Source organism: Tiliqua scincoides, chromosome 2 (assembly GCF_035046505.1).
Source record: "Tiliqua scincoides isolate rTilSci1 chromosome 2, rTilSci1.hap2, whole genome shotgun sequence".
In the NCBI taxonomy this organism is placed as follows: Eukaryota; Metazoa; Chordata; class Lepidosauria; order Squamata; family Scincidae; genus Tiliqua; species Tiliqua scincoides.
Window position 1 is genome coordinate 238,195,197 of NC_089822.1, and position 142,395 is coordinate 238,337,591.

Here is a 142,395-nt window from a genome sequence, read left to right on the forward strand (position 1 = left end):
AAAAGAAAATAAGCCAAGAAAGTGAGTTGGTTTCATTGGGCAACCATAACATTTCACTTGCCTAGTTCAAAAACTTGGACTAGCAAAGCAAGAGTAAGTTCTGCCCTTAAAAGAACTAATACAAATATACTTGCACTGAGAAAGCTTCATTAAAAATTATGGTAACGGTGTACTACTATAAAATTTTATTCAACTGCCATTTTAATTTCTCTGAATTCTAAACTGCAGAGTCACAGGCAAACTCAAATGCTACTAAACAAAATTAAGACAACATACCAGTCAAGACCAGCATACTTGTTTAATCCTAGAATACATAGGTAGAGAGATTCCCAACAAAATACTGATCAGTTTACAATTTATATAAAGGAATGAGGCATTACAACTCTCAGTTAAAAGGGAAGAGCAGTGGGGAGGTTTCACAATGTTAACACCAAACTTAAAGTCACATGAGGATTTTTCCCTAGGTTGATATTTGCTATGTAAATGAGAATCTAGTCACTGCATATAGATTCAGCAGAGGAAAAATAGGAGTGTCTGGAGATATGCAATGACTGAAACCTTTTCCTTGCATCAAATTTAGGATGTTCTCAAGTCAGTCGTGTTCAACAGGCAGATTTAAGGTGCTTGAAATATTTTACAAGAAGTTGCCTGGAATTGCTTCCTTCCCTTTAAGAAAATAAAGCATCGATAGCCCAACACCTAGACCCAATATCAGGTACAGCAGCAACAGCAAGAACTGTCAGAATGTTATTTCCAGTTCATTTGTGCGGCAACATATGTTATTTCCAGTTCATTTGTGCTGCAACATATGCCCTGAGCCTGGCAGAGTTGAATAATTACACATCTCATTTTTAAATGTATTTAAAGCATATATGTGACAGTTGGATGCGGCATGCACAGAAAATTATATTCCCTTGTTACACAGCCTGCCCCCCCAAACTTGATTCTGAGCAAGTGTCCTGAAGGAATGTCTTTGTTAGAGGTCACCTGTATAGAATTGCAGTCTGCATACAGAAAGATTTCCATTTGTAAACAGGAATAAGATCTATATTTGCCACTTAAACTGTTTTAGGTCATGTGATTCAAACAAGGTTTTTTATTTCAAGGAAAAAAAACACAAATATAGATCACTCTAGAAGTACATTAAGAAGCTTTTCAAAATACTGCAAAACTGATAATGTTTTAGCCCCAATGCATAACTGTTTTGGATCTGTCATATCACTCGTGTCAGTCAGGTGTAACAGGGATGCATTTAGTGAGTGCACTATCATGAAAGTACATACTTTGGAAAACATATACAAAGTTTTAGGGAGGCATTCCTTGTAGTTTATCTTTTCCTGAAGACAAGCAAGTGCTATGAAATATCAAATGCATTTACATGTCAGACATAGTTTAGCATGTTACAGAAAGGTTACTATTGCCACCCCACCCTGGTCAAAAGAAGCCCTGAAAATCTTGTGACATTTTATTTTGCCACACTTCATCTTTGCTGTCTGCACTATCGCAGACTGCGAAATGAGCCTGGTCAAGACTAACTAATTTATCGAATTAAGAACACTGAAACTGCAGGTGTATTTATTCCTTTACTTTGGACAGTAAGTCAGCCAGTTTGCCAATGCTCTCTTCTTGCTGTTCAAGAAGATCTAGTACAATGCCCATAGGAGTCTTCTTCAAACCTACGTTTTCCAGCTGATTCTCCACTTTGTTCTTTATGTTCCGAAGCCTCACGGAAGCATGAGCAAACATCACTGGAGAAAAGAAATCTAGATTAGTTATGCCACCAATTTAGATATATTAAAGATGGGCATTTTATCAGCATATTGACCCCAAGAAACTGTGCTGCCTCCTCAGCATTTTGCCTGCAAAGTGTGGCCAACCATTACGCCTCAGGAAGGTTCTTTATCATAGCATGGTTAAGGACCTTGGGGCCCAATCCTATCCCGTTTCCCAGTGCCAATGTAGCCGCAATGCAGCCCAGAGGTAAGGGAAAACTTGTTCCCTTACCTAGAGGAGGCTTCCGCAATAGCTTTCCCATTGCACACACCCAGTTGGCATCGGTGCATCAGTACTAGAAAGTTGAATAGGATCAGGCCCTTGTACCCAAAGAGGAACAGATTCAGTTAGTGAGCTATTCTGAATTAGATGAAGTCAAGCATATGAATCAGAATTTGTTAGGATTTGATGTGGGCAGTTTCCTATTTAGAGAGCATTAAAAGGTAGCTAGGGCTACCACTTACTACAGTAAACTGGTGCTTCTGATAAGATGAAAAAGCAATCTGCATAGGGGTTTTGTTAACACAGCCACTTGAATCATCTTTAGATCCTTCTACATTCATGCAGGGTGCACCACACTACAAGCATACGCCTGAAATAATGCCATAACAGTACATTATAAACAACCGCACTTAATTATATTACTAAATTAAGACAAGGCCATGATCATGAGTAGAGAAGACTCTTAGTAGTCACCAATGGCTTGTGGCACTACTCTGCATACAGGGGAGGACACAAGACAGACATGAAAGTGAAGCCAGGTCATGCATACTTTTTGCGTATGCAATGAGACATTTAGCTTTCACCTTATAATGGAACGGCTGCAGTGCTCAAGGGTCATGCATAGGGGCAGTCTAAAATGGTAAGCGAAATACCGCAAAATTGGGATTGTAAAATGATAGGACAAGATATCCTGCTCAATTAAAAAAAAACACTGAAATCTGCCTGTTAAAGCAGCTCTGGAGCATCTGTGAACCATTCCCAAGCGCTTCTGACAGTGTTTATAAGCCCTTAACTCCACACGCAGCTCTGCTGCTTTCTCCTAACCCATGGTTCTCAACCTTTCAGCACCAGGCTCCACTTTCTAGAATGAGAATCTGTCAGGACCCACCAGAAGTGACATCATCAAGCAGGAAAATTTTTTAGCAATCCTAGGCTGCAATCCTACCCACACTTACCCAGGAGTAAGTCCAATTTACTATCATTGCTTAAAGCATATACATAGTAGCCTGTTAAAAGTACAAATGTGTAACATTTCCCCAAATGCAATCACATACCATGGTAGCATCAAGTCTAATATATTAAATATTGTAACGAATGGGGACCCACCTGAAATTGGCTCATGACCCACCTAGTGGGTCCCAACCCACAGTTTAAGGAACACTGTCCTAACCAGCTGCAGTCTTCCGAGCATGCTCAGAAGCTGCCAAGGAAATCACATAGAGCCCTATGGAAAGTTAAACTGAGTCGCACTCTAGGCATTTACTCATGAGTAGGCAAACATGCCTCAATCCATTTTGAAGGGCAAGCCGAAAGGAATGCAAGGCCACCAGAACAGTCCCCAGCTGATTAGCATGAAGCTCAACAAATGCTCCAGAAGGCACCACCTTGCCATGGCAAGGTTTTTTTTTTTTTGGGGGGGGGGGGGTACTATAGCAATTTAATGCTATGTTCAGTTCTGTTGGTTTAACTTCTCAATGTTTTAATGTTTCTTCTTTGTGTTTGGCAATATTAGGTTCATTGTAGTTGTTCATTCAAGTAGATTGCAAATCTTATAGGAACCCTTTAAGTTTTATTCAAGTAGTTGAGTATATAGCTTGGGGGGGGGGGAGACAGCCACAGACATAAAACACATATATACAGGAGGTCTGGCTCAGTTGGTAGAGCTGCCGCCTTCTATGCCTGAAGATCTGAGGCTGCCAGTTCGAAACAACCGGAAGTACCCGAGAACTGACGACACGCTGATATACTGATGAGCTGACCCTCGGTGGCAGAGAGGAGTTGCCGTCAAGTGGAGCGTGGGAGGCGAAGGGCCAGAGAGGCCAGACCAGGAAGGAATGCAGCTGGAACAAGGAGTTCTATGAAAGACTAGAACTATTCAATTGTAAAAATCCCTAAGGGGGTTTATAACAGCCTATGTAAACCGCCTTGGATTAAAGTCTGAGGAGAAATCTGACGACCAAAGAAAGGCGGTATATAAACACCTGTATAAAATAAAATATACCACCTATGACAGTAATTACACTGGATAAAAACACTTTAAAATGGATTAAAATGTTAACTTGGAATAAAAACCATATAACACAGTTTCAGTCTTTTTTTCCTTTAGATGACAACACCGACATTCACAACAAAACCATTTTAGACTGTCCCTAGTCATGTGTGCCTATTCTTGCTGGGCACTGCAGTTACAATCTAGCCTCAACCAGATCAAACAATACAATTCTGACTCAGTGGCACAGCACGGAGGAACCAATGTGCTGAGTCAGACAGCATGGGCACTGCTGAAGGTGATAACAAGAGTACTGCACAGGAAATTAGGACGCTGCATAGTGGTCAAAAGACAAACCTCTACAACCACACCTAAATAATGCTAGCAAGAGCATCTGCTGGTTTCTCAGCAAGATTTTGGTTAAAGAATAAATTTTATCAGCATTTTTAAAACCTGCAGAACAGCTACTTCAAAGTGAACAGGCTTCTGCATTGATGTCTAGCAGTTTCTGGGGTGTGTGTGTGTGTGTGTGTGTGTGTGTGTGTGTGTGTGTGTGTGTGTGTGTGTGTGTGTGTGTGTGTGTGTGTGTGTGTGTGTGTGTGTGTGTGTGTGTGTGTGTGTGTGTGTGTGTGTGTGTGTGTGTACACATGCAAGAAACTCACAGAGCAGAGGAAATGTAATTCCAAACATGAAAACCATCACGCCTCCAAAAAAGGATATCAGGAAATAGCTCGAGAGCAGAATGACTATGACGAATGCGGCTGGATAGTGTTTCTTAAACTTGCGAATGAAGTCCTTGTTGTGCGACGCCCACACAAATCCCATGAACACCAGAGCCACTACAGCACCGCCAAGGAGCATGCCCATCGGGTTCAGAAATCTGAAGAAACACAAGATAGGAGTAGCAATTAGTACAGCAAAGCAGCAAATATCCAGTTCAATATGTCCATTTACTTGGCAGCCCAAGATTTCTTTTGAAATGATCCCCCGCCCACAGCAGGATTTAAAGTCAGCTTTTGTGAGTTTTTAATATGCAGCTAGTGGGTGGCTCAGGAACCCTGCCCACTAAAACACACAGTTCAAGCACAATGACTGTCACTGAATTACTCCACAGCCAGATCTTTGCCACTTTACATCTTAACATCTCTTACTAGCCTTTAAACGAACATGCAAGTCCATGTATATTCCAACATACTGTATACACTATAGAAGTGGTCCTCAAAGTTTTTAGCACCAGGACCCACTTTTTAGAAAGACAATCAATTGGGACCAACCAGAAGTGGTGACATTGACCTGGAAGTGATGTCATGGCCGGAAGTGACACCATCAAGCAGGAAAAATTTTTGCAATCCTACCCACACTTACCCAGGAGTACGTCCCATTGACTATCACTGTTAAAAGTATATATAGTACATAGTTGTTAAAAGTACGGATCTGTAATATTTCCCCAAATGCAGCCACATACCATGATAGCATCAAGAGTAATATATTTAAAAACATAAAGTATTGGAATGAATGGGGATTCACCTGAAATTGGCTCATGACCCACCTAGCGGGTCCTGACCCGCACTTTGAGAAACACTGCACTACAGTATTATAATGCTGCTTTGAATGCCCTTTGAGGAGATAAATCAGGGTAGAAATTTAGTAGAAAAGAAAACTTGAATATACGTTTTGCTAGGTCCAGAAGTCATATTTGTAAGAAAATCAAGAGGAAATTTCGGTGTGGTTGTGTACATTTTTTTGTGTGCTGCTTTTGCACTGATGCTCAATAATTAGCCAGCAGAAAAGTGGAAGAAAAGCTAGACAGGCACCACTGATACATCTGAGTACAGGATGCAGCAGAGACAAAAAGCCCTGTTCAAATGCTATAGACACAGCCAGCATCCATGCAATGGAGGGGCAAATGGGAGCATCCTGGCAAGCTGCATTCCCCCACCCCATGTACCCCTTGGAAAGTATTCTTTAATAATGAGTTATTACTTCTATGTAGAAGATTTATATTCTGCTTTTCTTAAAAAAAAATTATGCATATAAAAATAAATAAAAATAAGCACAATAAATAGGCAAACAGCAGCCATTACAATCATGCTTATGATTGTTCTTCATAACACAGAGTATCTCTTCCCATGGAGACTATTCATCACTGAATACAAATGCTCTCCAGGGATAGAGCTGAGGGCAGGACTTCCAGAGAGACTCCGCACTAGAGCAGGGCTCCTCAGTGCAATCCTGCTCCGCCCATTGGGTGCATGCTGTCCTGGCTTCTAATATAAGAAGAGTGCTAATGAAGCTCTCAGATAAGATTAAGCTTAGACAATGCTTGGCTGTTAAGGGATTAGAACTGGCCAAACTGCTGAATTCCTTCAGTAAACACAGAACTTCTATATTTGATTGATTGTACTGGGACCCCATCTTTCCTCTAAAGAGGTAGCATACACAGAATTCTCAAGCAGACTACTTCTATTTCAAGCTCTGACTAGACCAGATCAGCTTTAGCAAGCTCTAGACCACTCCCTTTTACACCAAATCCAGTTCCAAGACAAGTAATGGAAGCCAGGACAGGTTATGCACATGGAAGGTGGCAAGAGTTTCAAAGGCTAGGAGTAGATAAGCGGCCTGATACCAAGAGAAGGGCAGCTCTTTACTTTCTTCCATCCCAAAGCATTTCCAACAGGGAAAGCAAGCAGAGCGGGGGGAGGATGGTTTGCAGAGATAGCCTGGCAGCAACTGAGCAAGAGGGTTCAGAGAAGTTAGGGATTTACATCACTTTTGAGGGATCCCTGTGATCTACAAGCTCTCCCTCCAAATGCCAGGAGAGGGATTTTGTTAGTAAGACTCCATCTTACAGTTTATTTGTTTTTAATGTACCTTTGTGCAGATCTCATGTTAAAAAACAACACTGAATGCCAGAGAGGGAGTTCCAGCTTCATTCTTGTTCTAGATTGTGTTCCACAGGATATGAAGCCTAGTGATGAAGTGTGCTTGCTTGACAGATTACCAGTAGCCTGGCAAGATGGGCACATCCCTGGACTACATATCATGCAAAACTTATGAAAAGGTCAAGCAAGTGGCCTATGAAGTACAAAGAACCAGACCTCAAGTTTTCAGAACTGAACAGTGAGAAATATAGCAACCAAACACAATCAAGAGTAAGGCAAGAAAAGACTGGGGAAAGAAATAACTGGTTCTACAACAATGCCACTGGTGGCATCAAAAAGGTTAAACATGACACATCCCAACTTGCAGATCTAGGGTACAGGGGATAGTGATGTCACTTGAGATCTTTAAAATCCCTGAGCTTGGTCTAATACACTAGCCCAAGGCCATTTTGCTTAGTGCAGGGAGAATTTGCTTGTTTGCACCAGTTACAACTTAGTATGCCATTATAAACCTAGGAGGCCGTGTTCTCCTGTGTCAGGACACTGGTCCATCTAGGTCAGTGTTGGCTATGCTGACCATGGGTGGTCTCCAAGGCCTTCGACTAGTCTTTGGTATGTGTCAGGAACCGAACATAGAACCTTCTGCATGCAAAGCAACACTAAGGCTGCAAGCCTAGGCAGTTACATGGAAGCTGGTCCCACTGAATTCAATGGGGCTACTGAGTAGTAAAGGATTGCACTGTATGCCACACATGGAAGCAGGGTACTAAACCACATATGTAGTACTCCTTTGCCACGATGTGCCTATCAGTTCTGATGGGGGATTACAGCCATTCTCAACACATCTAATTTGTGAATGGTACTTTAGGAGCCTCTCAGTGTCACATTTTATCAACACCATCTTGGTATCAACACGTAGACAAACTCATGCTACTATTGTTCACCAACTGTATAATGAAGTTGATACAACTGGTTTCAAACAATAAGGAACCCTGCCTTTCCTTTACAGCTCCAAGTGCACTGCCCACCTGCTCCTGTTGCTCAGATGAGCTCCAGCATGGCAAACTAAAAACAGGCCTAGATCTATCTGCTGGCTGTTTGCAGCATCTGAGTCACTCCTGGGCTGCCACAGGCTATATTTAGATCTAAGCTTACTGATCAGTCTGCCTGGAAAAAATGAGCAGAAACCCCAGGCAGAAGACACTCCCAGTGACTAGTGAGAAAGTGACTCACCATTGTTTTAAGATGATGTCTGCTACACTGCATTTTATGCAGTGAGTTGACTTTATAGGTTAGCTAAAATAATCTGATCAGGTCTGCACAACTTGCCATTGGGCAGCCTATAAGCCAAGTGTTGGCTACCAGGGACTTTGTTATCTTGCAGATTTTGTGGCTTTTCTGAGACAAGGAATGCATGTGCAGCTCTTTCCCCCTACCCCTACCAAGCAGGTCTCAAGAAGTGGTCGAAGGGCTGTGTCCAGCTTGGGGGTCTCAAGTTGTGCTAACTTTTCAAAGTTCCATCGAAGTCAACTAAACTAGCATGGGTATTCTGCATCTTATTGGAAATGCCCTGTGGAATTTAGCCATGCTACTTTTCAAGAAAATGTTCTCGTCATCTCATTCAAGTAGATTAACTGGACTGTGAATCTAACCCTTGCAATAAAGGGAAACTAGCATTGTTGAAACAAAAGTGGTTGGAGAAAGATTCGCATTCCTGTGGTATCACACAGGTAAAGTCATCATCTCTCAAATTAGTCAACTTGCCTGGATGATTTTTATTTGTATTAAATTTATATATGGTATTTCTCCACCAAACAAGATTCTTGGTTAATTAACACAGCAATTCGAACACCAGGCAACAAGAAAGCTCCAAGCATGCCTGACAGAAAATAAGTACTAGGCCCATCCAAAATACCTGTTGGAACAGGGATGTTTCCAGGTTGCCATGAAAGATCATTAGGTAGCAGCAATGTGGGTGATCCAGAATGGAGGTCCGCAAGTCAGGGACTACAACAGAGAAGGTTCTTGTACATGTATCTGCCAACAGGTTTCTGTAAGTGATGACACATGCAGAAGAGCCTCCCCAGATGACCTTAAGGACAAGCAGATTCATGAAGAAATGTACTGTACTGCACACAGCTATCTTGCAAGCCACAGAGAGTTTTAAAGGCAAGACCCAACACCTTGGATTGTGCTTGAAAATGGATCGAAATCCAGTATAGATGAACTAGAAAGGGAATGACATGGTCATGACAAATTTTGAGGACGATACACAAAATGGTAGAGCGGTAAAGGAATAATTACCGGCTATTTTGCAATTTTAGTAGCGATCACAATAGTAGATTTAGCAAAAACAGTTCTGGGCAAATGTACATGTTTACACATTTGTTCATGATTAGCCAATATGTAACAGAACCAAGTAAAATGTAAAAGCCACATGGAGGGTGTTAAAGATGGAATTACACATGTGAGAAGTTCCATGTTTCTCCTTGGTAGGAGCTTTGGATCTCTTGAACTACATTTGCTATAATGTTGTCTAAAAGCTTCTGGACCACAGAAGTTGCAGAGTTCTGTTGTAGAAGTTGCAGAATTCAAGTTCTGCTATTTGCACAAGCAGAAGTACTGTAGTATGCAACTAAATGATTCACTTTTTGTTAACAGGTATTGGAACTGTTTGTTTTGTTGTAGAAGATCACACCATGAGTGAGAGGCTAACAAGTTTAGAAAACAGGCAAGTTGAAAAGCTGACAACTTTAAGTGACAGTTTTCTAATCTATCAGAATTCCTATCAAGGCACATGTGATTTCAGAGCTGTCTGCAACCATGATGGCTAGAGACTTGCTTTAAAAGGGTAGAAAGACTTCCTGCATTAACTGGCTAGACAGTTTTACTCCAATTTGACCATTAACAACAAGATTTTCCACATCAATCACTAAATCATATAAGTCCACCTTTGCTTCTTGTTGCCTACATGTATTTTCAAGCAGTCAAACAAAGGCGGCTATCAGTGGGCATGTGTCAAAAACAGATCTTGTTCCTTGGCAAATTCTGAGGCTTAAAGACCACGCTCAAGATTATCCACCTCCTAAACACAAACCCTAGTTTATCTCCCCATTTCCGCAGTAGTTTAACCACCTGAAGGAATAAACTTTGGGCTTGGCAAAAAGCATCTGCATTTCTTCTGCAGTCCTGGAAAGAAAATGTCATATGACTAACTCAAAAGGTGTGAGAACATTCTACATTAACCCTAAACTTCTTTTATTCCTGCTCATAGTATTGACCAAATGTAAGATATCTACGTATCATACCAAGTGCATGAACTTTGGCATCAGTTCAGCATATTATTTTGCAATCACTTGTTCTATCTGAACATGCCTAAATGTCTCAATTGTGGAAAGAAAAACACTAGGGAAGGGGAACCACTTAGTTCCTTTCCTCAGCAATCAACCATTAATCTTGACAAGTCACCAACAGATAACTACCATGATGTCAAGTGTCCTAAGAGAGGCGTGCAAATACTGCTCCTTGAAAGGACTTTATAGGACTATAATGCAGTTCACTAGGAAGTTCCTTTCTCACAGCAGGATGCCGGTATTGATAGCATCTCCTTTAAGGTGATAAGACAAGTAATCCATCATGCTTGAAGTGCACATTCGAGAACTCCAAGCTTCACAGAGTCATGAGATACTACCAGTGGAATCAGAGGCAAGACTAGTTATAGGATATGCTCTAAATATAGCCCTTGTTAAAGAGATTTATTGAACATATCAGACACTACCAGTACACGTACAGGCATCGAACAGCATGGAAGTACTGCGGTAATTTGAGACTAAGGTTGCTCAGGCAACATGGAAAAACAGAAGCTTGGGAAGAAGGTGATTAGTCTGTATTGCATAGAAATAGGTGATGTAGTAATGGCAGGAATAAACCAGGAGGTGTAAAGCACCCTACGTAAATAGACTTCTAGTTGGTGGGTTTATGGCCTGACTTGGAGACAAAGGAAACAAGATGTGCCTGCAAGAAGACGCTGCACTTGGAAGAGAATGTACAAAACCAAAAAGAGCAAGGAAAAAAAACTGTCTACAGTCAGTCAATCCCTGAGTATTCCTGCCATAGGACAAGGAAATTTTGAATCTCCTACTGCAAGACCTGCCTTCCAACAAGCAGCACCAGAAGAGGACATGGAGCAGAAAATGATAAGGAAATCTTTCACACCCAAACTTACCACAGAAAACAGAAAGGCAAGCAGGGAGTCTATACATTACGGAGGCTGGGATTAGGCTTTCTAAAAACTGAATGCTTGCAAGATAGTCTTGTAGGATGAAGTCTTTGCAGGATGAAGCTTCTGCATGAAGACGCTACATGAAGCATGATAAAAGTCACCCATAAACAAATGCACATTCAAGCAACAAGCAAATAAGTTTAGTAACATGTAAGCAATTGACAGTGCATGTTGGATTCTCTGAACAGCAAGGAATTGCAAGTAAAAGATTATAGTGTTTTGCATTAACAGGGAGTTTGTATTTCCCAGGTAGTTGATGTCATTGCCTGAGACTAAGATAAGGGGCAAGGTAAGTTGCCTCCCAAATTAGGAAGGCAGCTTGGCTGAAATGAACTGTCTGGACTGTTGTGTCTCCATAATTTTGAACTGTCTGGACTGTTTCCAAAATTTCTACAGCACAACAGATTTCTACAATGTTATACCTCAAAAGGCTATGATGAGTCTGTAAGTAAGTTCTCTTTGCAGAGACAGCAAGGAAATACTCCAAGAATAGTCAGCCAGCGTTCAGGATGAAGAAGACATAAATACGGGCCCAGTGCATTACTAACAGCGGTAGAGAGCGCCAGTGAAAGTTTAGTGATGAAAATTTGAAGTGACACTGGAAAGAGAAGGACATATGGCTTGATTATATGCTTGTAGCCTTATGAAAGAAGGTTAATGCCACTACCCGTTTCTGCTGGACTAAGGAAAATGAGATCTCCCGGCTTTTTGGTTGTGCCCTCAATGGATGAAGGCTAAAATAAAGACAAGGATTTAAACACAAATCTGATTGACTGAAGGGAATTTTAAAGCACGAATAGGAAATAAGCAGATGAACTGGCAGGAAAAAGGGAAAGCTGGACAAGTTCAGGTCTACAAATTAGTTCTGTGGGTTCATAATATTCCCCTGAAAAGTTGAAGTAAACATTATGGAGGCCCCCCCATATTCTTGCCCTGCTTCCATTAAACTCCAACATGGAGAAGAATTCTCTGCTCGGCCTCCCAACCACTATCAGCTGCACTTATTGGGGACAATAGCAATGAGACAGAACTTGGTCTCTCTGCCTCTCTCTGGTGAGTGGTGGGAACTTCATTTTCCAAGGACCTCCAAGGGCTACACAGCACACCAGTGCCAAGTGCCAGCCAAAAGATGGAAGGATGGAGAGAGACCTTCTTCTTCTTTTGCCACTGTCAAGGACTGCAACTGAAAGGGAAGAGGACTGAGAAATTATGAGCTGGCTGGAAGGAACACTTCAAATTGACTGGCTTGTTTTCCAGGACAAGCCATTTCAATTTTTTTTTTTAAGTAGCAGCAAAGTTTATTTTCAGAGTCAATCTGATGCAATGGGGGGAGGGGAGTCACCCATCCTAAAAAGTGCTACTTCCAAAACTACTATGCAGGATAGAAAGACATTTGGAAGCCAGGAAGAGTACCTGAGGCAGAAGCTATACACAAAGTCTTGCTGGTCACTAGATTTATTTCACTTGTGTACTATACAGAAATATTCAAAATTCCATTTTCTGGCAGCAAAAATACAGCCAAGGTTGAACTTATAAGTTTATTGGGGCTTCTTTATACTTTACATTAAAAAGTTAGATGCATCCAAAGAACCCCTTAAGTCACTATTTCTCAAACTGTGGGTCAGGACCCACTAGGTGGATCACAAACCAATTTCAGGTGGGTTCCCATTAATTTCAATGTGTATTTCATTTTTAATATATTAGACTTGATGCTACCATGGTATATGACTGCCATTTGGGGAAGTGTACAATCTGTACTTTTAACAGGCTACTATGTAGATGCTTTTAAAAATGATGGTCAATGGGGCTTACTCCTAGGTAAGTGTGGGTAGGATTGCATCCTTTGGGATGTTTGGGGAATTTTCTTTTTCAATAGACCAGCAACTGCTTGGGAGGGTTCTTTTTAAAAAATAAATTTTTAAACTCATTGTAAATTTTTAATTTTCTTAATTTGATTTCATTTTGTCATATGGGGATGACAAACACTTCCCTACCTGATGATATTTTCAACCATGATATCACTTCCAGGTGAACAACATCACTTCTGATTGGTTCTGACTGACTCTCATTCTAAAAATTGAGTCTCAGTGCTGGAAGGTTTGAGAACCACTGCCTTAAGTATTAAGTTGAATACTAAAGCACTGTTGACTGTACAACTCAGAAAACATATTCCTTCCTGGGAGGAAGCCAAAGCAGTACCAAATGTAAGATACCTTTGTGGATCTGTAAAGTTGCCTTCAGGTCAGAGTAACAAGAGTTGAAGATAACCTAGCTTTAAAATTCCCCTTAGGCAAGTACAGTATGCTTATCAATTGTGAATTACTTAAAACAGGGAACTGTGGTACTTTAGGCACTAAATAAGACTATTATTCAGAGGGTGTTTTTTTTTCTAACTGTAAAGCAACACTGGTAGTTGTCTCCCACTGGCAACCACATTTGTTCTTAAGCTGGTTTATTTCAGTATAATATTAGAAAGCTCACATATTTAGGATCATGTTCGACATGCCAGAACATCAATACGGCTCTTGTATTCTGAATTAATCCAGAATATATCCTAATCCTCCAGCTCAGTTCTCATAAATATTAATGTGTTTAGTATTGCTGCAGTATCCTTCTGTATACAATTCCCTACAGGCTGTGCTAGATTTAGCTGCTAAGCATACTTTTCTCTCCCAATGCATTGCACTAAGAACATTTGAATTTCATAGACACATTCCAAATTAACCTTCCAGCAGAATCCTATACATGTTTACTCAGAAGTAAATCCCATTTATTTAATAGCACTTACTCTCAGGTAAGTGTGTACTAAATTGCAACCTAAGTGTTTGCCCACACATCCTTTTAACCAAGCTTTCAACTAACTAGATACTGTATTGTTCACACATTTTTATAAAAAAAAATTATCTCAACTACAGTACTTGTAAGCTAGTTTCTTGGAATTGCTTATTTCGAGGTAGTACAGGAGAGTTCTTGGTTGCACCCCACCCTTTTTACAGTATTTCTCAACCAGTGGTACTAGTAGCACCAATGGTACTTGAAATGGTGCCCAGTGGTACATGCAGATCTCCAGACTGCCTGGCAGCAACACCAGCAATGTGACAAGCAGCAGTAGGAGGCTTGGCTCAGCAGGCAGAGCTCCAGCATGTACTTTTCATGAGCTCAAAAAAAGTTCCAGTTCAGCCTGAGCCTCTTACAAGTGTTTGTTGTGATGCATCTGGTCTCCTGAACTGGAAGTGACTGACATCAACAGTGGGCCAGATGCACTACGCCAGGGGACAAATGTACATTTGCCAGTGGCAAAAGTACTACGGCAGGGGACAAATGTTGAGAAATGTTGGCCTAGATTGCATTGAGCGCTCTACAGATTTGCTCATGAGAGAGACTGTTACTATTTAAAAGTAAAACTTAGAAGAGGGATTGGATGGTCTTGGGTAAGTCAGAAAGTGCGCACCAGAGCAGGAATGTGATTCTTGGTTACTACTTTCGCATGGAACCACCATCAAATTAACATGACCCTAAATAGTTCAGTGTGCTACATTGCATTTCAAAGTGGTGCACACAAATAAAGCAGGATTACTCATAGGATAATTGCCGGCCAAACCTTAGGGATAAGTCATCTGAACTATGGTGCTGGTGTAGTTGGTGCACAGGATGTTCTCTGCTCGACAAAAAGAAAGCAGGCTGCCTGCGCCACAGAGGACTATCGCATAACGTTCTGTTCCTTGCTCATTCCTGGTATAGCCAGAAGGGCCAAAGCAGGACCCTGATCTTTCATGAAAAAGCAGTAACTTGAAGAACATTGGTACAAAGAAAATTCAAAGTGCTAGTTCTGTGACCTAAAATAATGATTCTGCATATTACTCCATGATCCTCATACCCAACTACTTCAAAGCAATTTACAGTGCAATCCTATGCATTTCTACTCAGAAGTGCATCCCGCTGTGCTCAGTGGGGCTTACTCCTAGGAAAGCATGCAGGGGATTGCAGTCTCAGGAGCACAACTTGAATCTAGTAGCATGTAACCTTTTGTTTTTAAGTAAATCGCATCAATTTTAACAGAACATTCTTTGAAGCAAATGCATTCATGATCCAAGTAACTTGTACACAGAAAACATTTTCCTCTCCACTGCTTTGCCTCTGCTCCTCTACTTGACAGGGACCCACTATCTCTTATCTGTAGAGCAAGACAAATGGACTCACCCAAATTATTAAAGTAGTTAATTTGCCAGGACTCAAACCCATAGCCTCAAGGATGTTTTGCTATTCATGCCCCTACACGTGCCCCCTATTCTAGCTCAACATACAGAATATGCTATAGGCATTAAAATTTTTTACACATGAACAGCAAATAAGAATTTGTCAAGAAACTTCATATTGCATATCAATATTTATATTACTAAACAATAACACACCTGCATTAATATGAAGTACAGTTGGTGAGTTGCACTATTGGTAAGAATTTCTATAGGATCAGTCTTGTCAGGTATGGCCCGTTAATGAGACATGTTGAACCCATCCTCTGGCAGTGGACTGGAGGAGGCAGCAATCTGATGGGAGATGCCGTTCACTCATCTTCCCAGTATGCCACCTGTCCAGTTGCTTCATCCAGCTATCCCATCCTCTTCTTAGCACCTACCTCTTCCCATTCCAGGTCTCCCACTACTTCTTGTAAAGTAGCTGCTAGGGAGAACATCATAAGAACATAACAGCCCCACTGGATCAGGCCATAGGCCCATCTAGTCCAGCTTCCTGTATCTCACAGCGGCCCACCAAATGCCCCAAGGAGCACACTAGATAACAAGAGACCTGCGTAATGGATTTTTCCTCCAGAAACTATGGATTTTTCCTCCAGAAACATCGGGAGGATTCCCAGGATTCTTCCAGTTGAGCCACTTTACAAGAAACAGCAGTAAAGCAGGAGAGCTGACAAAGATGGCAAGATGCACACTGGTAGCAGAAGGGATGATGGTGTGCATGCGTTAGCGCATGCACACTGTTGGGGCAATCCAGGCTGACCCACTGTCTGCCCTACTCCCTGATATCGTGTCCTACCCCCAAGTTTTGCAGTAATCATCTCGGGACCATCAACTTATTTGGAAGTGAACTATCTACAAACTGAACCGGAAACAAAGGGAAAACCCTCAAACCATGGAAAATGGCAGGCCAGGGAAATAAGCTCATTGTACAAGCCAACATTCTGAACATTAGTCAACTTCTAGATAGAATTTCTATTACTTCCTGTCAATCTCTGCATATCTGTCTTGTCTTGATGGAGTTGAAAGGGCAACTCCATCTTTAACACTACACACATACTGTTTCTGAGCAAGGAAACAAATCATTGCCTATCTGATCAAGTTACATTCCGTGCTTTGCCTCGCTCCAATCAGCTGGGATGAAATAAAGATTTCAAGAGCCTATAAAAGGGGCTTGCAACAATTCCTGCCAACACTGAGTCATCTAACCTCAAGTTCCACACCAAGCCAAAGACAGTACTTTACTAAGATTTTAAGTAACTCAAACTCAACTTAAAAAACAGCCCAACACACACACACAACCCTTCAAGAGGAAATACTTTGAATATCACTTCCTTTTAAAACCTTTTTTAATGTTTTAAGCAGAAGTTTCCCTACCATAACAAAGAACCTTGTCATAAAGAGACTTTTGATAATAGATAATAAATAATAAATATTTAAAAAATAACAAATAAATAAATAATAATAATAATAAAAGATATTAAATTGTAGTGCTTTTCACCATGATGCAAGATAAGGCAGATGGGCCTGATCTCCATATATATATATATACCCACCCTAGAGACATCTGAAGGAGAGTTGCTTAATGTTATTTTACAGTAATAAAATCTTTCTTTACATGAAAGTCTGACTGCTTACTGAGATTCTGGGGATAATGAGTTGGGGAAGCAAAATTCAGTTCCATCAGGCCAAGGAGAGCTCATTTTCACTGAAGAACAAAGATTCTATCCCTCTTGAGTGTATGGCAGAAGCAAAGTTTTTTGTGCCCTAAAATTAGTCACTCGATGCCCAATTTGAATTCTAATGTTCAGAGCATTTCAAAAATGAAATGCCATGCGGGACAGTCAAACACACATGATTCATGCCCAGAAACCAGATTCCTACTATCAGCTTCATCAGTTTAGGACTGACACAGAACTGCTACTAGATGAGTTATTTGGGTCAAGATTAGAGCTCTCCACAACTATCCTGAACACTTTAAAACTCACTAGCCTCCAGTTATGTGCTCAAAGCAAGAAAGAAGAAAGCAAGCAAGAACTTGCTTGCATACAGCCAGGGAAACATTACAAAATGTTATTCGTGAACTAAAATAGTATATGTGGGTGTAGAAATATCCTGTGTGGAGTTTTTTAAACAAGGTTTATGACGTGGAAGGGTATGAGCTATAGAAGAGACCACAGAGGTTTTGGTTTTCTAGAATACAGAGTGATAGTATTTGTAAGAGTATCTTACATCCGATGAATGAAACCCACTTTTTTTACCATTACCCCACATTTCACCCTATCAACAGTTTCAGGGCATAAAATTTAAAAAAATGTATTCCTTAACATGCAAGTCCAGCTACAAAGATAACACGCCCACGTACATTATATTTCACAACACCAAAGCCTTTATTTACACAGACCATGACTGATTTAAATACTATAGTCATAACATGGGACACTGCAGGGAATCCTAAAATTTTCCACAGTAAACACAGCAAAGAGCTAATACTGAACACCCAAGGTAGCTTTGAAAACATCTTTGAAAACTGCATTCAGGAGAGCCAATCCCTAACACTCAGGTTTTTTTTTTAAAAGGATAAATACCACTACTCAATGGGGCAGCTCCATTTAACATTCCAAGGGCCCAATCCTATCCAACTTTCCAGCACCAATGCAGCCCCAAGGTAAGGTAACAAATGTTCCCTTAAGGCAGCAGTTTTTAACCTTCTTCATCTCACAGCACACAGATAAAGTGCTAAAACCGTCAAGGCACACCATCAGTTTTTTTTGACAATTGATAAGGTGCACCCATAGACAGCAGGGGCTCACATCCCCCAGTGGACCTACTAACAAAAGACCCTCCCCCCAAACTGTCACAGCACACCTGCAGACCATCCACAGTACACCAGTGTGCCACAGGACAGTGGTTGAAAATAGCTGCCTTACGGCCTTGGTGACTGCCCCACCACCACAGGATACAACACATGCCCCATTAGCACAGCTGCATCAGGTTTTGAAAATTGGATAGGATAGGGTCCTAATGTTGCAATCCTCTTATATACACTTACTGGAGAGCACCCCTAATTGAACACAGTGGAACTTACTTGCCAGTAGAGATAAACACAGGATTGCTGAGATATTTGAGCAACAAAATTACATTACATAACTACTCTCTGTTGGACAACAGCATGGAGCAAGTGCTGAGTAACCACACAGAAGGCTCTCTGGCATGCAAGCCAAAAAGTGAAGCCTACAATGGCTTCTGGAGTTTGGGGACAGGACAGGACTGTACTACCCCACCCCCACGCAAAGCCTCTACAGTGGTTCTCAAACTTTTAGCACCAGGACCCACTTTTTAGAATGAGACTCTGTCAGGACCCCCACCCCAGAAGTGATGTCATGTCTGGAAGTGACATCATCAATCAAGCAGGAAAATTTTAGTCACCCTAGGCTGCAATCCAACGCACACTTACCCAGGAGTAAGCCCCATTGACTATCATTGTTAAAAACATACATAGCAGCCTGTTCAAAGCACAGATCTGGAACATTTCCCCAAACGCAGCCACATACCATGGGAGCATCAAGTCTAACACATTAAGAGCAAAATATTGCAATGAATGGGGACCCACCTGAAATTGGATCGCGACCCACCTAGTGGATCCCGACCCACCGTTTGAGGAAAGTGCGTGCCATGCATGGAAACCCCCAGGTCTTGGGCCACAAGCACCCCACTCCCCCTGGCCAGAAGTAGCCTGGAGCCCGCTCTGCGCAGGCCCAGCAGCTCCATCTTGCCGGAGGAGAGCGCAGCGCTTACCCCACGATGGACATGACGGTGGCGGCCACCACCAGGTAGTTGGTTTGGTAGTAGAGCAGGTTGCTGACCACGCGGTGGTTCCATTTGGAGACGTCCTTGAAGTCCGGCACGGCGAAGCGGTCGTGGCCCGGGATGAAGTCGTCCCAGGCTCGCAGCGGGGCCAGTCGCACGTCCATCCTGCCGCTCCCGGCCGGCACCCCTGCAGCAGCCGCGGCGGGCAGGCTTAAGCTGCGCTCGGCCAACCAGCCGGCTAGGGCGGGCTCTGTGCTCGCCTGCGGAACGCCCCGGAAAGCGACGCTGCGCAACGGGAATGATGAAGAGCTGGTGATGGCCTGCAGCACTTGCAGTGTTCCTCTGGAGAGCTGGCCTCCCCGGCTGCAACCCTAGCCACACTTTCCTGGGAGTAAGCCCCTTTGGCTATAATGGGACTTACTTCTGAGTAGACATGCAGAGATTGGGCTCCTAGCTGGGTCTACTCAGTTGTAAAACACACTGTGTTCAGTAGGACTTACTCCCAGGAAAGTGTGCACCGGGTTTGCACCCCTATCCTAGGCATGTCTATTTAGAAGTAAGCCCCATTGTGTTCAGTGGGGCTTTCTCCCAGGAAAGTGTACATGGGATTACAGCCTTACAGTCCAGTCCTAGGCATGTCTAAACTGCAGTCCCATGCAGTTTAGGATCATTGCTTGGGAGAATGCTTGGGATAATTAGAAAAGGTATTGAGAACAAAATGGCTAATATTATAATGCCGTTGTACAAATATATGGTAAGGCCACACCTGGAGTATTGTGTCCAATTCTGGTTGCCACATCTCAAAAAAGACATAGTGGAAATGGAAAAGGTGCAAGAGAGCGACTAAGATGATTACTGGGCTGGGGCACCTTCCTTATGAGGAAAGGCTACAGCGTTTGGGGCTCTTCAGCCTAGAAAAGAGGCACCTGAAAGGGGGGGGCATGATTGAGACATACAAAATTATGCAGGGGGTGGACAGAGTGGATAGAGAGATGGTCTTTACATTCTCACATAACACCAGAACCAGGGGACATCCACTAAAATTGAGTGTTGGAAGAGTTAGAACAGACAAAAGAAAATATTTCTTTACTAAGCATGTGGTTGGTCTGTGGAACTCCTTGCCACAGGATGTGGTGATGGCGTCTGGCCTGGATGCCTTTAAAAGGGGATTGGACAAGTTCCTGGAGGAAAAATCCATTATGGGTTACAAGCCATGATGTGTATGCACAACCTCCTGATTTTAGAAATGGGCTATGTCAGAATGCCAGGTGCAAGGGAGGGCACCAGGATGAGGTCTCTTGTTATCTGGTGTGCTCCCTGGGGCATTTGGTGGGCTGCTGTGAGATACAGGAAGCTGGACTAGATGGGCCTATGGCCTGATCCAGTGGGGCTGTTCTTATGTTCTTAGTACATAGTGAGACTGACATCCAGGCAAACATACCTACGATTATGCTGCATGGTGTCTTTGGGTTTGTCAGACAAGAAGAATAATTTTATTAAAAGAAAGATGCAGAGAAAGGGGGGAAATCTAAAAGTTGGATCACTGTGATTTTTTTTAATGCAGACCAGAACAATCCACTGGCTGAGGTGGTTGGATTGTGCCCAGTATTTGCAAGATTCCCAACAGCCAAACACAAATATGAACAGCGCTGAGTACGTAGGGATGCTGACTAGCGCCCCAGCAATTGTACAATGGCTCTAGTTACTGTGCTGGATGGAACAACTAGAACATTGTGCTTACAAGAATTATCTGTTGTTTACTGCAAACAATAAGAACCTTATCAGTTCAATTCACATAAGTTGATTAAGATCAGAACAACCTTGTCTATTTAACAATTATTCAATTATATTTCTTTCTTCTTAAACTTCCACCCGTGCCAGTAGACCAGGGGTGGGCGAACTTTCATCTTTAAGGATTCTGGACCTTTAACAATTGTTAAAGCTGCACCTGCTGAAATTCTCACTCCTACACAATTGTTAAAGGCCCAGGATCCCTGAAGTTGAAAGTTTGCCCACCCCTGCACTGGAACATATCCATTGTATAAGTTAACTTAATCCAAATGTGTACTTTCTTTGGAGTTGCTACTGCTGACATTGTCCAGTTCAGTCTCACAATATGGGTAAGTAAGGCTGGTACCTATAGAGGTGCTTATATTTGCTGCTGCAAGCTAACAGCCTAATCCTAGGCACATCTACTTGGAAGTAAGTCCCACTGAATTTAATGGAATTTACTCTCAAGTAAGATTATGTTTACGGGATTGCAATCCAATATACTCTTGCCTGGGAGTAAGCCCCACTGAATACAGAAATTTACTTCCAAGTAAACAAAAATAGAATTGAGCCATAAGTCATTGCATGGAGGTGTGTGTCTGCATTTGTAGCATAGTGTATTCAAAAGATGTAAACAGATCTGCCAAAGAGAACACTGCTCTTTAATAGAAGGCAAGCAGAGATCTCAACACATGTCTATAGACTCAAATTTTATACAAAAGACAATGCCATTTTGAAGGATGCCTTTGACAAGAATGTGTGTGCATATCTTGAACTGAGCTCCCAATCACTGTTGTGCAGACACATCTTAGGAGATGTGCCACAGCTTAGAGAAGAACTTGAGCCCTTTCTTCTTCCATCTGGGTACTCCCTTAGGCAGCTAGGCTGAAACGGATGTACAACCCCCCCAAAACTGAGGGGGGTTGCTGTTCTGGGTAGCTGTTATTACAGGAATATTCCATTCTGTCTGAGAATGTGTACTAGTGGGGAGGATGTGGTTGATGATTCATCTTGCTGCTTGATGATCAACAGCCCAATCCAATGCATGTCTCCTCAGATGTAAGTCCCATTCTAGTCAATGGATCTTATAAGAAAGTGTGCATAGGATTGCAGTTTTATTGTATTTATGTAGAGATAAGGCACAGAAATCTTGAACTGTAATATTCTAATAATGCTCATTGGTTAAAAAAAAAAAATCTTGGCAAACAGACATAGGGCACTATCCCAACCAACTTTCCAGCACCTGAGTAAGGGCAGTGCAGCTCTGAGGTAAGGAAACAAACATTCCCTTACCTTGAGGAGTCCTCTGTGAGGGCCCGATCCTATTCAACTTTCCAGTACCAGTGCAGCTGCAATGCAGCCCCAGTGCAAGGGAACAAATGTTCCCATACCTTGTGCGGGCCTCTGTGGCTGCCTCCCCACCACAGGATGCAGTGCACACCCCATTGGCATGACTGCACCAGCACTGGAAAACTGGATAGGATTGGGCCCTGAATGCCCCCTACCTCAGTGTGCAGTGCATGCCCTATTGGCATGGCTGCATCAGTGATGGAAAGTTGCGATAGGCCCTAAGCCTTACTTGGGAGTAAGCCAATTTGGAAGCCAGGGTGGTGTAGTGGTTTGGGAGGTGGACTCAGACCTGGACGACCCAGGTTCAAACCCCCCGTCAGGCACGAAGCTTCTTGGGTGACCTTGGGCCAGTCACTTTCCTTCAGCCTCACCCACCTCACAGGGTTGTTGTGAGGACAGTGGGGCTTACTCCCAAGCCACACTTGGAGCCCAAGCCCATGCATGTCTGCTCAGAAGCAAGGCCCACTGTAGTCAGTGGGGCTTACTCCCAGGCAAGTGTGCCTAGGAAGGCCGCCTTGGAGCCCAAGCCTATGCGTGTCTACTCAGAAGCAAGGCCCACTGTAGTCAGTGGGGCTTACTCCCAGGTAAGTGTGCCTACTGGGGTGAGTGTGGCCAGGCAGGCCCAGTCTCCAGCTGTATGAGCAAAGCCACCCATGGAGCAGACCAGCCCTCCCCCCGGGCTTGGCCCCAACCTGCTACTATAAAAGCCCCTGGGGATGCTGCTGAGGTGGACCGTGGAGGCCATAGAGGAGTGGCCGCCTAGACGGAACGCGGAGAGGCAGAACTCTATGGTGTTGTAAGGGTCGGGTGCATTGTGGGGAAGGCGGAGGAGGGAGCGGCTATGGCGGATGGCGAGGAGCCGTAAGTAGCGTCCCCCGCGCCGCCTCCAGCCTCCCTCCCCCCGCGCGGGCGCTGCCTGAGGGGCCGGGGGCGGGCGCGCCCCTCCCCGCCCTGCCGGCCGCTTTCCAGCGGCGGCGACTGACCCTTCTTTTACTCTCTCTCCTCAGGGAGAAGAAAAGAAGGAGGCTAGAGGAGCGGCTGCTGGCGGGAGAGAGGCGGAGAGAGACGGGGTCAGTCTGGGTGGCTGGTGGGGGGCGCGGCGGGGCAAGGAGAGGGGGCTGCTGGTGGTGCCAATGGAGGTGGTGGTGCCGAGGACCAGGAGGGGGGTCAGAGTGTGGGGGCTGCAGAAGAGGCGCGGGGGGCAAGACGGGTGGAAAGTGGGGTGCTCTTCCCCCTCGCACCCCACCACAACCACCCACTCCAGCTGAGTGGTGGGGGAGTTGGGACAGACAGAAGAAGGCGTTTCTTTGCTCAGCCCGCAGTTAGTCTGGGGAACTCCTTGCCACAGGACGGCCTGGCTGCCTTTACTGTCGCTCTTGATGCCCTTTTCCCTCTCGCACCAGAACCAGGGGGCGGCTGCTCAAACTGAGTTGCGGGAGAGTTAGGACAGACAAAAGAAAATATTTTTTTACCTAGCATGTGATTGGCCTGTGGAACTCCTTGCCACAGGATGTTAAGAACATAAGAACAGCCCTGCTGGATCAGGCCATAGGCCCATCTAATCCAGCTTCCTGTATCTCACAGCAGCCCCACCAAATGCCCCAGGGAGCACACAAGACAACAGGAGACCTGCATCCTGGTGCCCTCACCTGCATCTGACATAGCCCATTTCTAAAATAAAATGTTGGGATGGTATCTGGCCTGGATGCCTTTACATACTTTCTCTCTTTATGTTCTTTCCCTCTCATGCCACCTTTTCCCTCTCACGATACACCAGAACCAGAGGACATCCACTAAAATTGAGTGTTATGAGACTTAGGACAGACAAATGAAAATATTTCTTTACCCAGAGTGTGTTTTGTCTGTGGAACTCCTTGCCACAGGATGTGAGGGTGGCATCTGGGCTAGATGCTGATAAAAGGGGATTGGATAGATTCATGGAGGAAAAGTTCGTCTGTGATGGGTATGTAGAACCTCCTGGATTTAGTAGGTTACCTCAGAATGCCAGGTGCAAGGGAGGGCACCAGGATGCAGGTCTCTTGTTGCCTTATGTGCTCCCTGAGGTATCTCATGGACCACTTTGAGATACAGGAAGCTGGACTTGAAAAGGGCTCTGTGTTCTTGGAGAGAGATTGGCAGGGACTCCATCACCTTTTAAGTCACCTGCATTTGTCCTGCTAAAGCACTTGCATCTACAACACAAAGTTCTACATGGTCCTGTGCCTGGGGAGTATCTCCTCAAACTGCAGGCTGCAATTCATTTGACTAAATCAGGGGTGGCCAACCTTTCAGCTTTAGGGCTCCTGGACCTTTAACAATTGTGTAGGAAAGGAATTTCAGCAGGCACAGCTTGTCATCTCACCTGCTGCAATCCCTTCCTCTAGGCCAGGGGTGTCCAAAGTTTTTGGCAGGAGGGCCACACCGTCTCTCTGACATTCTGTCAGGGGCTGGGGAAAAAAATGAATTAATTTACATTTAAAATTTGAATAAATTTACATACGTTTACATAAATGAAATATTAAAAGGCCTTGCACAAAGCAAGGCTGGCCTTTCCTTTGCTGCCGCTACTGCATCATAGACATGAAACAGCAAGCAGTGAAGGGAGCCCTCATCCCACAGCTCACACGCAAGGTCAAACAGTCGCCCTCATGCTGAGAGCAGTTGTGTTGGGCCAGTGTGGGCTCCAACAAATCTCTGGAGGGCCAGAGGCTCATTGGAGACTAGGGGCTCCCTGAGGGCCGCATTGAGAGGCCTCGAGGGCCGCAAGTGGCCCCCGGGCCGGGGTTTGGGCACCCCTGCTCTAGACCAGTGGTATGGGTACCACCAATGGTACTTGAGGTGGTTTCTGGTGGTACTCAGGAAACCCCTGCCACCCAGCAGCAAGACCAGGAACATGACACAACAAACAGCAGTAGGATGCTTGGCTCAGTGAGCAGAGCTCCGAAGCATTCTTTTCTGCATTCCAAAAAAGCCCACTCTATGCTCTGAGCCTCTTACTGGTGTTTGTTCTGATCCATCTGGCCTCCCAACCTAGAAGTAACTAGAGATTATGTCATCTCCAGTTACTTCTTGAATAAGTAGACCATGTGAAATGGTACAGTGGGGGACCAATGTTGAGACCAAAGTTTCAGGAGCCCTAAAGTTGAAAGGTTGGCTGTCCCTGGACTAATTGCTTCTTTCTCTGCTAGCATCTGTCTCCTTGACATGCCCTAAATGCAGGGAATCTTGCATTTTTTTCTTCATGGAAGAGCATTCAGTCCTCTGAGCTCACACCTGCAGTTTGGACTTAGTTCAGACACAGGCTTAAAATCTCAGTGAGAACTAGACCTGGGTGGGAATGAGTATTGTTATAATCAAAGCCCATTTAATATAGTCCCTGCTAGGAGTAAGCTGCCCAGAGGTGTTTTACTAATTATTCCTTTCATTTTGCTCCAACAATGTAAACAAATGTACCTGTATTCTGTGTTGTGCCGAAGGCATAAATGTTTTCTGCATTAAAAAGTATGAGAGTGACAGTTTAGTCTGTTAACTCTTTCTTTCTCTAGAATTTTATTATTTTAATAAGTGTATCACAAATTATAACACTAAAAATGGTCACTTACATTGTATGTCTTAACACAGGATCCACTTTTTAGAATGATAATCTGTTGGGACCCACTGGAAGTGATGTTATGATAGGAAGTGACATTATGAAGCAGGAAAATTTTTTTAACAATCCTAGGCTGCAATCCTATCCACACTTACCCAGGAGTAAGCCCCACTGACTGTCATTGTTAAAAGCATATACATTATAACATGTGAAAAGTACATATCTCCCCAAATGCAGCCTTATGCCATATTGGCATCAAGCCTAATATATTAAAAATAAAATATTGAAATGAATGGGAACCCACCTGAAATTGGCTTACGTGGGTCCTGATCCACAGTTTGAGAAACAGTGGGATAGATAATTTGGAAATGACTGTTACCCTCCAAGGAACACAACAGTATGAGACTGTTGAGTTGTGGCTGATGCCATAACTAGATGAGTACTGTACTTCCTTTTCGCCTAATTCTCAACCTTGGCAATCCTGTACTATAGCACAATTGCTATAAAATGCTGGCTGTTGAAGTTTGCATCTATTTTATTTATTTATTTATTCATTTTTCACATTTTTATATCACCCTTCCTCCAAGAGGAACTGGTTTACACAGCTGTTCTTCTTTTGTCTTCACATCAACCCTGTGAGGTAGGTGAGGTTGAGAGAAAGTGACTGGTCCAAGGTCACCCAGGAAGCTTCATAGCTGAAGGGGGATTTGAACCTGGATCTTCCAGGTCTAAGTCCACTTCCCGAACCACTACACCAGCTTGGCTTTCCTTTAACTAGGTCAGGGGTGTCCAAATTTTTGGCAGGAGGGCCACATCATCTCTCTGACACTGTCTGGGGAAAAAGAATTAATTTACATTTCAAATTTGAATAAATTTACATAAATGACTTTATTAGAGGTGGCACTTATATGAATGAATGAAGGTCTTGCAATAGCTCAAGGCCTATAAAACGCCTTGCACAAAGCAAGACCAGCCTTTACTTTGCTGCTGCTGCTGCATCACAGATGTAAAACAGCAAGCAACAGCAAGCAGAGGGAGCCCTTGTCCCACAGCTTACGTGAGAGGTCAAACAGATGGCCGTCATGCTGAGAGCAATTGCATCAGGCCAGCACAGGCTCCAGCAAGTCCCCAGAGGGCCAGAGGTTCATTGGAGATTGGGGGCTTCCTGAGAGCTGAATTAGGAGTCCTCGAGGGCCTCAAGTGGCCCCAGGGCCGTGGTTCGGGCACCCATTGTTTCTCAAACTGTGGGTCGGGACCCACTAGGTGGGTCGTGAGGCAATTTCAGGTGGGTCCCCATTCATATCACTATTTTATTTTTAGTATATTAGATTTGATGCCAACATAGTATGTGATTGCATTTGGGGAGATCTATACTTTCAACAGGCTACAATGTATATGCTTTTAACAATGATAGTCAATGGGGCTTACTCCTGGGTAAGTGTGGATAGGATTGCATCCTAGGGTAGGTTAATGACATCACTTCCAGTGGGTCCTGACACGTGATTCTAAAAAGTGGGTCCTGTGCTAAGAAGTTTGAGAACCCCTGATCTAGGTAAATAGGAAGTTGCCCATTCAGTTCTGAACCTGGGTGCTACAATGAGGGAAGCAGGTTGTTTTACCTCTCTCAGAAGTGTGTTTCTAATAAATCCTCTCACCCGTTTCCTCAAGGGCATCAGATACCTTAAAAGTGTATAGTATCCTGGACTTGGACTGCAATCCTATGCTCACTTATTTGTGCATAATTTCCATTGTTCTCAATGGGACTTCTGAGTAGGTATGCATAGGATTGTCCTGTAGCTGTGTGTGTTTTAATTGAATTGATTAGAATGTGGTATATTCCTGAGCCAACAATCATGTACACATGTAATTGGGAACAAAGCCCATAGTGCTAATGTAAACTAATGCCCATTAATTCTAATGTAAATTAGAATTTACTTCCAAGTAAACATGCATGAGATTGGACTGTAAATCTTGTTTATTGAAGAATACATTACTTGGGAAAATGTTTTTAAGTCATGATGTCGCAAACTATATTGTGAACTGTTATTTAAAAAATACATAATTTCCCCACATGTCACTTCTATATCTTTTTGAGATGTGTGGCTTTTCAGATGAAAGAATCCTAGCAAAATTTGTATCTTGTGATGTACACTTAACTCTTAAAAAGCTGAATTTGGTTCTGTTTACTGGGACTGGAAAATCTGCAGGACCCGCAAGTAAAATGCTGTATAGCAGTGGTTCGTACACATTTAGCACTGGGACCCACTTTTTAGAATGAGAATCTGTCGGGACCCACCGGAAGTGATGTCATGACCGAAAGTGACATGTTTTTAATTGTGAGCCACCTTAAGTATTCTTAATTGAATAGAAAGATGGGATATAAATCTATAATATAAAATAAATCAAGCACGAACATTTTTTACAATCCTAGGCTGCAATCCTACCCACACTTAATCAGGAGTAAGTCCCATTGACTATTATTGCTAGAAGAATATACATAATAGCTTGTTAAAAGTACAGGTCTGTAACATTTCCCCAAATGCAGTCATGTACCATAGTAGCATCAAGTCTAATATATTCAAAATAAAATATTGAAATGAATGGGGACCCACCTGAAATTGGCTTGTGACCCACCTAGTGGGTCTCGACCCACAATTTGCGAAACACTGCTGTACAGGATAGAAGTTCATGGATATGTTATAAACAGAAATTTGCCGGCTGATGTAGGAGTGCACAATATATCATTGCACATGGCAAGGCTCTGACATTCAAGCAAGTGGCTGGTTTACAGCGTTAATTTTTTAGATATTAAAATGAATTTTGTGTTGCTTCTAAAATGTAAACAGTTGCGTAAAACAAGTTATAGAGTTCCTTGAAGGAATTGCTAAGGAAAATACATTTTATTCTGCTACCAAAAGATCAGTCACTGGTGTAATTTTTCTTCTGTTACTAACAGAAAAGATGCACTAGTCTTATGTGTTCTTCTGCATTTGATAGGCAAGCATCCCATCAGAATATCATCTTAGTGAAAGACATGGTTTTATTTTAATTTTGTTAAAACTACTGCATGTTTTTACAAATCAAGCTAGAAGGTTTTAATCTTTGCACTTCCTGCAATGCTGGTGACTTTGCTTGTTCTTCAAGAAAACAGAGAATACAAGCTATACTATGTGAGAAGGAAGTTATTCTGTTATCTTTTTCCAATCTAAGACCTTTTTCATAACATGTCACATATAGTAATTTCATTTTAATGACAAATGTATTCAGATGTTTTGTATACTTAACTAGCCATAAGTAAAATAAAGATAATATCACATCACGATCTGTCTGATAGCCATTTCAACAATAGAAAAGGAATGCTTGTCAATTTTCCATAACCGAAAGGCACAACCCAGCTCATGAAATTAAAACACAAAAATACTGCAATAGTGGGAAGTATAGCTTATAGAGATATGGGGTGGGGAGGGTTGTGTGTGTGTGTGTGTGTTTTTCTATTGGTTTTTGCAGCTGAATTTCTATGTTCTGTGCAGAATGGCTGTTGATGGTGGGTGTGGGGACAATGGAGACTGGGAAGGTCGCTGGAACCATGTAAAGAAGTTCCTCGAGCGATCTGGACCATTCACACACCCTGATTTCGAGCCAGGCACTCAAGTGAGAAATGGTTATTTTTAAATACAAATATTTGTAGTATTTTGTTGCAAACTGTTGTCAATACTGCTGTTTATAATTTGTTAATGTAAGATTAGCAAGTTTGAAAATTCAGACTTTTGAAGTAAACAAACTAATTTTCTGCATGGCTTTGAGATGACTTGCACAACAAGAATGTGTAAAAGAACCTAGAGAGAGTTGTTTGAAGACACTGAGTAAAAATTTTAAGTGCACACAAAGTCATTATGATGTTTAGCCACAGATGATGAAATAATTTGTAACTGAAATGTACATATTTGAAAATTGGCAAGAGAAAATGGTGATTGCTCACAAATTTATGACAGCTATAGAACTGACATTAGGCATGTGTAAACTATTCTTGGCTGGAAGCAGATGTAACACTTCTGGAGGATAAAGGATGGGGGTCACTTTGGAACTGTGCATTCCCTCCATATCCCATTGTATCCCTTCCTATACTTCTCTCTACTTACATTCTTCATTAGACCTCACCATTTTCTGGAGGCACTCCCAAATTCTGTTTTAGAACTTGATTGTTGTGTAGAACTGGTGTTGTGTCAGCCAGACTGAACATTGACTGAAGACTCAAACCCATCAGAGTCTCCAATTTGTCACAGGTGGTAGGAGGGGCAGTGCCTTCTTCAGGTTTTTGCCCCATGGTCCTAGCAGTGTGGCACCAGCATTCCTAGGCAATGCCACATTGATTACATCATGTTCTTGGGTATATACAGCAGGCCGACAGTGGTGAGTGGTAGTAATATTTTTACATAGATGATGATTGTGTAAAGTAATATTAAGGGACTTAGAAATGGTTCTGGAAAACTTTAAAATGAGCAGAAACATGTCATCTAGTATTCAATATATGTACTTCAATGTACATTTGATGCCTGCCTGCGTAAATTTTTTAAAGTAGCTAGTAGATATTGTACGTATAACCAAAATTCAATTTACCACTTGGCAATCTGAGATTATCTATACTAATTAAATTAAACTTGACAGTAGTAGGAAACAAATTCTAATTTATAATGGATTCTTCTGCTTTTCAGGGTTTTCAAATATTGTAGCTTTATAAATGAAGTAATGTGAATCTACATAGAAATTTATTATTTGTTTCTTATGTTTTCAACGACCTGTTTGTCTTTGTGGTTCTTTGCAGCCCCTTGACTTTCTATTAAACACGTGTAAAGTTCTAGTTATTGGAGCAGGAGGATTAGGATGTGAACTCTTGAAAAATCTGGTAATTTCATTTTTTTTCCTGGCTAGCTTGCTCTGTTTACTGAAAAGATTATTGTTTTGCCTGTTTTTCAGCTTTGTGCCTTGAGCTGTCAGAGTTGATGTGGTATCATTTTTTATAACAGCATACTGTTTATTAATTTTTTTAGCAGTTAAAGGCCACATAAACTAAACAGTTGCAACACTGCACTAAATAAAAATGCATGTTTAACACATAGTCAGTATAAAGTCTGGCATATAGAAAAATGTGAAAAGGTAAGTATTTTTCAGTAATCCCAGTATATTTGGAACACTGATTATTTTAAATTGTGGTACTTAGCTTTTCTACCATTGTAGCGTTCATACTCTTGTGGAAATTTGCACACATTTCACCCATGAATAGCTACCCTAATAGACGGCAGATAGTGACAAAGTAATAATATTTTACTTGGCTTGTCAACACCAAGGCAGGTGTTATATTCATAAGTAATTGTTGCATATCTCCATTCCAAGTGTGTGGGGTGGGCATATCTGGGATTCCGTATCTGTGGTTTCATGTATCAATGGATGTGCCCTGCCCCCATACACCCATTTATTGGATTTAAAGGCTTACCAGGCGAAAACATTCATCCTTAAACTGTGCATTATAAACCTAACGCTCAGTCTAAGGAAGAATATTTTTGCCCAATAAGCTGCTAAAACAGATAAACGAAGGTGCAGGAAGATTCCCTGTATTTGTGCTTTCCGGTATCCGTGGGGGGGGGGGGGTAGAAACACTTCCCTGCAGATAACAGGACATGCCTTTTCATGTTATACAAAATCTGCACACACAAGAATGTGAAGGACCATCTAAGTGGATTGTGATTAAGGTTAGAGACAGGATTTTCAAAATCTTTTCCAACAGTGACAGCCTAAGTGTGTCTACTTGGCAGTAGTTCCATGGGTCTTGAGTTCAATGGGACTTACTTCCCGGTAAATGTGTATAGGATTCCAGTCATAATCTTATAAATTAGTCCTTGGGAAGTTCTTGGGTACACTAATGCTTGTTAAAACATATTTTCCAGCATCTTGGCAAAGTCTGTGATGCGAAAATCATACAACGAAAAAAATTATAGACAAATGCAAACCATGGAAGTTTACAGCTTCTAAAAGTATCCTTAAGGGCACAATCCTATGACAGTCTAGTCAGAAGTAAGTGTGGCTAGGATTGCAGCCTAAGTCTATGTAATTAATGACAACCATTCAAAACCTACATATGTACCCATTATTTAGAAGTACATGTGTGAGCCACTTAAGGATGGGGATACATTTTCCTATCCCTGTTATGTGATAAGGTCATTAAATGAAAATTCAGTCCAGTCTGTTACCTTTGTCACTCCCTGTGAGACACTAGCTGGCTGCACAGGCTACTGGAGTTAGATTGCTTATTCTTTGCATTAAGAGCCTCTCTGCTGTATAAACAGACACTCTGCTGCAGGCTATGGGAGACACATTGCCTCATTAAGAACATCTTTCTTGTGCTTTGACCACTGTCATATATGTGGTCCGTTGTTAAGCAAACAGTTGTTAAGTGGTGCACACCTGTATTTGAAAATGGTGTTGCTTTACTTGGAGGGAAGCCCATTTTGTTTAGTAAGACTTAGGCTGTAATCCTATCTCACCAGAAACAAATACCTCTAGCAATAGTTAATAGAGGTTTTTGTACCTTAAATTAAATACTGTAATCCTCTGTTTCTGCTCTGTGTAGAAGAACAGGTAATTAGAGGGGGGGAAAGTATAGCAGCTAATTTAATTTATACTATTCCCTATAACTAGAGATGTTTGAAAATTGTGTTATTTATTTTACTCAGCCCACTGTGTTCAGTAAAGACTTAGGCTGCAATCCTATCTTACCAGAAACAAACACCTCTACCTATAACACTTCGTGCATGGATTTTAAAAATGGTGTGAAATATTTTCCAGTTATCTATTTGTAACTTGTATATTGTGATAACAAATTTTAACATCAATCCTGGAAAATATGGTAACTCAACTGGAAATTTTTGAACTTGGTTGCAATGTATATTTCTCTGCTGTGTAACATAGTGAGGCAGGGAAAAGCATGGCTCATAGTCCCTTATCTAGCTTCTCTAAGCATTTTCCTGGGAAGAGTAACTCTTAGGTGTACATGGGGAAAGCACTGGTGAATTGAGTCTGAGTTTTTTTCTGGATCAACAAATATACTCTGATCAGGTAGCAAACTTCCCACCCCATATATACTAACTAAACTGCAGAAAATTTTAACAATACATTTTTAAACTCCTTTAGTTATTAGCATTTTTTCAGGAGCATCAAGTTAATCAGAACTTATTATTATTAAATTATGAAAACATTTGTTTGTAACCTTGATCTCTTTATTTCTTCAGGCATTATCTGGTTTTAGGCAGATCCATGTTATTGACATGGACACTATTGACGTATCTAACCTGAATAGGCAGTTTTTGTTTCGGTAAGTGATACATCTTGAAACATTTATACAGTATTTTTTTATAAATTACAAAATTATTGTTAGCTTTAGGCAACTTTCATTTCAATAAGACTTTTGGGAATACTGGGTTGCATGTTTTGTAAGAAAAATGTATCCAAGGGCATTATTAGTGGTAGATTAGGAGCTCCCCCCACTTTATTTTAAAAATATTGTATTCTGCCTTTCCTCTCTGTTAGGAAGATTCTCAAAGTGGCTAATATATTAAAGAAACACAACAAACATAAATTCAGTGAGTGGCATCCAGAATAATGCTTCTGTCAACAAAAGCACACTCTGAATGGAAGCTCTCTCCAAGAGCTTCATCACACAATGAAGTCTTATGGAAGCACCTCGTACAAAGGGCCCACTTGGAATTCACCTTCTGGAGGAAGCTTATCTTCAAAGAGCATGCTTTTGTTCATGGAAACTGGATGCCACTCATTACTGGCAAAAGACCCCCAAGTTTTAATCAGTTCTCCTTCAGTTTATGGCAGGAGCTTCTCCAAGCATAACAGTAAATAAGTTTGGATGCAACCCTTACTTTTCTAACATTTTGTGTTTTGCAGGCCTAAAGATGTTGGACGGCCTAAAGCTGACGTTGCTGCTGAGTTTCTAAATAGTCGAATTCCTAATTGTACTGTTGTGCCGTATCCTTCTATGAAACATTATAGCTTTCACCTGTACAGTCTCCTTCTTTCTTCTTAATGACTTGCTTTACTTTCATGAGCTACTTTTGTGTAAAATAGTCATAGCTGATTTTAGTCAAAATTAGCTCATGAAAATAAAGCAAGAAATTCCTTTTTAAAAAAAAAAAAAGAATTAAATGGTTGCAGCTTTTGGTAGCAGTCTTCTTCCCTTCTACCTTGCAAGCCATTGTGTAACTTAAGGTCAATGGCACAACTGACTTCTCACATAACTTAAAAGGTGATTTCATGTTGCTAAAATTTGTCTTGCTGGCTTGTATCGACATAGTATCACAGCTACTTCTTGATTCATACCTCCCTTATTTCGTATTCAGAAATGATTGATTTTGGGTTCAAACTTCCTACAATTTAACTTAAAAGTTTAATGGACTTGACTTTAGGACCAAACTATCTTACTAAGAACCTTTTTTCCATTTCAGGATCATGTGTTACAATCTCAGCATGAAGAAAATTTTTAATATTGTGGGACCCTTTGAACGATGATGCTTGTGTCTGTTTTTGCATTTGTGATTTGAATGCAGTACCTGCATTAGCTACAATGTTTGTTCCATTTAAAAATGACTGTGACATGTTTCCTACATTATAAATGGTTATTTCAATTACAGCCAGACCGGTATCTTAAAAGAGTTCCTTTACTATATATGTTTTCAGACATTATAAAAAGATTCAAGATCTAGATGAGACTTTCTATCGACGTAAGTGATTTAGTGTGTTGCTATAAAAGTGATAGTTCATGCCCTCTCAAGTCAGTTGCGGGGAACAGAACTTTATTATTGGGATGATAAAATAACGAGTGAAAACTCTCTACTTGTGAATTGTGCTTTCTATGAAAACAGCAAATACATGACACTGTTTTACACTGTTGGCTCATTTGTCCATCTAGGTCAGTATTATCCATTTGTGACTGATAGTGGTTCTCCACAGTTTCAGACTGAACTTGTTTCCAGCCCTACGTATGGATGTCAAAGATTAGACCTAGGACCTTCTGAATGGAAAGCATGGGCTTTCCCATTGAATTGTGGCCCCCCTTCCCTAGAAATGCTGGCAATATTGAAGAAGACAAAAGTAGATACCTAACAATATCTAATATGTTTCTTCCAGAATTTCATATAATTGTATGTGGTTTGGACTCGATAATTGCAAGAAGATGGATAAATGGCATGCTGGTAAATACCTTCAGTTGTTAAAAAGCAAAATGTGGGCATAGGGCAATACTGTTCTACTTTATTACTACTGTGCAGTCTTTTGTTATACAAATCGTTCCTCGCATGGCTGGTCAGGTTCTGCAATAAAGTTGATGAAATAGTCTTTATAATGCATGATCTCCTTATTCAAAATTTAATAATAAAATCTGACCATCTAGCACAGTGAAGACATGACGGGGGTGTTATATACAAAACTCAAAGAAAATAGAGAACATGAAATCCCAACACAGTGGGGGTGTTCCATTCTACTGTGGCAGTGTCTTTGTGGAGAGGATTCCCATAGGCTTATTTAGAGTCCACATTTCACTGTAATAAGTGACTACATTCAATCATTTTTCCCCTCAAAAAGGCTTGGGTGTTGTTCAGCTCTTAAGAAACTGATACACAATGGTACTGTAATGAGACTGAAGCTCACAGGTTCAGCTGTGAATGAACTGAATGTTTAAGTTGAGATAGAAAAGTTTTGGGCAAATGATTTTGGTTTACTTTCTATAGTCATGATTAATATTCTCTTAAATCTGCATTACTTATTCAAGATGACCTTGTTTGTGTTGATCTTTTTCCAGTCTAATTATATTTTTTTCTACTTAACAGCATAGATTTGCAAACCAATGAAATATGAACATTATGATGATCTGTATGTTTGAAGAATAAATTCATTCACACACACAATGGCTCTGTGTGTGTGTATGTATCTGTAGTATTCTATGTATGTTCTTGAGTTTCTAATAGCATGTTCCAGTGCATGACTATTCAGAAGCAAAACCCACTGTTTCAATGCAGCTAACTCCCAAGAAAAGATGTGTAAGATTTCGGCCTCAAAATAGCAACCTCTTACAGCCCAATCCTCCGCCTGGGCAGTACCACTTGTGTGCGTGCTGCTCAGGCAAGAGCCATTGCAAATTTGCCAGTCAGTGCTGGGCCTTCATGCCCATTGAAAGATGCCAGGTGCCTGCAAGTAGTGAGTACTCCACTGCTCAGTAAGAAGGCTTTCCTGGATGGGGGAGGGTGGCTCACAGGGTGGTTTGGGGCCGGGGTGGTGGTAGCAGAGACTGTGCTGGATCCTATCCCCCTTCCTGCTCCTGAAAGCCTGACACTTGCTACTTGAATCTTCATCAGCAATTTTACTGGTGCAGATCTGAGTAGATTCGTAGGGACTGTGGGGGCACTACATGGGGTAAGGGAATAAATAATCTGAGGAGACCACTGCTGCTTCTCCTGCCCTGCAGAATAAAGCAGCAGCCATTTCAGCAGTGCTGGACATGGGGCGGGTGGGTAGGATAGGATTGAGTTCTTAATGTTGGGTGATAATTTGCACTAAGACACTTGGAAGTTATTGGTTCTTTAACTGCAGTGTTGATTTTGTGTTGATTTTGGAAAAAAGATGCTTGAGTTGTTATTGCAGAGTAGAAATAAAATCCTTGTCCACTGTGGCTAATGCTGTAATTCAGGGATTCGTAATTTCAGTTACAGACCCCCCCCCCCAGTGAATTGTCCAATATGTCCCCTTCACCAGACTGTCAAAATCATCATAATCGCCAGTCCTACCAGTACAACTTCAAAAGATGTCAATAGCTTGGTGTTACTTTAGATATTGATAACTAGGAACAGAACACTTCAATCCTTATTGATAATAATCTAACCACAATATTTTTAAATTGTTCAGACATTGAGCCCCATACACCCTTCATTTGGTTCCCATACTCGCAAGGGATATAGATATCCCCAGTTTAGAATCTCTGCTACAGTTGTTTCAGATGGTTCGGATTGAGCTTGCAGTGCAAAACTATTCGCTGAAGAACATGCTGTTCAAAAAGTGTGGAGGAAGGAGTAGTAATAAACTAATCCTTTCTTCCTCTTAGATATCACTTTTAAACTATGAGGACGGGGTGTTGGATCCAAGTTCCATTATACCCTTGATTGATGGAGGAACGGAAGGCTTTAAAGGAAATGCACGTGTGATTATTCCCGGCATGACAGCTTGTATTGAATGCACACTTGAACTTTATCCCCCTCAGGTAGTACAAAAGAGTTATCTCAGCTTCTCTTTTTTTGTTCTCTCATTTTGCCTTCCTTTGTAAAATTCATATTTAATTATCTTCTATAATCTGTTCCTGCCAGTTAAATTTTCCCATGTGTACAATTGCTTCAATGCCACGGCTACCAGAACATTGTATCGAGTACGTTAGGATATTGCAGTGGCCCAAGGAACAACCTTTTGGAGGTAACGCATTAACTATTTTAAAACCTGTTCAGAATAGGAAGGCAAACAAAACAAGCAAGAATTTATTATTTTACTTATTTTTTCACATAATGTCATAGTAGAGCCTTTCCTACTGCTGCTTATTGTTTTCTATTTTTCCTATTTATAAGTATTTTTTAAAAAAATCTGATATAATTTTTATACTGCCTTTTTAATTTTGATGTTGCAGTTTTGAATCGCACTGCTTTTAGACCTTATGTTTTGAATTTGTTTTGTAGCTTAACTGATTTTAATTTTTAAACAATTTGTAGACATTAAAGTATGAAAGGCCAAACAAAATAAGGGCACAATCCTAAGCAGGTCTACTCAGAAGTAAATCCTGTTGTGTTCAATGGGACTTGCTTCCAGGAAAGTGAGGATAGGATTGCAGCCTGTTTTAGTTTTTCAAAACTTTGAACAAGAGGGGTCTTGTGAAACTCCTTTCCTAAAGAGATTCACATTATTGTAGTGACAAACTAAACTCTTTTTAAAATTCATCTTTGACAGTTTTCTTCTAATGATATTCCAAGAACAAAGATGTTGGAATTATGAGTTTTTTCCTTTTTCCCAGAAGGTGTTCCACTAGATGGAGATGATCCAGAACACATACAGTGGATTTTTGAGCAATCTTTAGAAAGGGCATCACAATTTAATATTAAGGGTCTAACATACAGGCTCACACAAGGTAAGTTGTGTCAAAAGCAATATTCCCTGTAAGGGGTCTGTGCAATGGCATAGACCCCTTTGCTTGCTTCATCTGGGGTGTTTTCTGGACTTCTGGTTCAGTGAGCTGTGCAATTCAGTGGAATAATGGTCAGTGAGAACAACGGTCAAGAGCTATCTTTTCAGTTAATGCTTTTTCTTTCTTGGAAAAAAAACACACATTTTGCAGCAGGAAACACACATTTTGATTTATTTTTCCACCACTATTAGTTTAGATTAGGTTACTACTGTCTAGTGGCTATTATTCTATCTAGTTTTCTTGAAATTATTGGTGCTAATCTCTGTAGAGGTTTTACACAGAACTGTTTTATTGTACAGTTCTTGTATACTGAATGGGGAATTACTTGAATAATATTTGGCACTTCCATTCCCAATATAGGAGTTGTGAAGAGGATAATTCCTGCTGTAGCTTCTACAAATGCTGTCATTGCAGGTAAAGTAATTCTTCATTATGTGTTCAACAGCAGTTCTCGGTTTTCCAGCTAAAAGCATGATCTCTGTCATATTCCTTTATATATTTGGACTAAGTGCATCTGATCCTAGGGCAGTGTAAATTTAGGAGGGAAGGCACTTCAGTCCATAATCCTTAGTAAACTGGATTGGAGGTAAACTACACAGAAGTAAATCCTCTTCATTTCAGACTAAACCTGGTGGTGTTAGAAGGAAATTGGGCACAGTTTTCTCCTGTGTAGGAGGGACGAGTGCGTTGTGTCATGTGAGGCATATGTATTGAAGACTGGCAACTGAGAAGCTGTTAATTGCAATGTGCTCTTCAACTAGCCAGTATTTGTATCCCTCTAAGTATGGTACATAAGCTAGGTACCTTTCAGTGCCCCCTCTCAAGTAGGCTGTGTCTTTTTCTTTCATTTCCTCATCTGTGTGTGTTCACTGAAAGTCTTTTTAGAAATACTTATAATTCAATGTGTTGGCAAACTAGGTTATGGCAAAACAGGGTTGAAATTCTGGCTGTTTTGTTGCAAACACCTGTATCACCCCTTGTCTCAAATGATATCCGTCTCTTGACTATCAAAAATTTGGCCATTCCTCTTAGTTTCCAGCAGTCAGTAAATCATTAGCGGCCCAATCCTACCTGAAATTGGGCTGGCACACAGGGGGTTTTATGACAACGGAGCAGTGCTTTATTGTTGATGGTATGCACAGTGTTCCACTGGTGACCATTTTGAGCATGCTGCTGCAAGAACTGGCAGCGCTGGAGGTTTTCTGATGGATGCCACTGCCTCCACTGGAGCTAGCAGCGCCACCGATATCCTATGCCCCTTCCCAGCCTTGATCCATGCGCCAAAGTCCTCTTGGACTTCTGCCAGCGAGGTAGTTACTGCAGGTCTGAGCACACCCATTGGGGCAGTGAAGGTTTGTCTCAGGGTAAGGGAACAAATGTTCCCTTAACTGGAAGAGCCCTTCATGATGTGAAATTCCCCTGCGCAATGGTAGACTGCAACCATTGGCATGGCTCAGCAGTGAACCCCCTCAGCTGCGCACCCCAGGCCAAGGTCCACGATGGTGCCCCCCCGCGGGCAACCGCCACCCCCACAGAAATCTGCCCCCCCACTCACCTGAGGCTCATGGAGCCTCGCGCGACCTAGGATCGCCTCGGAGAAACCACTCTGAGGTTCTCCGACGCTTTAAACTGTGCTTCCAGAAAACCAGAAGCACGATTTCCGCCCTCATTGGGAGCCTCAGAGAGGCTTCTGCAGGGTCCTGGTGCATCGCGCCTGGGGCTTTTGCCCCATTGGACCTTATGGTAGGTCTGCAACTGGCATGGCTGCATCAGCTCAGAGGGAGTTAGGTAGGATTGGGCTGTAAATTAACTAATTGACTATTCTACATTTTTTTAAAAGTGTAATATTCTGTAGATTCCCTCTCTGATTTTTTCAGATAATTTTGGTTGTTTCCTTTCTAGCTATTTGTGCCACTGAAGTCTTTAAAATAGCCACAAGGTAATTTGTTTCTTAATCAAATATTTGATTAGCAAATGTATTGCTTATAAATATTAACAGATTTTTCATTACAGTGCTTACATACCTTTGAACAACTATTTGGTGTTTAATGATGTAGATGGACTTTACACATATGCGTTTGAAGCTGAAAAGAAGGTTAGTATTGCTGCAGAAAACTCATAACTTGAGTGATGGCTAAATGTGCTGCTTGTCTTGGTTTTTACTGATAAAGAGAATTCTGCAGTACTATGTCCAGCAACTCTCAACTGCTTAAATACCTGACTAATTCATGCACCATATTTGTTTGCCTGGTTAATGTAATAGCTTGGGGATGGTGCAAACCATTGTGGTGAGATCTGAGCTGATGAGATACCTCCAGGGATTGATGTTCTAGCTGGGGTGTCTAAACTTTTTGGCAGGAGGGCCACATTATCTCTCTGACACTGTGTTGGGGGTCAGGGAAAAAAAGAATTAATTTACATTTCAAATTTGAATAAATTTACATAAATGAATATAATAAAGATGGAACTTATATGAATGAATGAACATCTTGCAATAGCTCAATGCCTATAAAAGGCCTTGCACAAAGCAAGGTCAACCTTTCCTTCGCTGCTGCATCACAGATGTGAAACAGCAAGCAGTGGAGGGAGCCATCATCCCACAGCTCACAGGAGAGGTTGAACAGTTGGCCGAGGGCAGTTGCATCAGGCCAGTGCAGGCTCCAGCAAGTCTCTGGAGGGCCAGAGGCACATTGGAGACTGGGGGCTCCCTGAGGGCCGGATTGGGAGTCCTCGAGGGCCACAAGTGGCCCCAGGGCCAGGGTTTGGGCATCCCTGTTCTAGAGTATCCAAAATATGGCAATGTTCTTTCCCCTTCTTCCCAAACTCTGCACACAATAGTGCACTTATACGGGGCTGTCCTTTAAAGGTTTTGAAATTTCTACTAAAACAAAATATTTTAACCTGAGTTTTATTGTGATTGGGCCATTGAGATTTTATAACTCCTATTTAAGAGAATAGATTCCTCTTTGCTCAGTTAGCATAGTCCTATTTCCAAACATGTGTTTAAGGGGTAAACTGTAGGGGAACGGGTTGGATTTTATTTGTGTGATTTATGCTTTGATTTTTAAATGTGTTTTGTAGGATATACTTTTTTTTGTAATAAAACCAGTGAGCCAGTTTGTCACTTTGACAAACCCTTGAACAGCACAACTGATCTCCTATTGCAATCAACTTCTGGCATTTCTTAAGAAGATGGTCACTTCCTGCTGAATTCTGCAGTATCCTGCTAGCCCTTTACCAAACTTTTCTCATATGGCTTCCCCACCACTGGGAATAAAGGATTTGTGTAGCGGTAGTGACAGAAGGTGTACACTCTCTCTGTCTCTTCTTTGTCAGAATAAGAATGCCCAAAAATCTTGTGTCAGTCACAATTATAAACTGAATATGTTACTGGCAGTATTGCTGAAGTTCCATTGAAACAATCTGGGGCTCTAGCACTAGTCCCTGATGTATTTATCCCTTCTATTTGGGAAGTCCTTGCATTAACACAAATTTTAAACTCTTAATTTATATGCTATTGTAACCCTTGGATTCTGAAGACAAATTCTTCCTCTTTGGTGGTTGTGGTAAATTCCAGGATAGTTGGCTATTTTATTCAAAAAGTCATTAAGCATGCCAAACAAATAAAAAATCTGGCCGCCAGAATTTGTGTATTCCATGACATAATGGAGTAATGCTGCAGAAGAGGTTTAATATGAAATCAAAACATAGGGTGGAGCTTACCATTTCTTGTTACTTCAAAGATATATAGCTTTGTCTAAATTGGTTTTTTCGCTTTCTGACCTTTGTTTCGTATATTTTGATTGTGATTTAGCTAATCCAAGAATAAACATTGCACAAAAAAGACACATTGACTCCTTCATGTACTACTGTGTTTTTATCTTTTGTAGGAGAACTGTCTGGCTTGCAGCCAGCTCCCTCAAAACATAGAATTTTCTCAATCAGCTAAACTTCAGGAAGTCCTGGATTATTTGACAAATAGTGCTTCATTGTAAGTATGGCGTTAATTTGATTTGATTATACTTTTAAGTATAGTACCAGATCCTGGGAATACACATCCTTGGCAAATTAGAGATGCTGTTGTTTGTATCTTTTTAAGATCTTGGTTAATTGTTTTGATTACTGACTGCTCTTTTGCACAGACAAATGAAATCTCCAGCAATAACGGCCACAGTATATGGAAGGAATAAAACCCTTTATTTACAGGTGACTAATGCTTTTAGAAAAATTATATTGTGTATATGCATGTGTTTAAGCAAAGATAATGAAAAACGTGTGTTTTCTCCAGTCAGTAGCTTCAATTGAAGAGCGAACGAGGCCAAACCTTTCAAAGACTCTAAAAGGTAATATAAACTTTATATTAAGGCACATAGCAGGATTTAAAAAATTGATGAATCTTGTACAGTGCTTGCCAACCTTCTCAGCACCGTGCCTCTGTGCGTTCTCTGCCTCCATAGTGGGTTGTGACACAGAAATGACTTCTTGGGGAGATAGGGAGGCTCTTCTGTGTTGTGCTAGTCTGGAGACCCACTCTACTGGCCTTTGTGAAACTCAATTTGGTCTGCAGAAGCCTTGGAAAGCCATTTCCAGTTTTTGGAAGAAAACCAAAAGTGACTTTCCAAGGCTTCTGTGGGCCATTCTGAGGCCTGCAGAGGCCACTAGTGTGGGTCACTGGCCTCCTGGAGGTCATTTAGCCTCTGGAATGGCTCCGATTTGGAGCCAAACTGGAGCAAGGGTAGGTGGGAGGCCCCAGGTTGTGACCTACAGTTTGAGAAACCCTGATCTGTTATATTGGTGCTATTTGTGAGTTATATCCAGTGTTGCTTACTCTGAAGGAAAATATACTATCTTCTGTCGACCATTTTCAACCACTGTGCTGTGGCACACTGGGGTCCAGTGGGGGATGTCAGCCCCCCCACTGAGAGCATGGTGTGTCTTATGAATTGTCAAAAACCTGATGGTGTGCCTTGACAGTTTTAGTGCCTTGTCAGTGTGCCTTGAGATGGAAAAGGTTGAAAATCTCTGCTCTATGTATTGCTCAGTGTGTTGGGAATGCTAATGGGATTTCCAATAACAGTTTACTTCTACAATCAATTTGCAATTTTAGAGAACTTGGTTCCTTTTGTATAATGAGGCTTTGTGGAAATATGCAGTATGGCAGATTGCCTTTGAATTAAACATGCTGAAATTCTCCTTGTACATCAGATGAAGTGGTAGCATTAAAGATACAGACATAGATTTGACAAATGAAGCAATTGCTCTGTAGTAGGATGGCAAGAAGTTAATACAGTTTCTCATTGAAATAGTGGAACCTAAAGGTGTTTTTTATGCAGTGGAAGAGGAAATGTCATCTCAGTAACAGAAGTTATGCTCTGTAGGACTAGAGTCAGGGAGGATAGAAGATAAACAGGAAAAATGAAATGAAAAGTGGCAATAAAACAGAAAAAGGGTTGGTGAACTTGTTGCAAGTGATATAATTGTTGATATGCATTGTGGGAAGTGTCTTTTTATTTGAATGCTTTATTGTGTTGTATGTCAAATTGTATGTTTTTCCACAAGTGCCTGCAAGTTACTGGACATATTTGTACCTTTTTTTTGTTACAGAGTTGGGACTTGTTGATGGTCAGGAACTTGCAGTTGCAGACGTCACTACACCACAGACTGTGCTCTTCAAACTTCACTTTACCACTTGATATAAATGCAAGTGATGTTAGTTTGCACACCTTGTAAAACTACTGTTGTGCACTAGGGAGACAAAAGAAGAGTACTCACACTTATCCCTTGTAGTTTTGCTGGAAGTTAGTTTTACCTTGAATAAATTGCTCTTATTTTAGAACTGTCATTGGAAACCAATATTTGGTTGATGTTATCTGTATAAAAGCTTACTAATGTACAGAAATCTTATGTACAGCAATAATAAATATTTTCAATTTGTATGCACATTAAAATAATGCCAACACTCCTTTCTGCATGTGGAAACTATGGTGATAAACTCGTTCTCAAAACACCTCTGAATGTACACAAATAAGAAAGTGAACAAAGATTTTAAATTATATTTTAGAATCTATGTACAATTCTTTATATTCGGACTACCAGACAGTAGAATAAAACAAGCATCCTATTTCTTGCTTTATTTTACATCTTTGTTGAACATTTGTCGCATATTAAGTATTGCTAAGATTTACTGTATTTTTTTCAAGGTATGGAAAGATTGTACTTGACACCTGTACATGGAAATTTTAAAACATTCATTTGTATATTTGCAATTATAGTGGCTGCTATGCATGATTGCCCACTGGTGTTCAGAATTAGTGTCTCTGTTAGTTATTTATTAATAAAAATTATCTGAAGATACTATATAGTCTGTTAGCATGTCACTGGCTCCTGTGAGGACATGAATACTACTACAGTCATTTTGTTTTTAAGAAAAATTCAAATATAATTTTTAAGCAAAAAGATTAACTAGCAAAACTTTCTCCAGCTGTATGTTCACAGTTGAGAAGTATTTAAGCCATTTCTGCCCAACTGTTGTATATACGCAACAGGGAACAAATGTCCCCCACACAGATCAGCCTGTTTATTTTTTGGAAGTTTTTCCTCACTGATTCTCACAGGGAGGTCAGGGTGGTGTACATTAGCTTTTTCCCTTCATTTTTTATCCTCACAAAAACCCTGTGAGGTAGGTTAGACTGAAAGAGAATGACCAACCCAAGATCATAAAGTAAACTTCATGGCTCTATGTCAGAGGTGCCCAAATCCCAGCCTTGGGGCCACTTGTGGCCCTCGAGGACTCTCAATGCGGCCCTCAGGGAGCCCCCAGTCTCGAATGAGCCTCTGACCCTCCGGAGATTTGTTGGAGTCCACACTGGCCAGATGCAACTGCTCTCAGCATGAGGGTGACTGTTTGACCTCTCATGTGAGCTGTGGGATGAGGGCTCCCTCCACTGCTTGCTGTTTCACGTCTGTGATGGAGTAGCGGAAGCAAAGGAAAGGCCAGCCTTGCTTTGTGCAAGCCCTTTTATAGGTCTTGAGCTATTGCAAGACCTTCATTCATTCATATAAGTTCATCTTTAATACATTCATTTATGGAAACTTAGGTAAATTTATTCAAACTTTAAATGTAAATTAATTATTTCTTTCCCTGGCCCCCAACACAGTGCAGTGTCAGAGAGTTGATGTCACCCTCCTGCCAAAAACTTTGGACACCCCTGCTGTATGTAAATCTGAACCCACATCTTCCTGGCCCTACCCTCAGAGGGCATACAATGATAAAATGGTCCAGGGGTGTCAAACATAAGGCCCACAGGTTAGGTACAGCCCATGGAGGCTTTATCTGACCCAGCATGATTATTGTACTCTCCCAACACCATCATTGGCTGTTCTCAGCTGCTGAGCTGCAATGTGACATATTAGTGTAAGCAGCACTGCTGAAAGAGTGGCACTGGAAGAGCCCAGTTATCATGTGGGCTGCTATTTCAGCAATGCTGCTTCTGCCAACATGTCACTCTGCAGACCACCTCTCAGTGCTGAGTTGCAAGAGATGCCTCAGCAGAAGCAGAGCCGCTGAAAGGGTGGTCCACATAATTGGGCTCTCCCATATCTAGAATATAATCAAGGATTACATATTTTCTGCCATTTGCAGCTAAATGAAAAAAAAATAGTGTTTAATGCACATCACCTGCTTAATGTTGATTCCTGCTTAATAACATCGCTTCCAGTCCTCAGCAGAAGCCATGAATGCTATTCAGCCCACTGTATGAAAGGAGTTTGACACCCCTGAAATAGTTTCTCTGGAACAGGTCAGCAAGTGACCTCATAGATTTGACAGAAATAAAGATTCTCTGTGGAGGAGTAGTGTTAGGAAAGATTCTTCTACCTCATTTGGTTTTGCTGGGCCATCAATTTGTATCCCAGCTGAATGGAGACTGGATAGTGTGTGGCATTAACATGGATGAAAAAGTATCTTTTGTCATTTTCAGCCATATTTGACAAGGAACATTTAGCATCCATATACTGCAGCTGAAGTGGAGAGTGGCTACTTACAGGACATTCACATGAGTGCCTCCTCTGAAGTAAGCATCCTCCCTGAATTCATTGGGACTGACTTCATTGGGAAATGTGTAGGGCTGCAGCCTGAGCCCAAACCAAGGCATGTCTACTCAGAAGTAAGTCCCATGCCAGTCTATGCCCATGCCTGAGTCTATGCCAGTCTATGCCCATGCCTGAGTAGGCATGTCTACTCAGAAGTAAGTCCCATGCCAGTCTATGGAACTTACTCCCAGGTAATGAGTAGCGCTGCACCCTGAGCCCAAGCCTAGGCATGTCTAAGAAGTAAGTCCAATGCCAGTCTATGGGACTTACTCCCAGGTAAAGGTGAGCAGGGCTGCAGCCTTAGTAGCCAAAGGGGGCGCTTGCCAGGGGCGGATGATCGACGAGGCGGAGCGCAGGCCACGCTGTCGCCTAGGCGACGGGAAGTCAGCGTAGTGACGTCACACGAGGCGGAACCGGAGAGCGTGGTCGCGACTGAGGCAGAACACGCCGTTGGAGGCTATGACGTCACGGTTATCACGTGATCTGCATATGCGCGAGCGAAGGCGCCGGCGCTGCTTGTTTTGCTACGTGGAAGGGGGAGGGAGCTTGACGCATGCGCAGTCCCGCCGCTTGGCTGTCCGCCCTATCCGGGTTCATCTCATGGCAGGCGCGGCGGGGGCCGGTCGTGGTGGCGGCCCTGATTGTGGGTCCCGGTGGGGTTGAAGGGGCGGGGGGAGGGAGTGCTCGCCGGGGCGGCCGAGGGGCGAGATGAGCTGGTTCAACGCCTCGCAGTTCTCCAGCTTCGCCAAGCAGGCGCTGTCGCAGGCGCAGAAGTCCATCGACCGGGTGCTGGACATCCAGGCCGAGGAGGAGGACGAGGGCGGCCCCCCCGGCACCGCGCGCCCCAGTCCTGGAGAGGCTGGTAGGTGAGGCAGGAGGCCGCGGCCCCGCCCTGTGGGGACAGTGCTGAGGTGGGCACAGCCCCTACCTCTGCTCCCTCCCGCCTTCCTCTCTGGCCCCTGGAACTCCTTGCCACTTGACGTGGTGGCCCCTGGAACTCCTTGCCACTGGTGCTGGCATCTGACCTAGACCAGTGTGTGGCCCCTGGAACTCCTTGCCACTGCTGCTGGCATCTGACCTAGACAAGTGTGTGCTCCCTGGAACTCCTTGCCACTGGGTGTGGTGGTCCCTGGAACACCTTGCCGCTGCTGCTGGCCTAAACAAGTGTTTCTCAACCAGTGGTGCGGGGACCACCAGTGTGCTTTGAGGTGGTGCCTCGTGGTGGTGGTTGCAGGACCCCTGGATCCCCTGCTGCCCAGCAGCGAGACCAGGAACGCGTCACAACAAACAGCAGCAAGAGGCTCCCAAGCATGCTTTTCCAGACTCGTAAAAGTCCTCCTGTCCACCCCAAGCCTCTTACTGGTGTCTGACCTCCCGACCCAGGGAGGTGTCTGGCCCCTCATCACACCTGGCCTCCCAGCCCAGAAGTAACTGGCAACGTTGTCATGGCCAGTAACTTCCGGTGCTATTTCAAATAGGTGGACAATGTGAAGTGGTAGGGTGGGGGACAAATGTTGAGAAACACCGGCTTGGATGCTTTTAAAAGGGGACTGGGCAAATTCCTGGAGGAAAAGTCCAGCATGGGTTACAAGCCATGATGTGCGTGTGCAACCTCCTGATTTCAGAAGTGGACTACCTCAGAATGCCAGATGCAAGGGAGGGCACCAGATGCAGGTCTGTTGTTCTGTGTATTCCCTGAGGCATCTGGTGGGCCACTGTGAGATTCAGGAAGCTGGACTAGGTGGGCCTATAACCTGATTCAGTGGGGCTGTTCTTATGTTCACAATCTTTTTTACGCACACCCAGTGTGTAAGTAAGGTCCACGGGGGTGGGGAGCTTCATTCTGAGGAAACAACGCAAGGGATCGAGCTGCTAGGCTTTTAAATCTGTCAGTGCACATCATCTTCTGATTGTACAGTGTGTTTATGCATTAGGCATGGGGGTGTGTAGTATAATTGCATGCTTTTTTTGTTTTTACATTACATTGCAAGGGATGTCCAATAGAGTGTCGGGTAAGTTAGAATAGTCAAAAGGAAGTATTTCTTTACCCAGCTTGTGATTAGCCTGTGGAGCTCTGTGCCCCAGGATGTGGTGATTGCATCTGGCCTGGATGCCTTTAAAAGGAGATTGACCAAATTTCTGGAGGAAAAGTCCATCACAGGTTACAAGCTGTGATGGTTATCTGCAACCTCCTGATTTTAGAAGTAGGCTACCTCAGAATGTCAAATGCAAGGGAGTGGCAACAAGATGCAGGTCTCTTGCTGTCTGTGTGCTCCCTGAGGCATCTGATGGGCTGCTGTGAGATATGGGAAGCTGAACTAGATGGGCCTTTGGCCTGATCCAGTGGGGCTCTTCTAATGCTCTTATGTGTTACACTCACCATTTTCTTAATTACGTGTTCATAGCAGTTGTGCAGCTTTCTTGAATGCGTGGAAGCACAGGAAATTGGAATATAAACTATAGTAAAGGTCTATTTTAATGTTCTGTACTTCTCACCTTGAAATTGTCTCACTTAACCTTCTTTAGTAATACTCGGACTTCTGGCGTATATTTCTTTGTTATATATTTGCATCCTTTGGAAATCTTGCCTGTTCTGCCCCATTAACTTGTGCTGTAATTATATTCTGCGGTTGTTTTCCTGTTTGCCACCTCATGTTCCTACTCTAGACTATACTTTTATAATCTCACTCACTTGTACGTCTTTTTGGGCACTATGATAACATCCTATCCGTCCTCTCATACTTGCTTTGAGACACAGAAGATCACATCTGTGTCCCCTGGACTAATTATTAAGAATATTTATGTACAACTTTTTGACAGAAAAAGTTCACGTAAAAAGTTCACTTTTTGACAGAAAAAGTTCACAAACACAACTTGTACTTTAGTTGAGCAAACTTTAAATAAATAAATGGTTCCATGTTCCACAGGGGCTCACAATAAAAAAAAATGCAGAAGGAACACTAGTGAACAGGTACTGCCCTGGGGTGAATAGGGATAGTTGTCCCTCTCCCTGCTAAATTTAAGAGAAGCATCGCTTTGAAAAGTGCCTCTTGCCTCATTCGGTAGGGTCAAACCACTTTGAAATGACAGTTGCTCTGTCTTTGTAATTACAGTGACTAGCCCCATGGGGACTTTGGACTTGTTTGTTTTTCTCAAGGAGTAGCATGCTGGGCCACATAGCAAAGCTAACATGGGTACAATACTGACTGTTTGTTAGAAAAGCTAGAAAACACCTACATCTTTATCATCAGTTTTCAGCTGCTATGGTATTTTGATTTTCAGTGTGCTAGTTTGGTTAACTGGTCTTAAGGAGTAATGCAGCCTGCAGCATTTGCTTTGGCCTGGGAAAGGCAGCATATAAATTTTTCAGATAAAATACTACAGTAGTTTGTATTTGGGGTCTTCAGAATGTATCCTCATCATAACCTGTTCCTCTGCTCTCCCCACCTGGGCCCTGGTCAGCATACTTGTCCAGGCTTTTTTCCATTCTTTCCTTACTAATTTATCCACAGTGCTATCCTAGTCTTATGTTCCATTTAGTTAAATGGGACTTACTCCCCTGGAAAGCATGTATAGGACACTCCCCTGGATAAGCATGTATAGCACTCCCCTGGAAAGCATGTATAGGACATGCTTCAAAAGCAGCCTTAAAAAGTTAAAGCCTAGCTATGTGGTGGCTCCTGCTGACTCCTGCTTCTTTCCACCTTATGTTTCACATGTAACATTTGGTAAAAGAAACTCCAGCATTTTCTTGATATGCTATCTCATGCTTTTTGTTTACCAGGTATTGTGGGGGGTGGTGATGATGATGTTGAAGATTGGTAACAACCACACATCTCCTGTAAACAGTAGTTTAGTTCCTCAGCTTCTATTTTCCCTTGCTTCCTCAGCTCTTCACTTGTCATACTTATGTGTCCAATAGTATGCTGTTAGGATACTGCTCAGAAGTAGAACACTGTCTTGTATGCAGAACATTCAATCTCTCATGTCCCCAGGTAGGGCCGTGAGAAATTCTTGTTTGAAACCCAGGAGCATTGTTGCTAGGCAGTGCTGAATTTTATGGATCAACTGTCCTGTTCAATTAAAGCACCTAACTATACTGTACAGTATATGGTTTTCTTGGTCACTCTTTGCCAGTGCTAGAGCTTCCTGTGACAAGGGGGTGTGTGTACATGTGCAATTTGTTCATGGAAATTTACCCCAAAAGTCTTAATTTTGGACTGACTTGTTAACTATCATCATCATCATCATTCTTTATTTACGGTCATAGACCCAGCATACTTGTTAACTATTTTTCCCCTAATATCCTTTTTGTGGTCTTGAGCATGCTATTATATGAAAATTGCATACACTTCACAGCTGTTCACTTTCATAACGTGGGAGTGATAGTGCAGAGGCTCCATACATGTAACTTGGTAGTTAGTCATGTGGGGAGGCTCTTCAGCCTTTAGAAACTTTCCATTTAGGTGCAGAGACTTGAGAGTAGAATGAGGAAGCCTTTGCTGTACAAAGTATTGTTATGCTTCCGCAGAGTGTAAATGTCAAAGTGTGTTTATCCAGAGAAATGAAATATGGTTTAGCTAGACAAGGTAGTCCTTATAACTTGTGCAGGATACAGTAAAATAAATAAAAGTAGCCCCACCTCTGAACTTTATTTTTTTTATAACTGCTGTGTCATTGAAAGAGCAATCTAGCTTTATTGTATCTTAATTCCATATGTATTTTGTTGGCATCCTTCAGTCTCGGAAGACTATGGTGTCATGCTCTGAATGGTGGTTCTGGAACAGTGTCCTCTCCAGTGCGTGAAGCCTGGGTAAAGTAGGTATGGAGGATAGGCTGTTACCCATGCAGCAAATCCCCTCTCTCCATGTCGCTGAAATGGACCAATGGAAAGGCAGAGGCCAATACGGTTGGTTCCAGCGACGTCGCAGGAGTTGCCAGAACGTGACTGTGTTCAGCCATGAACTGCCTCAGGGACTCCGGCTCCGGATTTTGCCTCGAGGTTGACTCCTGAAGCCTTTTCCATAACTGGATGTAGCCACAAGGCAGTGGAGGTTTGGGATCAGAGTTTTCCTTCTCTCAGATAAGCTGCCTTCCCAGGCTGACGAGTCCCATCTACCCGGTGGCTGTTTAGTCACCTCTTACGACAAGTACAGCCAAACTGACTAGGGCCAAACAATTCCATATGTATGCCATCAGTAATTCTTCTGATAAGGAGTTAGTTATGATCTCCTTGTTCTCCAGATCTGGGATCAACGTTCTTTGGCATAAGGCACAGATATTTGGTGATCACTTCTGGGTGTTCGGTAATCATGTCATAATCAAACCTCTGGGTTGCCATACTTTGTGCTATGTAGAGCTCAATTTGGGCAGCAAAGCCTTCTGTCCAATTTGCTGCAGGCCAGACAGCCAATAGCAAAGCCGCTTGCCCAGCTTTGCAAACTTCTGCTGCTGTTGCTGCCCCTGCATCTTGGGGAAACGTGCCACCTGTTGCTGCACTACAGGCTGGAAACTGTGGGACAGTTGACTTCAGGTGGTGGGCCAGGTCTGGCCCATGGGCCATAAGTTGCTGATCCCTGCATTAGAGGCTTCTGCAGTTTTTGTTTAGAAGTAAAAAAGGAAGGGTGTGAACATTCAGCAAGTAGTTATGTGGCATGGTAAAGTACTGTTGTTATAATGCAGGCGTGTGAAAATTGTAACCCACAAGCACCTAACCCAGAAAACCTAGCAGAGCTCATCTTTTGACCTAATAGGGTGGTGATTATCATCTCCTGCTGTGTGCATTTTCACCACACACAATTTTGAGGAACTGTAAGTTGAATAATAAACTTTAATAATAAACTTTATATCCCGCCCTTCTCCCTAAAGGGACCCAGGGCGGCTAACAACATGTAAAAACACATTTAAAAACATAAATCAAGACAAATAGCAGATAAAAACATTAAAAACACATTAACAGAGACCTTTAAAAACAGTAGTCAGATTAAAAGACAGAATAGTTGAAGTGGGGAGAGCTGTCCTTGTTACACCAATTGCATTTTGATCCTTATGTTTGTTTTGTCCAGAAGTAGTAAGTGTAGTGGGAAGACAAAGGGATGAGTGCTAGCAGAGAAGTGTTGTTTAGTAAAAGCTACTCTTTTTGTTGCTGTCAACTATGAATGTATTGACTTTTTAAAAAGTGTTTGGATGAGTAGTTATATGAACCTTTGAGGTACTGTATGTACCTCATACAGTATGTAACTTTTAGAGTAGTATGTACAGTACTAGTACAGTACTAGTACAGTAATAGTATATACTACTAGAAGAACTGTACAGTATGTTTGCATGTTTTTTAATTTGATTTTTCTTTTGTGCTAGGAACAAATTCTCTTACAAGTGGAGGATGGGATACTTCTCCCTGGGGATCAAATTCAGATACAGAATCACAAAGTCAGCTGATATTGTCTCCTACAGCAATCACTAAACCAGTTAGGAGGACTGTGGTAGATGAATCGGAAAACTTCTTCAGTGCCTTTCTCTCTCCCACAGAGGTTCAAAGCATACAGCAAAGTTCAGTGGTGTCTAAGCCACCCACCAAATCGCAGCGACCCAAAGAAGAACTAAAAAGCACACTAGAGGAATCCTTGCATACTGAACAGCCTGAAACTAAAGCTAAAGAATTATCTGTAATTGCACAAGTGGAATTGGAAACCACAGGTGATCTCCAGGAGAAGTCAGAAGCAAATAATTCAGTACCTAATACTGAGACTAAGTGTGATGAAAATAAGACTGACGATTCTGATCAAAAAGCATCTGCTCAGAATCTCCACGTAGCAGAGTCCCCTGCTACTATAAAATCACATCCCGAAAGTGATGGGCTGGAACACGTGCCTGACATTTCTGCACAGCCTCTGTCTGCAGAGACAAAGAATGTAAGCCTGGAAAGTAAAGAGCGAAAAAGTGAGGACAGGCAGAGTAATACACCTTCACCTCCAGTTAGCACTTTTTCCTCAGGGACATCCACAACTAGCGATATTGAAGTTTTGGACCATGAAAGCGTTATAAGTGAGAGTTCAGTAAGCTCAAGGCAAGAGGCTGCCGATTCAAAAGCGAGTCTTCATTTGATGCAAACTTCCTTTCAGCTTTTATCAGCATCTGCTTGCACAGAATATAACCGTCTAGATGACTTTCAGAAACTAACTGAGAGTTACGGCTCTTCTGACGCTTTTGAAAGGATAGATTCGTTTAGCGTGCAGTCTTTAGACAGCCGGAGTGTAAGTGAAATAAACTCGGATGACGAATTGTCAGGGAGGGGCTGTGTTTCAGCATCTGTCAGCATCAGTCCTCCAACACTAAAGAGTGATGAGGCCGAACTTATTAAAAGCAAGCCAGATCCAATCATAAATGAGGTTCTTCCTCTGTCCACAGAAGAAATGGAAATGGAGGAAAGTGGGCGAAGTGCAACCCCTGTTAACTCTGAGCAGCCAGATGTCTTGGCTGTTCCTGTGCGGACTGATGAAGGTCGGGTGCAGAACGAGGAGATGGTAGAACTGCCATTCAGTGGTGAAATGTTATCTAATGTAGAATGTGAAAAAGAAGAGCTTTGCAAGGTAAATACAGAGTCAGCCTTTGAAATAATTATCTTCTACCACTGGTGCTTAAAGGAAAGGGGTGTGGTACTGTTCTTCAGTCAGATCACTCCATTATTGCTTGGTCATAAACTTCATTTCACTTGTTTTGAAGCACTGAGTGATAATTCGGGGTTTGCTGATTTTTGTGCATGTTGGTAGAGCTCTGCTCTCTACATAATAATACATTGGGTTGAGATTAAGGAGAGGGTGTTTGCAAATATTGTAAAATACTGTAATAATGATATTGTAATATAACTTCAGTAACTAATCCTGATGCAACCATGTTGAAGTGCAGGTCAAGCTATCTATTCTAGAAAATTATCGAATTATAGAAAAATGGGCAGCCCAATCCTATTCAGCGTTGGCACAACAGGGTGTATTTGTTCCCTTACCCCATGTCGATCCCCATCCTGCTGAATGGGGCTACTCAGATCTCCACCAGCAAAATCGCTGGTGTAACCCCATGTATGGCTTTCAGGCCTGGGGAGGGTGTTAGAATAAGGCGGAGGCCTCCTTTGCCATCTCCTGGTCCTGTATATCCCCCTTGCCCTGAAACACCCCCTTTCCTGCCTCGGTTCCACTCTGCCCACAACATCTGGCAGAGAATGCACCTGTCCCAGTGGCCCTTCTGCTAGATTCAGTGCTAGTGGAACAGTTAAGGCCCTCCTTTTGGCACTCCTTACTCAAAAGTCGTCGCAAATGTGCTTTATGGTGTGTTTGCTCCTGCGCCAGCTCAGATTAGTATTGGGCTTTTACTCTTTATCTCATAGTGTGAGCAGCTACTTGATCAAATACATGGAAATCAGAGTGCCTTACGTGTACCATATTGCATAGTCACTTGCTCTTTTCAGACAAACCAGGTTTTGCAATAGGTGCTCATGAATGACTGTCCTTTGGAAACTTGTGAAAAGAGCAGTGGTGTAAGATGTGAAATGCCTTTCCGTTATTTAGGAAAATACTTGAGAGAGGAAATTTGGTCTTTGCTGTTTTCAGTGTTGCCCAAAAAGATCTAGGTCTTGTACCAGTCTGCTTAACTTCTGTCTAAAATCTTCAGATTATTGATTGTTTGACGGAGAAACTGGAGAAGAGGGAAACCCAGCTGTTAAGTGTTAGCAAAGAGAAGGCATTCCTGGAAGAAACTTGTGACAATCTTAAAGAGTAAGTTTTTATCATGTTCATGTTGCCTGGCTGGATCATGTGCAAACCTTGTGATTCTATTTGTCGAATTCATGTGTGTTGTTGCCTTTTGTACAGTATAGTATTTTCTGTATTTAAGCTTAATCAATGGTAATAACTCACTTAAAAAAAACATGAAAAGGATATTCAATATCAGTGACTGTGCAGAAATGAATAAAATCAGGCTTGACTGTATAGATTAATATTTGTGTCATGTGGCAGTGACTATACAGGGGCTCCTATTATAAGCCTCCTTGTTGTATGTTTCTTCTCATTTAAGGTTTTAATGTCTTTCTTATCTTTGTGTTCTTTGCCTTTTCTTCCTGGCAGCATGGCTTCTTCAGTCTTGACGACCACCACCACCTACCCTCTCACTGACTGGACTGTCTCTTTTATTTTGTTCCCTTCAGACTCTGCAATTAATCTTTCATGCACTCTCTCTATCCTACTAGCCATTGCTCTGTAATTATAAGCCAAGAACTTTTGGAGGGAATTTTGAATAATGAGTGTAAATGATCACTTGTTGATATGGATTTTGATGCATTCTGTACCATTTAGTTTTAGCATCCTCAAACCTCCACAATTCTATCATCTTTGAATAGCTTGGTGTACATAACTGTGACTGACAAAATTCTGCCTTCTGTCTCCCTTGGCACAGCCTGTCAGCAGTAAGGCCAATGCAACATATCTTTTTCCTCACAGACTCGACAGCTCAGCTTTAACCTTTAACCTAAGGCTCTGTTTACAAAGCTGTCACTGAATTCTGTATCTTCCCAGGGCATGGCTGATAGGATGTGAGTTGGAAAACATACATTTTGCATGCAGTTGAAAATCCCAAGCATATGCACTGATGGAAATGTTTTATATTTAGTGAAATCTTCAGAATGAAAGAAGAGAACAGTAGCATTTCATCTCTTAAAGAAGAATTTGCTCAGCGAATAGCGGATGCAGAGAAAAAAGTGCAGTTAGCATGCAAAGAGAGAGATACAGCTAAAAAGGTAATGAATCCTGACTCTGTGTGAATTATATTTCTTCAGTTTTTACAGTGGTACTTTGCCACCTCTTGGACAGACTTGTAAGGCCTGTTTGAGATGTAACTTACAACAGCCTCAATGAAGTAGCAGAGTTTCATGTGAATTTTGTTTCAAAATAGCAGTTGGGCATAATGTACTTAAAAATGATTTAAATGGTCTAGGATGTAAGCTTTTGTATTTTTAACCTCTTTAAACAGGTTAAAATATTGTTCTGGCAACAATCTCTGATGCAATCATGGCTGCTTAGTAGAAGGGCAGATTTCTACTGCAGGTTTATTTTCATGAATGAAAGAGATCTTGTTGGAAGGGACATGTAGTCACCTTCCCAACCTGATGGACCAGATTCCTAAAAACCATGAAGCTAATTTCAAAGACTGTAGAGTCAAGGGGGTTTTGAACTTGTTGGCTTTGAGCAGCAGCCATCCTTGTAACTCCTTGCACACTGCTGTTGAAACTGAGGAGTGATTCTAAAACAATTTGTGATTTGTCATTGGGTGAGTTAAAATTGGAGCACAGCAGCTAGCAGAGCTGTAGAACACAGGGGCAAGGATGCATGCCATGTCGCATGGAGTCTTAAGAGGCCCCAAGAAGGAGGGAGTGGAGGCACACTGGTCAGGCAGCAGGAAGAAGAAGAGCATGGCTGGGACTTGGAGCCACATGGCCTGGTGCCAAAGAGACTTGGACTGTCCTTGAGTCCTTACCAGAGAAGGGTCTCTATCTCCAGAGCCTGAGAAAGGGGTAGAATGTGAGGGAACAAGCTCCTCCCTAACCCACACAACCAGGGGGAGCCCTGTGAGGTAACAGGGCCCCTTGTGCAAGCCCTGAGGGGAAATAGAAGGCCACAGCCTGGAACAAAGTTGTCCCTTTTCCTTTACAGAACAGAATCCCTTTAAAGACTGCATCCCACATTATTGTTCATTAGATGAGGGAATAAAAGATAAGAGCTAAGTGTTTTTTCTAACAAGAAAGGACCACATTATTCGAAATAACTTTTAAAAAATAATGGTGAAAGCGTAAATAAATAGTTTACGCCTTCACTTCAAAGGTTCATATAACTAATAGCGTAAATAAAGCGTAATAAATAGTTAAGGAGATAAATGATTTGTGTTACTTTTTAGGAAGTAAAGATTCTCAAAGACGAGGTTGCGACTAGATTGAACAGTAATGAAACTGCTGAACTACTAAAGGAGAAAGATGATCAAATTAAAGGGTTAATGGAGGAAGGTGAGCCCAAGTTAACATTTCATGATGACGATGTTGGGAAACAAGCTTCACATGTTGCTGAAAACATCTACATATGATAAAGTGATGCTGCTGGAAATATATTTTGAATGCAACACTGAACTACAAGAGGGGAAAATGCCTTTCTTCAGAAATAACTAGCTATAAGTCTTTGTAGTCTTTGAGCATCAGTGTTGATATTTAGTTCATATCCAAGTTTTTGGCCAAACCGGGCCGAGAATTGGAATGCAGAGTGTCACAGTACCATGTTCAGTATATATTGATTGATGTCAGCTTATCATATCCATTTTTCTTAGGGGAAAAGCTTTCGAAACAGCAGTTGCAAAACTCAAACATCATCAAGAAACTAAGAGCAAAGGATAAAGAAAGAGAAAATACAAACACAAAGCAGAGTAAAAAAATTAAAGAGTTAGAAGTGGAGTTGGAACATCTGAAACAGGTAGGATGAATCTTTAGACATCGTTCGCCAAAGAGTAACTTTGTCTTTTGGGAGTACAGTGTCTCCTTTCTTGGGGTCAATTCACATTTTTTTTTAAACCTTTGTACTTTGCATCTAAGGCACTAAGTGGTGTCCAACAGGAAATAAAAATAACTACAAAAACAAATTTAGAGAAATAGTTATAGTGCAGTTCACTTAAGCGGCCGTAGCATTGCACGGTCAAAGTGCCAGCTCAGTAGCCAAAAGTTTTTCAGTCTCGGTCGACTTCACATACTCTCCCAAAAGCAGCACTTAAAACACAACTATGAACCTCATTATGGTGCTTTCCACATCCTTGGGTCAGTTGTAAAGATCCTGCTCCTTGCTGCAGATGTCCACATCTTACACGGTGTGGACACAGGGAGCAAGGACTGTTCCATGGAACACCAAGCAGTGGTTAGGCTTGCATGCAGAGAAGCAGTCTTTGAGATCTATGGGCCCAATACTGTCCAACTTTCCAGTGCCGATGCAGCTGTAGTGCAACCCTGAGATAAGGAAACAAACATTCCCTTACTTTGAGGTGGCCTCCGTGACTGCCTCTCCACCATGGGATGCATGCCCTGTTGGCATGACTGCACCAGCACTGGAACATTGGATAGGATTGGGCCCCATGAGTCCTAGCCCTTGAAGGGTTTAAAGATGGGAGATTGTATGCTGAATTGGACATGAAACGAATGATTACCACATTGCCACATGATGACCTCTTTAGATACGTTATCCTTTCTCTGCATGGAGACCAATATTTGTTCATGTGCATCTGTCTTATGTAGGGTGATTTGTAGCTCATAATTTGATAGCATGCCCCATCCATTTTGAAGGCACCTCAAATATATGCCTATTCAGATGCCAGAAAATAATATGAGTTAAGCTCTGTAGGATACAACTGCATTCAATTTACTTATTACAATTTGGAGATCACATTTTCCATCTGAGCCTTACAGGTTGTAGGTGTGAAGCATCCAGATGTCTTTTCTTCATGGCTTGTGTTTTTCCTTCCAGTCAGTAGCTTTTTTTTTGTCTCTACCAATGGCCAAAGACTTTCAGAAGATCCCTTCCCTTTACCTAAGTAGAGTAATTTCAAAATGTTTTGCAAATTTTTGCGGGCTGAATAGATTGTGGTGGCTTTTTATCATAACAGGTATTAGATGGCAAAGAGGAGGTTGAGAAGCAGCATCGAGAAAACATTAAGCAGCTAAATAGCTTGGTTGAGCGGCAGGAAAAGGATCTTAGCAGACTTCAGGTGGAAATGGAGGATCTTGAAGAGAAGAATCGAAGTATCCAAGCAGCCCTTGACAGTGCATACAAGTAAGACTGCTTCCCTAACAGGATAAGAACACATTTTGTCTTGCCTAGAAGAAATGATTCTGCATTTAAATCTTCCTACTGCTGTACTGTAAAATACATTTTCTGTTTCATTTTAAGTTGAGAAATATTTTTGCATTTACTTCTGAAATTGCAATTCTTCCAGAGAGCTTACAGATCTTCACAAAGCTAATGCTACAAAGGAAAGCGAGGCACAAGAAGCAGCATTAAGTCATGAAATTAAAGTCAAGGAAGAACTGGGCTTGGCTCTAGAAAGAGCCCAAGAAGAGGCTCGTCAGCAGCAAGAGGCTTTAGCAATTCAGGTACATGTTGACTACGAAGCTAAAAGCTTGCAGACATGTTTATTGCTTATAGTTTTGTAATGTTCTGTGACATTTAAGTCTAGTGCAGTAGTTCCCAACCTGGGATACGTGTATCCCCAGGGGTACTTGCCAGGATCTTTAGGGGTACTCAAAAAAGAATTGAATAGTGGTGGAAAAAAGCAGGTCTGTATTAGAATACCTTGTGGAGCTGGTAAGGCAGGAAGCAAGGTAGCTAGCTGGCTGTGAAAGCCCCACCAACTGCTAGTTCTTGGTCATCAAATTGTGTATTATCAGATAATGGATCGGTAGTTGAAAACATATAAATTTGAAATAACAACTATATTAATTACAAGTATTTTGCTAATATTTTAGCAATTTATACAGGTACAATTTATAGAAATGGGCTGCCAAGGGGGTACGCAAGTGAAAAACCTTGGGAACCACCGGTCTAGTGCCATAACAATGCACTATGAAAATAATATTACTAGTATTCCCAAAACAGTTTCTAATCTCACTTTAGAATCTGGGTAAATGTGTACTTGGCATAATCTATTTGAAACTGACATTTCTTAAGGAAAAAGGGAGGAAGACCTTGAAAATTGAATTACAAGGCAAGCCATAGAAATGCTGCAAATCTCATTTTTTCCCCAAGAAGGTAATAGGAATGTTTCTAACAACTGGACAAAATACTAGAACTATCTGAAGCAGGATCCATTTGCTGTTAGAACTGTAACTCTAGGATTGTTTTTGTAAGTCACATTGTTTGCTTATGACACTGTGGCAAAAAAAACAAATTCCTCAAAATTTTGGATGTGATCATCACAACTGCTATAAGTGCAAAATGATTGCTTTGCTTAAAAGCATAGTAAAGTCCCCGTAAGTGATGGATGGGCGCAATCCTAACTCCTTATGTCAGTGCTTTCCAGCACTGGCATAGCAGTACCAATAGGACATGTGCTGCATCCTGCAGTTGGGTGTCACTCACAGAAGCCTCCTCAAAGTAAGAGTGTGTTTGTTCCCCTACCTTGGAGCTTCATTGCCCTTGTGTCAGTGCTGCCTCTGAAGGAGCAGGTCCGCAGCTTGGGGGTCCACCTGGACTCGCAGCTGCTCCTGGATTCCCAGGTGGCGGCTGTGGCAAGGGGGGCCTTCGCTCAGCTTCGGCTGGTGCGCCAGCTGCGGCCGTACTTGGATCGTGCAGACCTGGCCACGGTGATCCATGCCTCGGTGACATCGAGATTAGATTACTGTAACGCGCTCTATGTGGGGCTGCCCTTGAAGACGGTTCGGAAACTGCAACTAGTGCAGAATGCGGCGGTCCGTGTGGTTACTGGAGGTAGGCGGTTCGACTCTGTCAGTCCGCTTCTCCAGCGGCTGCACTGGCTGCCCATTCGTTTCCGGGCCCAATTCAAGGTGCTGGTATTGACCTTTAAAGCCCTATACTGCTCTGGGCCAGGGTATCTTAGAGATCGCCTGCTCCCGTACAATCCGGCTCGCCCTCTCAGGTCATCAGAGAAGGCCTTTTTACAAGTGCCGCTGCCTAGGGAGGTACGTGGGGCGGCTGCAAGAAATAGGGCCTTCTCAGTAGTGGCACCAACACTATGGAACTCCCTTCCCCTTGACTTAAGAATGGCTCCCTCTCTTGAGACCTTTCGGCAAGGCCTGAAGACCCTTCTGTTTAAACAGGCCTTCTGAGTTCTTGGCCTTTTAACATCTTTTTAACATCTTTTAATATTTTTTACAGGCCTGATTCTTTTATGACTTGCTGCTGCTCTATGCTCTTTTTACCTATTTTTTTTACTCTGACTGCTGTTTTTAGTATGTGTTAATATGTTTTTATTTGTTTTTAAATTGTTTTTAATCTGTTGTAAGCCGCCTTGAGTCCCTTCGGGGAGAAAGGCGGGGTAGAAATAAAGTTATTATTATTATTATTATTATTATTATTATTATTATTATTATTATTATTAGGATTGCGTGCTAAAGGTCAGAGGGCTCCTAGGCTGGGGCAATTTGTGCAATGGATTGTATTTTTATTCCTGTTCCACAGGTGGCAGACTTGAGACTGGCCCTGCAACGTGCAGAACAGCAAACAGCTAGAAAGGAGGATTATTTGCGTCAGGAAATTGGTGAACTACAACAGGTATTGTAGTAGTTCCTTCTGTGAGATGTGAAAGTGCATGTTCCAAATACATGGTTGACTTTTGATCTTCTAGCACAGCAGAAAGGGGAGGAAGAAAATTTAAAGGAAGTTAGATTTGTTCTGCAGTCCATATCTCAGCTTCTCACAAACGCTGTTGGGTGGAGCTAAAATAGTGGTATGGTGCTGGGTACTTTTTTTTGGCCAGCTTCTACAGTATTAAGTAGCAAGCTGGCCAGAGAGCTACACAAGTATTCTCTCCTACAAATCAGAGATTTGAAGCATCAATCAGTTTGGATTTCGGAGAATTCTGTGGACTACCAGATCCAGTTGTCTTGTAGGAATCAAATTAACAGTGATTTTTCACAAACTTACTCTGTGACCTTGTTCTGTGATTATTCCTAACAATACTGCACTTCAGGTCCTTTTATAGTATAAACATTTGAATGTTGTGTATTTTGTTTACTCCATTTTTGTCTCTTGCTTGTTTCACCCTTGCTTGGCTTGGACTTTGACTGGTCAATTTTGCAGGAAATACTTGTATTTTGAAAGAAACAGCTTCTCTTCATTTCCCATGTTGCTTTCACTTCCTCCATGAAATCATCTTTAGATACATCTAAAAGCCTGCCCACCCCTGCCTGACAGAAGTTATGCATAGGACAAGTGCAAAAGGACAGATTGGTCTATGTACCTACATTTCCACAACTTTGTGAAGCTGCTAATATGTGCTGTATTTCTTTTTGCTTGGGAGTGTGACTAAAACTTAAGTTTCACTGTGTGAACTAAGAGTGTACCTTGAGAAAAAGAGGTAAATGAAGCTTGCTTTTTAGATTTTCCGTCTAGATTTTCCATTTGCTTTTTATTTTAGAATATATATATAGTGTAATCTTCCAAAAGATGGAAAGACCATAAAGGTCCTCATTTAGAAGGCTGGTTGAGAAGAATCTGATGCACTGATTCTCAAGCTTTTATCACTTGTACTCCCTGCCTGACTTTCAAGCCATCTCTGTCCTCTGCAAGAAAAATTGCTTTGTTACTGTATTTTGTGATAATTGTAAAGCAACTTGTTTTTTGCCTTACCGGCAAAAATTATGAATTTTTGCTCAGCTTTTCACAGAAATGGCAATCAGCTGTTCATGCACACATTCCACATTTCATGAGTTCTCCACTTTCCCTTTCTATCTTTTTCCATCAGTACAACTTCTTAGATTTTTGGCTGGATTGCATTCTCTTTCCTTTCACCTGTGTCTGCTAAAAGAGAGACTCAGTAGTATGTTCATGTCTTGCAGTGTTTCCTTAGTGAACAAGTGCTGCAGAAGTGGTTACTGTATTTATATATACAGGTCCAACCTTGTTATACACAGTTTTTTTATACACAGATTTGACTCAACACGAATGGCCACTGCAAATGAGAAGGAATGTGCTGATCCCTTTAAAATCACAGTTTAAAAACTGCTTTTTACTGTTGTAGGGAGACAGTCATGCAAGGGATTACAGGTATAACCTAATTACCCATGGATTTGGGGGGGGGGGAGTTTTCCTAGCTCAATGCTGATGAGAAGTACTCTTTAAATTAAAGGAAAACAGTTGTTTAACAATAGCCTCATTAATTTAACAATAGCTTCATAGGGCAGCCAGCTGACAGGCAGTGATTATCACCCTTTCTTTCCCCCTTGCTGGGGCTCCTGGTGAGGGGAGGGATTGCTGCCTCCTAGTAAAACCTAAGCTCCTGGAAAGAGATCGATTTCCTCTGTGTGCATTACAAAAGGTCAGCAAGGCTGTTTCTAAAGCAAGCCACTGCACCATATTTATGCTACGCGTTGCCATTTCTCATATCCAGTTTATAATTTCAGAGACTGCAAGAAGCAGAGACTCGCAACCAAGAACTGAGTCAAAGCATTACAACTGCTACAAGGCCACTGCTCCGACAAATAGAAAATCTGCAAGCAACACTTGTTGCACAGACCTCATCATGGGAGAAGTTGGAGAAGAACCTTTCTGATAGGCTCGGTAAGGCAAAGTGTTGTTAGTTAATGGGAGGATGAAGGGGTGTCCATGTAATGAGAGCATCAACAACTTCTATGAAAGCATACAGTATACAAGGAGGTGAGAATCTTGATTGTGCATCTCCAGAAGGTATAGGGGAAGATGCGGTTGTAGAAGCTTAGTAGGCCATATATTGGATCAAGAGGAAGAAGTCGTAGGAGAAACTATCAGATGCTCATCTCCTGTCTTTAAAGATGTCTGTAGTAACTGATGCCTAAATGTCAACTAGTAATAACTGGTAATACAGTATATTTTTTTCTTGCTATTAGGGGAATCTCAAACTGCCCTGGCTGCACAGACTGAAAGAGAACGTGCTGCTACCGAAGAACTTCTTTCCAATAAAATCCAACTGTCTTCGACAGAGTCACAGAATTCGCTCCTAAGGCAAGAAAAAAGTCGCCTTCAGGCTCAGCTAGACGCAGAGAAAGCAAGACTCAAGAAGCTAGAAAATGAAAACAATCGGTAAATTACTTAAACAGTGTGCAATAATTTTTGTAAAAGAATTGCTTATGGTCTGACTAGTCAGGTGGGGAATGGAAACAGCTGCTGTAAAAGTGGGTGCTTTTTAAATTTTCGTAGGAGCAGTTGCTCTAATGCTGTAGGAAGCAGAAAGGGTCATATGTAGTGATATGAGAAGTCGTAGATGTAGTCTTGTTAATAATTAAAACTCTGCAGTAGAAATTATGCTACATTGATGGCAGAACCAGGATGGCATAGTACAGTGGTATTCAAACCAGGGCGTTGCAACACCCCAACCTGAGGGCCCTGTCCTCTGCCTCCTTAAGGGATGGGGGCAGCGGGAAGGCAGTGACATGATCCATAGGATTACATTGCTCAGGGGGGCTGCAGGGACTGGGATGCACTCACCAGTCCCTGCAACAGCCTCCCTGAGGTGTGGGGAGCCCTGCGCGAGCGTCTGCAGGGTTCCCCATATCTTCAAAAGTGAAAGTGGAATGATAGTGCTCCCCCCCAAAACCAGAAGTGGAGCACGATCACTCCACTTTCACTTTTAGAAGCCTGGGAAGCCCTGCAGATGCTCGCACAGGGCTTCCTGCACCCCTGACAGGCTGCTGCAGGGACTGGTGGGTGCATCCCAGTCCCTGCAGCCCCTCTGAGCGACGCGATCCTGGGGATTGCGTTGCTGCCTTCCCCCTGCCACCTTCCTCCCCTCCCCTGCAAGGACTTACTGCAGTTTTCAAACTCCCAGAGTTTGAAAACTGCAGGTGCAGTGGTTCAGGAGGTGGACTTAGACCTGGAAGATGCAGGTTCAAGTCCTTGCTTAGCTATGAAGTTTCTTGGGTGACCTTGGATCAGTTACTGTCTCACCTACCTCACAGAGATGTACCCAGTCCTGTACTCCTGGAGGAAAGGTGGTATAGAAATGTGAAAAATAAATACCATGAGCAACCACATTGTGGCATGCTGCAGACTATGCGAGTCTGTTTTGCACCACTCTGGATAAACTTAACTTTGGAAATGGCCTTTTTGTTAATAAGGCTCATGTGGAAAACAGCCAGCTGCAGATATGCAAGTTCTTTTCTTTCCATAAAACTTCTGTATACTTTAACAATTGCAATACATTGTTGATTACTTTTTTCTACGTACTTAGCTTTTCTTTCTTTATAATAGGTATGAGGTTGAACTAGAAAACCTTAAAGAAGAATATGTGAAAACAGTTGAAGAGGCAAAGAAAGAAAAGGTTTCTTGAATAGCTGATTATTTGGTATAATACTACTTTATTTGTCAAAATACAGTTCCCAGTGAATTAAGGCACTTGTATTGCTTTCTTCAGATGCTGTTAGCAACTCAGTTAGAAATGGAGAAAATGAAAGTTGAACAAGAGAAAAAGAAAGCAATTTTTGTACAAGAAACAGCAAGAGAAAAGGTATTTGATTGTGTTTGCATTGGGAACTAACCTCTAAGCCAGTCATTTTCAACCACTGTGCCGTGGCACACTGGTGTGCCGTGAGTGGTCAGCAGGTGTGCCACAGGAATTTGGGGGAAGGTCATTTATTAATAGGGCCAATGGGAGATGTGAGCCCCCACTGGCAGCATGGTCAATTGTCAAAAACCTGGTGGTATGCCTTGACCATTTTAGTGCCTTGTCAGTGTGCCGTGAGATGAAAAAGGTTGAAAATCACTGCTTTAAGCATAAGCCATTGCCCAAGGAGTTAAGAGCTCTTCCAGTCTGTTTATTTCTTGATCAGGCCAGGGATGGTGATGATAATGCCCTATTGTTCCCTAAGAACCAGCACTGGTTAGTTGCTGTATGAATTGTGTACACTGTAGGACCAGGGGTCATGACCATGTCTTTTATGAGTTTTATGCTGCCTTAGGAATCTTCTCTTTGTGATCCTAAGTCACTCTCTGTGTGCATGACATATTGGAGCTTTTTGATTTTGCTTTTCTTGTAGCAGTGTTTGTAGATACTGTATTTTTTTTCACCTTTTACTGAGGGACACTCCTTAGAACACAGTTTGAGAAACCATAATCTGTTTTGATTTGTAAAATACTTTTTCTACACTATGCTGTTCAAGTGTCTTGTAAAGTTAGTAGTATGTCGGATGCTAGTGAGGCTTCAAGAGTTGATTGTTGCGTGAATATACTGATGACTTTGCTTAACTTTAACTTTGCATAAAATAAGCAGCAGGTTCTGCAGACAGGTTAACTTGAAACAGTGAAAGAGCAGACTAAATTCTGCTTTAAATTCTGTTTTGTTATTTTCACCATTACAAATTGGACCATCATATTTATATGAGGAGAATCCATCCATCCAATCCATGAGCTTTTGCTGTCATCTTCCAAAAACTCAACATTCTTATTTGTCCTTCTTCCTGGATATTGTATATTTTCCTCAAGGAGCATAAACTATTCATTTCATCAACAATGGAATCTGTTTCAAGCACTCCGACTTTGTCCCGCTCAAGTTCTGTAAGTGGCGTTGATATGGCAGGACTCCAGGGCTCCTTCATATCCCAGGTATTGTGCCATTTACTTCTACACATGTTGTTTGTCCATGTATTTATAAACTGTGATGTCTTAAAGTGTTTTTATTTGCATTTTAGTTTTATTTAGCTGAACTCCCTTACTAAAACAAGCATTTTGAGTACTTTTGCTGTTCCACTCTTTCTGAAGGAGCAGGTGTGAAGAGGCAGGTAGAAAACACATACAATAATATAAGCAGATATAGCTACTTGCTACATAACTACTGTATAAGCAGAATCGCTTCTTAACACTCATTCACTCACATAATGAGTAATTCACTCATAAGAGAACTCTACTTCTGATATCTGCCTCATTGAGATGCCTTGACTCTAGTCTTTAGTAGTGTTCTAGTATTAAATACTGTATCATTGTTCTGAAACAAATGTTACAAATGCTTACATAACTTAACTACCACTATTTCTGAGATTGTCTTTATTCCATTTCTATGTCATTCTTCCTCCAGTCTGGTTTTCCCCATTACAATCATGTGAAATAAATTGGAGTGAGTGCCATTGCCACTCACCTACTCTTTTAGTAGTGGAAAAACATGTCACACACCTGTCTTATTTTTCTAAGATTGTTTGAGGTGGAAGAAGGGTGACATGCATAAGAACATAAGAACAGCACCACTGAATCAGGCCATAGGCCCATCTAGTCCAGCTTCCCGTAACTCACAGCAGCCCACCAAATGCCCCAGGGAGCACACCAGATAACAAGAGACCTGCATCCTGGTGCCCTCTCTTGCATTGGCATTCTGACATAACCCATTTCTAAAATCAGGAGGTGGCACATACACATCATGGCTTGTAACCCATAATGGATTTTTCCTCCAGAAACTTGTCCAATCCCCTTTTAAAGGCATCTAGGCTAGACGCCAGCACCACATCCTGTGGCAAGGAGTTCCACAGACTGACCACACGCTGAGTAAAGAAATATTTTCTTTTGTTTGTCCTAACCCTCCCAACACTCAATTTTAGTGGATGTCCCCTGGTTCTAGTGTTATGTGAGAGAGTAAAGAGCATCTCTCTATCCACTCATAATTTTGTATGTCTCAATCATGTCCCCCCTCAGGCATCTCTTTTCTAGGCTGAAGAGGCCCAAACGCCTCTAGTGGGATGCTCCTCTTACTCCAAGAGGCAGGGTCAGATGGCAGTTGGAAGACTCCTCCCCATTGGAGGGCATCCCATTCTCAGTCCCCACCTCACTTTCATCTTTTTGAGGGGTATTCCATTTCATGATTGTACTACATTTTACTTGCAGGATGACCCACATGATCATTCCTTTGGCTCAATGTCAACAAGTGGGAACAATCTTTATGATGCAGTACGAATGGGAGCAGGCTCAAGTATTATTGAAAACCTGCAGTCGCAATTAAAATTACGAGATGGAGAAATTTCTCACCTACAGGTAACCTGAGCATGTGTGTCTGCATGTATGTAAGGATAGGTGTTCATCACCCATCATGTACATATTTGAAAGACCGAATATGATTTATTTCCTTTTACGTGCCTTATTTAGCCAGAGGTTATTGTAATATGGCCAGTGTTTTCATAGTTAGCTTGTGTGCTCTAATATTGTGTGCATATAGTACAGGATTCTAGCTCCTTTTAATAGTAAATGTAAAGAAATCAAAATCTAATAATAAATATTTGTCACCTTAGTTGGAAATTGGAAACCTTGAAAGAACTCGTTCAATAATGGCGGAAGAACTGGTAAAATTAACAAATCAAAATGATGACTTGGAAGAAAAGGTCAAGGAGATACCCAAGCTACGTGCACAACTAAGGGTACGTGAAGCCTAACTTCTGATGAAACCTAAAAGTAATTCAGTATTAATGTAAATGTGCTCCTGCCGTAGTTGTAAAGTGTCAAATTTATTTTAAAGTATAGTAAAAACTACAATATGCAAGTTTGAGTTAGATAATGGTAAATAATTTTATTTGGAAATTAGTGTTTTTTACAGTAAAATCCATAAAATGGCAGTCTGTTAAATCCAGTCTTCATTATTGATTCTGTCAGCAGACTTTGGTAGTTTGGGTCATCAACGTAGCATGATTTGTTCTTAATTATTCCTCTAGAAATCTGTTTGTAAAGGGCTGTTTGTAAAAGTTTGCTAGCTTTGTCTGTCACACTTGTAGTTACACTAATATTTTCCTCAGCAGAGGAAACATGTACAATAGTCCCTAGGAATGATAACTGTTTTTTCCCCCGTAAACCTATAAGGAAGGGTAGCTAATGCATTGTTGTGTAATCTGGTTTAGGGCGCAATTCTAACCTGTACGGAAACAGGCAAGCTGTCCTGCACTGTGTCTAGTGCAGGTTTGGTGTGGTCTGCAGCACAACTTGGAGTAACCTTTTACGCTGATCAATGCCACAGGTAGCCCTGTGGGGCTACTCAAATCTGCGATTGCAATTTTGCAGGCACAAATCCGAGCGCCTTGAGTAACGCCGCTGTGGCCGGGGTCAGCGGTTGGGATCTGGCTTGCACTGCTGTGGCCAGCTGTGCCCCCTTCCCATGCCCAGCTCACCGTCCTCCCACCCTGAAACCCCTACCTCCGTTCCTCCCTCCCTCCGCCCTCTCCCACCCCGTGTCATAATGCCCAGGCTGGCACAAACTCACTCTGTCCTTGTGCTGATCCCCTGGGTCAGCGCATATCTGTACACTGACCCAGCCTGCTCTTGAGTACTCATGAACATGCTTTATGGCATGTTTGTGACACTTGGAAGCTGGCATAAGGGACTTCTGCCCAACTCAGGGCAGTGTTAGGATTGCGCTGTTATCCCTAGGCATCCTTCAGTCTCGGAAGACTATGGTGTCATGCTCTGAATGGTGGTTCTGGAACAGAGTGTCCTCTCCAGTGCGCGAAGCCTGGGTAAAGTAGGTATGGAGGATAGGCTGTTACCCATGCAGCAAATCCCCCCTCTCCACGTCGCTGAAATTGTCCAGTGGAAAGGCAGAGGCCAATATGATTGGTTCCAGCGGCGTCGCAGGATTTGCCAGAATGTGACTGTGTTCAGCCATGAACTGCCTCAGGGACTCCGGCTCCGGATTTTGCCTCGAGGTTGACTCCTGAAGCCTTTTCCATAACTGGACGTAGCCACAAGGCAGTGGAGGTTTGGGATCAGAGTTTTCCTTCTCTCAGATGAGCTGCCTTCCCAGGCTGACGAGTCCCATCTACCCGGTGGCTGTTTAGTCGCCTCTTACGACAAGTACAGCCAAACTGAGGGCCTATTCTTATCCCCAGCCCCCAGGGGATAGAAGCTCATATAAACTGTGGATACCTTAATTTTATGGTGCCGTACAATTTGATGTGTCTTGGTTTTCTGTATTGAAGGAATGGCTCGATTTAAAACCCAACAAGAATAAATGATAAGTGCAGTTAAGTGTATGTTAAACTTCAGTGGGGTTATTTCTAAGCAAAGGTGCTTAGGGTCATATATATCAATTTTAGGAATGCGATAGCAAAAATGAAATTTGTGAGTTTGATCTTTTCTACATATTGAATGTCCAAAAGTGACTCTTGCCACAGTTGGTTAATGGAGAGAAGTCTTTTGAAAATGAAGAGAATTCATAACCACCAGGTCATGTTATTTATTCTAGGATTTGGATCAGAGGTATAATACCATCCTCCAGATGTATGGTGAAAAAGCAGAAGAGGCAGAAGAACTGAGGTTGGACCTTGAAGATGTGAAAAATATGTACAAGACTCAGATTGATGAACTCCTAAAGCAAAGGCATAGTTAACTGCTGCAACTGCAGCTTGAAACAACATTGCATTAAACTGTAAAGATGTTTATGTAGATGCAAATGGCTCGTAAAGTATCTGTACTATAGAGTGATTTTACTGTAGATTTCAGACATTGGAGAAATCAATATGCTTCCACGGTGGCTGGCTGTCAGCAGTTAAATTATTTGTTAAATATTTAAAATAAATCTTATATCCATGACTTTATCTTAATGCCAAGTAAAAGGTGGACCATTTTCTGTCTATGAAATAGTATGTTGACTTGCATAATACCAATCGTTCAGCAGTGGAAATTTTGAATTGCAACCATCACATGAGGGTGTGTCGGAATAATTTCACTGAAAGTTCCCTGTTTGATATCCTGATTGATCTGTTTCTATCGTACAGAGACTTGGAGGAAAAAATACCATTTCTTACTTTAAAAATACTAGTAACAATCTGAAATAGGGAGTGGGTGCCTTAAAACCATTTTAAAAAAAAGAAAACAACCATCAGAAATATTTGGATGTATACTGTAGAGCTCTAATCAGAGCTAATTGCGTAGCTGCCAACATAACAATGTTGCCTTTATCCTTAAGCATCTTCTGAATCAAGAGATACAACTCAGTACGCTTCATCTGTTTTTAAATGTATTCACTTGCTGTGTGGAGCTGCATTCCTAAAGCAAAATACAGTGCCATTTAGAAGCGGGGTGCTTAGCAGCAGTAGTGGGTTTTAGCTGTAATGAAAAAGATGAAAGATGTCAGCAGTTTGTGGGAGGGGTAGGAGCAAGATGTTTAAAGGTTCACTCTCTGAAACAGTTGTTCTTCTCTGGCAAAATTTATTTCTTTCATTGTGTGTGTGTGTGTGTGTGTGTGTGTATGAATGCACTTTTTTAAAAAGTGAATAAATTTGTTGCAGGTGTTCCAAATTATCTGTGGGAGTTAAAAGAAAACACAATCTTCTTGCCATTAAGTAAAGAATAGCTCCTTAAGTTACCTTTCTCAAAGCTTTTTTAGCCTAAGTGAGGCAGCAAGCATTAATTAGTATGAGTCAATGTTTTCAAGAGAGAACGTTTTCAAAAGATTGTTCTACCTTTGCACTGTGCCTTGTTCAGTGGAGACAATGACCTGGAGACAGGGTTGAGCAGTGAAGTGGCTAAGTTTGCAGACGACACCAAACTTTTCCGAGTGGTGAAGACCAGAAGTGATTGTGAGGAGCTCCAGAAGGATCTCTCCAGACTGGTAGAATGGGCAGCAAAATGGCAGATGCGCTTCAATGTCAGTAAGTGTAAAGTCATGCACATTGGGGCAAAAAATCAAAACTTTAGATATAGGCTGATGGGTTCTGAGCTGTCTGTGACAGATCAGGAGAGAGATCTTGGGGTGGTGGTGGACAGGTCGATGAAAGTGTCGACCCAATGTGCGGCGGCAGTGAAGAAGGCCAATTCTATGCTTGGGATCATTAGGAAGGGTATTGAGAACAAAACGGCTAGTATTATAATGCCGTTGTACAAATCTATGGTAAGGCCACACCTGGAGTATTGTGTCCAGTTCTGGTCGCCGCATCTCAAAAAAGACATAGTGGAAATGAAAAAGGTGCAAAAGAGAGCAACTAAGATTATTTCGGGGCTGGGGCACCTTCCTTATGAGGAAAGGCTACGGCGTTTGGGCCTCTTCAGCCTAGAAAAGAGACGCCTGAGGGGGGACATGATTAAGACATACAAAATTATGCAGGGGATGGACAGAGTGAATAGGGAGATGCTCTTTACACTCTCACATAATACCAGAACCAGGGGACATCCACTAAAATTGAGTGTTGGGCGGGTTAGGACAGACAAAAGAAAATATTTCTTTACTCAGCGTGTGGTCGGTCTGTGAAACTCCTTGCCACAGGATGTGGTGCTGGCGTCTAGCCTAGATGCCTTTAAAAGGGGATTGGACAAGTTTCTGGAGGAAAAATCCATTATGGGTTACAAGCCATGATGTGTATGCGCAACCTCCTGATTTTAGAAATGGGTTATGTCAGAATGCCAGATGCAAGGGAGGGCACCAGGATGAGGTCTCTTGTTATCTGATGTGCTCCCTGGGGCATTTGATGGGCCGCTGTGAGATACAGGAAGCTGGACTAGATGGGCCTATGGCCTGATCCAGTGGGGCTGTTCTTATGTTCAGTTTTACAACAGTTATAAAGGTCAATTTTCCACAAAAATTAAACTATTCAGATAGTTCTTCTGAGAAAACTGCAGTAATGAATCTCCAGTTGCATCACCTCTTAAGTCTTGGAGTTTAAATTAAATCTTCAGCTGCTGGGAAATTATACAGGTATAAACTCTACTCTCTCAAAATGTATCTGGAGCAGGTGACTCGACAGTTCACTGTAAATTCAGTTACCTGTATAAATACCTATGTTGCATTTTTCCTGAGCCAATTTATCTACAGTGCTTTTTGCTGGCTTAAAGTACATAGAAAAGGAGGTGTTTTTTTTTAGTACTTTGCCGCTGCATCACACAACTTAAGAACATAAGAACAGCCCCCCTGGATCAGGCCATAGGCCCATCTAGTTCAGCTTCCTGCATCTCAGGTCCAGCCCCATACCTACAAGTCCTGTATCTCAGTCCAGCTTCCTGTATCTTACAGGTAGTGGCTTAGAGCTGACCTGTATATTCAAAAGAATAATGTGGTATTTCCCTCTTTATACTGCATTTTCTTCAGAACTCGAGGGAGGATATTGTATGGTTGGTTGTGTCCCTAGTGGGGAAAAATGCTGCCTGAGCCAGTTCGTCAAGGAGATAGATTTTTACTTCCGTTGCAGGGTTTTTCATTTGCTTCAACAAATTCCATCACCTGTATTCTGAATTGCTACATTCCCAGAAGGGCTGTATTGGGTTTTTTCTGATGGTGGCCAATGCTCAAACTTTCATTTCTAGCTACATGCTTCAAATGAATCTTCCCAACAAGATATTGCTGAAACCTCCAAAAAAGGAATTATTTGACTTTTAAAAAAGAGATTTGCATTAGTAGTCAGTTGAACTTCAAACAAGGAAATAAAATCCATGATTGCTGGCAGAAAATTTACCATCATTAAGTATGGACTTTCCTATGAGACACAGCATTAGTAAATACAATGTTTCAACCAACCAAATTTCTTTAAAACCTTGTATATTTCAGGCATATGATGTGCCATTTGGAATGCAGCCAGTGATTCCAGTCCAAGTGCCATTCTGAGAAATGCTAGTCTTCCTTTGATTCTAAAATTTCCATTTTATAACTTTCTGACAGGGTGGTGCTGAGAGTGCCCAATTATTGCACAGGCTGCCAGTGAGCAGCTGATGGTGATGCTGGGAGAACCAAGTTATCATGGGGGTAGGATACAGAGTGTCCACACCAATGGTCTATATAGCTTCACAAAAGTGATTTTTTTTTTAACCTGTCAAGAAAGGACTTACATAGCCAAAGTATTTTAATTGAACACTTCCATATTACAGTTTTGAAATGGAAGAAATCAACTTAATTTCATTCACTGTCCTAGCTCTCTTCACAAGTGCATTTCATTTTTTGTGCTAGGAACACTTACTGTTCTCTTCCCCCCCCACACACACACACACATTAATGTGTTTACCTTTATTTTAAATTAAGTTGTGCTACGTTCCTTTGGGAAGCCAAGGGGGAGCTAGGCTTCTGTCTACATGCTGATTTGCCAAGCACAGCATGTAGTCCCTCCTTAATGCAACTTACATTGGTAAGATCGGAATTTTTTTTTTAAAAAGCATACAGATTTTGTGGCTGGTAAAGTTATCTCTGAACAGTTACATGCTGCTATATTGGCCATTATTAAGATGGTAGCAAACATTCTTGGATCCCTATACTTTTCAAGATTCGCAGACTGGTTTTTCCTTGGTCTTAATGATGCTGCTTTGGTGTACTAGGTAATCTGAGGAGTATAGTTTTAACTGGAGTGGAAACAGAAGGAAATGAGTTCAAGGCTTGGAGGAAACAGAACAATAGTGTTTGGCCTGGTCACGTTTCCTAGTATGGGATGGAAATGAGATGTTTTTCTGTGCCCACTGGGGAAAAAATTACCACAATATGGCAAGGAAAGATGTGAACATAATTCGGTTATGTTATGCTGCTGCCCTTTGATTTTTAACAAAGGACTGGCAGGTTTTGCAGTCTGTCCTCCTGTGTGTAGGATTTAACAATTCTATCAAGAAGTAAAGGTAGTTTATAGTGTTTGTTACAAGACCTAAAAATATCAATCACAAACTGGCCCCAGTTTGTGAAATAAAAGCGCTAACTGAAGCACGCGGTTACTTGAATATCTAACCTTTTATTTCATGGTTTAGGATCAGCTGCAGGGGAGTTTGGGGAAAAATTTCTTAAATATTTGTCATTTCTTTAGTGGTTTTGAGTATTCAAAGTACTTCATATGCATAATTTTTATTGTAAACATCACAATACTCCTTTTTAAGGCAAATTAGGAGATTGTCATATTGCAGATGGGGAGAATTCAAACATGACTCTCCACTTGTAGTCTGAAGTAATTAATAAATTTGGACACCTTAGCTAAAGTTCTTATAGTACTGATTAACTAGTAAATTAACTGCTGTCTCACTAGTAAAAAATTAGAATCTGGGTCTAACCTAACCTTGTTCTGTGTAATGGGTAGACTGGGCCTTATCTTGGAAAATAACAAGTCTTTCCAACCTCTAGTCTACATACTGCTTTCTATACCTTCTGTCTCACCTTAATGACTGTTCTTCTGTTCTGCCTGCCTTAATAAGAGATCTCTGTGGTCTGATCTCTGCTAGAAGTGGTTCTGAACCACGGCTGGTTTTTACTTTCTCATAAGGTCAGTGTCATTGCTGCTCTTTGTATTCCATTTATACTTTTAGTGTATACTACTGAACTCTTTTGCACTTGGGTCAAACTATCTTCCTTCTACCCAAATTGTAATTTTTTTAATTAGTGGGACTGCAGTGTTGATTTACTAGTTAATCAGTACTATAAGAAATTTATCTAAGAAGGTATCCTAATTAACTTGCCAACAGGTTTCAAATTCAAGTTGTATTTGAATACAAATTGCTGGTATAGAAATTGCTGGTGTGATTATTTTGAGATGTTCCTCCATATGTCTGCAAGATAGAATACTGTACCTTATTTTCAGATAACACTAGCAAAAAGCAAAGGAAATGTACGTTTGTTTTTAGAACTGTTTTTATTTAAAAATTTAATTTTTTTTGCCAATTTAAGTTGATCTAAGTGACTGTACTTGTGGGTTAATATTCCTTTAATCTGGTAATACCCCTCTTTGCTAGTCTTAAGAAGGCTCTTCAAGCTCAGGACCTCTACCTTGCCCTATGCCAGTATTCACTTCATCCTGCTTCTTGATTACATCTTAGTCAGTGAAAAGGTACACCTCTATCCTGTGCATGTTTATTCACAAGCAAGTCCCATTATATGCAAAGACTTTGATCCTATACACACTTATTTGGAAGTAAGCATAGTTGAAATCTCTGATTGACTTTCAGAAAATATGCCTAGGATTCCCCTGTAAGAGTTTTGTGGATCTCAGCTTCTGTTTAGTGACCCTAAATGCATCCTGATTTAAGGTGTTGTACACCTGCTGCTTCTCTGTGGCTGAATAACTTTAGGAACAATGGAAAAGATGCCTCAACCCACCCTAGGAAGGCTGGAAGCTTCCAAGAAAGGGCCATGCAGGGCTGCCTGATCTATGGGGGCCAACTGCAGTACAGTAGTACATTGCAATTTTGTTGGGTTAGGGACCAGAGCATGGACAAATGTCAAAGCATAGCCTTACTTAGCTTGCAAATTTATTTTGGTGGCTGAAAAGCGTAAATAACTATATAGCACACTTGAATGTGTACAAAACCTTAATCAGTAGGTGCTAAACCCCAGCCTGTAGGCCGGATCTGGCGCCCACCACAATCCTCCCCCTAGGTGAACAGAGCTTACCATTCCAACTGGGGTCCTCTTGGTTCTGCCACAGATCACCCCTGACGTTTGCAGTGGCCAGCTGCACATGCCTGGAAATTTGGGCACAAAGCCTGCTGGATCGACAGACCCTGGAAGCTGCTGGCTGCCACAAAGATAAGGGGCGATCTGTGGCAGAATGGAGAGGCCCCCGTGTGAAACCAGTAATCTCCATCTGTGCCTGGGATGCTTTTCCCAGTGCACAGCAGTCTCCATTTTGGAGACAGCTGACCTAAAGAAACAGAATTAAAAGAAAAATAAACATGAGAATGTTATTGAACGTCATGGACAGTTGAATAAATCATATAAAAGAGGACAGCACAAGAACAAAATGTGAAATGTTATAATTGAAAACTGCTTAAAGAGCAAAGTGATGAAAGTCAAGTGAATGAGGGGCAAGGTATTAATGTGCAGTAGTCACATCAAGCAGCAGAGTGGTGAGGGTGCCGATCAGGGTGTACCTATTTTCCTCCACTGCTGCTGCTCCTACTCCTTGAACGGGTGAAGGTAGAGGAAGAATAATACTGAGCTAGATAGAACACTGGAGAGTGGGAGGAACAAAGGCTGGCACACCATTGGGTAAGAGAGTGGGTTAGCATTTGGCATGCTGCTTAGGGTGTCAGAAGGGCACCCATCTCAGCTTAAATGGCATAGGACCTATAAAATGGCCACTGAAGAGGATCTTAACACCTAGGTAGGTTGGTTCTTGAGGTAGCAGTTGGTCCTAAACTTCTAAGGAGGACACCAGGACTCCGGTTGTTGTCTTGTGTGCTCCCTGGGGCATTTGGTGGGCTGCTGTGAGATACAGGAAGCTGGACTAGATGGGCTTTTGGCATGATCCAGCAGGGCTCTTCTTACATTCTTATGTTCTTAACTGATTAGGATCTGGCTCCACTTTTATCAAGGTGCTAAGAGGATTTTAAACTACTCTTAGAGTGGCAAAAATGGAAAAGCCAGGGCCACTGTTTTCATATAGAGAAGAGGAAGAAGACATACGCACAAGCCCACATCCACCTGCCTTCAATCTTATTGATTTGTGTGACTGTACTTCATTACAGCAGGAGCACAATTCTTCTCAAATGAACCCCTGCTGAGCCTGATCTGCTGTTGACAAATAATCAACTGAAAAAGAGAGTGTTTAATATCACCTCAGGGAAGGTTTGGCTGACTCACTTTAACACTGTTTTAACACTGAAGGTGACTGATAAGGGGGTGAAGGAAGTGCTGTTGGGACACAGATGAATTGGGGTGACAGTGCAAAATCCATGAAGAAACCCTTTTGTAGGGTTCCACCCCTGCAGATTTGATATCACCTGGGGTAAAAATTCTTATGTTCAGAAGAGAACTCTAGTGAACAGGTTCGGTTTTTCCTCCTTGGGTGATATATTGACAGATGCTGCAGGGAGACTCCGAAGTCAGACAAGTACATATCTTGGAAAAAGAGGACGTCTGGTCACCCTGGTGCAGGGGTTACATTATACTTGGGCCTGGGATCAACAACAACAATAATAACAGTATTTATATACCGCTTTTCAACAAAAAGTTCACAAAGCGGTTTACAGAAAAATCAAATAACTGGCTCCCTATCCCAAGAGGGCTCACAATCTAAAAAGATGCAAAAGAACACCAGCAGGCAGCCACTAGAAAAGACACTGCTGGGGTGAGGTGGGCCAGTTACTCTCCACTTGCTAAATAAAAGAGGAGCACCCACTTGAAGAAGTGCCTCTTTACCCAGCTAGCAGGGATTTCTAAGCTTAATAAGCTATTTCAGCCCAAAGCCTTAACTGGCATTTCCATACTTGCTACAATACTCCAGAAATTTTGTAAACTAAAGGGATCTGGGAGTCAATGGGGAGATGGAAATTTCCTTGTCAACAAGGGACCTGGGAGTCAATGGGGAGATGGAAATTTCCTTGTCAACAAGGGACCTGGGAGTCAATGGGGAGATGGAAATTTCCTGGGATCTCAGAAAATGTTTGCATATATTGTGTGAAGACACACATTCACATTTTGGGTAAGCCCATGTAGTTTTATAAATTGTGATTTGTAGAAATGATGATTTAAAGATCGTATGAAAGTATGATTCCGTGGAGAAAGGGCCCAAAAGTATCTTTGTACCCCCTAAATGCAGGGTGACCAGACATCCTCTTTTTGTAGGACATGTCCTTTTTTTTAGCCTTGTGACCTTGAAAAGAACTTAGAGCCCAATCCTGTCCAATTTCCCAGTGCGAGTGCAGCCGTGCTGATGGCGCGTGCACTGCATCCTGTGGTAGGGAGGCTGTCACAGAGGCCTCCTCAAGGTCAGAGAACATTTGTTCTCTTAACTTGGGGGCTGCATCGTGGCAGTACCAGTGCTGGAAAGTTGGCTAGGATTAGTTGAAATCCATCTGAGAGCATGTTCAGTTTGCATTTTGTCAGGTCCTACAGTTTTCTTGGATGCCCGACATGTGGTCCTCTTTCGTGGCTATGAGCTCTGCTCACCCTGCCCAAGAGAGCCCCCCCCCCAACTTCGCCCCCCTGCTAACATTCCCCTCAGAGACCCCGCGGGAGGCTTCTCCCTGCCCTCCTGGCTCCCAACTCTAGCGGAGCGGTGTGTGGCGCGCGCTCCTCGAGCACCTAGGGGTGCAGGTAGGTGGGCTCCCGCCAGGCAAGCCAAGGGAGTCCTCCGCTCCCGCCACCTCCTCTCCCCGCTCGGCTGCTGCGCCTTTGCCCTCTCCAAAGCGCAGCCAGCGAGGCGCGCTCCGTCTGCGGCAGCGGCCGCCTCCTCCCGGCTAGCTGCTTGGTTTCCGGAGGGCTGAGCCAGCCGCGCCTCCTGGCTCCTCCCTCGGCTCGCTGTCGCCGCTTCTCTTCCCCTCTGGCGCCCGGTGGAGCCCGGCTGGAGCGGCCGCGCTGGTCCCACCTCCGAGCGGGAGGAGCGGCGCGCGCTCCAAGGGGGCTGAGCCGGTCTGGTCGCCGCGGCGGCAGCAGCAGCAGCATCCTTCGGCTGGCGCTCGCTCGCTCGCTCGCTCCCGCAGCTCCTTTGGCGTCAGGTACAGGACGGGCTTCTGCCTTCGTGAGCTGCACCGCAGCGGAGCAGCCCGCTCGCCGCTTGGCTCTGCGTGACCCAGAGCCAGGCGTGCAGTGCCCGCCTCTTGCGCCGACTCCTGCGCCAGGCTGGCTGGTCTCTTTCCTGCCACTCGAGAGCCCAAGCCTGTGCCTGCCTACTCAGAAGTAAGCCCCATTAGAGTCAGTGGGGCTTACTCCCAGAACAGTGTGAACAGGATAGCAGCCCAATCCTATCCACACTTTCCTGGGAGTAAGCTCCATTGACTCTAATGGGACTTACTTCTGAGTAGACATGCTTAGGATTGGCCTGTGGGTCTCCATGTGTTGCAGGTGCTGTGGACTCTACTCATCTTCTGAGCATTGATGGCGTGGGGGGGGAAGCTTGTTATAATGCTCTTAGGGCCCTTTCCTATCCAATATGGAGCATGCGCTGCATCCTGTGGTAGGGGGGACAATAACTGAGGTGGTCTCAAGGTAAGGGAGCATTTGTTCCTTTGCCTTGGGGCTGAATCGGCACTGGTAAGTTGAATATCCTTTACCAACCAAAGGTCTTCTGGTCTTGCAGAGGATGCTGTCTTTCTTCCCTGCTGTCCCATGTGCTCAGATTTTCTGCTTCAATTATTCTGTCTCTCCTTTCAGATCCCTCCTTTAAAACTCTTCTTATGCTTATAGCACAATCTCCTAGTCTTGAATCCCAAACCTAGGAACTATTTGTTGATTTGTTTTACTATGTGATAGCCCAATCCTATCCAGCTTTCCAGTGCTGAGGCAGCTGTGCCTGTGGGGTGTGTACTGCATCCTGCAGTGGGAGGGCAGTCATGGAGTCAATGTAAGGGGGCATTTGTTCCTTTGCTTCAGGGCTGCATTGTGGTTGCATCTGCACTGGAAAGTTGGATAGGTTTGGGCTGTAAACCTCTTTGTGAACCACCTTTGTTGAAAAGTGACATCGAAATATTCTTTAATACTTGCACGTCATTGGAACAAATACATATTTTTTTATGTGTCCTTTTTCCTCCCTGACTCTCCTGTGCCAAATTTCACATTGTAAACTCCTTGGGGCAGAGACACAACCTTGCATTTTTTTTTTCTATTCCTCTATCCATTCCTGTATCTCCTCTCCATATTTCTGATATTTGTTCTGACAGTTCTACTTGGATATTCATCAGTATTACTTAGTCTGAACTTCAACTTGTTTGAGATAGAACTTGACTGGAGTCCCCTTTGAAAACCCTGCCTCCTAATCCCAGATTGGTGACTATTAGGCTTAGATTGTTCAGTAATGAGGGGACGATATGGGTGTAGCCAGTGGTAGGGTGCCTACTTGGCTAACAGTCCCCGCCATAAGAACATAAGAACAGCCCCACTGGATCAGGCCATAGGCCCATCTAGTCCAGCTTCCTGTATCTCACAGCGGCCCACCAAATGCCCCAGGGAGCACACCAGATAACAAGAGACCTCATCCTGGTGCCCTCCCCTACATCTGGCATTCTGACTTAACCCATTTCTAAAATCAGGATGTTGTGCATACACATCATGGCTTGTACCCCATAATGGATTTTTCCTCCAGAAACTTGTCCAATCCCCTTTTAAAGGCGTCTAGGCTAGACGCCAGCACCACATCCTGTGGCAAGGAGTTCCACAGACCGACCACACGCTGAGTAAAGAAATATTTTCTTTTGTCTGTCCTAACCCGCCCAACACTCAATTTTAGTGGATGTCCCCTGGTTCTGGTATTATGTGAGAGTGTAAAGAGCATCTCCCTATCTACTCTGTCCATTCCCTGCATAATTTTGTATGTCTTAATCATGTCCCCCCTCAAGCGTCTCTTTTCTAGGCTGAAGAGGCCCAAACGCCGTAGCCTTTCCTCATAAGGAAGGTGCCCCAGCCCCGTAATCATCTTAGTCGCTCTCTTTTGCACCTTTTCCATTTCCACTATGTCTTTTTTGAGATGCGGCGACCAGAACTGGACACAATACTCCAGGTGTGGCCTTACCATAGATTTGTACAACGGCATTATAATACTAGCCGTTTTGTTCTCAATACCCTTCCTAATGATCCCAAGCATAGAATTGGCCTTCTTCACTGCCGCCGCACATTGGGTCGACACTTTCATCGACCTGTCCACCACCACCCCAAGATCTCTCTCCTGATCTGTCACAGACAGCTCAGAACCCATCAGCCTATATCTAAAGTTTTGATTTTTTGCCCCAATGTGCATGACTTTACACTTACTGACATTGAAGCACATCTGCCATTTTGCTGCCCATTCTGCCAGTCTGGAGAGATCCTTCTGGAGCTCCTCACAATCACTTCTGGTCTTTACCACTCGGAAAAGTTTGGTGTCGTCTGCCAACTTAGCCACTTCACTGCTCAACCCTGTCTCCAGGTCATTTATGAAGAGGTTGAAAAGCACCGGTCCCAGGACAGATCCTTGGGGCACACCGCTTTTCACCTCTCTCCATTGTGAAAATTGCCCATTGACACCCACTCTCTGCTTCCTGGCAACCAGTTCTCAATCCACGAGAGGACCTGTCCTCTAATTCCCTGACTGTGGAGTTTTTTCAGTAGCCTTTGGTGAGGGACCGTGTCAAACGCCTTCTGAAAGTGCAGATATATAATGTCCACGGGTTGTCCCGCATCCACATGCCTGTTGACCTTTTCAAAGAATTCTATAAGGTTCGTGAGGCAAGACTTACCCTTACAGAAGCCATGCTGATTCTCCCTCAGCAAGGCCTGTTCGTCTATGTGTTTTGAGATCCTATCTTTGATGAGGCATTCCACCATCTTACCCGGTATGGATGTTAGGCTGACCGGCCTATAGTTTCCCGGGTCCCCCCTCTTTCCCTTTTTAAAAATAGGCGTGACATTTGCTATCCTCCAATCTTCTGGCACCGTGGCCGTTTTGAGGGACAAGTTGCATACCTTAGTAAAGAGATCTGCAACTTCATTCTTCAATTCCTTAATAACCCTTGGGTGGATGCCATCAGGGCCCGGTGACTTATTGATCTTTAATTTATCATTGAGGTCTGAAACATCTTCTCTTTTAACCTCTATCTGACTTAACTCCTCGGTCAGGAGGGGCTGTTCGGGCAGCGGTATCTGCCCGAGGTCTTCTGCCGTGAAGACAGATGCAAAGAACTCCAAGCAAAGATCTCGAAGCAGAGCTGGGAAAAATTCCCATCTGAAATCCTTGGAGAGCCAGTGAGTGTAAACAATATTGAGCTAGATGGCCAATACTCTGATTCTGTTTACTGCAGCTCCATATTCATATGTGTACTGTACACATGCTCAGAATAACTTTTCTTAGTATTACCTTGCATGTACCAGGGCTGAGCTCTGGTTCTGAAAATGGAATGAGCCCTTGTACAAGTTCAGTTCTGCTTCTGAAACCTGTGCTGCAGACAGAGGTGTTGATGCTTGGTTAGCTGGTCTGTTTGTCATTTTGCCTGCCCCACTCTCAGATAACAACTGAAGCCCTTGGCACATGGATAAGCCCATAGACTTGTCAGTTCCATATAAACCGCAAAGTATAAGAGTCGTTATAAGGTTGTTGCACCATATGTGTTCTGAGGAAATGAAATTGCATGCCTATTCTACATTTTTTAAAATGATACTTTTAAAAAAAAATGAATAAGGTGTTGCAAGGTTCAAGAAAGCAAGACTCTAATCAAGGGTGATAGTTTGCAGGCTTTATTTTGTTGCAAGCAGCGGGCATCTCATGGGACTAATGTCTCAAAGCATGAGAGCAATTTCCCAATGTTAACTGGACCCTTTATACCATTCTGGGTCCTTTGTTTGAAAATCTGAACTTCCCATTGGCTGAAGTTTGACATCATAGATGGGGCTAACTCTTTTCTAGAACTAGTTTTCAAGAACTAGCAGGGAGTGCTATAATATCATTTTATCCAGTATTGACCCAGTGCTGACCCTTCTTTACATCCATCAATCCAATTAGGATTGCCTTGACAGGTCCTTTTATCAACATCACTAAAAGAGAGCAGTATAACACAAAGACAGGTGTGAAGGCCGACCTCATAAGATATTTTCTTGGCAGAACTTATTCATCCCTCATTAGGATGGTCTGGTTTAAGCGGCCTATCTTATCTCTTCTGCTTTCCTTTCCCTTGTGTTAATCCAAACATTGAAACACCTGTGAAGCCTTCCTACAATGTTAAAGCTTTTGTCTGTTCTTAAGACTTTTCTAAAATCAAGCAGCAAAAGTTGCTTAAGACTTCTAATGACTACTACGTCCCCATATATGTTCCCATATATGTTGGTTACACTTTAGGGCAAAGTCTGTTTTACCTATATGTGTCTTTTCCTTTGAAAGCATAGAAGAATAACAATTTAAAACTACAAACGAACACAGGCAGACTGTCCTTGCTAAGACGGGTATACTTCTGCCAAGTTGGGGCCTATCTGCTTGTTACTTAGCAATCTTATCTATTTGCATTCCAAGGTGTTTACGCCTAAGCAGCTCTGTGAGAATACATTTTTGCCTTTAAATGAAGTCAAACAGCTTCTTCTATTCTGTGTTTTTCTATATTTTTGCAGTGTGGCTTTTGCTTTTAAAATGATTCTTTCTTTGCTTATACTTATACTGGGCTATCCAGTGACTTTACAGTCTAGGGTCAAGGGTCACCATGCCTCAAAGGGACAACTTTTTAGCTCATAAGACTTTCAATCCAAAAACCAAACAAATACGTATTTTTTCATGTGTCCATTTTCAAAGTTGCAATATTCAGATTTTTATTAATATAGTGTTATGCAAGGAGAACTGTGTGCTGTGATGTGCAGTCTAATATTTGCATGTATTGGCATGAACTTGCAGTTTACCCTGGAATGGGCTGACTTCAATCTCTTGGGTTATCTTCCATTTGTCTGTGTGTGGTTTTTTTTTGTGGTTTTTTTTTTACTTTGCACATTGGAAATACAGTGGTGCAGTGGTTCTCACACATTTAGCATCGGGACTCACTTTTTAGAATGAGAATCTGTCGGGACCTGCGGAAGTGATGTCATGACCGGAAGTGACATCATCAAGCAGGAAAAATTTTCACAGCCCTAGGCTGCAACCCTACTCACACTTACCCAGGAGTAAGTCCCATTGACTATCATTGTTAAAAGAATATACATAGTAGCTTGTTAAAAGTACAGGTCTGTAACATCTCCCCAAATGCAGTCACATATCATGGTAGCATAAAGTCTAATATATTAAAAATAAAAAATTGAAATGAATGGGGACCCACCTGAAATTGGCTCATGACCCACCTAGTGGATCCTGACCCATGGTTTGAGAAACACTGCAGTGGTGGATTGCAGGCAATGGGAGTTAAATTTATTAAGCAAAAGGGTCTTGGATCTTTAGAGTTAAAATAGAAGTAATCTGTGTTTAAATAAATGTACAAAAAGAAGGTATCTACAAGCGAGACATGGTTGAGGTTTTTAGAATTATGCATGTTTGGGTAGAGAGAGGCTAAAGAGATGTTTCCCTCCACTCTAGAACTAGGGACAGTGCCAGCCCATCCATGCAGTCACCTGAAGTGGGCTGCATTGGTGGCATATTGCAAGGGGTATCAGGAGGCGGTAGATTTGGGGTGTCTTTCACCCCAAGTCTTTTTGTGCCACTTCCTCCAACTTGCTTACCAATTCAGGCTGCACTGATCTGCTTCTTGCTTACTCAAGCACAATGGATAATCCCCCTCCTTACTGAGAGTTTGCGCTGTCCCTGTAAATGAAACCAGGAGTCCCACACTTTGGGTTTTGCTGCAGCACACGAGAAGCATGATCCGGGTTTTGTTTTTTAATAAAAGATTTGGCTCCCAATATCCGCTGCAGTTGGCCTGTTTTGAAGAAGCAGCTGGTGGCAGAGGAGGTAAGGAAGTGGTGGTTCTCTTGCTGAACAGCATCACTGCATCCCTTGCTACCTCCAGTGCTGCAGTTACGATTCCTGGCAGCAGTGATGGCAGAAGTATACTGCCCCAGCCTATTTCATTCAAACAAGCAGGAAAAGGATTGGACAGTAGCAGGGAGATGGTGGGTGGGCATGGAGTGCAAAGCATCCCCCACCAGTTTTCTACCTCAACAGTCCATCCCTCAAAAGCTGCTACTATAGTGGATCTCATGAATTGGCTGTGCTTCACCCTCATCTTGGGTCTGTTTGTTTGTCTAGCAACTAAGGGACAAGGACCACCATTTTAATGAGCCCAGAGACAAACCGATTTGGGCATATAGAAGTGAACAACAATCTTCAACTGCCCATCCGCTTAGCTACTGCTCATCCTGATGACCACATTTCCACACAGACCCTTTAGTGGGTGTTTCTCTAGCTCTGATATGTTGTGTCCACAAGAATCAGATGACAAGCTGTTTTAGGATAAAAGTTATATAAGAACTGACACCCCCCCCCCACACACACACACAGAGTTTCCCTTGAACTGGGTTTGAGCCCCTCTCTAAATATTAGCAGAAGCAAAATGTCATAGAATTCATATCCAGATTAGGCTGGTTCAGTGGCAAACTTATCAGTTGCTTCTGTACTTTGTTAGTTTTGGCTTTTTTTTTTTAATAATGCAGGAGAAACAAAGCCCAAGGGAGTCATGCATAGTTTCCTGACTTCGGTTCCCAGGCATATCTTGAGAACAACACATCCTTTGCCTTAACATTCGTGATATTAATAACTGTTTCTCAGACATGAGCTTGTGCCCAGAAGAGAGCCTTTCTGGTCAAGGGTCCTATAGTAGCATGTCTTCACAAACGCATTTTAAGGTTTAAAATTTAATAAAACTAAATATGGAAAATAATTTGATGAATTGTAGTTATGCCATTCTTGCATATTTTCTGTGTTTGCTTCAGGGTTTTGGGACTACCATGCTAATGCTGCTTGCATTTGGACTGCTAGTTCAAGAAACCTTGGCTAGAACTCAAGACGACAATCTTGGTGATAGCAGCAATACTTTGGAAAAGCCATTATATAGCTATGAAAACTTTGCCTTGCCTGAAGAGCATATCCCATATTTTCTACACAATAACCAGCACATTGCCACAGCCTGCAAGCAGGATCCTCATTGCCCATATAAAGTAAGTACTCCTTTACTAACTGCAGTGTAATTTTGATTTATCCTTAGAATCATAGGGCTTAAAGATGTAAATTGGTTTCTTTTCCAGCCAGTGGTAAGTTCTGGGGTTGGAATTTCTGCTGTGTCAAGTACTAGGTGGTGGGGTGCTTTGTCTTCAGGCTGGTAGTGTGAGAACAGTTACTTTGGATTGGATATGACAAGTATGTCAGGAGAGTTCAATTCTCTAAGATCATATCATTTACTTTGCCAGAGTCGTGTTATTTAAAACATATTCTTTAAATATAAGGACTGTCTGAAGAGTTTCTGGGCTGAGTTTGCATAGAGGCTTAAGTGTTAATGCCAAGATTGTTTTAGAATTAGTGCTTTATGGGTTGCAAAGTAATGCACACATCAAAAAAAGTTTGCTCAGACAGAACAAATATAGGTGAAACGTAGGCTTGTGATACTGAACAACTGACGTACTTTATCCAGTGCATTTATCTGCTTATTTGGGAAGTTTTAAGATCAGGTACTTTAATCTGATAGATGCTTGTACATGTGTACATGTGTCCGTACTTCATTTTAAAAGCTTTGTAGCTTCACTATAGCAAGTGAGACTGTTCATATGTTGAACTAGAAATATGCATAAATCTTTGCAGCCATTAGTTTATTGTGTATTCCTTACAAAAGTTTTTGCAGACTTTGCATTTCCACAGGTTATTTTTTTTTAAGAAAAGTGGAAAATTGAGAGCAAGAAAAATATTTTCTTGAAGGAAATATTTGTTTCTTAATTATCACTTGAATGTCTACTATAAGTTACTGTAAGTCTACCCCATTTTTAGTGGAGCTTTTGTGTTAACAGAAATACTTGAAGAAATCAAGAACCTGTTGGGGTTACGAGAAATCATGCAAACCAGAACATAGATTTGGATACCCAACATGCGATTATGTGGAGGTGGGATGGTAAGTATACATCTGATGGTATGGATGGTTTATGCATTTCATGAGTACACATGTGAATTGCATGGAGTGCAATTGCATATATTGTCTTTGTTTTTTCTTCTCCCAGGGACCTCTCTTTACAGTCATTTTATGTAATGAAGTTTGATACTAGTATCTGAATAAGTGTAGAATGTTATATTATTGCCTTGTTTGGTTCTGAGACCCTGTGCCATAAGATCTGTGTCCCTCTGCATGTTTATGTACATATTACACACTACGTTTACTCCTGATCAGTAGAAGCCTTACACAGAGCTTCTCAAATCTGCACCAGTGATTTAGCTGGTGCAGACTCGAGCAGCCCCATAGGGGTGGCTGGGGCTTTACTGGGGTAAGGAGACAAATGTCCCCTTTCCCCAAGAAGACCTCTGGTAGCTTCCTTGGACCTGTAGGATACAGTGGTGGCCATTTCAGTGCTGCTGTAGTCTGCAACACCGGGAAGCTTAGGACTATAGCTTAGGCTATGAGTTTTTTGCAACTTGAGTTGGGAGGGGCTGTGACTTAGTAGAACAGCAAATTCTTTTCATGCAGAAGGAGTGAGGTTCAATGTATTTTATTTTAATATATATTATATATGCCATATTTAAATATAATAAGAATATTTACATACTGCTTTTATATTAGAGGAATTAGAGGGTAGGTCCTGTCATGGATTGAGAACTGGTTGAAGACCAGAAAACAGAGATTGGGTGTCAATGGGAAATTTTCGCAATGGAGAGAGGTGAAAAGCGGTGTGCCCCAAGGATCTGTCTTGGGACCTGTGCTTTTCAACCTTCATAAATGACCTGGAGACAGGGGTGAGTAGTGAAGTGGCTAAGTTTGCAGACAACACCAAACTTTTCCAAGTGGTGAAGACCAGAAGTTATTGTGAGGAGCTCCAGAAGGAGCTCTTCAACCTGGCAGAATGGGCAGAAAACTGGCAGATGTGTTTCAATGTAAGTAAGTGTAAAGTTATGCACATTGGGGCAAAAAATAAAAACTTCACATATAGGCTAATGGGTTCTGAGCTGTCTGTGACAGATCAGGAGAGAGATCTTGGGGTGGTGGTGGACAGGTCGATGAAAGTGTCGACTCAGTGTGTGGCGGCAGTGAAGAAGGCCAATTCTATGCTTGGGATCATTAGAAAAGGTATTGAGAACAAAACAGCTAATATTGTAATGCCATTGTACAAACTGATGGTAAGGCCACCCCTGGAGTATTGTGTCCAATTCTGGTCGCCACATCTCAAAAAGGACATAGTGGAAATGGAAAAGGTGCAAAAGAGAGCGACTAAGATGTTTACTGGGCTGGGGCACCTTCCTTATGAGGAAAGGCTACGACATTTGGACCTCTTCAGCCTAGAAAAGAGATGCCTGAGGGGGGACATGATTGAGACACACAAAATTATGCATGGGAAGGATAAAGTGGATAGAGAGATGCTCTTTACACTCTCACATAACACCAGAACCAGGGGACATCCACTAAAATTCAGTGTTGGGAGAGTTAGGACAGACAAAAGAAAATATTTCTTTATTCAGCATGTGGTTGGTCTGTGGAACTCCTTACCGTAGGATGTGGTGATGGCGTCTGGCCTGGACACCTTTAAAAGGGGATTGGACAAGTTTCTGGAGGAAAAATCCATTACGGGTTACAAGCCATGTTGTGTATGTGCAACCTCCTGATTTTAGAAATGGGCTATGTCAGAATGCCAGTGCAAGGGAGGGCACCAGGATGCAGGTTTCTTGTTATCTAGTGTGCTCCCTGGGGCATTTGGTGGGCCGCTGTGAGATACAGGAAGCTGGACTAGATGTGCCTATGGCCTGATCCAGTGGGGCTGTTCTTATGTTCTTATTACAGCAAGACCGCACTTAAAGTTGTTGATTGGTTCTTAGAAATGGTAACTTTAAGCGAAACAATTTATAACAAAACCAATTTTACTGTAGGTGGGTTCAATAGCACTGTCTCAAGTGCCAGGCTTGCTGAACACTTTTATTGCACCACAAAGCATTGTCATGCCCCAGAATGCCTTGTGGCTACCCAACATGCAAACATTCTGAATATGCCATAACCTGGAATTGACAGTGACATCACATCACTGCAGTTCTGGGTCAGGCACTTCTGGGGGGTGATGTTCTGAGTTATGGCCCTGGGTGCCATAGGGGCCAGCTGCACCACTACCTCCAGTTGAGTGCCAAGCGGCACTTTTATAGGTTGGCAGAACACGTCCCAGCTAGCTAGCAGCTGCTCCTGTTTCTTTTTCTCTTCTTTGGTGACAGTGCTTTATCTGCAGCTGTTTCCATCACCCTATTCATCATCTGGATAGGATGCTTCCATTATCTGGCCTGGATGCTTTTAAAAGGGGATTGGACAAGTTTCTGGAGGAAAAATCCATTACGGGTTACAAGCCATTATGTGCATGTGCAACCTCCTGATTTTAGAAATGGGCTATGCCAGGATGCCAGATGCAAGGGAGGGCACCAGGATGCAGGTCTCTTGTTATCTGGTGTGCTCCCTGGGGGATTTGGTGGGCCGCTGTGAGATACAGGAAGCTGGACTAGATGGGCCTATGGCCTGATCCAGTGGGGCTGTTCTTATGTTCTTACCCTACTTGGTAGCACTGTTCCTCTGCAACCTCCTAGCCAGTCCTGCTCTTGCCATTGAAATAGCTTCAGAGTGGGAACTGGCCAGTGGGGAGTGGAATGAAGTGTTGGATTTCTAGCTAGAGCAACCAGCACTACTCCCCTGCACTTTCTTTACTTGGTCCCTGCCCTGTTACTCTTTTCAGACAGCAGGAGTATGGGGTGACCAGCTATGAGGAAGCAGCAGAAGTGCTGCTGTCATCACCACTGAAGATGGTAAGAACATAAGAACATAAGAACAGCCCCACTGGATCAGGCCATAGGCCCATCTAGTCCAGCTTCCTGTATCTCACAGCGGCCCACCAAATGCCCCAGGGAGCACACCAGATAACAAGAGACCTCGTCCTGGTGCTCTCCCCTACATCTGGCATTCTGACTTAACCCATTCCTAAAATCAGGAGGTTGCGCATACACATCATGGCTTGTACCCCATAATGGATTTTTCCTCCAGAAACTCGTCCAATCCCCTTTTAAAGGCGTCTAGGCTAGACGCCAGCACCACATCCTGTGGCAAGGAGTTCCACAGACCGACCACGCGCTGAGTAAAGAAATATTTTCTTTTGTCTGTCCTAACCCGCCCAACACTCAATTTTAGTGGATGTCCCCTGGTTCTGGTATCATGTGAGAGTGTAAAGAGCATCTCCCTATCCACTCTGTCCATCCCCTGCATAATTTTGTATGTCTCAATCATGTCCCCCCTCAAGCGTCTCTTTTCTAGGCTGAAGAGGCCCAAACGCCGTAGCCTTTCCTCATAAGGAAGGTGCCCCAGCCCCGTAATCAGCTTAGTCGCTCTCTTTTGCACCTTTTCCATTTCCACTATGTCTTTTTTGAGATGCGGCGACCAGAACTGGACACAATACTCCAGGTGTGGCCTTACCATCGATTTGTACAACGGCATTATAATATTAGCCGTTTTGTTCTCAATACCCTTCCTAATGATCCCAAGCATAGAATTGGCCTTCTTCACTGCCGCCGCACATTGGGTCGACACTTTCATCGACCTGTCCACCACCACCCCAAGATCTCTCTCCTGATCTGTCACAGACAGCTCAGAACCCATCAGCCTATATCTAAAGTTTTGATTTTTTGCCCCAATGTGCATGACTTTACACTTACTGACATTGAAGCGCATCTGCCATTTTGCTGCCCATTCTGCCAGTCTGGAGAGATCCTTCTGGAGCTCCTCACAATCACTTCTGGTCTTTACCACTCGGAAAAGTTTGGTGTCGTCTGCAAACTTAGCCACTTCACTGCTCAACCCTGTCTCCAGGTCATTTATGAAGAGGTTGAAAAGCACCGGTCCCAGGACAGATCCTTGGGGCACACCGCTTTTCACCTCTCTCCATTGTGAAAATTGCCCATTGACACCCACTCTCTGCTTCCTGGCCTCCAACCAGTTCTCAATCCACGAGAGGACCTGTCCTCTAATTCCCTGACTGTGGAGTTTTTTCAGTAGCCTTTGGTGAGGGACCGTGTCAAACGCCTTCTGAAAGTCCAGATATATAATGTCCATGGGTTCTCCCGCATCCACATGCCTGTTGACCTTTTCAAAGAATTCTATAAGGTTTGTGAGGCAAGACTTACCCTTACAGAAGCCATGCTGACTCTCCCTCAGCAAGGCCTGTTCGTCTATGTGTTTTGAGATCCTATCTTTGATGAGGCATTCCACCATCTTACCCGGTATGGATGTTAGGCTGACCGGCCTATAGTTTCCCGGGTCCCCCCTCTTTCCCTTTTTAAAAATAGGCGTGACATTTGCTATCCTCCAATCTTCTGGTACCGTGGCTGTTTTGAGGGACAAGTTGCATACCTTAGTTAAGAGATCTGCAACTTCATTCTTCAATTCCTTAATAACCCTTGGGTGTATGCCATCAGGGCCCGGTGACTTATTGATCTTTAATTTATCAATGAGGTCTGAAACATCTTCTCTTTTAACCTCTATCTGACTTAACTCCTCGGTTAGGAGGGGCCGTTCGGGCAGCGGTATCTGCCCGAGGTCTTCTGCCGTGAAGACAGATGCAAAGAACTCATTTAATTTCTCTGCCATCTCTAAGTCTCCTTTTATCTCCCCTTTCCCTCCCTCACCATCCAGAGGGCCAACTGCTTCTCTGGCGGGTTTCCTGCTTCTAACATATTTGAAGAAGCTTTTATTATTCCCCTTAATGTTGCTGGCCATGCGTTCCTCATAGTCTCGCTTGGCCTCCCCTATCACCTTCTTACATTTCTTTTGCCACAGTTTATGTTCCTTTTTATTCTCTTCATTAGGGCAAGACTTCCATTTACGGAAGGAAGCTTCCTTGCCCTTCACAGCCTCTCTAACTTGGCTGGTTAGCCATGCGGGCACTCTCCTGGATTTAGTGGAACCCTTCTTTCTTTGCGGTATACACCTCTGCTGGGCCTCTATTACTGTTGTTTTAAGCAGCCTCCATGCACTCTGGAGAGACTGGACTCTTTTTACCCTCCCTTTCAACCTCCTTCTAACCAGCCTCCTCATTTGAGGGAAGTCCGCCCGTCGGAAGTCAAGGGTTTTTGTTAGAGATTTGCCTGGTATTCTTCCCCCAACGTGCACGTCAAAACGGATCGCAGCATGATCACTGTTCCCCAATGGCTCAGTAACGTTTACATCTCTAACCAGGTCCTGCGTACCGCACAAAATTAAATCCAGAGTCACCTGTCCTCTGGTGGGCTCCTTGACTAGCTGATCTAAGCCACAGTCATTTAGCACGTCAAGAAATCCGGTTTCCTTATCGTGACCAGAACACAAATTGACCCAGTCAATATGAGGATAATTGAAGTCCCCCATGATTACAACCCTGTCCTTCCTTGTCACCTCCCTGATCTGTTTCCTCATTTCAAGGTCCCCATCCGATTTCTGGTCTGGAGGACGATAGCACGCCCCCAGTATTACATTGCTGCACAAGCCTGGTAATTTAACCCACAGAGATTCTACGGTGGAGTCGGACCCACCTTCAATCTCTACTTTGTTGGATTCTATCCCTTCCTTAACATAAAGGGCCACCCCACCTCCAACACGCCCCTGCCTGTCCCTCCTGTAGAGTTTATAGCCCGGGATTGCGGTATCCCACTGATTCTCCGCATTCCACCAGGTTTCCGTTATGCCCACTATGTCAATATTTTCCCTTGTCACCAGACATTCCAGTTCTCCCACCTTTGCTCGTAGACTTCGGGCATTCGCATAAAAGCATTTATACACGGAATGCCCCAGGATGGGCTGCTTATTCGCTCCTTTGTCCCCGCATCCTCTCATTGTGCCAAACCGTCTATCACATCCCATCACCCTACCTTTCCCAATTCCTTCTCCTACCCTGCCTTTGTCTTGTTGTTCTCTAACCTCCCCATCCTCATCCCATAGGGATGAGGAGTCCCGAACCGGATGCCCCTCGGCTCCTGTCGGCCTTCCCCCAGGGATCAGTTTAAAAGCTGCTCTGCCACCTTTTTAATGTTATGCGCCAGCAGTCTGGTTCCATTCTGGTTCAAATGGAGCCCGTCCCTCTTGTACAGGCCCCGCTTGTCCCAAAACGTTCCCCAGTGCCTAACGAATCTAAACCCCTCCTCCCTACACCACCGTCTCATCCACGCATTGAGACCCCTGATCTCCGCCTGCCTAGCTGGCCCTGCGCGTGGAACAGGTAGCACTTCAGAGAACGCTACCTTTGAGGTCCTGGCTTTCAGCTTCCTGCCTAAAAGCCTAAATTTGGCCTCCAGGACCTCCCAGCTACACTTGCCCACGTCGTTGGTGCCGACATGCACCACAGCCGCTACCTCTCCCCCAGCACTGTCTACCAGCATGTCTAGACGAGAAGTGATGTCCGCAACCTTCGCACCAGGCAGGCAAGTCACCATGCGGTCCTCACATCCGTCGCAAACCCCCCTCTCTATGTTTCTAATAATCGAATCCCCCACTACAAGAAGCCCCCGACCCCCCTCCCACTGAGGAGTATCCCGAGTGCGCTCGGATACGGGCCCATCCCCTGGAGAAAGGATCCCCCCTAGGGGATTGTTTCCCTCCTCTCCAGGATGACGTCCTCCAGTCCCGAGACTTCCCACCTGGGCAGCCGAGGAGCTGCACGCCTGAGGTTGGGACGAAGCCTGATCGCCCCCGGAAGTCTCCCCACGGTCCTCCTCTGGCTGCCTGCGCTTCTCCAGGTCGGCCACCAAGGCTTCAAGGGAGCGGACGCGTTCCCTGAGAGCCTGGAGCTCCTTGCACCGAGGACACACCCATGACTTATGCCCCAGAGGCATATAATCATACATGTGGCACTCGATGCAGAACACTGGATAGCCCCCACCCTGCTGCTGGCTGTCTGACTGCATAGCTTTGTTGTTGTTGTTGTTGTTGTTTTATTTATGGGTCCTTTTAAAAACCGTACACTGGATAGCAGCCCTCTTCTCAAGGGAAGAGGAAGGGCAGTGTATGGGGCCCTGGCCTCCTCGCCCTGCTGCTGAACTCGCCCAGATGCTAAACTCTTGTGCCTTACCTGGCACTTAGTTCCCAGAGGCACTGGGTTCCCAGAGGCCACACGCGTCTGCAGAGAGCCTCACGCGATGGCCCGCCTAGCTTTATACTCCTGGCTGGCTCCTCCCCCCTCCTTCCTTCCTGATTGAAAGGGGGCTGGCCTTCCCAGGTGAGTTTACAAAAGCTCAGGAAGGCAAATGGCTGCTGATGGGCGTGACCTACTCTGCAGGCTCCTGAATGGACTGCTTGGATTAGCCTAATGGGGCTCTTAATGGGTTGGGAATTGGCCCTTCCTACGTCCTTTCCCTCCTAGTTCTGTTCTCTTAGGCTGGACTGTTTTTGTAACCTCAAGCTAGTTTTTATTTGGGTTTGTTTAATTATTTATTGCTCTCTAGATCCTGTGTCCCAATTTACTGACCTGTTTAGGTTATGTTCTAACTTAGATTAGGTTTAACCTGGGTTAAGTATAGGTTTAATTTAAACAAGTAGAAAAACCTGCTTTCCACTTTATCCTCCTCCCTTCCTTCGATTAAGTGCTACCTTAGGTGCAGCTAACTTTCAACTTTGATTTAAATGCCTGACCCTTGGGCTCTTACTCACGAGTAGGACTCTGCTCCTGCTCACGAGTAGCCCTATGTACCTCCCTTAGGTGCTAACTTTCAATTTTGATTTAAGGTTGCTTTAAAGGTAAGATTAAGGTTAGAAGACAGGGAGTTAGAAAGACAAAGCGTTAGAATGAGTACACTTACCTCCTCCTCCTGCTCCTCCTCCTCTCCTTCTCCAAAACTCAGAGGTCTCCTTGCCTTCTCCTCGCCCAGATGCTAAACTCTTGTGCCTTACCTGGCACTTAGTTCCCAGAGGCACTTGGTTCCCAGAGGCCACACGCGTCTGCCACACGCGTCTGTAAGGCATGGGGGAAGGCATGGAAATAGGATGGAAGTAGTGGCAGAGAGCATAGCTAGTGAGTATAGTATGGCAGGCATGCAAAAAAACATAAAAATCAAGAAGGAAGGTCAAAAGGGCTTGTGCTGGACCTGCAAGGATAGAGGGTAATGTTTGTGTAGGATGTTGTGCATGCCGTAGAGAGGACACCACCTGGACTTGGTCTCAGACACAAGGAGGACTTGCATCAGGCAACTTCATTTTTGATTTTCCACAGACTTTCTTCTTCTTTGCAACCTGTGTCCCAAATTCAGTAAAGTATCTGTATTAAGTTGCCGCAGGAGCCAGCATTTGAAGACCATTTTAATTTGTGCGTTTTCTCTGTGAAGGAAGTCTTGAGAAATACTATAAAGGTTTGGCAAGATCAAAGACTGGAACAGACCTTCTGAATCTAATCCCCAGTATATCCACTGTTGATTGGCTCCCATGTCAAATGCCCAGCTAAGTGCCCACACTCTCTAGTAGTCACTGGACTCTTTAGCCTTTATGTATTGGCAAAATAGGTGAAGCCTTCCCTTTTCATTGCCTCGTAATCATGTTATGTGGTGAATAGCTTTGTGAGGCTATACAGTGGCATTGATCATTCCATGTCCCTGAGGTTCTGCTACAGTTAAAACTGGCATATTTTTTTTCCAAGTGGTTGCTTTTGCATTGTTTGTTCATGCCAGGGCTAGTACCATTGAGGAGGCTCAAAATGTGTTTTGGAAGCAAGCCGATTTTGGGTATGTTACGGAGAGGATGCAGGAAGTCAAAATCCACTGCAAACCAAAGGCAATGGTAAGCATATTGGAATGTATTTCAAGTAAGTGGTTTTCTGGCTCTTCCTCTTCTCCCCCAAATTCTTTAAAAACTTACATTTTTTCATTTTTACAGATGTCTTTGTTCTTTTCTCTTGCAGGGAGATTCTTCACTCAAATGTTCTCGTTACCTACAGTATTGCAGAGCAACAAATTTGTACATTGATTTAAGAATCCCAAAGAGAAACCATGATAGGTCTCTGCTTTGCTTTATGTTCCATAAAATGCATGAGAAATATTACATTCTCAAATATGCTGGTTAGGTTTTCTGTGACTAGGCAGATTTATGTATATCAGTGGATTTCTAAAAATTTTTCAAGGCCCTAGAGCAGCCATTTTCAACCACTGTGCCGTGGCACACTGGTGTGCTGCGAGTGGCCCACAGGTGTGCCACAGGAATTTGGGGGAAAATTATTTATTAATAGGGCCAATGGGTGATGTGAGCCCCCACTGGCAGCATGGTGTGGCTTGTCAATTGTCAAAAACCTGGTAGTGTGCCTTGACCATTTTAGCACCTTGTCAGTGTGCTGTGAGATGGAAAAGGTTGACAATCGCTGCTCTAGAGGCTGCTGTCTGATTTATAAATGTCAAAGGATGTGGCTATAACAGTGATTGGGCAGCAGTGTCCCGTCCCGTCCCCCCCAAGCAGCAGCTTGTTTGACCCTTGATGCACATAGCCTTATCTGCCTTGTCAGTTTTGCAGACCATCAAAATTGGATCACAGCCCACTGGTGAGTCCTGGACCCATACTTTGAGAATCACTGTTTTCTTATTCTTTCATAATTTTAATCAATAGATATGTGTCAAGGCTTAGAAATCTACACAGATGTAGAAATCTGCCTAGAAATGTGTTGGATGTGATCATCCACGAATGATGAGTAGAAATGTGTCTTTTTTTGTGACATGTTTCTAGTCCTAATGGGTGTTGAGAAAAGCATGAAGTGTGAATGGTCTGTAAAAAAATCTTAGGGATGCAAAGTTGTCTGTCCCATTTTCAAAGAGGACAAGGTTTTTGCCTTGCTTTTTTCCTCTCCATAAAAGTAACTTTTTCTCACTGTACAATTGCTTCAATACTGCCCACTGGTGCTGGATGTTGCAAACTGCTGTAAGGCTTGTTTGCACCACCTAGGGAATAAACAGCACTGGCAGGAGGGGGAAGGGCTGTGCCACCCTGAAAGTGCTGCAGTTGGAGACCTGGCGGTTGATGGTGAGCGCCGAGCAGTGTGGGGATGCCAAGCCGTGTGGGGGCATGGGGGAGGTGTACCTGGGTGGAGGCAGGGTGAAGCAAAGGAGGGACAGGCCTGGGAGAGGGGTGGGACTGGTGAAAGCCTCCTATGCCAAATCTTATCCCCCATGTTGGGCTCAAAAGCCTAACATGGGGCTTCTTGAGTCTTTGCCAGTGCAATAGCTGCTGCAGACTCTCTATTGAGCATACTGGGGCTTTACTTGAGGTAAGAGGACAATTGTCCACTTACTCCAGGGAGACTTCCTGCTTGCTCATTTCCAGCACCGGATGCAGTGGTAGGTGTTTGGTGCTTCTGTTCCAGTGCTGGAGAGGACTGGGCTGCAAGTTAAAATGAGTGAAGACTGACATTATTCAAAAACTTTGATTGACTTTTTCATAACTTCTGTCAGCACTTCTGCTTAATAATCACACTTCCTTTATTTGCTCAGTGCTTTGATTTCTTCATCTCTTTGCAAAAGTTAACTTTTACAAAACTGACTCTCACACACTGTAAATGACTTTAAGCTCCTTTCTGGGAAATGAGTGTTATGCTCAAAATGTGTCTGTTTTGTTTTAAAATAGCTATATTTTAATATTTTGGAATGTAAACTGAACATTGCAACTAAAGCAAAGTATGCATTAAACAAAAATAAAAAATAAAAATTCATGAAACATGGTAAAATAATGCATTGTATAAAAACATCTATAGCAGTGTTTCTCAAACTGTGGGTCGGGACCCACTAGGTGGATTGCGAGCCAATTTCAGGTGGGTGTCCATTCATTTCAATATTTTATTTTTAATATATTAGACTTGATGCTACCATGGTATGTGACTGCATTTGGAGAAATGTGACAGACCTGTACTTTTAACAAGCTACTATGTATATTCGTTTAACAATGATAGTCAATGGGACTTACTCCTGGGTAAGTGTGAGTAGGGTTGCAGCCTAGGGCTGTGAAAATTTTTCCTGCTTGATGATGTCACTTCCGGTCATGACATCACTTCCGCAGGTCCCGACAGATTCGCATTCTAAAAAATGGGTCCCAGTGCTAAATGTGTGAGAACCACTTATCTATAGGAAATAGTGCCATTAGTGCAGTGGTACTTAAACTTTTCTGGCCAGTGGCTCCCTTGATCCCCGTGGCTGTTGGCCATGACTCCTCATCGTGTTCCTGAGGGCTGGAAGTGACATCATTAAACAGGAGTGGCCAGAAATATTAACTATATTAACTATATTAAATATAATATTATAATATTATATTTATTATAATATAATATTAAATATTAAACATACATTAACTATATTAATTTTAATTATATTAATCATATCATTAATTAAATGCAGATCTTAAAAATATATTATTAATACACAGCAATGTACATGCTTTATAAATGATCAGCTGCTGATCACCGTTGGAGACAGGATGCTGGAGTAGGTAGATTTTGTCTGGTCCAGGAGGACTCATTTTTTAAAACTTTGTAAGCATACCAATAGAATTGTTTTCTGAGAATCGATCCCAGGCTGGGAACTAGGAACCAACCAGACAAGGATCAGCGAGGGTTAAGGACTGCAAGCTGAGCATGCTCGGTACTTGCCAGATGGGGGTTGGAGTCGAAGAGCTTTGGAAACAACATGCAGCAAACACAGAAGGCGGCAGCCTCGGAGTGGAGGGAGAAGAGGGCGGGGCGGCAGCAGCCACTCTCGCAGCTGAGCAACTCCCGTTTCTTCTGCTTTAAAAAAAAGCGCAGAAGACGGGCTTGTATTCTGCCCAGGGGTATCACTGCGAGAGGACATCCCGCACCTCCCCTTTGAGTTCCTGGCGCCTCCCTAAAGAGCCGCGCCTCACAGTTTGAATAACACTGCATTAGTGCCTTCAGAAGATGTCAGTAGAATTTGGGGGATGAAGAGGATAATTAGAGTAAGAGATTCTCAGAATCAAACTGATACGTTGAAAATATAGACACATCGTCAAATGGTCATGTAGTTGCTACAGCATTTGCCAAATTCTTCATTCAACCCACAGTGTGCTTGTTCCCATCAATTGAATTGTAGGCTGGATGGATGTTGAAGCAATCGCTCTCTTTCTCTCTCCATCCCATGCGATCTAAGTTGTGTAGCTGTTGGTAAACCACATTTTACAAATTTCAAGTCCTCTAGGATGTTGTTAAGCCATCTTTTCTTTGGTCTTCCTGTTGGTCTTTTTTCGGTACTTTTGGCATCATATGCTTGCTGGACTGGATGAGAGTTGTTAATATATGGCAGTACATGACCAAACCAGCACAATCTAGTTTTAAAAACCTGCACTGAAAGTGGTTTCTCATTTGTTTGCGTCCATGCATCTTTATTTCTCAATTCAGCCCATGCTGAACACTTTACAGATCAATGGAACACATGCTTCCCAGTTATGGAATTAGCTTAATTTCAGACTTAAGTACATTGAATACCTGCTGTTGTTTTGAGGAATGTTGGTAAAGGATAGAGCACTTTCTCATGGCTGTTCAGTATTACTTGTGTTAAGCTTATTTGAACAGATGCTAACTGTGTTTCTAACTTTTGATCACTTTAGATTTAATGAAGATTTTTTTCAAAAAGGACAAATTGGAGGTCACTGTACTATGGATATTCAAGCTTTCCTTGCTGAAGGTCAGCGGAAAAGCCCTCTTCAGTCTTGGTAAGACTAGTGTTGCCCAAAGTTATCTCTAATTTCTTCATGAGGGATATCTCTGCAGGATAATGTAGCTTCCAAACTTGGGCACTCCTCTTCTTTCCCACCTCAACCCAAAAGACCACAACTGGGAGTTTTAAAAGGAGGAGAGAGACTTCTGAAATGGCAGAGCATTGGAACAGTGTCTAGACAATCGGGTATGCTAGGATGTTAGCTGAGATATAAGATACAATGATGGGAACATTACAACCTGCTTCAGTGTCGGGGTGATGTCTGCATCACTTTTGAGTTATTGGATGTTTATCGGTTCCACGCCTCCAGAAAAACCAGGAAATTTTTGAATCCAGACTGGCTAAGGACTGAACCTGTTGTGAAACTAACATGTATGTAACTATTCAGAGGTGAATGCTTATGTCTGAAAAACAGCATGTGCAAGCTGAATGACGTTTAGTACTTTATCCTCAACTGGGCAAAGCTTGTGTCAGCCCTTGCAAAATCATTTTTGACAAATGAAATAGTGTTTAAAAAACCTTGTCTGATCCTTTAGAATTTTAACAGCTCTTTTCCAATGGAGCACTGCCACTATGAGAAATACCACATTTCCTAGTCATCAAATCGCACTGACCCCCTTTTGTCGTCGTCCCCCCCCCAGGTGATGCTGTACTTCTGAAGGGCTTAACCTTTATTAGCTAGGTCCAGAGCAGCTAGCAATAATACTTCATGGTGGAAACTTACTAGACTGTTTAAATGGATCCTGCTAATTGGTTTCAAATTCTTGTACCTGCAGTCATTAATAACTCATGTCTGTGCTGAAATGTCTTTAAAATCACGGTCAACACATTTGACATGAACGAGATGTATTCAAATTAGCTGAATCTTGGAAACATGGACAGCAAGGCGCTCTCTCTTGAAACTTTCCTCAGCCCTTGATTTATAGATCAAAGATGTTGCTTGCTCCAGAGATCAAAGGCAGAGTTTAACCTTTTGAAGCCTTGCCGAAGGAAGCTTCAGTTACAATTAGACATAATTTTAATTGTCAAAGTTTGTCAAACTTTACCAAATATTATTATGAGCAGTTTGCATGGTGCTCATAATCACTTATCAACCTGGGATAAATTTTGCAGACTTTACTACTTGTGGCTATAATTTTAGGTTTGCTGAGCTCCAGACATTTACAGAATTGAACTCCAGACCTATGGAAGATGGCAGTTGTGATGTTATTATTGACAAGCCAACTTACTTCATGAAGCTTGATGCAGGTACTGTATAAGGTTTACTTTTATTTCTGCACTGTACAATGCAACAAAAGTAGCCCTGTCTTCGATGCTCTCACTGCAGTATTGCAGGCTTATAAATGTGTGCTGTTTGAAATTATCTGCTGTGGCTGCAATCTACAAAATGCTTAGCTGGAAGACTTACGCATAAGCTAGTGCAATTTTCCCTTTTTTGCCGATTCTCACAGTACCACTAGCAGTACGGCAAGCAATGGTCACATTGATGTCAACCTACTAGTGGTATGCTTGGAGATGGTCACATGCAGACCAGTCATGTATGTAGGACTCTGCACATCACATTTTAGCAAAGCCCCAACAAGTGGGTCTTGCTGAGTACATTTAGACATACAGATTCAATCATACAGACACTCAACCATGCAAATAAACCCACCTATGTGACATTTGTTTGCATCAAAGGACTTGCATCAAAGGACTTCATTAAATAAATTTTTATAATAACTTTTAAGATGTTCCACTTGTAAAAGACTAGAACTATTCAATTGTAAAAATCCCTACAGGGGTTTAGAACAGCCTGCCTATGTAAACCGCCTTGGATTAAAGTCTGAGGAGAAATCTGACGGCCAAGAAAGGCGGTATATAAACACCTGTATAAATAAATAAAATAAATAAAAGGTGTAGAAAGTCTACTTCATAATTTCCCTATGAAAAGAAAATATAGAGGTTTGCAAATGAAGAGGGTTTGGGACTGTTTTACTATGAAGTTTTCTCTCTTCTCTCAGGTGTGAATATGTACCATCACTTTTGCGACTTTGTCAATCTTTACATCACACAGCATATCACCAACTCGTTCAGCACAGATGTCAACATTGTCATGTGGGATACTGTAAGTAAGAATTTCTGTTTGCAATTACGGTGTTTATATGTATAATAAAATCTCTTGTTTTTATACTAGGCACACTGATGTGACCTAGTTTTGACTTGGTGCTAGAGATAGATAGTATTAGCAAGAAGTGTAGTCACCTCAACCTGTGACAGATGGTTAATAGATTTGTATATGTGGTGGAGAGGCTTATATATTCATCTTCAGTAGTGAATCTGACAAAGTGAATCATCTTTCTAATAGCATAGTATGCCAGAGATAAGATGGGAGGGGGGACTTACAACCTTATTACTCTAGCTTTTATGAGTGTCTTTTGTCTCTCTTGTCCCATAACCATTGTTTTTGACTCTGCTATTTTTTCCACCTCTTGCATTGTAAATGAATGTAGACAAATGCAGGCCACATGTATAGCATTGGGCCATGTGGAAGTAAGACATTGTTGCCTATCTAGTGTTGGTATGCCAGCATTTTTTACTGTGTGAGAGAATGAATGATCCACAGGACACAGATATATAATCTCCCACCATTGTCTGTTTTAGCAGAAGGTATTTACTTTCTCCTTCCTTCTACAAGTCTAGAGTCCCTCTTTTTTCTTTTCAGTTACTGAGACCTGAAGAATTGCCTGTATCATTTGCCACCTACTGTCTATTCAAGGACTTGCCCACACATGTTTACCGTATCCTATGCAATATTCTTCAATAAGCGCTGGCAGTGTTCTTGGATATTTTCCTAATAAGCTCATTTACAGTGAATGTTTTGCTGGGTAGTACTTGAAACTTCTCCTTTTTACGTCATAACCACAAAGGTTCCACATGTATGGTCTATATCAGGGTGGTCCAACTTCTGGCAGCCAGGGGAGAGTGTACAACCCTGCATGACCCTCTGTCTGTGCAGACGTGGAAGTAATTGGTGGTGATGTCATCACATCACTGCCAATTACTTCTGGGTTCTGAGATGCCAAAGTCACTTGATCAGCTCAGTTGGAAGAAGCTGGAGGTGGCGATAGGTGCAGCACAGCTTTCCGATCTCCCTGTCATGCCATTCCAGCTTCTCCTTCTCCAGAGAAGAAAGTATGGCAGGGTGACTGAAAAGCCACTGAAGCAGGAGGAGGTGGCTGTAGCAGGGCTTTCGGGAGTCACCAGAAAGGGCCTCACAGGCCATGTGTTGGACCACACTGGTCTATATGGTCGTCGTCCCCCCACTGAGAACACAATAATTGTCCATGTGTTTACGTATTGGATCTGTTCACCACTTTGTCTCCCTTCCAGTTCCTTAGGGAAACCTAGAACTGATAGGGAACTAGCACTTTGTTCAGTACTAGTAATTCCATCCTTAGCCAGCACTCCTCCTGACATTAATTTTCCATGCCAGTACTGTCAACTGAAGCATTTCTGTTGTACTGCATTTTTGCAGGGGTTCTGTACTGCATGAGAATGTATATGGTTTTGTCAGACTTGACTGTGAAGTCCTTCTGAGCTATACTGTTAACTGGGGGAAAAAAAAGTTATGTTTAATTCCTTATATTGCCAGATGATGGTGCCAAGGAACTGTTTAAACTGGCTGAATCTCTCCTTTTTTGCTATACATAATGCATGTTGATTTTGGCTATTACAAAATTATCATCTTTAATAAACATTAATCACCCTTTGAGAAGGTGAAACAAAGCAGAACTTTAGTGGGAAATATACATCTAGAATTTTCCTAAACAAACAAAACTGGCATAAACGCTTTTTAAATTTATGTAAAAATTATGCACATTGTCTTGTCGTGGGGAGTCAGGCAGTAAAGAGGTGTATGGGTACTAACTAGTGCAACCTTCCAGAGATAGTTCAAAACTCACAAAAACCTAATGGCAACTATGGGAGAGAGCAGACAAATACAAGTTGGCATAATAATGACACTGAATGTCATTTGGGTGAGTATTTATTTTATACTAGATAATTTTGAATAAGGCGCTTGGAAGATGCAAAGTTCTACATACCATCAATCATCTACATCCACATTCTTCTTGCATATTTCTGTAAACGTAGACAATGAAAAGCGCATCTCCAGCTTTTGGATTTTCTCTCTGGAGGTATAAAAGCATTAGTATATGAAAACTGTAGCATATGTTCCAGATATTAATAGAATAAATATGAAATATATTTTTTAAAATCAACGTTTTAAGGGCCAGCTTGGGCATGCACTCAGCCTTTCACAGATCAAGGCGCAATGGGTTATCTGTAGGTTTGGTAGCTGCAGATTTCACTCAACGCAGGGTTCCGAGGCCCCTTAAGGAGGGTCTCACAGGCATATGGTCACTTCCAGAGCTGTTCAGAGTGGCGGAGAGGTCACATGTGGCCTCTCTGCATCTCAGAAGGCCTCCTGGAAGCATGTCAACTCAGAAGTAAGTTTTGTAATTGAATGAGTCTTATAGGGGGCCCCCTGTAGCTGTGAATCCCATATCAACTCCCCCTGCACTCTCTGCAGGTGAGGGGAGCTGTGCTCACCTTCAGAGGGTCTTCTGAGCCTTGGAGAAGCTGAGCACATCTGCCTGCAGCCTCTGTGGGCCTCAAAATGGCCATTTAGGCAAAATGGGTGTAGGTGGTATCCACAGATTCAGTAACCACTGAAGGTAAGGGGAGGGGGTGTTCCAGAACTCCCATGAATAAAAGTACATGCCTGTACTCCTAGGTGTGTATTGAATTACAACCTAAAAATTTACGCCACAGAATACTTCACATTATACAAAAAGTTATGTACCCATGTTCATATGGAAAGAAGTGGTCAGCCATTTTTTTCTTTTATGAATAGCTGCCTTTATAGAGTTTGCAGCATGTTTTCATTCAGTTTGATCAAAGTATTTTCCCCTTGTTTTAAATTAATGGTATAAAGCTTAATAGTTTAACTGTACAAACTCAAGATAATGTAAGCTGTATTAGTTACCCCTTAACTATTTTCCACAGTTCTGTTATATTCAAAATCACAGTAATGAAAGATCAGTAAATGAGTGTCTTCCCCCCCCCCTTTTTAGTGCATACTTACAATGAGTTGAATATGTATCACTGACTCTGAATTGAGACTAGCAGTTATTTTGGATTTGCCTAATGCGGAATACAAGGGAGCAATCTTGTGGCACATGATTTTAGCAAAACTGTAAGGAGTATGGGGGCTCTTGTGTTTTCCTGACAGAACTGGCAACAATATTAACGCTATCATTTTGGTGTTGTGCTGCTATTGTTGATGTCTAGGTACTTTCACATGTTCATAAAAATGGATAATTACGGCTAACTTTCCCCAAGAAGTGGGGCCCTCATGTAAATAATAGTCCCTCTGCATGTCAGATGGAGCTGAACCTAGTTGGGAGAAGGCAACATGCTTCGATGTGGGAGAAATGCTTTACCATTTGTGGAATTACTATGAAGCACTGAGAGAGCTTTGCTGAAATGTTGTATGAAACTGGCTTCCAGTGCACCACACAATTAAATATTGGGGATCTGTGATTGGCAGTCCCATATCATTGCATTTCTTCAAAAGCCAGCTATGGGGCACTTCATATTGTACAAATAAGGAAGGATGAACCATTTTCCTGCTGTGAAAATGTGAAAAATCTGTCCTTCCTCAGTGGTGATTTGCATTGGCTTGCATGTATTTTTTTCTTGAACTTAGGGCAAATTGCAGCTTGGTATGGGTGATTTATTAAAACACCACCTCCCCTGCTATATTTTTGATGCAGCTTGGTTTCCCTACTTGCTTTTGAAGAAATGTAAAGAGATCTAATTGTGGAACTTCGGCATCACATATGGTTTAACTCTGACTCACATCATTCAATCTATCTAGCTCAGAGCTCTGCAAACCATGGCCCGGTGGTCACATCCAGTGGTCACGCTGATCCATCTGTCCAGTGAGTAGACCTTTCAACTTGGGTGCTGCATGAAGCCCCCTCAGTCGGGGGATAGGGACACTCTGGGTAGTCATGTCTGCCCAGATGTCCTATCACATGACCTTCTGGGACAATGGGCAGACAGCATGACTGCTCAGAACGTCCCTGTCCTCCGAACGAGGAGGAATTCATGCAGTGCCTGAGCAGAATGCTTGGATGCAGTCCAGACGGAGACTGCATTCCGGGTGTGCAGTGGTTGCAACTTTGAGCATCGCTTATCTAGCATAATAATTTCTTAAATTGATTGAACATGGCGTTCTAAAGCCTTATACAGGTGTCTTTCCCAGGCCTTCTTTCTTAAGCAGACATACTGAAGATTGAAACTTGGGGCGTTTGTGTATGTGAAGCATATATTCAGCCTCTGAGCTGAATTCAGCCCCTTTTCGACTGTCAACAAAAGTTTGTACTGTATATCTGGGACAAAAATGAATTTCTGTTGTAATTTTGCGGTGAAAAGGCATAGCTGTACAGAAATGTGAAGCACCAGATGTGTATAAAAGCCTGAATAAAGTGGACACAGTTATTAGTTATCCACCAAAACCTAATGTGTGCTTTTATTTCTTTTTGCATAGAGTGCCTATGGATATGGAGACTTGTTCAGTGAAACATGGAAGGCGTTTACAGACTACGAGATAATACACTTGAAGACCTACGATTCAAAACGAGTATGGAATTCTGTCCTTTTTAATATGTACTGATTTGCATGGTCCTTTTGGCTATTCTGGAAGCTGATGTTTCAGATGAAGTTTTGTCGTTATGCATCGTAATGTGTCTGGGACCTTAAGTACAAACGGGACCATTGATTCTTGCCTTAGTAGCAAGAGTCAAACTTGTGAAGAAACTTACGTTTTTAAAACAGAGGATCCTGTGACATTTTACGGGCTAATATATATTTATCTTGCCAGAGGCCACTGTGGCCATGAAAACCTTTACCGCAATAAATTTCCTAATCTGTAATAAATTCTTCACTTGTAGCAAAAGCAATAACTATGACTTAGTTCAGTGGTTCCCAAAGTTTTTTTACTGGCGGCTCCCTTGACCTACTAGGCCATTGGCTGCGGTTCCCCATTAGGGCTACAATCCTATGCATTGTATAAGGCAGCAGGTTTTTCGCGTTGATTCTGCAGCTTCCCTGCCTGGTTTTCACAGCTCCCTGGGGAACCATGGCTCAGAATCACTGGCTTAGTCTATGCAGCTGTGTCCAAAGGCCTGTTCTTGCCTGTCTCTTCCCAGACCAGTAAGCTAATTCTTGTGTTCTGCCATTATGCAAATATTCCTGCAAACCTGCAGAAGGTCAGCATTTTTGTATTCTTATGAAAGCCATGACTAAGGCTGCCTCTGTTCTATCAGCTTGTGCACTAATTCAACTCCTGCACTCTCCTGCCCTATGAAACTCCCTGTCCTATGAGGTGCTGCTGACCCCTTCATTACCATTTTGTGTCTCTGAATGAACACTTTTTCTTTCAGCAGGCCTTTGTTGGTTAATATGGTTTTGTCTCATCTGATGCTGTGATTTTTTGTTCTTGGTACTCTTGATGGTTTTTTTTAACATTTACATATGCTATTTTTTAAAAATGTTGTTTCAATAAAACATTAACAAATTATCAAAACAAAACAAACCTTATAAAAGCATATGGTTTTTATAGCGCTTGGCAAACATACTCCCAGGTACAGGTATATGCTGTAATTATTTCCTTCTAATTATTAATTATTATTATTAACAGTATTTATATACCGCTTTTCAACTAAAAGTTCACAAAGCGGTTTACAGAGAAAAATCAAGGTTCTAATGCAACCTTCATTTGTTCCAATGTGAATGTGATCAAGATTTTCACATCTCTTTGTGTGGGGAGACACTGGATGTGTGTTCCATTTCCAACTATTGCTGGCTGCACATGGGTCCTGTGACTGCTCTGTTGAATCTCCCTTTCCTTCTTTTGCATAGCCTATCATGTTTTTCTGATTTTCCAGCCCCATTCTTCTACTCACACACTTACAAAGTTGCCTCTCTGTCTGTAGTTAGGTCTTTGTGTCCAATACTGTTTTTGTTTCAGTCATTTGTTCAATAGTTAATACAGGGAGGCTTCTGATTGATGCTCTGATCTGGCTTCTATTGCAATATTAATAGGTCCTGCTTTATATTCACCTCTTTTAATTATGGATTAGGAATTCAACTGTAACTTGTTAATGATCTCCCTCTCCAGGTATGCTTCAAAGAAGCAGTTTTCACATTATTGCCTCGAATGAGGTACGGCTTATTTTATAATACACCGTTGGTGAGTAAATCTAGTCTGTGTGTGTGGTTTTTCTTTTTCTCAATAAATCCTGTATAAAAAATATGTTACCATAACTAGGTATATAAGGCTTGTTAATGTATAACAAGCTTTATGTTTTGTTACTGCAAAAGATTTGAACACATGTAAATTGTATTCCTACTCTGATTTCAGATCTCCGGCTGCCATGGAACAGGATTATTTAGAGCTTTTTCTCAGCATGTTTTGCACAGATTAAATGTCACACAAGAAGGACCTAAGGTATCAATGCTCCTCTGTGCCATTTTGTAAGACTCACATTTGTTACCCAAATGAAAACTGTATGCATCTGCCTTCCTCACCTCTACTTCAAATTCTCCTGCGACTTGAGTATTAAATAATTCTATTCTTCATTGTCCACAATTGGAAGTTTCATGGTAGCTTAAGTATTTCAGTTTCTGCTTGCTTGCCCTGAGTGTGCATATGTTGTTGAGAAAGAATATAAAGATGACTATGTCATCCTCCCATATATCCCTGGTATCTGTGCGGGTTCCATTCCTGAACCACAGTTAAAACTGAAATGGCAGATACCTGGGGATGCCGCCCTCTAAGGAGGGTATTCTCCCCTCCCCTGGAGGATATACTGAACCCCAAAGAGGCCACACGTATCCACCCACAACTTTTGCAGGCCTGAGAATGACTGTTTAAAGTGAAAAAACACAACTTGTGCCAGTTTTTCATCAAAACCCGGAGTGATGTTTTTAGTGCCTTCTATGGCATAGGAAGGCCTGGGAAAGCCCCGGGGGTTTTTAATGCTTCATAAGGCATAAGGAGGCCTGGGCAAGCAATCTCTGCGGGGCTCAGAAAACCCTCTGGAGGCAAGGCGTACACAGCTCCCTCGTCTCTGGAGGGGGTGTGCGGGGGGGGGGGGCTGATCCGGTCCGTGGTTAACTGAAACTGTGGATATGGAATCTGTGGATGCAGGGACCCTCCTGAATTTTGAAAGATAGGGCTGGCCAATATTTGCATGAGGATAAATGTCCAAATGAGCTCTTTTAGAGAGATATAACTCTTCATGACAGCAAAGGTAGTTGCTCTGAACCGTAGATCCATCCCCACTATATCAATATATACTTGATGCTGCCAGAAAGTCCCATCAATAACTAGCCTAGGAGAGAATGATTTGTCTAGTGTGTGGTCTTCAGCATACATGATTCAATCATCTTGCATTTGATGTTAAGCAGAGCTAAGCCTGGTCAGTGCCTAGTTGCATACAAGCCATCTTAGTTCCATGACAGTAAAGAAGCAAGATATAAATGTTATCCATAACAAAGCAAGTACATTCTTGGCTGAGCTGGGACGTGTTCTGCTTCCTGGCCAATCCCCTGGGTGGTGATTGGTGTGTTTTTTTTCTTTTCTTCTTTTAACTGATTCTTGCAGTGTATACACTGTGGGGAAAATATCAATCCAACTGATTCTGAGTTCCTTAAAATATTTGCTGGAGAGTATATAATGCATGTTTATACAAGAGGCTATGATTTCAAGCTCAGCGCGACCATTTGCTGCACATGTCCTACTGGTATTAATAGTTGTCATGCAGCTAAACCTTTGTATTCCTTTTTTATAATTTACCCCCAAAGGTTCAATGGATTTTTAAATTGAGAAGGAAAATAACAAGCTTGAAAATCTTTTCCCCCCTGTTATTCATCTATGCATAAAACAAGCTGTGTTTGTCCATATGGCTGCCATTTCCCCCCCTCAGATTCTGCAGTAGTTTGTGGTGATAGTGTATGCAATTTTTAGTGCATAAAAGTTAAGAGTTTGAAAGTTTTTGCTACTGGTAACATTATCATGTTTTGTGAGGGTAGGATGGGGAGGCTGGATAAGGAATATAAGGGGACTTTTAAGTGGCTTATTAGGTATTTATTGCAAATATTACTTCGGGGGAAGAAGGGCAGACATAGCACACACTATGATCATCTATCTTAAGACTCCTCTTAAGGAGTGTGTTGCTCTCCTGTGTGTGTGATACAAACGAGGCGATTAAAAGGAAAAGACATTTTAATCACTCTACTAATTGTTTCCATTAAGGTCACTAATTTATTCATTGTCAGTCAGCTGGTCTTTCTCCTTCCCATCTTGGCACAAGTGGAATTATTTAATTACTTAAAAAAATTTTTAAACACATCTTTTTGTTTTTCAATAGGATGGAAAAATTAGAGTTACAATACTTGCCCGAAGTACAGAATTCAGGAAGATATTGAACCAAAATGAGGTAGGAATATTTTTTTTCTGAAATAAAAGGCTCCTGTATAGTGGAGGGTTCCTTTTCTGGGTACAGAAAATTGGGAAAAGAGCAATATGACTATTACACTAAAATGTTGCTTATTCCCTCCCCACTTCTAGCTTGCCAATGCTTTGAAAACACTATTATTATTTGAGGTCCAAATAGTGAATTACAAGTACAAGTAAGTACATCTGTAAGTGATAGCAGGTTTGCAATTCTCTGTACAGGACATTTATCTATCTGCTCCAGAAATCCTAAGCCTCTTTATTTGGAACTAAGTCCTGGTGAAATAATTGGCACTTTAAGGCTATGAGTTTAAAGATGCTTTCTTCAGCAGTCAAACCAGACACACAATGGGATTTACAATAGGATTTCATTTTAGGATTGCCATTTAAACAATATGAAGCAACTTTGTATTATTGACATTAAGGGTAGGAGTCAACAAATTTTGACTGGGCTTGCTGACCAAGTGATAATGTAGTTACCGTTTCCCACTTTTAAGGAACTATGTGGTGTTCCAGATTTTGTGCTGCACCTCCAAAACACAGTGCTTGGTCAGGGACTGCCCCTTGTTCTTGTACTTTGCTCCAAGCATCAAACTTTGGAGGTAGGAATAATTCCTAGCCCTTCTCTCTAGCTTGGAGCTGGAAAGGAGGGCAGAGTTTGTCTGTTTGACTGCTGCATTTGCACAGTGCCTTGCACATCTCTACAGCCAAAGTAATCCATTAACCATCTTCCCTCTAGCTTCAAGCAAGGAGGAGAAGGAGGCTTAAAAGCTTTCTGGTTTGACCACTACATTTGGAAGGCATTCGCCACAATTAAAGCAGTCATAGCAAACCTTTCTTCTTCCCTCTTTTGCTTCAAGGTGGAGTGGGAAGTGGTCAGCTTGCCTGCATGGCCTCTGCATTTGCAAAAGAGTGCCTCACAAATGCAGGAACCAAACTAGTCTTCTTGCCAAACTTGGACAGAAGGCAGGGAAGTGTGGGATACCTGCAAGGACAATCTCTGTGCCCCCCCCACCCGCCGCAGCTTCATAGTTGGAGGGGAAGTTGGACCTTGTCATGATAAACAGAGGGTGGCAGGACATTTGCCATGTGAGCCAAAATTGGAAACAGGCTTGAGGATAATACGAGGTTGGGAATGCTGTAATATATTGATAATTTGTGTAAACTGAAGTTGGACACTGAAATGTTTACATTATTCATTTGCAAAGCAGCCTGTTAAAACTCTGGTGCATCAATGTGCTATTCTGAAATTCACAGCATTGTTCCTTCAAGCATTTTAGTTTAATTTGTAGCTGACTTCTTTCCAAGGGCACAAGAAATCCTTGTAGTACCCTTGAACCGACTATGCATGATTAATTATGGGGGTTGGGGGGTGGGGATGGGGAACTGGAGTAGTACTTGTTAGATATCCATTTTTATGGTATGTTTTCTTTAGGGATCTTGAATTTATAGAACAGCTGAAAATTACACACAATTCTGATATATTTATTGGAATGCATGGAGCAGGGCTTACCCATCTTCTCTTTCTGCCAGATTGGGCTGTCATTTTTGAACTGTAAGTCTTTGTTTGGTTCTTATGCTTATGGTTTTTAATGTGCCCTGTGTATATGTTTGATGATAGGTAGAGAACATAAGAATAGAGGTGTTTGAAAATGGAGTTATTTTACTCAACAGTAAACCCACTGGGTTTAGTAAATCTTAGGCTATAACCCTACCTTACCAGAAACAAACACCTCTAATGATAGGCACACCACTTCCTTTCCCAAAGAGATCTTCTGCTCTTTAATCGCTGTGCAACGCAAAGTGTAGTTCCCTTTGTTGTGGTAGCTGTTACACTGAACTTCGTTATGCGTTTGGTGAAAATTTCAGAAAGCTTTTTCAAGCGTGACAGTCCTGTTGATTTTCTTTGATTGGCTAGGGTTTGCATCTAGTGGTTACTGGCTAAGAGCCCAATCCTATCCAATTTTCCAGGGCCAAAACCAATGGGGTGTGTGTAGCATCTTGCAGTGGGGAGACAGTCACATAGTCCTCCTCAAGGTATGGGAACATTTGTTCCCTTACCTCAGAGCTGCATTGCGGCTACACTGGAGCTGGAAAGTTGGATAGGATTGGGCCCCCAATCTGCATCCTGCTTCCAAGTTGGCCTCATAGTCAAACTAGTTGCTCACTAGGTTCATAAAATCATAAATCTTAACAGGTCTTAAAACCTTCAAGTATGACCCTTTGTCTCTAGGAGGGTTGAGCCTCCAATTGCCTGAAGATAACATCCGAAGGTCGCCAGTTCAAGGCCACCAGCACCATGAATGGCGAGACCTTGAAGCAGCTGACAAGCTGAGCCGAGTTATTCCACCTGCTCTTTGGAAGGAGCTGCTTGTCAGCCTGTGTGGGAGGAGGCCAGAAAGTGATAACAGACCGCAAAAGTTCCATCTGAAATGTTGTGTGGTTCTTGAAAGATAGAACCTTTCTTTAATTGTAAAAATCCCTACAGGGATTTAAACAGCCTGCCTATGTAAACCGCCTTGAATTAAAGTCTGAGGAGAAATCTGACGACCAAGAAAGGTGGTATATAAATACCTGTATTATATTATATTATTATTATTACTGATACTAACCCATATATGTGTACATTAAAAGTGTTGTTATCCAGCATACATGGGGAGCAGAGTTTGCTGGTTACCCAAATATGCTGGTAACTAAGTTTTCACAATCTCCCCACAAGGCTTCTTCTGCGGTGCTGTTCCAGCGTCCTTGCTTCTTCATGAGGGCCTCTGTTTTAAGGAATGGGTCCACATGAAGCCTGAATATTGAAGATATGGCCTAGTGCAGGGGCCACCAAAGTACGGCCTGCAGTGCACCAAGAAAATCCTCTTTGGTGCAGTGTAGCGGTGGCAAAACCTCATTGTTCTGCCTCACTGCCTCCCTTTGTCGCATCCAATCTTTGTAGAAACTTGCACCGGGCAGCTGCTTCAGCTGCTGATCACCCCAGAAGTCCTCTAGAGGTTGCGTGCAGCCCCCTGGCCTCTTCAGAAGTCCTCCCAGATGCAACTGGAAGCCACTTTTGGTTTGCACCAGTGACTCTGGTCACATCTGAGAGAACTTCTGAAGTGTGGGAGAACACTGCCTGGATGTGACTGGCGTGAACTGGAAGCGGCTTCTGGTCACGTCCAGGAGGCTTTCGTCCAGGGCCCTCTGCAGCTCAGGCTTGGCATCTGCGGGTGCTCAGATCTGCAGATGCCTTGCCCACGGATAGAGAGGACTCACTGCTGTCCTCTCTTCAGGCCTCGTGCTGTCTTCTCTTCACCCCTCCCTCCTTCCCCAGCTGTCTCTCCATTAGGAGAAGACTCAAGCTGGAAGAGGAAAACCTCATCCTATCAGTTTTCCAGGAGAATGGGCTCTTAACAGCCCCTTCTCCGTTTTGTTTCCTGCAGCAAGTGCTGGAGAAAATCATCCCTGTCATAATGATTTCTCCATCTTTCCAGGTACAACTGTGAAGATGAACGTTGCTATTTAGATCTGGCAAGGCTGAGAGGGGTCCACTACATCACCTGGCAAAGGAAGGATAAAGTGTTTCCCCAAGATGAGGTAGTGCATATGGGAAGGGTGTATAGTATGGAAATAACTCTTGGTTTTTGTTTTAATTGTGTTTAAAGATTAGTTTTACTCTTCTCGGTTCTTATACATGAAATATGATTCTACTGCTTTGGCCCAAATTAACTTCTCTGCTCTGATTAAGGAGTCATTTTTTTATTAATAGCTGGAGGAGGGAGAGAAATGAAATTAATTGGCCATTAGTTCAGATTGTCAATAGCAGTGCTGTTGGGTGTTTTCTTACCAACACTGTTGCTTTAGGGTGGATTGATAAATCAGCCATTATGAATTAAAATAATTACTCAATTTACTGCTTGTTTTTCCAATAAAAGAGGTAACTTGTTTGCTTCCTTTAAAACAACCAACTCCCTTTTCTTCAGGGGCATCATCCAACACTTGGAAAACATCCGAAGTTTACCAATTATTCCTTCGATGTGGAAGAATTTGTCCGCTTGGTACTTTTGGCGGCTGATCGAGTATCACAACATTCCAAGTGGCCATTTAGGAGAAAACATGATGAATTATAGATGAAAATGTCACCTGTTTTTATATACCATCATAAATTGTTAACTCTTCTTTCCTGGAGGGGAAAGGGACAAAAGATAATGGAGTGGGAATCATATGCTATACCCACTCCTCCAAAAGTGTGTTGTTTCTCTGTTTTTGTTTCCTTACTGTCATCACCCTTCCTAATTTTACTTGAGAAGTTTGGATTGTGTGAGATCTATTTATTGAGATCACTAAGATTTGCACTGCTTTTTTCCTGTTTACTTTACGATAGTCTCCTCTATTTCTTGAAAAAAGGTTGATTGATGCTTTAAAACTCTGGAATTCAAGATAAGTGCACACTGGATCAGGGATGTCAGACTTGTTTCATACAGATGGCCAAAGTTAGCATTCGTGCTGAGGGCTGTAAGTGACATCATTAAGCAGATGATGGTCAGAAATAAGCATTTTGTGCTCACATAGGAACTCATTAGCTGCAAATGACAGAAAAGAAAATGTACAAATCTTGTTCATATTTTCAAGATAGGAGAGAGCCCAATTCTCAAGCTGAGAGAGCCCAACTATAACAGGGGCTGGATAAATTGATTCTAGGGGCCACATTTCTCCCACGGGGCCTTATATTTGACACCCCTGCACTGGATCCTGTTTTTTCTACTCCCTGATTCTCATTTAAGCCTTTGAGCTGTCTTTGTAGATCTTTTAATACTTGGTCAGCCCTTTCTCTTCCATACTTGCACGACACTCCAAAACACTAAATAAGGAGGAAAGGGAGGAAGATAAAATACAACTGAATTGCAAGGGGCTCCCACAGGAAGTACAGGACCATGAAAAACAGGATTCTACATAGTTTTTAAAAAATCTATGCTAATTTACTTCCTTCCTTAGTTTCTTCTGTTGTCCATTCATTTCAGATTAGTTTTATCTCATGTGCTAATTTAATTAACCAACACTGGAAGGTAGGGTTGCAGTCCTATAGGACTCCTCCTTTCCTAGGAGTAAGCCCCTTTGAACATAGTGGGACTGACTTCTGAGTAGACATGCATAGGATGGTGGTGTTAGTCTGTGATATGCTTGGGGACAGGTCATATCTTCTGGTGATTTGTTTTTCCCTTTCCACCAGTAGACTCGGAAGTTCCAAACGTGTGCCACACATCATAGTATCGAGAAAAGTATGGTGTGTGTTTATAGCCCTAATATTTTTAACTATCCTATTATAAAGTTTAAAAATTAAAAGGGAAAAAGTAAACATTAGTACTGTAGGAACGTGTATTACAGTACAAGTGACTTTTTTTAAAAGTTTGCAAACATTTTATAGACTCTGATTCTTATACATGAACAATATTTGGCTTAAAGCTTTAAAATAATTATAACTCATAAGTGAATGTATTTCATGTGTATTTCTTTGCACTATATTCGTGTTTGGAAAAAGCCAACTCTTTTAACAGTGCAGGCATGTCAAATGCTTGCTTAGTAGCATGTCCCATTGATTTCAATGGTATTGTCTTCACGATTATAGCCTAGAGCAGCTTTTCTCAGTGTGTGCTCCTTGGAGCCCTGGGGTTCTTGGAGACCATTGTTAGGAGCGCAGTGGGCTCTGGAGACAAAGTTGGAGAACCACTGGCCTAGATTGATGCAGAGACCACTTTTCCCTAAATGAATAAGGCATACTGAATCCTTTATGCCTGGAGGCCTTATCACATCATAGTTGCTGTTCTGTCACTCACATGAATCTGTTCTCGCCAGACCACCTCTTGCTGTGCTGGGGATAAATTGACGCTGTCCTCCATAGAAATCCTCCATAGTTGTGCCCTTGCTGTGCTACAACCAGGTTTAACTTCTCTCTACCTGCAACACATTTCATTTCATCCCATTTCGATCTGTCAGCTTAGCTGTGGACATTGAGAGTGAGTGGTCAGCATAACTTGGCATGTTGAGAGAGTCAGGTGAAAGCGGGGCAAGACAAATAGGGTGAAAGGCAACTGAGGCACCACGAGGGGTCTGGCTTGCTTTACATCAGGCAAATTACATGAGAATAAAACTTTTGACAATAGGGTTGAGGTAGAATCTCAGACAGTGCAATGGCTTCCTATCTTCAATAGGAAAAAAATGTTATTTGAGCTTCAGAGATAAGCTGAGATGGAGCATGCATTTGAACCATTCATTTTACATCAGAAGCATGAAAAGAGTACATTTTTGAATCTTTACTATGTTAGTGATATTCGTGCATCCTCGGTCAACTGGCTTACATGTTTACAGAAGCCCACAGGTGATTCATGTATAAATTAGTGTATGAACATATGCTGGGAATCCAAAGCCAATCACATCTATTCAGCATGTTGGATAGTAGGGGGGTCCTCATTATCCGAGGGTAATGGGAACCATTTAAGTAACTCTGTTGACCAGGATTTTTTTCCATATGAAATAATGGGTTTAGGCTCCAGTTGGGACTGCAAGATTTGAAACAACCTCCCACAAGTTTATTTTGAAATATTAAAAGCATTTATACTTTAGAAAGCAGTATCATACAAATTATTTTTATTCTAAAATCTGTAGGAAATATGTTTCGGTAGGCTGTGCATGTTGTAGGTTATGTTAAACTTGGCCTTCTTTGCATGGATGCTGGTGGTAGTTGGGTGCGGTTTAAGCAGAGGAGAGGTGAGAGAAAGTGACAGAACTGCAGGGTGGTAATGCATGAATTGGATATGCAGTGAGTCTATGCAGTGAGAGAGACTGGCATACCTGGGGGGATCAAGGGGGGCCAGTACCCTGGGGTGCCATGACTACAGGGGTGTCAACACCCTCCTTGCCCCCCTGAGGACTCCAAAGGACTTCCTTGGCGGAGGGCCTTTAATGCACACTTCTGGTTTTCAGGTGAAAACTGGAAGTGATATGTTGTTGTTGTTATTGTTAATTATACTGATAATGGTGATAATAATAGTATTTATATACCCCTTTTCAATAAAAATGTTTACAGAAAAAATTAAATAACTAAATGGTTCAATTTAAGCTGTTCTGGAGGCCTCAGAAGGCCTTCAGAGGGCCAGTGGAGGACATGTGTGGCGCTCAGAAGGTCCCTGGTGGAGGGGCATTCAACTGGGGGAGGTGGCATTCTGCAGTCCCTGGACCCTGAGTAGCACAGCCCGACATGGAGTTCAGGTTTCTCTCCCTGCCCAGCTCTCATTCTGCCCTCCCCCTGTCCCACAGAGGCTGTACCACCACTCTGTGATTACACTTACCCTTGGTGGTGGCACATTCTGGGCAGCACAGGGGCCAGGATCACCAGTGGTGAGACATGCATTGATGTGGGTTGTAGGACTAGACAACATGTGAATTTTGAAAATCCATTCACACTCCAGGCTTTCATCCAAGAATCCTCATAAATGTGAGGCATTTTTATGCATTCTTTCTGAATAAATTGGACTTAACTGTAGGCAATCAATTAACGAAGACACAGACAGCGAGGACCTGCTGCATCAAGAGTTATGTTCTACATGCATAATGTGTTCCTGTTTATGCTGATGTGTCTTCCATGTAGGAGTTCCTAAAACAGCCTACTGGGGAAAAAACTCTTTGTGGAACAAAGTCACTCATATTTACTCTGGCTAGATTACAGGCTTAAAAAGACATTAGCTGCAGTGGTGTTTCATCACAGTGTAATCTGGCTTGCACTAATTATTCCTTTTGTTTCAAAATCTTTGTTACATGGCATCTGTTTCTAGAATTATTTTGTTCTTATTTAATGTAAACTTTACTCTGGTTTTGAAATAAAAATTAACTTTAATATTTATAGTGCTGTATGTCTCTCCGTTTTGCTTTCAAAATAATGTCAATGTCAAGAGTCCCTTCACCATGTGGCTTGCTAAATTCTATGAAACGCTAGCAAAAGTTTAGGGTGGGATTCTTTTATTTCCCCCTTCATAAATACATCATGGTTTTAAAATTGCGTATAACAAAGTAATAATAGTTTCCTGGTTTTCTTGTCAATTGTTTATAAATCATAGAGGTTAGGACACTAGATGGAGCTAGAATACTTCCAAATATCACAATTACATGCTCAGCTGCTTCAAGGAATGAAATTTAAGAGTGAGGAAAGCTGACTAGTGGGTCCTTGTGCAGTTGTTACCTCTGTTCAGACAAACAGCTAAGGGCCCGATCCTATCCAATTTTCCAGTGCCAGTGCAACCATGCCAATGGGGCATGCACTATATCCTGTGGTGGGGAGGTAATCACAAAGGCCTCCTTATGGTATAGGAACATTTGTTGCCTTACCTTGGAGCTGCATTACGGCTGCACTGGTGCTGGAAAACTGGATAGGATTGGGCCCTAAACGGATACAAATAAATCATTTAATTTATTTAAAAGATTTATATCCCATCTTTTTGCCATCTAGGTCTTCAAGGCAAACTTTACAAACAGTATGGAATACCAACCATAAAAAACACAATAAGCTAACGAAGTAAGAGAGGGGCCATAGCTTAGTATGTATTCTCCAGAAAAGACTGAGAGATGTTCCCATCTGATCCCCTGCAGAGCCACAGCCAGGTAGTGTTGACAATGCTGAGTTAGATGGGACAAGAGTCTGACTCAGTATAAGGCAGTTTCCTTTGTTCCTATGGCTGTCCCGTCCATGTCATGAACTATGACATTTGCATCAGGTTAAAGATTGGGAGGAGTGATGAAGAGATTCTAGCTGCCTTGCTCCAGTCTGCCAATGACAAAGCCTCCCTTTCTCCACATGGGCCCTTTAACCAGGAAGTGTGGGATATACTAGGAACGCTTCCAGTGTGCTCTCATTTCCTGCTTTTTAAAAAGAGCTCTTGCAAAGGAAGGTGCAAGGTTAGGACTGCAAGGGTTTTGGGGGACACACAGCAGCAATGGGAAGAGCAGTGTTATTGTGCGAACCCAGCCAACCCTGATTGTTCTTAAATTAAAGAACGTAGCCTGAAGCATTTCACTGCAGATTAAAATAATCTATAGGCTTCAATCTTAAACACTTCAAAGGGAGCAAACCCCATTAAACACAATTGACTTCTAGTAAACATGCATAAGGTTGCACTGCAAGAACAGATGCCAGTGAAGGCTTGTTCAAGCAGGGATGTGCAATGGGTGGGGTGGCAGGTGAGGTGGAGCCTCCCCGCCAGAGTCCTTCGAAAAGTGCCGCCATGTATGAGGAGTGCAAGCACAGGCAACCCCCAACACAAAGTGCATGGGTTGTGTGTGCTTGCACACCTTATGCTGCAGCGCTTTTCAAATGACTCTGGTGGGGAGGCTTTGCCTCACCTGCTTCCCCAACCACCGCATTTCCCTGTTTCCAAGTGTTAGCAGCACATGAAACCTGCAAGTTGCACACAGTTTGATCACTGCTAGTCCAAATGGCAGACTGGGGACACTGTCCAAACAGGTGACTGCAACTGCATACTGTCTTCTAGCCCAGCAGTGTAATAATAATAATAATAATAATAATAATAATAATGCTGGAAGTTTGGAAGGCACACCCAGATGTGATGACCATGCTGTGAAGGATTCCATCTGGGTTCTACAAGTTACCCATAGAATAATTATTGTAAAAAAAAAAACAACTTAAAAAAACAAAACTCTTGTATTCTACTATGGAGCTTTGGAAGTGGCTTTGGGCATTTGCTTCAATACGGGAAAGGTGGGATATAAATCTCTCCAATAAATAATAAATAATACCAGTATTTATATACCACCTTTCAGTTGCCAGGCTTTCTTTTGTCAGGCAGACTTTTCTAAATCCCCAAAGGGATTTTTTACAATATAGTAAGTTAAGTTATTTCATAGAACTTTCTTTTCTTTTCTTTAGAACTCCTTCATTTCAGATGGATTCCTTCTCAGTTTGGTATCTTTCTAGCTGCATTTGCCTCCTTGCGCTTAGCCAGTAGCAACTCCTCTTTCTCACCAAGGATAGTTTGCTCACCGGCTAGAATGCAGCTCCTCTGTCACCGAGGGCCCTCACCAGCCGGGATGATGCAGCTCGTTTGCAGCTCTGGGATACTCCTGGTTGTCTCAAACTTGTGGTCCCCAGGTGTTCTTCAGACAAAGGTGGCAGCTCTACCACTCAGACGTGAGGGGCTACCACCTGGGCAAAGTCACAGATGCACAGGGTGCTAGGTTTAAACAAATCAAATGGGAAAAGTGGGATTTAGGGATGTATCAACCCATGGCTGATACCTTGTTTTGCACAAGAAACAAAAAACAGTTCTCAACATAGACAGTTGCTTGGTTAATATACTAAGCCTAAGGGCACAGTCCTAACCAATTTTCCAGCACCGAAGTAAGGGCAGTGCAGCTCCAAGGGAAAGAAACAAATATCCCTTTAACTTGAGTAGGCCTCCATGACTGCCACCCAACTGCAGGATGCAGCATCTGCCCCATTGGCACAGCTGTGTCAGTGCTGGAAGTTGGATAGGAGAGAGCCCTTTGACAGTCAGTATAACTTTTGTTTCATTTAAATTTTATTCCTGCCTGTAATAAATTTAAATTCATTCCTGCCCGGTTGTTTTTTTGTTTTTTTTAACAGCTGTAGCCTTAGTTCTCATGACTGGTCTGCTATTCTGCTGATTATGATATTTTGTGTATTAAACTTTGTTGTGAACCACTCTGGGCCAAAAGGTGGGCTTGAAATGTTTTTAATTATATCTCGTAGGCATGCTTGCAAGGATAAATTAGGATAAGTTTGTTGTGTGCTGCCTTCAGCTCCTTGGAGGACAAGAGAAACAGACCTAGTTGCCTAAAGTAATCATTTGTCAGTAAAATAGAGGGGAAGGACAAATCTATGTCAGTTTGTTAAAAGAGAGAAATGTAAGAAACCGGGTGAAGTCCAACTTTCCCAGCCCCATCCTTAGATACAAGGAATTGAACCTGGGCTCTTTTGCATATGAAACAGGGCTGTTGTGCATCTGAGTTTCAGCCCCTCCAATAATAAGAGGGTTAAAAGTGCTTTATGTGCATCAACAGTCAGTGTAAGATCAGCATTTGGGGTTATTCCCTTATTGCAGATGAGACTGATTCAAAGGGCACTGTTGACCTAACCCATCAACAATGTGTTATAAGTGTTATACTTAGTTATTTAAATAACTCTTTTTTCCAGGTCATAGATTATAGCCTGAGAGATGATGACAGACATTGCTCTCTACCTCAGGTTAAGCAGACACACGATCACACTGGATATTGCAAGTTGAGATGCTGTGGAAAATACTATCGGGGGGGGGGGGGTCTCCAGCATCTTTTTTATTCGGCATTTGAAATAGTTTTTGCCATCTCCAAAACAATGCTATCCAATTCACTTTACTATTAATGTTGGCTGCCTAACAATCTCTGCTGCTAAGTTGAATAGGGATTGGTTTTGATATGCCTTGGTACCTGGCATAAATCACATTTTGTAACCTAGGGCTATTGCCAGAACCAACAAGAGTAGGTATTATGCTGGAATGTATAATGAAACCCTCACTTTTATGACAGTTTCTTTAAGAAGCAAAATACATTTTTTTGGGAAGAAGGCAGTTTGAATATTTTCGTCTTATGCTTTACTAATGCTTGATATCTGGGCAAAGCCTGCAGCAGACAGGAAAAGAGAAATCATTAGCTGTTAGATGGGTTGGCATAGATATCTGCTTCTCATTCATTGTTAGTTATAACACAGCTTGAAAAATACTGATCCCCTATTAGCAGAAGTGAAATCTCTCCCCCCCCCCCCGAAAGAAAGTCAAATGGAAGTCAAGGAATGAGAAAATTACCTACAAGTCAGGAAATGGTCCATAATTTGCTTTTTCAGAAAGGGAGAGTGGAGTTTGTGCATTGGAAATGATGTTATCAGGTTATCAGGTGTTATGTTATCAGGTACAGAACTATGGAAAGAGATGGAAAGCTATCATTGTCTCAGGTCTTTCTACAAAATTTGAATTTTTTTAAAAAATAATAAATGTGCAGAGTTGCTTACCAGGCTAGCAGTTTTATTTGCGGTAGGGGGAAAGCAAATACAACACATTCTTAAGACTCAGCGTGACATGACTGAGGATGAAAACAGACATAAAAAGAAGGCTTGTGACATATTCTTCAGCTATGGCAATATCCTGATTTCTGTCCCAATTATCAGTTTGAAGAACTACTAGCATATTAAAACTCATCCTGGTTTTACGGTACAAGAATAGAGCTTGTGTGTTCCTTTCTGGCCCTGGCTATTGCTTGCTTTGATATTTGGCCCATCGGCACCAGGATCCAAACTGGCTGTCTTCCTGGATGCCTGCCCCACCTTTCAGCTTTGCTCTTTCCTGCTTCCTTGTTCCATTTCTTTCCTGTTGCTTCATAACATTTTCCTTTAGTTCTATGTAGCGAATCATTCAGCTTAGTGTCAAGGGCTTTCTCCACATGCCCGATCTCGTCTGATCGTGGAAGCTAAGCAGGGTCAGGCCTGGTTAGTACATGGATGGGAGACTGCCTGGGAATACCGGGTGCTGTAGGCTTATACCATAGTCTTTCGAGACTGAAGGTTGCCAACCTGTAGTCTCTCCAGACTCCTAGATCTTACACCCTGATCCTGAACACATCTAACTGGACAAGCTCCACTTGTTTCAGTGAGAGCTGGCCCCAATTCTGATACCAAAAACACTTTAACACTAAGGCGTAGTGTATACAAAATGCTTTCTGTGTAGGAAATAGCAAGCCATGTTTGAAGAAGTCCTCAATATTTCTCCAACTGCAGGCTGAACCTGCAATATTCTAGAGAACCTGCTCCAACATGAACTTGCATCTGCCTGGAAAACCTTGTGTGGCCACCAGTCACCACAAGACAGACACTGCTCTACGGTCTGCCTTCTTACTACCTACAGTCAGAGCTTCCTGCTTTGCCGCCCCCATCTGAGTGTATGCACATGTACAGACATTTGACAACTCTGCTTCTGTCTCTTCCTGTTCCTAGGTGGCAGCTGTGACCATGCTACTCTCTGGGTTTAGTTGAGGCACTGTGATTTTACCCACAGTCTGGTCTCTTTTGTAAGTGGAAGACTGAAATGACTGAGGGCCAAATCCTATCCAATTTTCCAGCACCAGTGCAGCCGTGCCAATGGAGCATGCACGGCATCCTGCAGAGAGGGAGCAATCGTGGAGGGCCTCCTCCAGGTAAGGGAACATTTGTTCCCTTTCCTCAAGGCTGCATTGCAGCTGCACTGGCACTGGAAAGTTGGATAGGATTGGGCCCTGAGTTTCTTGAGGCTAGATCTCTTCAGCCCTCTACTTGGCTTGATCAATCCCTCCCTGCTGTGCTTTATTATTTATATTGTCTTCTTTTTTTGCACAAACACATACACAAGATACAATCCAACTGAGTTCTGGCTTGTTATGTACAAATATGAAGTGACTAACATGTTCATAAGGAAAAGCACATGGGGACGATCTCAGATTGAGTATCATTAAGAACATCAGATTTAGACTGTGAGTCCTATTGGGACAGAGAGCCATTAGTTATTTGATTTTTCTCTGTAAACTGCTTTGTGAACTTTTTTTGTTGAAAAGCGGTATATAAATACTGTTAAGAAGAAGAAGAAGAAGAGACCCACTGGATCACACCATAGGCCCATCTAGTCCAGCTTCCTGTATCACACAGTGACCCACCAAATGTTTCAGTAAGCACACAAAACAACAAAAGACCTGCATCCTGGTGCCATCTTTGCATCTGGCCTTCTGAGGTAGCCTACTTCTAAAACCAGGAAGTTGCTCATAACATCATGGCTTATAACCCATAATGGATTTTTCTCCAGAAATTTGTCCAATCCCCTTTCAAAGGCATCTAGGCCAGATGCCTGCATTGACTCGGCCATGTCGTGAGAATGGATGATGGCCGGATCCCAGAGGATCTCCTCTATGGAGAACTCGTGCAAGGAAAGCGCCCTACAGGTAGACCACAGCTGCGATACAAGGACATCTGCAAGAGGGATTTGAAGGCCTTAGGAGTGGACCTCAACAGGTGGGAAACCCTGGCCTCTGAGCGGCCCGCTTGGAGGCAGGCTGTGCAGCATGGCCTTTCCCAGTTTGAAGAGACACTTGGCCAACAGACTGAGGCAAAGAGGCAAAGAAGGAAGGCCCATAGCCAGGGAGACAGGCCAGGGACAGACTGCACTTGCTCCCGGTGTGGAAGGGATTGTCACTCTGGAATCGGCCTTTTCAGCCACACTAGACGCTGTTCCAGAACCACCATTCAGAGTGCGATACCATAGTCTCTTGAGACTGAAGGTTGCCAACAACAAGGCCAGATGCCATCACCACATCCTCTGACAAGACGTTCTGCAGACTAACTACAGTACATGCTGAGTAAAGAAATATTTTCTTTTGTCTGTCCGAACTCTCCCAACACTCAATTTTAACGATGCCCCCTGGCTCTGGTGTTGTGTGAGTGGGAAAAGAGCATCTCTGTATCCTTCCCATGCATAATTTTGTATGTCTCAATCGTGCCCCCCCTCAGGTGCCTTTTTTCTCTAGACTGAAGAGCCCCAAACACTGTGGCCTTTCCTCATACAATTGTACAGAGTCATAAGGTTTTCTCCCATTATTGCAGCCACCATAGTTATCAAAGGATGCAGGTCCCTATCCATGAGCCAACACTGAAGCATCCTATGCCTCTTATACATTACATCCAATCAACATTTGCCTTGGCAAATTTGCCTTGACATTGACAACCCTTGTCGTTCTGCAGAGATCTAGAATTTAGGGAGGGAATGATACTGCACGCAGAGCAAAGAGTAAGACTGGAATGTGCACAACAGGTAGAAACTCCAGCACAGCCTCTTTGGCTGTTCCCAACTGTAAATCTGTTGCCATGCTAACTTATGCTACATAAACTTCAAATATATTTAGCCCCTTCCTCTAAGTTGACACCTGCATCAGGCAGCCCTGTTTGCTGCAGGGGAAAAGGTCTTCTCCCTCTTGTCTCTTCTTTCCCCCCTCCCCTCCTTTGCATCAGGCCCCCCACAAATCATGTGGCTGCCCAGAAACCAATTTTGCATGACATTGTGTTTTCCTGCCACCTGCCTTATCGGAACAAATCGCTGCATCCGGTCATTCTGACAGCGAATGTATCTTTAGCCAGGCTTCTGCACACCCTGACTGCTGTTGCCTGGCTGTATCTGGCAGGGTTCAGTGGATGCTCAACCTAGCTGCAGATTCCACCCACTTTAATCAGGGCCATTCATTTTTTATTTTTTATTTTTTGTAATTGGATTCCAAACACGGCAGGCTAGAAAGCAGAGGTGCTGTTTGCTAAGAGAAAGACGACCATCTTCTGATAATCACTGCTTGAATTGCTTGTCTTTTCATTGATCAGGTTAAACACATTACTGGTCAACAAGCATGAGCTCACCTTTCTGATACTGTTTTTTGTCAAACAAACTCTTTAGGATCGATAAGAGGATAGTTGCTCATGCTGTGTGCCCCTGGTGTGGAATTCCACTAGTTTACTGAGTGACATATTGCCTTTTAAGATGTAGGAGAGCCCAGTTACCATGGGGGCCACCCTTTCAGCAGTGCTGCTTCTGCCAAGGCATCAGGAGTTCCACAATGACTTGGTAGAAGCACTGCTATTGAAAGAGTGGCCCGCATGACAATTGAGCTCTCCCAGCACCTCAGCAGTGTCTTCCTCTTTCACCCTCTAGGTCAGCTCCTTCCCCCGTAGCATTCCTTGTCTCCTTCTGTCTCTGCCTCCCAGTGCCTCAGCAGAAGTGCTGAAAGAGCAGTGCTGGGAGAACTCAAATTATCCAGTGGGCCAGATAATAATAATAATACTAATAACAGGTATTTATATACCGCCTTTCTTGGTCTTTATTCAAGACTTTATTCAAGGCGGTTTACATAGGCAGGCTTATTAAAGCCACGCAGGGATTTTTACAAACTGAAAGAAGGTTCTTTCTTTCAAGAACCACTACATTCAGGTGTTTCATTCCGATCTGGCTTCACATTCTAGCCTCCATCCTCCCACGCTCAGAGCAGATGGAATAGCTCGGCTTCAGCTTGTCAGCTGCTCCAAGGTCACAGGGTGCCGGTGGCCTCGAACTGGCGACCTTGTGGATCTTATCTTCAGGCAGACGGAGGCTCTACCCTCTAGACCAGACCTCCTGCAGATAAAGAGCTTCCATGGGTTGCATCCAGCCTGTGGGCCTTATTTTTGACACCCCTCATATAGACAATGCCTTGGCATGGTCAGTCAGCCATCTAGAATGCTTAAATTGTTGTGTTGCTGTTAGCAACCATGCACTGTAATCGAAGCCTCAATATTGATGCCCACTCATTAAAAGGTATGACTCCCTTTAGTTCTTTATCATTTCTTATTATACAAATGCATTGGATACCAGAGCTACCAAATTTCCCTCACCTGTTAAAATCTTCCTGATTAACCAACTGAAGCTTTAATTGATTAATCCTCAATAGCAGAAAATCAAAGCCATTGATGAGTAGGCTTGTCATATAGGCACCAGGGTGATGTTCTGGAAGGCTGGTCTGTATCTATGGCTTGGAGTCACTAGGGCTACTTGCCAGAGTCAATTACTATAGATCCAAGGAGATGGAGTTGATAAACAGCCACACTTCAGATGATAAACCCTGGAGAGGAGAAGCAAGAAGAACAGACTGGCTCTAATAGTCAAAATTAAAAATAGATCCTGATTTACTGGCAACAGGGATTTTCACACAGACACAAGCTGCAAGGAGTGAAGCTGTGAGTGGCATTGACTAGGGATGCAAGCAAGCCTACTGTTTGCTATTCGAGCTACTCCTGCTGTCATGATCTACCGCTAAAGCACATTGAACATGGCAGAGATACTGCAGAGATTTAAACAAAGGCAAAGCTCCTAAAGTGAATGGCAATGCAACAAAATTGCCTTAAAATCATCCAGTGGCATCATTAGGGTTTGTGTCACCCTGTGTGGGAGGTCAGCACTTCACCCCTATGATGGACCCCTTCCCATGCAGTGGGCAGCCAGCGCCCAGGCGGTGGGCATGGTGATGCACCTTTGCCCCACCCCACTGGTTTTTTTTGGCTATAACCTTTGAAAGAATAAACTTTTCAGTGCAGTTTGTTTCATTGTCTTATGCATCAAATGATATATAAAGTGATGGTATAATTAGAAAATACCAAGATTTTAAAAATTTTGACCAATAGTGGTGTCATTTCCCTGTGTATGTCACCCGGTGCCATCCTGCACCACCCACACTTCCCTAGCGACACCACTGGAGTCATCCCAACTGGGCTTTTTGGCAAAAAGTGAGTGGCATCTTATTGTACCACCCTAAGGTTCTATTGATAAGTCAGTGAAATCAGAGTGGCAGGAAGTTTGGGGTAGAATCATATGACTCCAATTGCCGCACGGTAGCTACTGTGTGGTGGGGGCTAACCATGTGGAGAGCCAGTTGGATGCATCCTGATTGTACACTCAGGGTCCATAAGAACATAAGAGCAGCCCCACTGGATCAGGCCATAGGCCCATCTAGTCCAGCTTCCTGTCTCTCACAGTGGCCCACCAAATGCCCCAGGGAGCACACCAGATAACAAGAGACCTGCATCCTGGTGCCCTCCCTTTCACCTGGCATTCTGACATAGCCCTTTTCTAAAATCAGGAGGTTGCACATACACATCATGGTTTGTAACCCGTAATGGATTTTTCCTCCAGAAACTTGTCCAATCCCCTTTTAAAGGCGTCCAGTGCTGGTGCTGCTGTGCCATTGGGGTATGCACTGCTTCCTGTGATAGGAAGGCAGTCACAGAGGCCTCTTCGAAGTATGGGAACATTAGTTCCCTTACCTTGGGGCTGCGTTGAGGCTGTACCAGTACTGAAAAGTTGGATAGGACTGGGCCCTAAGGTGACCTTTACCATGTTCCTGCCTTCTACTCTTCTCAGTTTCCAAGTGGTGATATTTATGGTATCAGTGAGCTCACTGCATATTGGTTAGCTACCATTAGGGTGAAGATTAACCTCTATTGTAATAATTGCTAGCAAGTCAACATATGCTTCTGATTTGCCACTGGTTTAGATTGAACTAGGGCTCTAAGATGTGCCTCTGAGCATTCTGAGTTGCCTACATGCTCAGTGGTTATGAACTTTCTGTGTAATACTGTTGCATTGTATATTACAGATGGAGCCTATTTATTTGCGTGAGTTCCGTTCTGTGACCTGTTGCGATTAAGAAAAAAATGTGTTGTGCTAAATTCCATAGAGTTATGCAAATACGCTGCAGCCTGACACTTGCGGCTGGAAGGAAACTAAGGCAGCTGTTCTCAGTTGCATCCCCCTCCTCTGCTCCATACTCAGCCCTCCCATTACCAGCTGTTCCCCACTTCTTTCACAGGTGGGATGCTGAGCTTTTAAGAGTCCAGTCCTATGCGTTTCTACTCAGAAGTAAGTCCCATTCTGGTCAATGGGGCTTACTCCCAGGAAAGTGTGGATCGGATTGTAGCCTGAGAGCCCTTCTGAGAGCTTGCCTACTCAGAAGTAAGTCCCATTCTAGTCAATGGGGCTTACTCCCAGGAAAGTGTGAGTCAGATTGTAGCCTTGAGAGCCCAGACCTATGCTTGCCTACTCAGAAGTAAGTCCCATTCTAGTCAATGGGGCTTACTCCCAGGAAAGTGTGGATCAGATTGTAGCTTAAATCTCTTGCTTTGGCTTTCTGGGAAGACTTGTTTGCTGGACTGTTTTGTTTCTGTAGGCTGGAGCCTGCACCATCTCAGTCTGGGGTGCGGGAAATTTGGCAAACGCTCCCTGGGTTTTTTAAAGCAATTCCCTCTGTTGCTACCACACCTGCCCCTGTGTGTGTGTGAGAGATCAATCGAGCGAGCGCTCCACCTTGCTGGCTACAAAGGTTTTCCGCCCCCCCTTCCCCTCTTCAGCCTCTTTGCTGGCTCAGGGTCTCCAGGAGTGTTACTGTTCCTTCACAAGGGGAACCTCTTCCATGGCTTCAGGGCTATTTCCCTGCCTGTGCCAGGAGCCTTTTTGCAGTGTTTTGGGCTGCCTTGAAGGAGGGAGATGCCAGTGCAGGGCGAAGGCGTGTTCGACTTTTGGTTCCCCCCACCTGATTCGTGTTGAGACAAATCCACAGATAAAAAATCTGTGGATAAATAGGTTACACCTGTACTGGCAAGCAATTATTCTGGATATAGAGGAGAAACTGAGGCACATCAAAATGCCCATTGGGAGTGGCGGTATGATTACTACCTTTTTGTGTGTGTGTCTTTCTTAACTTTAATGAGCAAACATCTGTTGATGCATGTCAAGAATGAGTAAAAATCTCTGTTTGACCACAGATGTGTCACACATTTGCAAGTCTGAATTATGAATGTGGGGAACCCTTTTTAGCAATCTTGCAGCTTCCCTTCTTTGGGTGATACTAGCTGTCAATTAAGGCAGTGGGTAACTGTGTGTGTGTAAGAAAGAGGCGAGGGAGGGCAGCATTGTTTTCACCTAGCATGACAGTTGATTGTGTGCAGAACACACCAGCTGTTGCAACATACTTTGTAGTTTCCATTTGTTCTTTCAAGTTAGGCCACAAAAATGAGGGAAGCGTGGAAATGGCCATTTTTCCCCAGATCGATCTGTAAACATGTTCCTAATTGCCAGGATGCTATTCAGGATTTTGCTCCAGAAAAGTGCTAACACATTCCGATGCCATTCCCATGTGCAGATACTCCCAGCATCCCTTTAAAAACAAATCCTGGAGCATAACAATGGCATCATCGGAGCTTCAAACTTTCCTCCTCACTAACTTCCTTTGCATGCAGAGTTGTACTAAACTGTTCTTATAATTTATTTACTATGGCGTTAAGCTACATTAAAATATCAGTTCTGCCTCTTTGGCCTTCTTACATCCTCTTCCTTTGATGCATCATTATTCATTATTAAAGAGGCCTGGATCCTACTTGACTTTTTAAAGCTTTGCCCTCCTTGTAGTTTAATGTTATCGCTAGGAATTTGCATAGTTCTGTCAAAAGTGTTTTGGTAAGCAACAGGTAGAGCTGGCTTGTAATGTCCTACTCGTTTTAACCTGCCTTGTCCTGATGCCTGCCTGCATATCTCCCATTAGAAATGAGAAATGAGGTCAGAGGCCTTTGGGGAAAAAAAAGTTAAAACTTGTGAAGAAATAGCAGTGGGCTTGCAACAGAATGTCTTTGATACAGGGAAACAAGACCCCAGTTTGGGAGCAGAATGCTTTGATATGGGCTTAACTACGTGTACCTATAGGCCATGATCCAGAGTTCGATTCTGGGTTCTTTTATTCAGACCCACAGCTGCTTGCGTGTCTTCAGAGTTTGCCCCTAGAACCGCATAGTGTGGGGGCAAGCAGGGAATGGTTTAAAATAAATTTTGACAGCAACATGTGGAATTGCCTCTTGAGATCCCTGGTATCCCAGCCATGCTTAATAAACATGCTGGCCCCCAGCCTGCTAAAGTAATATCATCACTTAAGTTCCATTCCTTTGGTTTCAGTGGGGATTAGTTATAAGTAACTTTCCCTGGGTCAAGCCCACACTGTATCTGAGTATTGCTAAGGCTTTCTCTTCATCAAATGATGAATGATCATCTCAGTGAAGCTCCTAACGGACTTCCCTGCTCAAAAGGCTTCAACAGATGTTCTGAGGTTCTGTAATGGAAGATCAGAAGATCATCAGGTGGATGATGTGGTGTTGACAGCAATTCCATGTTTTGACAGCTGGTTGACAGCTCTGGGAAGGGCAGGGCTGGCTCCACAGCTGTAATCAATCAAGGCCAATGGGACTCTGATGGACACCTGAGCTTCATTTGACCTTGATGGGACTTTGACTGGACATGGACTGAAGAGATGCCTCAGCTGAGCCTAATTTGGACTTAACAAGGTAGCTCACAGCTGAGCTGCATTTTGGATTATGAGACATTCAAGGATAAAAGGCAGCTTCAGAAGGACCAAAGGCTATCCTGACTCAGAGGGAGATGCTACCTGATCCAGAGGAGACCTGACCTGGCTTACCTGGACTTTGACCTTGGACTGTGACCCAGCATATTGATTTTGGACTGTGAGTTGGCAATCTGCATTTATTGGACTCTGACTTTTGCTTGCTGCACTTGTGACTTTAACAAGGGAAACTAATCAGCCTTAAGCGGGCACAAGGCCCAGTGGGGAGGAGCTGTGGCACAACAGGTTCACCAAGCAATTTCTGTATTTTTGATCTTTTCAATTGAAAGATTACAATGTGAGAGTTTACAAGGAAATCTCTCCTCCACACACACATGCAGACACTTATTTGCTTCAGCAGGTGGCTGTATCATGTGCCCTCACACCATGCCCTGGAACCATGTTCACTGTATTCCTTTGGACAAGAGAGCGCGTGAGAGCAGGTGGTTGCAGAAGTTAGTTGTGAGCCCCCAGCTAGGGTGTGAGGAGGGACATGATGCAAGGCAGAGGTAGGCTGCCTCTGATTGACAGATGCAAGGGAGGGCACCAGGACGCAGGTTGTGTCTGTTTTCTAGTGTGTTCCCTGAAGCATTTGGTGGGCAACTGTGAGATACAGGAAGCTGGACTAGATGGGCCTTTGGCCTGATCCAGCGGGACTCTTCTTATGTTCTTAAGACGTACACAGCTATGCAGGGGATAGATAGAATGGATACAGGGATGTTCTTTTCCCTCTACACAACACCAGAACCTACTAAAATTGAATGGCAGGAGAGTTAGAACAGACAAAAGAAAATATTTATTTACCCAGCATGTAATTAGTCTTTGGGACTCCTTGCCACAGGATATGGTTACGGCATCTGACCTGGATGCATTTGAAAGGGGATTGGACAGATTTCTAGAGGAAAACTCCATCACTGGTTACAAGCCATGATGGGTATGTGCAACCTCCTGATTTTAGAAGTAGGCTACCTCAGAATGCCAGATGCAAGGGAGTGATACCAGGATGCAGCTCTCTTGTTGTCTTGTATTTTAATAATAATAATAATACAGGTATTTATATACCGACTTTCTTGGTCTTTATTCAAGACTTTATTCAAGGCGGTTTACACAGGCAGGCTTATTTAAATCCCTGTAGGGATTTTTACAGTTGAAAGAAGGCTCTATCTTTCAAGAGCCACAACAATTCAGATGTTTCGTTCTGATCTGGCCTCCATCCTGGCCTCCATCCTCCCATGCTCAGAGCAGATGGAATAGCTCAGCTTCAGCTTGTCAGCTGCTTCAAGGTCGCATGCTGCCGGTGGCCTTGAACTGGCGACCTTACATGTATTATTATTATTGTATGCTCCCTGAGGCATCTGATGGGCCAGAGTAAGATACAGGAAGCTGGACCAGATAGGCCTTTGGCCTGATTCAGTGGGGCTTTTCTTATGTTCTTATCCATGGGCCTCAGCAGGGGTCTTACAATGCTAATGTAAGAGCATTGTAAATGAGTGTGCTTGAGATGTCTTAAGATGCTTTGGATGCTCTCTTGCATCATCCCCCCTTCACTTGTGAATCTTGGTCAGCATTCTTAACCTAAGCAAGACTGTCTGGAAATGTGTACTACTAAATGCTTGCAAAGTGGACCAGGATCTTTGGTTGGAAGGCATTATTGTCAAGGTACAAAAGCATTATGCTTTGTGGTAATTAATGACTCAGTAAGTTAATATGCATCGACGTGGGGGTGGGGGGCAAGAGCAAGTGAGTACTGCACTGAATGTGTACACTATTAAGTCTGAGAGCAGTGCATTATGCTGTCATTGGAATTCCAGGGAGCAATCTGTTAGTCCATTGAGCGGGGTGATTGAATGAGTGCCAACATGGAATGCAGTTCGCCTTTTAGTGGTGTGTGACATGAAAACTCCAAAGGACATGTATGTAACCAGGTTTTCAAACTGGATCTCAATTTCCTACATTTGTCTCCTTCCCTCCCCCCCCCCCAATCCAGTGAAAAAGAGCTACAGCCAGGATCCTCAACAGAATATTAAACATTTCATTAAAATACTGCTAAGTAAATGCAGAGGAGCACAGATGCTCGAGAACCTCCTTCCAATGCCCTTGGTTACAATATTGCCTTTGATATTATCTGCTCAGCATTTTTTAAGCATTCAGCCCTTAGAAAAAATTGGGAATGTGAGACCTTTTAATTCGGGCTTCAAAGGCAACACTTCGGAACGTTATGTAATAAATCAATCACTACTACACTTAATAACCTTAATGCTTTTCTTTGAAGTGAGAAATCCAGGAGAGAGACTGAGATGTTTTGAAACAAAAAAGGGAAAAAAATGATATTCCCGTCATTTGCTGTAAAACTGTTTTAGTCCAGATTTGATATTGACTGTTAGTGATGGCAGCAATTCAGCAAGCAACTGTCGGTGATGGCAGCAATTCAGAAAGCTGCCGAAAATATAAAATTCTTCATATGCTCTAGAAACTTTATGTGTTTCAGCTTTATATGCAATACTCATGGTAGAAATAGGCTATTTCGTTACACCTAGGAAGAAATGGCACAAGGAAATCTGACAGCCATGATTTCAGATCTGGCTGCATATCATTTTTTTGAGAGGGCAAAATGATCTGGTATCTCTTCACAGATTAGAACTGCTACATGAACTGACCTCTCAGCACCCTGCCTGAGAAGTAAAACTCAATATTTTGTGGAAGCATCCCTCAGAAAAGTGAATAATCCAGGATCAACTCTTGATGAAGGAAAAACAATTATCTGTGAATTCTTGATGGATATATTGAAAGCCATCCAGGGGCTTATTTCCTGACTTTGTGTAGATATAAGGCTGTTCCCATGTTTTGCTGTATCCAGGCACACACATTTGTGTTAATGACATACCTGGGTTCATTTTTACAGTTCAACCATCCATGTACTTTGTACGCAGACTGTACCTATCATTTAACAGATCATGTGAATAACTATACCCAGGTAGAGATTACTCCTGGGTACACAGGTGTACCTGGGTAGAGTTTAGTGTGCAAGAAGTCCTAATAATGAACCCAACTGTTACCCTGCACATGCCCGATCTCGTCTGATCTCAGAAGCTAAGCAGGGTCAGGCCTGGTTAGTACTTGGATGGGAGACCGCCTAGGAATACCGGGTACTGTAGACTTATACCATAGTCTTTCGAGACTGAAGGTTGCCAGCCAACTATAGTGTATAATTATAAGTAAAATAACAAAGAGATCCATGAATTTTTTCCTGTATGAAAGGCTAGATGATAATGAGCACAATCCAATGCTTGTCTACTCAGGAGGAAGTCTCATTGTCTTCAATGGGGCTTACTCTCAGGAAAGTGTGCAGGATTGCAGCCAATAAGCTTCAAATAAGCAGGTGCAAAGAAAGGCCAGCTAGTTTGTGATACTATAAACATTAATTCCCCCAGGTTAATTAAAAGATAATGTCATTGAAATTGAAGATTGCAACTTCGGTAGCAGGCTCTAGCACTAAGATCAATGCAACTGTTGTAAGCCATGGATTTGCAGAAAATTAATGTAGAGGCAGCAGCTTGTTCTTCAAGGCACCGAACTGGTGCAAGGCCCAGTGACGCCAATGGTCTGATAAGAAAAGAGACAAGCACACAGAATGGGAGGAACCAAAGGAAATGTTGCTTATTAAGTAAAAAATAACTAACAACCCAATCCTATAGGGCCAGTTGTGATGTCATGATACTAGAACATGATGATGTTGCAAAGACCCTACAGCGTCGCCAAGAGCAGGCTGCCAGTGGCCATTTTGGATCCGCAATTCGAAATGGTGATGGAAGCGCACTCCTGCACCTGGCTCCACAGGGGGTGCAGGTAAGCTGGTGGGCAGAGTGGAATGGAGCATGCAGGGTGCAGGGGAGTGTCCTGGTATGTGCAACCTGTGTCAGAATGCTATCCCTTTCTTTGTTTCCCAACACACCACCTTTCTCTCCTCAGATGTGCACCAACCAAAGGGCTGTTGCAGGTCTGAGGAGACCCACCGGCAGTCACAGACCCACTGGGAGTTACAAGGAGGTAAGGGAAAATATTTTTCTGATTTGCCTTCCGATTTGCCCCCTTCCAGAATGCAGTGCAAGCCTTTTTTGCGCGGCTGTTTTGGGGAGAGAGGAGGATAGGATTGGGCTCTTAGTCTATTACTGATATTATGCATGTCATAGTATGATATGAACCCATCCCCTGGAGAACAGAGAAGAATGGACATAGTTTGGTGATGTGATCGGGCGTGTGCAGGGTAACAGTTGCTGTAGCTACTCGGAAGCTAAGCAGGGTCAGGCCTGGTTAGTACTTGGATGGGAGACCGCCAGGGAATACTGGGTGCTGTAGGTTTACACCATAGTCTTTCGAGACTGAAGGTTGCCAACCAACTCACTTTGCATTTGGAAGATCCGAAAGTTCATCCCCAGGATCCCAAAGATCTCATGGATCAGAAATACCATCCTGAGGCCAAGTCGATATGACAATTCTGAGGTAGGCAATTTTAAATCTTTAGACTTTGTAGAAGGGAGATCTTGATTATTTATGCTGAGAAGGACAACAGTTGTCCATCTCCTTTCCAAAAAGAATGGTCCAGAGTCCTAGCAATCATAATGCAACATTCCTTCATCACATGAAACAGACAAAATTGCTCCCCATGCCAGGGATCCTGCAGGTAGTCCTCAGGGAGAGAGCTGACAGATGGCAGGCAGAAGAGCGGAAGGGCAGAGTTCAGGAGAACAGCATAGAAAAACTAGTCTGATCTAATGAATGTGTGTTGGCTCCTGTCCAGCGTCTGTGATGTTAAGAGAGACAGAGTCCTTATGTTTAGAATGTTCCAGCACTCATTTTCTTGTAATTAGAGCACCTAGGTGTTGGTTGTCATATAAATTCATTGGTTGCCTACAAGCTCAAGAACCTCAAACATGGAAGATGATTTTAGAGTTTTGTTTGTGTCACTGGGATAAATATTTGTATTATTCCTGTAAGCCAAGGTTGTCAAGCCTGTTTCATACAGTGGGCTGAATAGTATTCATGATGCCTCCTGAGGACTGGAAGTGAGGTCATTAAGCAGAAAGTGATGTCATTAAACAGGTCACAACCAGAAATAATCACCTTTTCTCACAGAATGACAGAATAGAAAATACACAAAATCTTGATAATATTTTTAACATATTGGAGAGTCCAATTATCATGAGGGTTGCCCTTTCAGCAGTAACATCTCAGCATACGTTAGCAGCTGTGGCTGATGGTAGTGCTGGGAGAGCCTGAGGGCCAGATAAAGAGCTTCTGAGGACTGCATCTGGCCCGCAGGGATTATTTTTGACACCTCTGCTCGAAGCATACGAGTTAGAAACTTGGTTTTGTTCCAACAAGATCTGTGAGTGGTAGATTTTGTAGATTCAGCTGTACGGATCTTTAACAAAGCACTAAAGCCCCCGAGATGCCCATCAAAGTCTCAAGAATTAGCAACAACCCACTTTATTTTTGCTTCTTAACTTAAACTAAGAACACATTAGTTTGTTATTTGCTAGCTCTGGGATGATGGATGGCTGTACTTAATAAGTTCACATGTGGTCATTCTCTCTGTGTAACTCATGTCTTGTTTGTTACTTTCATGTTGCACAGTTTTGCAAACTAGTGTCTGCACTTGAAGATATATTTGAGGATGCCCCTCCGTTTAAAAACACTGGAGAAAAAACAGCACTTGAATTAAGGTTCAGGTTAGGTGATGAATATTTTAATAGTTAAAAATCTCATGAGTGGAGGAAAGATGGGGGTTAATGTGGTCAATGAATCTCTTCGTGGTTTTTAATGTGCAAAAATGGACAGTGGCGGTTTTAAAAAACTGTCCACAAGTGCTTAGATCTATACTCTAGTTGCCTGTGTATCCAGAGCCACTAATGCTTTGTCATAACTTCTTAAGATACTACAGGATGTAGTTTTACAACTTTTTCCTCTTTGCTTTCAGGCTCTCTCTCTTCTGTCAGTTTGTAGTTCTGTCAGTTTGTAGTTGAGCAAAAGAGGCATAACGATGGAAATTAGCTGACCGTAATTAAATATTTTAAAATCTCATTGATTTAAGTGGAAGAAAGTTAAACTCATGCTAAATTCCATTGAAGCAGATTGAACTAAAACTCTCTCAGTCTAGCCAGTGATAGAATGTTCCATTGCGGCTCCCAGATCTAATTTTTGAGTAAATACGAGCTGCTGGGAGGGTTGTATCAAACTCTCCAGTAGTTACTAAGATATTATCCCCTGGTTCATTGGCAAGCCAAGCAGACAGAGCTACAGAGAGTCAAGTGAACCCCTGAGGCTGTAAAATTCTTGTGAGGAGGAAAAAGATAGGGGTTAACATAGCAAATGAAACTTTTTGTGGCTTTCAATATCCAAAAATGGACAGTGGTTAATTTTAAAAAACTTTCCACAAGTGTTTAGGAATCTACTCTAGTACCTTGTGTATCCATAGCTGGTACACTAATGTGAGGTCCACTGACCTCACATATCCACCAGGCCCTATAAATGTCAGTGTTTTGAGCTAACTTCTCAGTTTCAGCAAATCACCACTAAAACTGCCGAACAGACTTCTTGTGCTTTCCTTCTCTGCTTGCTCCACAACCTATCTTAAAGTCCAGTCCTACCTAAGCTGCCACGTGGTGATGCACCAGTGTGGCCTCAGCCACACACCATGGGGGAGTTTGGGCTGCTGAAGATTTCTTCAGGGTAAGGGGACATCTGTCCCCTTTGCCCCAGGGTAAGCCCCAGTTGCTGCAATGGGTTAACTTGAACTTGCAGCAGTAATATTTCTGGGCAGGTCCACATTGATCCATGTAGGGGGATCGGGCCTGGGAAGAAGGTTTGAATATGACAAAAGCTGGCGCCACTGATCCTGCCATTCTTCCAGACCTGATCTGCCCAAAGACTTGAATATGGGTAAGTAGTGTTCAGATTGGCTGATTGGTATAAAACAATGAGATAAGTGGAACAGGGGTTGGTTCTATTTTTATGCAACTGTCAAGCATTAAAAATCCATTCATACAGAGGCAGCACCCAACTGAAGGAGAATGAGACAGAAAATGAAGCAGTTGTACTGTTTGGGGAGGATGATAAGATTATGGATTGGTAGTAGGTCAAAACAGGACAAGATCAGGCATATTTGGTCTGCTTTCACAATAGAAGGCCAGGGATGTAAACAGTATGGAAGCAAAAAGATCTGTAAGAGGACAAACATGCTTAGGAAATGAGTTGAACAGGAACATTTCATCCAGATGACGACCAAAGATGACCACAGCACTTTCTCTGCTCTTACAGGGATAAAGTCAAACAAATCAGACAAATGGTTTTAAGTGTCTTCATACAAAAATTATTTTTTTGTATAATTTTTTGTATTTGTATTTTTTGTATAATTTTTTTGTATTAATAATCAGCACAGTGAAGATATTTTGGAATTGTAAATTTTCTGAATTAGAAAACGTTGTTTTGTGGTAGGTCAGAGAAGGGAGGAAGCCAGATTTGTGTCCATCATTTTGAATGGACTGCATTTTAAACTACATTGAACCAAAGCCTTCCAATTGTTGTTTTATGTTTAGTTGGTTAAACACTTCTATGGCCATGTTTCCGTCCACACCAGATGGTTTATGGACAGATAAATCATAATTTAAATATCATTAAAAATAATAAAAAGAAGTATTAACAATCAAAAATATAGAACAGCCAGTAAAAAATGGCTAAGATATCAGCAGGTTGTAAGGAAAAAATAGTTGCTCAGAAAGCAGGATTCTTATTTCGCTCACAGCTTCCTTAGAGTCTAACCCAGCAATTTTCAACCGGTGTGCCGTGGCACACTGGTGTGCTGCAAATGGTCCTCAGGTGTGGTGTGGGAGTTTGGAACATAGCAGGGAAAAACTTTTCTGAGTTCTGTGGCTCTGTGGTTCTGTGGTTACAGCTGGTGGAGGAACAGGTACAGACAATTCATTACTACAGACACCTTAGAAACAGAGTTACAGAACCTGGAAAAGTCTCCCGAAAGCTGGAAGTGACATCACAATAGGTGAAGACCATAGAGGAGTCCACAGAAGTCAGTGTGCTGTGAGAGGAAAAATATTGAAAATAGCAGGTCTAACCAATGTCAGCAGCAGGTTGCTGGGGACCCTGGAGCAAAGCCCTGTAGTGGGGCCCCATGGAGTGCTCTGCACACCTCCCTGATGGTGTGTTGAGTGCTATGACTGCCATTACAGGTATTGAAGGTTCAGGGCCAAGTGGGCCCTCTAATCAGCAGAGGCCTTCACCCAGTGCCTGGCTTGGCCTACCTGACATTACCCCTATTTCTAACCTTGAATGGCTTCCAAAAATGGGTAACTGCCTCTCTTTGCTCATTTCACTAAAGAGTATGTTGAAAAGTAGTTCAGGCTAACTAGGTGTGTGAGTGGAACGTCACTTTAAAAGAATTATACGGTAATATGATATTACTGATAGTTTTGGGATAGTTCCCTGAGCCAAACTAGATGTAACTTTAAATATGTTGCTTGTTTTTCTATGGGTGCAATCCTAACCATTTATGTCAGTGCTTTCCAGCACTGGCATAGCGGTGTCAATGGGACATGTGCTGCATGCTGCAGTTGGGTGTCACTCACGGAGTCCTCCTCAAAGTAAGGGAATGTTTGTTCCCTTACCTCAGAGCTGCATTGCCCTCATGTCAGTGCTAGAAAGCACTGATATAAGGGGTTAGGATTGCGCCCTATGTCTATTTGTAGATAACAGTTGTGGGTCATCGTGTGTGCATGCATACATGATCTTGCACATGATCCAAAACAGGACCATAGAGTGAGAGAGGAAGAGCCCTTTTCCTCACCATGGTCATGATTCAAATTCAGCCCCCTGCAGTTGCTTGAGCACTACATTTAAGATTAGTGTGAGGGATTGAAAATGGGTGGCAATGAGTTGATCATATGACTAGTGTCTCACACAATCACATGTGATGTTCTGCTTGTCTTAACAATGGAATAAAAAAAATTAATAGAAAAAAATGTGATAACATTTAAATAGTGGCAATATTCTTTTGGGGTCTTCATATCCCAGCTGCTACCAAGCCAGAGCTCATTTTGGGAAGGGACGTATTTAAAATGAAGAGTCTGGTTTCTGCGAACAACTCTTCTGCTCCTGTAAATGAAGTTGCAGTATTGCGGAGCATGCAGTAACTGAGCCTGGCTTTTGATCCCTGGCTGTTCTCATTATGGCTCTCCCTTAAGAAAGGAAGATTGGAAATAATCTTTCTTTAAACCAAGCAGCTTTAATCACCCAGGACAGAGAGCACCAAAACGGTGCAGAGGGGAGAAAAAACAGATATGAGAATCCTCTAATCTTTGGTTTAGTTGTAATGAAATTGTACAGGATAAGAAGGAAACAGATGGATCCTGATTAATTTCTCACCGAGCAAAACAAGCATAGACCTCGACATCCAGCATCAACAAGCATGGTGAGTGGATGCCCCTCCGATATCCGGTATGCAGATGATATGGTGTATTTCATTTGTGCATTGGTTACTTAACTCTCTGGTGGGCAAGTGTACTCATGCTTTACGTTTTAAGTCATTAATTACACATTGAGATCCAGACATACACAAGCCCTTTCCGGTGTCTTTCCCTACTTGTTTATCAAATCGGAACTGTAATAAACGAAATGAGAAATTAAATGCTGCCTTCTTTCCGTCTCCATGTGGCTCTATTTATGGCTAGGCGAAGGCTCTTGAGAAGAAGCTGCTGCTAGCCCTTCAAGAGGAGACAACTTTGTTCTTCCCCGTAGTTTGTTCCGTAGATGATGGACAAGGTATTAATGGAAAGAGTTAGGCCAGGAGAAGTAGCCCACTGGGATGAAACATTTGCATTTATATGCAGCCTTTCTCCAAAGAGCTTAGGGCAGGGGGTTCCCAAACTTTTTTGACTGGCGGCTCCTTTGACCTACTGGACCATTGGCCGCGACTCCCTATTAGGGCTAAAATCTTATAGATTGTATAGGGTGGTGGGTTTTTCGCAAGGATTCCATGGCTCCCCTGGCTGGTTTCTCCTGCTCCCCCAGGGAGCCATGGCTCACAGTTTGGAAATTACTGGCGCAGGGTGCATGTGACTTCCTTTTTATATTCAAAACAACCCTAGGTTAGGCTGAGGTAGGTTGGGCTGAGAAAGAAAGTGACTGACCTAAAGTCACCTTGTGAAATAGTGGCTGAGTGGGGTCTTGAACCTCACTGTCCTCAGTTCTGGTCTTAGTCCACCCTCCAACCACTACCTCCGCAGTAGAAGACCTTTTCAGTGGTCTTCTGCATTTATTCACTTCATGCCTGGAGGAAGAATGAGACTCTGCCTGCGACCTCCCTCCTGACATCACTGCAGCTGTTAGTTCTGCTCCCCCCCCCCTAGAATGTGCAAGTATTTGGCAGTGTCTGTAAGGGGGGTCCCTACATGGTCAGAGTCCCAGATTGCATAGAGCTCCTATGCAGGTACAGCCAAATTTGTCAGCATGGCCTGTCCATACCTTTGACCAAACGTATGGACTTAAGTTTGGTCCATACACAATGGCTCTGCTCCTTCCCCAATGTTATCAGTGTATGCAAGAAGTGAGCAAGTGAACAGGGC

At 42.7% G+C, this 142,395-nt stretch overlaps 4 protein-coding genes across 6 annotated transcripts; 3 read left to right on the plus strand and 1 right to left on the minus strand.

The window, feature by feature from the left end:
• Positions 1–279: 279 nt before the first annotated feature.
• On the minus strand, positions 280–19,429 carry ARL6IP5 (ADP ribosylation factor like GTPase 6 interacting protein 5). Its single transcript, XM_066618026.1, has 3 exons — positions 19,201–19,429; positions 4,648–4,865; positions 280–1,748 (listed from the first exon to the last, which is right to left on the minus strand). The coding sequence occupies exons 1-3, from the start codon at positions 19,374–19,376 to the stop codon at positions 1,576–1,578; spliced, it is 567 nt and encodes a 188-aa protein (XP_066474123.1). The 5' UTR covers positions 19,377–19,429; the 3' UTR covers positions 280–1,575.
• Positions 19,430–23,155: 3,726 nt separating this feature from the next.
• Positions 23,156–44,555, plus strand: UBA3 (ubiquitin like modifier activating enzyme 3). Of its 3 annotated transcripts, none has more exons than XM_066614057.1 (18): positions 23,156–23,193; positions 23,340–23,402; positions 29,452–29,572; positions 30,744–30,824; positions 33,205–33,287; positions 33,872–33,952; positions 34,661–34,704; positions 35,111–35,175; positions 37,077–37,232; positions 37,336–37,438; positions 38,028–38,141; positions 38,559–38,612; positions 40,101–40,137; positions 40,212–40,293; positions 42,089–42,189; positions 42,341–42,404; positions 42,487–42,541; positions 43,803–44,555. In XM_066614057.1, the coding sequence occupies exons 1-18, from the start codon at positions 23,174–23,176 to the stop codon at positions 43,889–43,891; spliced, it is 1,413 nt and encodes a 470-aa protein (XP_066470154.1). In that variant the 5' UTR covers positions 23,156–23,173; the 3' UTR covers positions 43,892–44,555. The 3 variants fall into 3 exon arrangements, with proteins under 3 accessions (XP_066470154.1, XP_066470155.1, XP_066470156.1); XM_066614058.1 differs by having other exon boundaries at positions 38,031–38,141; XM_066614059.1 differs by lacking the exon at positions 23,340–23,402.
• Positions 44,556–46,992: 2,437 nt separating this feature from the next.
• Positions 46,993–70,567, plus strand: TMF1 (TATA element modulatory factor 1). The gene is made up of 17 exons (XM_066617674.1): positions 46,993–47,151; positions 52,647–53,878; positions 54,954–55,057; positions 55,947–56,073; positions 57,228–57,333; positions 57,648–57,790; positions 58,968–59,134; positions 59,298–59,454; positions 61,499–61,591; positions 63,442–63,598; positions 63,904–64,096; positions 65,264–65,333; positions 65,427–65,519; positions 66,494–66,613; positions 67,880–68,026; positions 68,281–68,406; positions 70,221–70,567. Exons 1-17 carry the CDS (start codon positions 46,998–47,000, stop codon positions 70,362–70,364), a joined length of 3,333 nt encoding a protein of 1,110 aa, XP_066473771.1. The 5' UTR covers positions 46,993–46,997; the 3' UTR covers positions 70,365–70,567.
• An 8,778-nt stretch (positions 70,568–79,345) lies between these two features.
• Positions 79,346–118,625, plus strand: EOGT (EGF domain specific O-linked N-acetylglucosamine transferase). The gene is made up of 16 exons (XM_066617423.1): positions 79,346–79,366; positions 86,235–86,459; positions 87,300–87,400; positions 96,142–96,250; positions 96,372–96,466; positions 100,064–100,168; positions 101,315–101,421; positions 102,177–102,280; positions 106,772–106,864; positions 108,404–108,475; positions 108,647–108,733; positions 110,658–110,726; positions 110,858–110,919; positions 112,179–112,298; positions 114,223–114,325; positions 114,712–118,625. The coding sequence occupies exons 2-16, from the start codon at positions 86,250–86,252 to the stop codon at positions 114,856–114,858; spliced, it is 1,584 nt and encodes a 527-aa protein (XP_066473520.1). The 5' UTR covers positions 79,346–79,366; positions 86,235–86,249; the 3' UTR covers positions 114,859–118,625.
• Positions 118,626–142,395: the final 23,770 nt, after the last annotated feature.

Bases quoted from the DNA above. Each gene is read 5' to 3' on its own strand.
- UBA3 (XM_066614057.1), top strand. From the start codon at position 23,174: ATGGCGGATGGCGAGGAGCC. The intron at 30,825-33,204 runs GTAATTTCATTT...TTATTTCTTCAG, and splicing joins GTGAACTCTTGAAAAATCTG to GCATTATCTGGTTTTAGGCA. The intron at 33,288-33,871 runs GTAAGTGATACA...TGTGTTTTGCAG, and splicing joins AATAGGCAGTTTTTGTTTCG to GCCTAAAGATGTTGGACGGC.
- EOGT (XM_066617423.1), top strand. From the start codon at position 86,250: ATGCTAATGCTGCTTGCATTTGGACTGCTAGTTCAAGAAACCTTGGCT. The intron at 96,251-96,371 runs GTAAGCATATTG...TTTCTCTTGCAG, and splicing joins ACTGCAAACCAAAGGCAATG to GGAGATTCTTCACTCAAATG. The intron at 110,727-110,857 runs GTAGGAATATTT...CCCCACTTCTAG, and splicing joins AGATATTGAACCAAAATGAG to CTTGCCAATGCTTTGAAAAC.
- TMF1 (XM_066617674.1), top strand. From the start codon at position 46,998: ATGAGCTGGTTCAACGCCTCGCAGTTCTCCAGCTTCGCCAAGCAGGCG. The intron at 56,074-57,227 runs GTAATGAATCCT...GTTACTTTTTAG, and splicing joins AGAGAGATACAGCTAAAAAG to GAAGTAAAGATTCTCAAAGA. The intron at 57,334-57,647 runs GTGAGCCCAAGT...CATTTTTCTTAG, and splicing joins TAAAGGGTTAATGGAGGAAG to GGGAAAAGCTTTCGAAACAG.
- ARL6IP5 (XM_066618026.1), bottom strand. From the start codon at position 19,376: ATGGACGTGCGACTGGCCCCGCTGCGAGCCTGGGACGACTTCATCCCG. The intron at 4,866-19,200 runs GTAAGCGCTGCG...GTGTTTCTTCAG, and splicing joins ACCGTCATGTCCATCGTGGG to ATTTCTGAACCCGATGGGCA. The intron at 1,749-4,647 runs GTGAGTTTCTTG...TCTTTTCTCCAG, and splicing joins AATTACATTTCCTCTGCTCT to TGATGTTTGCTCATGCTTCC.